Below are 144,179 nucleotides of genomic sequence, written 5' to 3' on the forward strand. Positions count from 1 at the left end.
TTATATTTGGCCGTAAAGTCTGATTGCTTTATGGCTGAAACAGGAAGAGGGGGCTGTCTCCACCTCAAAGAGAGGAAGCTTTTTGTTCAGCAATGATATTTACGACTGTACGCCACGAGAAAATGTGGTCTCAATTTTGTTAACCACTAGTTTAACAAATACCACAGGCACCAGACAAATCTGCACTACTAACTGAGCGTGATTTGTTCAATACAATCGTTAAGGAAACCACAGTTCTCATAGCACCTTTCATTTGTACCAGTTTGTCTGCGAGTAACAGCTGAAGGGCCAAATGCTCATTGTGTGCTCAGAAACTCCCACTACCTTCTGCGTCTCCTCCTGATTCCCACTAAGTTCGAGGATGACATCAGTTGGACTCAAACTCCATCACCGACTCACGCAGTCGAGTTGGACGGTTCAGCCAAGTGTCGGATTGTGTGTGAACGTGACGCTCGTGGCTGCATCTGTGCTCCGAGTCGTTTACTCACATTTGAAATAATATCTCAGACTGAGAGAGAGACGAGTCTGCACATGACTTTCACTAATGCAGTGTGACTGAAATGTATACATGTTTAAGTGCATGAATAATCTGCACACACACCGTTACTAACACACCAGGGCTTAGGGCAATGTCCCTCATGGAGACATACATTCCCTCCATATCTTCCACATGCATACGCTTGGCGTCACTGCACCACCTCCTTGTCTGTGATGATTAGGAGGTGCTCTGGAGCGCCTGACACCGTGCCATAAAATAACTTTGAAACACCTTAAATCATCTCCCCTGGAGTGCCTGTTCCCTTTTTCGGCTGCCAAATGTCTTTGCCGTGTAATCTTTTACATAAAATTTCTAAAGCTGCCTCGCGTTGGAGCTGATTTGTAGCTTGTGTTGATGCTTTAAGCGTTGAGTGACTGCGCCGCCACAGACATCCAAATGCATCTAACGGCAGCGGCTTAATCTGGCAGCCAGATGAGAGTTTGCTGGATCGTTACCCTGCCTCCTAACAACCCAAAATGATGCTTGTACAACAAAACAGTGGGATAAGCGGGTTTTCATGGGCTTACAAAGAGTAATTTGTGACTTTGATGGAACTTTTGCGCCTCATAAAACAAGACACAGCAACTTGTAAATCATACACCTTAGTCACAGCCTGGGACATAAAGGTTTCCAGTTAATGCACATTTCAGTCACAGAGAAAAGCATGAAACCTTGATACATCTTGATAAGGGAAGAATTATTACAGTGTGGCATTAGAGAAGCTCTCAGCATGAACACGTACCTCCTGCTGTCACGTCTCAAACCAGTGGCATTTCCCACTACAGCTACTCAGGACTGGAAAATGAAGGGTGGTAAACAACAGGGTAGATACAACAACGGTCCGCTCTGAAAACCCTCAGGTAATTCAGAAGTGACACAAAGGGGCTCTTGCCGCTCGATTGCTTTTCCACAACCGCCGGATAGAGCTCACGCCTGCTGGGCTCGACCGCCGGACCTGCCGTGATGCTTATTGACTGACACACTGCCGTCAGGGGGTAGAGCCGGGTGGCCGGGGCATGAATAGGTCAGATAACAGCCAGCGATAAGGCGTGGGGCAGAGGATGGATGCTGCATGGTGGACGGATTGTGGAGGGTACACGGTTGATATGGCTGTGCTGAAGTCTGTTTTTGTGGTGGTGGTGATCATTCCGTTTTTTATTTAGTTGTTTCAAAGTTTAAGTTGTTTTTTTGGGTTTTGTGGCGTCATACAAACTATTATTCAGTGTGCTGACTAACCAGTTACTGAACAGTCCAATCAAAGCACAGCAGCCATAACTAGTTTAAGTTAACTGTGTGTTAGTTCAGCTGCAAACATTAGCATGCATGGCTAACTAGCTTACAACCTGCACTAGAAACTTAGCACTATTACTAAAGGCAAGGCCATTTCATTAGCTAACAATATTTTTCTACCCTGCAGCACCTTAGCAAGGCTGTTTCTTTATTTTCATGCCTGTTACATGGGTCATCCATTACCCACGTACTGACTTTTTTGTCAAACACTTGTAGCCTAGCTTAACCTGTTGCATTACTGCTCTTCCCCACAGGATCAGTGTCTGCCTTGTTCCGTGTGCGCCCTGACCGCCAGAGTGGAGCGCGCCCACTCTAGTCAATGCTCGTGTTTCCACAGCACGCGCCATGTTCCGTCTCCAACGTGTCTCAGAAGCGTCTCTCCGCTCTGCTCCGCTTAAAAAATGTGCCAAGTCTATTTTTGACGGAGGCTGCTTCAAGTGCTCAACAAGCTAAACAGAGCAGACACGAAAACAGCATCCGGTCATTTCAAAATAAAACACCATCTGTTTTAACATTGATGTTATCGCGTGATTTTGCGATTCCCGCGCGATAATGTAGTTCACCCGGGATCTTTTGATATTGCGAATCCAGCTGCTCAGGCCTCCGCTGTGCTGTGGTCCAGAAACTCCTCCTGTGGGGTTGGGCGTGTGCCCCGTCAGACGGACCAGATCCAGGGCGGGCACGGATCCTGTGGGGTCCAGGTGTTACATTTAGTTTTTAACTGTCCAGTACAATACGAAGACTGTTTTACAATCTTTGTTCAAATGAGTCTGTAACCAACTCATAGAGTTTTAGCGTTATCATAAGCTTAGCCAGCTAGCTACCAAAAAAGCCTGCTAGCAACAGTTGTCATTTCAGCTGACAAGAAACCAGATTCATTGTTTTACAATTTCAGAAATAAACATTTTGAGCGGTAAATGAAAGGTATAACTACAGTAACTTAAGGGCACGGGGCTTTGCGAGCCTTCAGTCATGCTTCACTGGCTCAGACAAACATGGCTACTTCAGATTGTTTAGAAATGTCACAGGAAGAGACTTTGGACAAGTGCTGCAAAACAAACACCACAGGGAATACAGGCATCTTTGGTTGCAACCAAATGTCTACCTTCAGTTGAACTGATGGCGTCTAAACCTGAATACTGAGCAGGTTTGTTAATCGCTCTGGATGACAGCCCCTAAGTGCCTTACATTAAAATATCAATGTAAACACAGCGACTGGTCAAGCAGCGGAGCTGTGGATAAACACTGACATGATGCGAGTCGGAAATTATGTGGAGTAAATATTTTCAAAGGCCGTCCTGATTTCCTATTTGGTTAATCACAGGCGGATAAACAAGTCCCACCATGTGGTGATATATAAATAAGGGGAAAGCTTGTGTGTTTGTGTGAGCAATACTTCCAGTCCAGTGAATTTTATCTCATCTCTGACATTCCGGTTCAGCGCCGTTCTCCTGCTGCTCCTTTGATCTCCTCTTCCCTTTCTGCCTGGGTCTCCTCGGACTCCCACTCGCTCTGACCTCTGGGGACCGTCCTCCAGACTGCGGGCCTGAGGAACACCGCATGAAGCTGGGGATCCGGAGGCGGTGGGCGGGTATCGCAGCCTGGGGAGGGAGGTCGCAGGCCAGCAGGAGGGGCTTTAGGGGCTTTAGTTGAAACAATGGGCCCAAACTGTATGAAGGGAGGTGGGAGAAGATAAGGGGTTTGCTTTGTTGACATAAATGCGAGGTGCACTTCCTGAAGAGAAGTGAAAGATTGAGCACTTTCACAGAGCAGGAGGCGCGAGGCGATTAGAAAACAGCATGAATGAAACGAGTAACACCTGCACAGTGACTCCAAACATTTGTAAAGACAGAAATTTAACCCCCCAAAAAGGTTACCACTCTGAGATAAAGTATATGAATTTGTTCTGTGATGGCACATGTGGTTAAAATGTACTTATTTAATTCTTCTACGAGTTCTCCATGCTTAAAGGGCCAGTGTGCTGATTTTTAACCTCAGTCCTATCATGCTATTATGGGGAGCTAATGCCATTATGGTAGAACAAAAATGCAACTATTGGAGGACGCTATCCGCTTCTCCAATGGGAATGGAAAACCTCCGCCAGACTTTGTTAAACGCGTCATCTGGCGGAGGCCAGAGAGCTTGTTAAACTACACTTCCTCAATCTAGGACCCCCGCCTGCGATGTCATGTCACGTTCAAAATCATCAGGTTTGAAATGTAGACTGCAGACCTGATGATTTTTGAGACGATCCACCGGTATATTCTTGTCGTTTTTCGGATCCTGTCCCGCTCTGAGTCATAGCCTGCAGCCTACGGTAGTATAGTACTCCAGCGTCTCTCGCTGGGCCGTTCCTTTCAGAGAGAGGGGCGCAATGCACGCTGGGTGTTGTAGGAATGTAGAATGGGCGAAACCACGAGCTGTTTGTACAACTTTCTCCACAGCTATGGCGCCAATTTCAAATATCATCGCTTCACCGATTAATCGATCAATCGAGAACAGCAGCTTTGACTGACAGTGACTTTTTCCAGGGGAAAATTTCTCCTTTAACACCAGTGTTTATCTCTAGGAGGAGCTGGGTGTTTTGCCTCTTCCATGACTGTTAATGATGATAATAACGTCAGTATCCAATCAGAATGCTCTCAGTTGTGCAACATGTTTGTACATGTTACCTCTCACTATGACAGTTCTTCTGGAAAGTTTGTGGAATATTGTCTTGATTGCAGACGCAGTGTGAATATTCAAAGTCAGCCTACTCTCTGCAGCACATCCCACCCACTTCCAGGAGCACAAAGACGCACTGTTGCAGCAGATTGGTTCCTTGTTGTCAGGTGACGTAAGATTAATATGTTCTATGATTTTTATTCTTCTTCTAACTTATGTTTAAATAAGTAGTAAAAAGCTCAGATATTCTTCACATATTCTCGACATCTTGCGTGAAACGGTTAGAATGTCCTCGTTGTTCGAGCAGCACATAAGTGACTCATATTCAGTTTTAATGAAAAGGCAATAAGAGTTACAAACATCAGCAAATCGGTCTCTAACACAAGTTTGTATGAGTTTATTTGAGCGAGCGTGTGTGTGTGCGTGTCTACCCAAACAAAAGATTTGGAGTCGGTGTGTGCGTGATTGGCACACAATGCAGATGTGTGGGCAGCGGATGCCATCTGGAGAAAGCGGAGTGGGCTGGTGGAGGAAAGGAATTGAAAGGTGGTGGGGGGGGCTGCTTCACTACTCTCCCCCCCGGAAAAAAAGCGGTGGTTTGACAGGAGGATAAAGGAAAATTTGGGAGTGTAATCAATCAAACGCTCTGTGACACAAATAAAGGAAGACAACAGACACAGCCCGCCCACACGTACTCCACTCTGACCACCATCGCAGTCCGTCATCTTCGCTCCATGAAAGTTTTTTTTTTTTGCTATTGGTTGAAAACATCAAACGCATCCCTCCAGGTCGCCCTCAGGCTTTTTAAGGTTGCCAGGCTCGTCACCAGGGGAGAAAACCTGGGGGAAAGTGCCCTTCATCTGGGGGGCGTAGCTTTGGACAATCAATGATCGGGGGTAAATTGGCCAATTTCGGTAGAGCACCAGGTGCTTCGTGTGCTTCATTACGCTGGTTAAGATACTACCGCAGGAGGGACCATAACCCCATACAGGCCCAGTGTGCTGTCCCAGGAGGCTCATAAACCGACACACACATTTGCATACATTCCTAAATCTTCCTTGTTCTCCAAATGTTGTGAGCAATCAGGCCTCTTTAGCCGCCTTCCCCGGACCACTTACACATCCAAACACTCTCTCTTTCTTTGAGTGGCATCTGTGAGGGAAAAACAAAGCCATACTACGGCTGTGGAAGCATTCGAGACAAAGGCAGGTCTATTCGCAGTGAGATCAGCCGTATGAGAGAAGTCGTGGATGTTTCCGCGTACAGACAGAAATATAGAGGTTGAAGCCAAGTTTTGGAAGCCTGAGGTTGGTGTGCCAGCGACATAGAGGCATGTGAACTAGTTTAGGATCTGCCAAACATGGAGAGGCTGTAGAATATATATTTCCACACAAAGAAACATTCATATATGTATGAGACAATGAAATGAAAGGAAACAGGCCATTCAGACACCTGCTGAGTGTGTACAGGCTGCACCAGCCTCCATGTTTTTGCAGCCTAAATTCATGCATTTCACTTTTAAAGAGAGCAGATTTCCCTGAACAGAAGTAACAATAGTGAGAAAATGTTTTGACTTCATACCCTCAGAAATAATCAGCTGATAAAGATCCAATGACTTGTCCAAGGGCGCATCAGCAGGTTGGATGTTTAGCAGCTGGATCACTGTACGCTGTGAAAGGCCAAATTCCACCAAAGGAGACACAACATCATAAAAATGTGGCTTGTGATTGTGGAAACCCATATGTAGTCGCTGGCAGCAGCGTGTGGCGATGCAGAACGCCCTAACCTGCCCACACAGTGACAATCTCCTCTGCAGATCACTAAAAGGTTGCCTGCCTGCCGCTGCAACGGTCTCATCTCCCGGGAGCAATAGAAGACCTGTGTAGGAGGACATAAAAGAGTGAGAGCACCCTGAGCTAAACCCCCAAACCTGGCCACAGCTGGCTTTTCACAAACACAATGACGCCTTTGTTTGAGGGAAAAACTGCAGAAGTAACATCAATTCCTGCACAGCGTTCACCTCTGCAGCTCCACATCACAAGCTCTACAAGCAGTCCTGATGGATGCATCTGTGTGCACATTTCATCATAAATGCCCTTAAAGCCTCGCTAATATAAGAATAATAGCAAGTGACAATAATCCAATACAAGCTGGCCACCGATCACAGAACGGGCATTGTCAATTCCACAAAGTGCAATAGCATGTAATGTCACAGAGGTCATGCTCATGCTTGTTGTTTAATCCAATTTTGGTGGCAGAACAGGCGTCAATATCTCCGCTAGGTGGCGACCTTGCTCTGATGCGGCTCACCTTGGACAGCGCTGCGCTTGACTGGAGCCAGACTACATGCAGGATCAGCACAGTGCGACTGCTGAGGAGCACAGAGGACAAAAAAACTGACGCATTGCATTTCACACATGAATATATAGTTAAGGGACAGTTTGTTTTTTATAAGGTAGGAGGGCAGTGAGTGAAACAGACTTCATCTCCTCAGGAAAGTTAGTGCCCTGTTTGACATCCAGGCAGCGCACAAACACACACTTCCCATTTTCACTGTCGACTAACAAGATGTTTCCCTCTTTGAAGTTTATTTTTGGTGAGTTTTACTTTGCCTTTGTGCCTGCGAGGCAAAAAGCGGGGAGAACTGAAATTGCAAACAATCGCCATCTCTTCCCTGACTACAGTTTCCACTAGTAAATGACAGTGTGTTATTTGGAGGGGGGGCGTTAATGATTATTGCCCCCCTCTCTCCCTGCACTACGTTTCCTATATGGTTAGACGGGGTCCGCGTCAGAGCGCACGGACTAGACCCGCCTCCCGACTGTGGTGCGCTCGTTGCGTCTCTCTCCCCTGTCCGCTTCAAATCCATATTCCACTGGGAAAGAGAGAGAGAGGGAGAGAGAGGGAGCGAGAGAGAGTGAGAGAGCAGGACCTGGGAGAAGAGCAACGAGAGAAAAAGAGGAGAGAAAAACGGAACAACGACACAAATGGCACTCATGGCAGGGATTTTGTTCACGGCCACCTTTCTTGTTTTTGGGATTTCTACATTTGTTTCGCCGGCACGGATATACCCCCCAAATGAAGGTAAGGTTGTTTGGAGAGAAAAACTGCCGCGGACTTCTGACTTCATCCCCGCTCCGTGTCTGCGTGTGTATGCGCTGCGGAGCCTCACTTCGTGGCCCCTTGTTGCGAGTGCGTGGAGCCCCGTTAATTTAACGGTGGAAAACACCGACGGTCACCTTTACGCAGCGACTTTTACGGGTTTCCTTGTGTACGAAACTGGAATGAGAAGTGGCTGTCCAAATGCGCATCGGCTGTTTTGGTCTCAGCTCGGGGCTTGGATTGTGCCAACTACCGAAAGCCTGGGAACAGGAATACTTGCAGCCCGATAAGCGCTGATCTCTCTGTTCGGAGAGAAGGTCAATCCAATGCGTGCACTAAAAGCAGTTTGATGTTGCGTAGACGGACGTGTCTTGTTGAACAGACATGAAGCACAAACGAGTCAGTGGGAGACTCGCAAATCCGGCGACACATCGGACCGTCCAAGCAGCTCTTAATCAGTCACATTCAGAAATGTTCGCAGTGATCGCTCGTGCTGTCACAGCCTGTTTGGTGGAGGCTGGCTGTGGGGATGACAGGAATAACAATTCAAAAGTTAAATTGTGCTGCTCCGTGTTTACACGCCGGATTTAATTGTTTTTTTCTCAGAGGATAATAAAAGTCCACGGCTGTGCTTTATCAGGTTTATGTTTGCGTAAAAGCGACCGAATATATAACTGCAGGCTGTTTAAATCGAGCACGCCGTGTTTTGCACAAAACAAAGCAGCGCGGAAGGTTTCGGGGCTCGAGCCGCCTGCTCGGGGTCCCGGGGCCAGTGTCTCCAGCCTCCCAAATGTTAGGCCCAAAACAGGTTACAGCATTTCCTCCCCTTTGATTAAAAAGTACTTTATTTTATTTGAAACAACCCCACCGGGTGCACGGAGTCTGTCTCCTGCAGAATGATCTCTCAGATTTCTGCACTGCTCCGCAGAGCAAAGCTGTTCGACACAACAAGTCGGCAATGATGCATCACAGACTCAGTTAAGTTAAATATGAAACACATTTCCACATTTCAAAAGGAAATCATCTAAACGCAGCTAATAATTTATACAGTTAACTTACACGACGGACTGGTTCATTAATTTATGCCGAGCTGTCGATTTTACAGACACTGAATTCTAAACGACCCTAAACAAACGAGTAAAGGCTCCTCCATGACATTTAACTCCACCAAGAACACATCACAATGATGTTTCACAGGAATAATGTTGCACTTTTTTTAGACTGTCTGTGTGTAAGGCACATTTAATGCGTTTTGGTCCTCAACGACCGAGCACACGGCTCCCTAATTGATTTCGATCCCATCAAACACAAGTGAAGCTGATGCCGAGCAAACTGAAAAATATTATTTTATAATCACGGGGGAAATCAATTCAAAGAAATCGCTCTCTTAACGAAAATCAATCAAAAGCGCAGAACAGCAGGGAATTACGCATAACAAAACACTGACACGTTTATCATCAGGACTCACAGGCCTACAGTCTGCTCTGTGCTTACTGACATTCATCATGGCGATAATTTTCTTCCTGATAAGTCTCTTAAAAAGTTACGTCCACTTCTTCGTGGTGGTCTTCTTTGGAAAGAAACTAGGAAACCATTTTCTTCCTCCTTGTTTTGCATCCTAATGTGTGACCGACAGGGCCTGCACGCTCACTTCTCCCTTTCTTGTTTTCTAGTCACGTTATTGGACTCCAGATCCGTACAGGGAGAGCTGGGATGGGTCGCCAACCCAACAGAAGGAGGGGTAAGTACTGCAAAGAAGTGTCCCCTTGTTGGGACGCATGGTCCCCTATTGAGCAAAAAAATGGAGAGATAATATCCATTATTGGCAGGAGCTGTGGAGTGGATACACAGCCCTCTTTGATAACACTCTGTCCTGTTGAGACCTTTATGGGAATATCTTTGTTGATGATTTATTGTGAAGCTCACGGCACTACAGGGGGGTAGACTAGGGCCATAATTCACAGTATTTTACAATAAATGTTGGAAAATCCGAATTTGCCATTTAACTGTATTTAGCGACCCTCTAGAAAACCCTCCAGGGCCCCCATGGGGTCCCCGGAATCCACTTTGAGAACCATCGGGCCTATAGGCTCCCCCCTCACCAACAGCTCCCTGCTCCCCTTTCTCCTCGCTTCCCTTCTCCCTAACCACTCTGTAATGGTCAGATGCAGGGGCCGATACTGCAGCGGGCGTCAGGTTTCCTGAATAGACGGTGGATTGAATCGGTCTTTGTGGAGAAACTTTATATCCCTTTCCACCATTGAGTGGAAGAGAGGGAGAGGGAGCGAGAGGAACTTGGCAGCTGAGAGAGGGTCCTTTGGAATGGATGAATAAGGGGGAAAGTGCAGTGGGGTTCAGCTCTTGCCGCAGGACGACTGGATCTTGCTATAAAGCAACGGTAAAAAAATAGGGTTGCGCAAATGCATGATCCCTCAGTCTAATTGGGATATCTAGAGGGTCACTGATAAGGAGAAAGCAGGGGCCCACAGCGGCCACAGTCTGCTACGGGCATTACAGGACTAGGGAAATGTAAGGCACATGTCCCTCCTTAATTAGGTCTGGAATTTATTGCCAAAATGGTATTTAAATGCCATTTTTTTTGCCATTCGGGGGTGATCTAAACGAATAACCGTTCAACTTAAACAAATATCAGCGTCAGCAGCCACTCCTCCATTTGTTCTACTTACACAAATGTAATGATGAGCACAAGTGAGCCTTTTAATGTCTTATGAAAATTAATACAAATTAGCAACAATCGTGCCAGCTAATGAATACGAACCCAGGGGGAACAGAATTTCACCGCGTGCAGCTGTTGCAGGATCTGCTCGCGATCTTTTTCCTCAATGAGCTTGGCCGCCGCTGTGCTCAGGTCCTCCCCTCAGCCGTTTTATCACAAACAAGTGATTGACAGGGTCCTGGCAGCCCCAGCACGCCTGCATTCACCCTCTCATTACGACCAATTGGCCTTATTCTGCCTCTTCCCTGCTATCGGGGAAAGGTGCGGCCTTATCTCAGCGCCGCTTGATTTCCACAACAAAAGGGGGGCCAGAGGAAGAGAGCGGAGTGGAAAGGAACGGCAGGGAATGATAGACATTTTCTAAAATCATACAACTGCAGCTATGTTTAGCATTATCCCGTCCTCCTGCGGGGATATAAGGCTTTAAGCCAGATTGTTTATGATAAGGCGTCAAATCAAATCTGGCAGCATATCGCATATCTTCCACTGTCCCATTATGACTTTTTTTCTGTAAATGGTTGAATCTACGGCAGCCAGGGGCCTGTCTGCTCTTGTTTACAGCCCAGCTCAGTCAAGGACTCTATTTAAAACATACGGCGCAAAACGTAGGAGAACACGCCGCTTTGAGCCTCTCAAGACACGCTCGTATTTGTTCAACGGGGATCTGTCGAGAGGGGAACTTTATCATAAGTAAAACAAACATTGCCTCCTGGCAAAAAATAAGCCAGGCTGCACTGTATATCGTGCTCCGTGCGCCCCACGTCTGCGTCTCCCTCTCTCTCCTACGAGTTCATATTAACAACAGTAGTGAACATGCGGGCCTCCGTCTCCAAGTCCCCATCAATTATGCACATGTAAAGCAGGCACACATTAGATCATTAGCATTCATTTAGAGACCTTTAGTTTTTGCAGCCACGAATTCCCTGGTTCATACTTTCCTTTCTTCTTCTCTGAGCCACGAGGTATCTGACTGACTGAGTGTGTGTCCGTGTACGTGTGTGAAGAGGACTTTGTATACCACCCGACAAGTAATTGAACTGTAGGCATTACTGAGGCATAGAACTAATTACAAATTTTCTTCCTCACTGTCGAGGAGAAGACATGAATATTAATATCTTTATGATTCTATATTAACAAGTCTATTAGGTGCCACTTATAAAATATGCATTAAGTTTAGCCATCAATTAATTGCTCTGCTGAGACTCAAATATTGACTAATCTTTCTTGCATGTTCTTTTGCGCAGTGTCTCTCATTCTTGGCAAGGACTGTCTCCCAGTCATGTGTATTTACTTACAGAGTCCATTTATAATCAGGAGCATTTATTTCTCTGACATTAACCTTTAAATTCCAGCCATGACACAGTTAAATTACAGTCCATAGCTCAGATTTAGAAATGCTTTAACATAGGTAATTCACTTGAGGATTGCAATCAAAGAGGTTTAAGAATATCCTTGTAACATTCAAATCTTTTGTGCTATCCCCAGTGGGAGGAAGTAAGCATTATGGACGAAAAGAACATTCCCATCCGGACGTACCAGGTGTGTAATGTCATGGAGCCAAGCCAGAACAACTGGCTCCGCACTGACTGGATCCCCCGAGGTGGAGCCCAGCGTGTCTACATCGAGATCAAGTTCACCCTCCGAGACTGCAACAGCCTCCCGGGGGTCATGGGAACCTGCAAGGAGACCTTCAATCTCTACTACTACGAGTCCAACAACGACAAGGAGCGCTACATCCGTGAGAACCAGTTTGGCAAGATTGATACCATCGCTGCGGACGAGAGCTTCACTCAGGTGGACATCGGAGATCGCATCATGAAGCTGAACACAGAGGTCCGGGATGTGGGCGCTCTTACCCGCAAGGGCTTCTATTTGGCCTTCCAGGATGTTGGAGCTTGCATTGCTCTTGTGTCCGTCAGGGTCTTCTACAAGAAATGTCCTTTAGCTGTGCGCAACTTGGCCCAGTTTCCTGATACCATCACTGGAGCCGATACCTCCTCACTTGTGGAAGTTCGTGGCTCATGCGTGGATAATTCAGAGGAGAAGGAGGTTCCCAAAATGTACTGCGGGGCTGACGGAGAGTGGCTGGTGCCTATTGGGAATTGCTTGTGTAACCCTGGATATGAGGAGCGCAATGCAGAATGCCAAGGTAAAGAACTAACATTTGTCTTGTGCTCTTTAGGGTGACTCTTTATCTATACACCACTCTCCCTTCTGCAAGTCAGTATAGTATCTTACCTCTGTAATTTCTCCCCATCCTCTTGCTCTGTGTCTTTATCTTTAGCCCCCATGTTTCATTCTCTTTGTCCACTCTATCCTCCCTTCCTCCTTTCACCCACCTCGCACTCTGTTGGATTTCTTTCCCCTCGCTCCCCCACTCTCCACAGTCTTTCCTCCAGTGAATGGTTGGGTGATAGAAGCAATGATGATTGTAAATGGAGTAATTAGCAGGCCCAATGGGAGGTGTTGTGCAATGGGAGGCATCCCAGGAGGCTTGGTGACACCAGGAGAGTAGGGCTCCGACTGGTTCGCACAAACGCTGTGTCTTTCACCCCCACCTGCTCTTTCTCTTATTCCCAGTAGAGCCGAAGCTGGGAAGAAGCGATAGACAGCTTTAGAGGAAGGGAAAGAGAGAGAAAAAAAAGGGGTTTATCATTCTGAGCAGGTCTGAGAAGAGTGAAAATACCCAGCTGTGGGATGGGGTTGAAATGATGCTATTTGGCAGGGGGAATAGCCCTTCGTAGATGATTACTCGCGTCTCCAAGCGCTGTGATCCTATACCAGGCTGTTTGATGAGGTTTTAAGGTCAGTGCAGAGTGCCTCCTTCCAGTTTTTTTATAAATCTGAAACATTATAGAGCTCTGACCGTGTAGGTGAATTCAAAACATGGCCTTGAAGTGCCTGTTTTGTGCAACATCAATAAATTCTTCCTCAAGATGTTCAAGCTTGGACTCTTTGGATGAATGCCCTTTTTATCAAAGACTTGTTAAATGCACACAGCTGATTGTAGTTTATGGTTTGCAGGGGTGTGTTGTGGATACATTTGGTGGTATTCATTAGCTGTACTGTTGATCGCATGCTGCACTTTCGCCAAGGCAAGGCGCAGTTAGTTGCCCGGATGAATGCCAATTCTGTCTTGATGGTTTATTGGTGTGCCCCACCAGCCAGCCAGCCAGCCAGCCGGCCGACCCAATCACACACAAAAAGCAGTGAGCGACAGCAGTGAGGGGTCAGAGGGTGGGCACGGGTGATTAACAGGGGGACGGACCACTACACCTCTCCTAATTTACGAGGGGGGCTTTATCTTGGACGACTAATTGCATGACAAGCAGGTCTGCTGATTTAGGGGTACCGCTGGCTGCTTGGGGGTGGGGAGGCAAACGGTTGCAAGCAGACACAGATGGGTTTGGGTGTGTTGTTGTGTGTGTATCTGTTCAAAAAAGTATAATTTGAGCCGTCTCTTGGAAGGATGCCCATCTCCCCTGTTGCTCGGTTCAGATGTCTCCGGCCAGGTTTCTGTCCCTTGGGGTCGGCTTCAAAGATTCAGAGAGAGATGGAGGGTAGAGGGAAAGTAGTTTAGTTACAGACTTTAGGTAAATCTCCCCTGGAGTGGCTTTCTACCGTGCCATTTACTATAATAAGCTCCCTTGTTTCAAGTCAGAGTGAGAACTCTGATCTCACACTGTATATCATAAATTTCATTCGGCTGCGATGTTGAAATAAGCTCCTTATCTCTCCTCTTTAATTTCAGCTCAGACAAATAGCTGCTGCTCTGCGAAGAAGGCAACAAAGGATTTGGAAACTGTGATTTTTATATGAGTAATGCCGTCTCATATCGTCTGCCAGCCTCTGAGCTGGCAGCATTGATTTCCAAGCCAATATATCCATTTAGTTCACATATCACTGCATCTGCTTTAATTTGTTTAAGTTTGCAGTGCCAATACATCCACTCCACGTCCCCCGTTAGATTCAGTTACACTGTTTAAAAAGTTTCTCAACATTTCACTTCCAATTGGGAACTGGATAACGCACACTGGGGTGGATGCTGCATGGTTACCCAGGGCGCCAACTCGAGTGACTGAAGGGTTAAAAGGTGCCCGCCACTGTCAGTCTTCAAGTGCACCAATGAGCTGGTTAATATTCTCAAATGTGACAGGCTCCACAGGAGAGCAGCTCCCTCCTATATGACAATGTTAACTACGGCATGAGACAACGGGGAGGGGGAATATCACATGGAGTTTTGATGTAAGGTGCATGTTAAGTTTTTTTTAAGACATTAAGATGTTTAAACAAGAGTACGAAGAGTATGTCAGCTCATGCCCACGCATTTTGGCCATAACCTCGTCTTTTAAAAAGTCCTCTATGGTCCACACAAGCCCTATTGTGTGTGTACGAGTGTGTGTGTTCCCAAACTTGTGGGTCTGTGCTTGTCTTGTGTTCGTGCGGGGTTACAAGGGCACCTTGGCCCCTGGTTCCCAGCCCAGGATGAATGGGCTCTCCTCCATCATTGTTTGGGGCAGCAGTGGAGCCGACTGAGACTGGCGATGTTTTGGGGGGGGCGATGAGGTAGATGAGGGGGGGGCTGAGGGGGCATGCAGGAGTTGTATTCTCCACCCCTGGCAGGGGTGAGAGGTCATCCCCTTCTGCATCCATCTTGCCGCTGTGTCTGACAGGGTTGTGGATCCAGGATTGATTAAGACATCAGGGTTTTGACAGCTGTGGCTGGGGAGTGTGTGTGTGTGTCTGCGCTTGAGGTGGGCCAAGGGTGGCCAGGGTGTACACCCAGGGCCAAGGCAACAGGGGCAACCAGGGCAATGAGGGCCAAGGGGCCCCCTGATCTAAGCAGAGAGGACTCTGTCTGTTTGCATTTGGGATCCCTTTCCCTGTTAACCACCTCCCCCCACACGCACTCTGGTGGGGAAGGGTTGGGGTCGCTCGCTCCTCATCTGGTGAGGGGGTCCCTACTGTTGGAGGGGAGGGAGGAAGAGATTAGTGAGAGCCATGTATGTCACTACGGGGAAATGATAATTACCTTAACAGTTTTCTTTGTTGTTGACAGAAACTTTTGAACAACTGTGAGATCTGACAGCAGCTTCTCCTCTGCAGAGAGAAAATGTTTTATTTGACTTGCATTTGATTGATGTGTTTGTTAAGGATACACTTTCGGCTGAGGCGTGAAGGTGACAGACGCTTTTGACACTGCTCAATGCTAGTTCATGGTTGAGCTGTTAACTGGCAATCCACAACCTTTTTAGCACCACCGATCAACACACGACTCAAAGGGCCAGTTCGACGATTTTCAACTTCAGTCCTATCAGGCTATTATGAGGAGCTAATGCCATTATGGTGGGAAAAAAATACAGTTTCGCTCTGTGCCTTTGGAGGACGCTATCCGCTTCTCCAATGAGCCCTGTAATACGCGTCATCTGGCGGAGGCCAGGCAGCTCGCTAAACTACACTTCCTTAATCTAGGACGTCCGCCTCTGATGTCATGTCTCGTTCAAAATCGTCAGGTTTTAAATGTAGACTTCAGTCTTGAAGATTTTTTAGACGATCCACCGGTTTATTCTCGACATATTTCGGATTCTGTTCCGCTCTGAGCTAGTGAAACGGTAGTATTTCACTCCAGCGTCTCTCGCTGGGCCGTTCCTCTCAGAGGGAGGGGCGCAATGCACGCTGGGTGTTGTAGGAATGTAGAATGGGCGAAACCACGAGCTGTTTGTACAACTTTCTCCACAGCTATGGCGCCAATTTCAAATACTATTGCGTCTATTGATTACAGAGAACACAAGCTTTGACTGACAGTGGGTACATTTCTCCTTTAATGGAGGCTAACAGTGAGATCAGTGTAATTTTCAGTGCTTTACATTTATGTTCAATTTTTAAACTTGACAGATTTTTTGATGGACTTTAGCACCTTTGTTCTTTTTGTTCCTTTTTGTATATATATGCCATTTTAAGGTGACCAAAAATCGCTCTCTACTGCCATTTTCACCACTTTGACTCATCACCTGTTTGCATGTGTGTGTGTGTGTGTGTGTGTGTGTGTGTGTGTGTGTGTGTGTGTGTGTGTGTGTGTGTGTGTGGGTAACACTTCAGGGCTTGATTGTGCTGTCAGTATGAGTTCTGTGCATTTTTATCACCTAAGGACCCCTCCTCACCCCTCTTTATTCCCTGCAGTCCGTGCTGAGCTGGAAACTCTCATTCATGTTGGATTAAGAGGTTTTAGGGATGAAGTTTTCTCTCCTGCGCTCCACTCACTGTGTGTGTGTGTGTGGGTGTGTGTGTGTGTATCTGGGTCTTTCATTCTCTCTCTCCCTCTGTTGACAGTGTTAAATATGCGCTTGGGAGCATCATTCTAAATTCACCACGTAATTCTATTTAGCCCGTGGGTCCCCGATGGCTTTAAATACACAGACTAAGTCCCTCGCTGTTCGTCTCCCTCCCCCTATTTTCATCCTCTTTCTTCCTCTTCTCTGCATACACTCAAATTAAGTATTTGCATCTTATTCTTGGCCGGCCTGGGCGCTTGCTTGTTCTTTCTGTCCATGTCTTCTGTCTTTTTAAATTTCCTGCTGCTTTAATTTCTCCTTACAAGCTTTTCTCTTCCGTCTATACATCTCTTTCAGCTTTTATCTCCCTCCATTCTTCTGGCTTAGTTTCTGTGAGCAGTTTTCACCAGTTCACACTCCGTCTTTTCTGCCCTCCTCTCCTTTTTTTCTCCCTCTGGCCGTCGAGGTGGTTAGTACTTGTCAGCCTGTCTCTGGCGGCAGCGGCAGGAAGTGGGCTGAATAATGAGATTACCTTCACTGTTGGGAGAGAGGCAGCACATAGAACATCATCACCCGTCGTCGTTCCCACAAACACACACACACACGCACGAGTGTGCGCACAAACCTGAATCATAACAATCCAGACACATGCAGGGTGTCTTATGTGAAAGGAGCCAGTGTGCGCATGTACACACCCGCATGCACAGCCATGCTCATGCAAACTACACACACACACACACGTGTAAAAAAGGACATGTTAAGTAATAGACTCAAGTACACGGACACATTCATAAATATGTATCGCAGAGGCACTCACACACTCAAGCCTCAGTATGCACTGACACACACACACACACACACACACACACACACACACACACACTGAGCACAGCGCTGCAGAATGGAGGTGAATGTACTCATCACTCTCTCTGCCACCAGAGAGGCTCATTTTGTGCTGCTGAATAGAGACGAGGAATCTATTACCAACGGAGAGCAGGAAAGAACAACAGATACAGAAAGAGAGGACAAAACGTCTCATGAGCGATCCTCCGCCTCCTTCCTCTCTCAGCTGAAATAATTGCTTAAAGCTTTTTTGAATGTATTCTGTTCCTGTTTAGCTCCACAAACGATGAAAAAAAAGTCCCCTCAACACACACACAAATGCTCTCTCGATGAGGGAGGGCGGTGAGGGGCGGGGGGGCTGTGGTAATTCAGCCGTCATTAGCTGAGGTGCTGAAATGTTTTTCCTGCCCGGGCTGCCGTCCTGCCTCAGTGTTTGTTCCCTTTGCAGTCCTCGACACTCATCACCCCTCTCCCTTTCCCCTCGCGGTGCCCTGTTCAGAGCAGGAAGCCGCTGGTGATCGAGCGTGACCCGGGGCTGATGGTCGCAGCGCTCCCACAGCGGCAGCTAGACCGAAAATCCATCTTAAAATCATTCGTCTCCTGCTAAGTTTAGAAGCTAATGTTTTCCTTTGAAAATCAAAGTCTGGATAAATGTGTTTCGCTTCCTTAGAAGGAACTGAAACTGGTTTCAAGAAAGTCCTTGAAGTGTGTCGAGCTTCATTAGAAATAGGTGGAAATGTCCTGTCTCAGCGGTTTCTGTGGAAACAGTTAGAACCACTTCAGTATGATGACGTGTAGTTAAAAATGTTTTATGAATTGCTGCGCTTTGTCCTTTTTTAATTTCAAATGCACTTGCGAAGCAACAGGTGTCATTCCAATCCTTGAAGTAGGCAATAGTACGTTAGGTAAATAAACATAACAGCAGGCTTTAATATTTCAAATAACGAGCAATGTATCTCCAAAATGTCAGCTTTTAATGAAGTGAGTCATCAACCCACAACTGGACACTTGGGCCTTGTCTATAAATGCACAGGTATTTTTTAAAACAGAGTTTGTTTCCCAAAAAAAACACGGTTATAAAAAAAAATACCTGTCCAAACGAAAACCCCAAAACACAACAGAAACGCTGTCATGGGAATGCCACACCAACAGGCGGCGATATAACCCGGTCATGCAAAGAAGAGAAAGAAAATAACAGCCAATCAAAAGTCTGAAAAAATCTATTACCGAAAGACTTCGCATCGAGGAAGCGGGGCGATTTATCAACATAGTAGACGAGTAACTGAACATATATGTGTCAACATGTAAGAAGTCCTGTTAGCGAGGTTAGAAGCATCACTGTTTCTGTCACGTCCGTCATTTTTGTGAGGAATGTCGCCTCATTTGAGACGCCTCACAAAGGACGCACAGCCTGACGTCATGGGCCATAAGCACTGTTTACCTCGTCTGCACGTCTCCGTGGAAACGGAGCTTCTAAAAGTCTTGGTCGGAGTTTTACGAAAGATCCGTTTTCCGTGACCTAAAGCGGTGTTTGTGTGGACGAAAGAACAAAACTAAGAGAAAAGGCTACGTGTCGAAAAATACCCGTGTACGTGACGATGAGGCCTTAATCATATAGTTCATCTCCAAAACTCACACGGACAGCAATGATACACCTTATTATCATAATAATGTAACGCAGATCATGACAAAGTGAAAATATAACAGCCGCATAATGTTATGTAATGTGGCGTGAGGACGGCCTACGTGATGTGTGGAGATGCATGTCGGTATACACTAACATGGTTGTCAGCTGGCGTCAGAAGCATGAAGCTGTTGGAGTGTCAAAAGGGCTTTTAAAGGATGATAAAATTTCTCTTTCTCTCTCCTCTCCTCTCCTCTCTCATCTTTCTGAAAGGCATCCTCTCTTTGAAGCCCGCGATGGGAAGAGGGAGCGATTAAAGCAGTCAGCAAGCAAATTAGCATGTCAAAAGGCCCTGAATCAATACCCAGCTCTCTACCAACATAACCCTGCAGTCCTTTCACCCCCCCCCCCCCCGCCTCCTCCCTCCTCTCCTTCTCTCCGTCCCTGCCGTTCCCCAATTCCTCCGGCTGTTTCCCTCCTTCTCCCTCCATTTTCTCCTGCGCTCCTGCACACTCTCCCCTCTTGCCCCTCTCTTTCTCTGTCGCTCGCTTTAAATTTTTTCTTCCGAACCCCCTGTTTTCTTCCCTCAGCTGATAGACAGGGAGAAGGGGCAGTGAAGAGAAAGAGAGACAGACGGATGTATAGGCAGAGAAAGACGGGGAGAGAGAGGGAGAAGTGGACAGCGATCAAGTGGGCATGGGTGGACTGTTTCGGAGAGAGAGAGAGGTTATGAAAGAGAAAGAGGGCCTCTGCCACCGTCTTTGTGCTGAAAGAGAGGGAGGACAGACATCTCTCGCCAGGGAGAGCGGAGGAGATGGGGATGAGGAGGCAGCGAGGGAGGGAGGGAGAGAAAAAGAGACAAAAAACACGAGGGGGAAGTGAAGTGGAAAGAGATTTAGTTCCAGTCTGGCAACCGTGCTTTTTCTGCACTTCATCCGTCGGTTCACCATTGCACGGAAATCCCTTTGATCTGGGGCAATGTGTTACTGATCGCGAGGACCGTGTGTGTGTGTGTGGACGACAGAGAGAGTATGTGTGTGTCTGAACCATTATCTATATTTATTCTGTGCATCTGTCGCAGCAGGCATATCACATGCTGTATCATAAACTTCGTTCCCATCTTGTCGCGCGATCTGCGCCCGCAGACAAAGCAGCCCGGCAGCTCTTCAGACGGACGTCCAACTCTCCCTGAGCGCCTGACAATGGGAGGCTGATTGCAAACACCTTGAAAATGTTTTATCTCTCCCTCTCTCTTTCTCCTGCTGATTTCTATCTTAAGCTCCCTCCATCCTGCCCTGGCGATAGTAGGTGGTCTTTTCTTCTCTTCCCTCGTCATCCTTTTTCTCAGGGGGCGCAGAGTTCAGTGGCAGAATCAAAGGCTGCTCCGTGGCAATCAGTTAGGGGTTATGACAAAAAGCCTGGCAATAAAAGGCCGCTCTGTAATCTGATGTGCCCTGAGAGTGGACACAGTGTCCATTTTAATGAGCTGAGATCCCCCCCTTTCTAATCATGGTGCTGGAGGAAATGGCAACACTGGCTCTTTCTCCAAAACACACAGAGAGACTTGAACGTGCTTGTATGTAAAAAGAAGGCAGGTAGTTGCAAGGAGGTCTGCAATGGAGTCGCAACAGACACAGTCGGACGAGTTTGGAGCGCGTCCAAGGCTTTAATGGCTGTAAAACTCTCAGTGATGAATCATCACCGCAAGAGATGAACAACTGCATTAGAAAAGAGCTGATTTGCTGATTAAGAGTTCAAGGTACGAACCCGTGTGCATTAAGATAAAGGTTACTACAACTTTGTGGGTACATTCAGATAATCATCCAATCACAGAACTTCAAAATAATGTGCTGAATATGAACTGAAGCTTTAACCAAACCAGGAAATATGTCGGCTCGTAGGAATTATGGGGACATTTACACTAATCGCATTGCCAAACTAAAGGCCATAACATCATCCATCCATCCAGGGCCGGAGAGTGACCAGGGGTGGCCTGGAAATCTGATTGGCCACCCCAAAATCCTAAACTGGGATTGGCTATTTGCCTTGTCAGAGGCGGGACTTGTGCTACAATAAACTATTTGGGCTGTGTTGCAACAGGCTGCTAGTAGCTTTCTTTCCATTTCAATGTGGCACCTTTCCTTTAGTACTTAAATTTAAAGTTACTCTGACCACATCTTCTGTTTGAGTCCTTAAAGGATTAAGCTTAGAAGGAAGGGTTAATTAAATGCTGTTCATTTGCGTGTGTGTGGACATATACTTCATGCCACCCCAGCCTAAGTCTGGACTGATTGAAGGCATTTTTAGAGTCACCAATGACCTCAACGAACATGTCTTTAGACTGTGGGAGGATGTACGGGGAGAGCATCTAAACTCCTCACAGAAAGGCCCGCTATGATCCAGGCTGGACTCGAACCAGGAACCATCCAGATGTGAGGCGACAGCGCTAACCACGGCACCACCGTGCAGCCCAAGCCATTACATAAACCTACAGTAGCATTAATTTGTCAAGGTGTTTCTATGTTGTGGAGCACAGATAATACTGCGATTGTCCTCAAGGAAATCTTTGGTATTTTACCGCACGAATCCCCGTGTGAAACCCTAACCTGACATTTTTTTATACTCCGGTATTGAGTGGACAAAAAACCCATGAGTGTAACACGCTAACTTTGGAGCGTTGGTGGTGCATTCTTTCTTTGGACAGAGCCAGGATAGCAGCTTGCAGTCTTCACGCTAAGATAAGCTAGCTCTGTCTCTAGTTTCATATTAAAAAGCACACAGACATTAGAGTGGCAACGAATACTCGTGCAGCTCTCACAAATTCTCATCTGCATCTAACTATTCCCTCAATGACATGGGAATATACTGGTGGAACTGCACGTCAACTCTTTCTGCCATTTCCCATAAACACACATGCACCTATCCTTAGTTTAAGCCCAGAAGAGGGATCATGTGACTGACCCCACGCTGCGAATACATGTGTATGCATAACGGCGTGCAAACTACATGTGTATCAAACACACCATGGGGCAGCCTCTGAGGTGTAACCTCTCTGTGGGAGAGCTGAAATGTAATTTGGGGATGTGGAGGTCTCGCGCAAACCCGGGGATCCGGAGCTGCAGATCTCCAGCCAAAAGCAGAGGTGTGTCCATGCTAGTGCACGTCTCTGGGATTAGAAACCTTGATCCCTCCTGATCCGCGGCAGGCTGTCAAATACTGCTGGAAGGGGAGGAAGAAGAAGAAGAAGAAAAAAGATACGGCTGCTCACGGCTCACACCACGGAGGAACGTAAGGCTAAGAAGAAAAAGGAGGAGAAGGAAAACAGAGAAAGACGGATAGGAAAGAGATAAGAGAAAAGGAAGTGATTGAAGGCATGCAGATATCCAAGTAGAGCGTGAATGTGTGTGACAGAGGGAGTGTGTGTAGGCTAAAGGAGACAGAAAGATGAATTGACTCCTGTCTAGTGGTGTTGATAAACGGCTGGGGATGTGAAAGGTGGAGTGGGGGGGTTATGGGTACAGACGGTGATCGCTCTTTGAACAAGCCTAGTGCGGTTGTGTCACGACCTCTGGCTGCTCAGGTTGATATTACTGTCAATATCGCCGCTGTGTGTATTGTTGACTTGTTTTACCTGACTGAACTGTTTTTACTGCAACTGTTTTCTCCTTAAGAAAGAGTCTGTTGTTAACACACTAACTGGCATAGCAAAAAAGCTATAAGGAAGCAATCAAAATGTTTACAATATCGTCTGAGTAGAAAGCCTTGCTACGTGCTATTTAATGGTGCAGAGCAAACGCGGACAAGGAACAAAGGGAAATTAAGTTATTGTTGCATGTAGGGCTGCAGGGTAACAATTAAAAGTTTGCTCATTTAGATGTCTATCTAAGAAGAGCAAACATGCTGTGGGTTTAAGTTTTGAAAAGCAAAGCAAGCAGGAAAAAAGGTTAAGGCTAAGCTAACGCTAATGTCGAGCATTGAGGCTGGTGAGCGAACTTTCTGATTTTGAATGAACGTAAGCTGCTTGAAAGATACAAACTGATGATGTTACTTATGTCGCAAAGTTACATAAGTTTATGTTGGTAATGCTAAAGGGCTGAAGGTTGTGTTGAAGCTAGTCCAGGTGCTCAATTGTTGCTGTTTGGTAGATATAGCTAAAAGATGCTAACATAGCAACACAGTGCTTAAAATCAATACAACTGCTGATTTCTAGATTATATAATTTTCTATCTATCTGGAAGTGACTGTAGTGCGACGTCACGGTGAGTAGTCCTTTAGTTTTAAAGAAACAATAATGGCGGTATTAACCAAGACAATAAAGGAAGCTATGAGCACATTTTTGGCAGCTCCGCGGGGCATTTGGTGCTGCTTGAATCACAGACAAAGCTGCCAAGCACTGAGCATCACCCTCAGTGCTGAAATAATTCACACAGATAAGGGGAGATAACAGAAAAGGCAGGAAGAGAGCAGCAGACCTACTTCGAGTGAAAAAAGGCAAAGAAAGAAATATTAAACATAAACCAGAAACGTGGCCTTCTACTAGCAGTGCCCACGCACTTCAAAGCTGCATGTGCATTTGAATCTCACTCCCCTTTTGTTTGCTTCTTTCCATCGTGGCAGTGCCTGTGTGTCTGTCCTCGCTTCGAAGCTAAAATGTTACACATTAGCAGAGTAACCCTGCCTAAGCAGCAGCCATTAACCCCAGGCTCCTGTTTCACTCCCCTTTAGCCCCCCTGCAAGGCCAGGTTCAACTAGCCCGGGGTTATGGAGGGCAGCACATACACCTAAGTCAGTGGACACACATACGTATGTGCTACTAACTTAGGAATGCACACACACATCATGCAAAGCCATACCATGCAAACAGGAGCTGACACAGTTTCAACTCAGGGAGGGTATCACTTCCACGACAGCACTGACCTCGATGCTGTTTTGAGAGTGAGAGAGAGAGAGAGGAGGGGAAAGGGGTCCGGAGAGAGTGAGGCCTAAGTGACACCAGGAGAGGTCAAAGGTTAAAGCAGTGACAGCCACAGTGGAGACCGGCAGAGTGTCATTGGGCTGACATGAGCTGTTGAAGAGCTAGTGACCCAAGAACGTTTTTATGTACCCTGTCTGAGCACACACACACACACAACACACACACACACACACACACACACATATATATAACCGCACATATTCACACACAGTGGTGTGCATAATGTTCTCAGGGACACACACCCACCCACACACACACATGCACAATAGAAGGTGCTTTGAGGCCCCAGACAGGCTGTCGTCTGGGAGCTACAAGTAGATTACCTAAACAAACAACCTAAAAATACTTTCCTTTTCACCCATAAGTCGGACCTTTCCAATCCCTCCTCGTACACCACCGAGCCACTTCTGAGAAACCGACAAGGTTGATTGTTGTTAAACTTGCCCCTGAGACCACAGACAGAGGGTAATTAAAGTTTTTGTGTGAGTGTTTCTGCACTCTTAAGTGTTGACACGTGTGTGAGAACTCTGGCTGTGTCATGTTTATGTGAGGTGCTTTTTGATTTCATTACCAATCTTATAAATCCTTTTACAAGCTATTAAAGTTATTGTAAATATTAAGCATCATTATTCTAGTCTGTGTCATATCTAAGTGGTGATTTAATAGGTAAATTAATGTAAGTACATATTTACTTTCATGGGATCTGGCTTTTTGATAATGACATCATTCTCAAACAACTTCTTTATTACCGCTGGAACCACCTGAGGTCACACACCTGTGGAAAGCAGGTGAGAACGGGTGGAAAAATAGAGAGGCATTTCAGAACATGATAATCTGAGTACTGTTTTATTTTTGGGGGAAACTTGTTACTTTTACTTTTGACTCCACTACATTTCTATGAATGTTCTCGTTATTCGCTACTTTTACTCTGAAGCTGATGAATTCTATTTTATTTTCTAAAATTCGAAAGACAACAAACTGTGTTTGTGTAGTTCTGCGTGTGGTTTGTCCAAGTGGTGTTGCCGTACCTGTACCTCGCACGTCTCCATGGTTGAACGTAGAGCAAACGTCACTCAGATCTGACAGTTCAATTAGTGGTGGTAAAGAAGACATTGTCCCTGGTCGTCAGGTATTCTTGGTCGTTCCTTTTATTGTTCCGACTATTTTGGAGCTGCAAATCAGGAAATCTGCAGTATGCGAGTTTAAAAATGTTTTTTAAATAAATATAACGTAGCAGAATGTACACCCACGAATTCTTGACTGCACTCATGCACTGTGAAAATAGAAGTATTTTTTAAAGCATGTACTCCAGCACTTTAACTCAAGTAATAATTTGACAGAGCAACTCTCACTTGTATTGGAAAAATATTTGACCAGGAGTATCAATACTTCAAGTAATGAAGTTGTGCACTTTGTCCAGCATTGATAATAACCAGAGTTTATCAAATTACAGACATTATCAATAGACCTTAATGTATTTTAATTTTAATCAAAAAACTGACACAGGTCAAAACAGCCCCGTATCATTAACTGCAATTATGCGAGGGAACAAGAGAGTAGAAATGCATGCACTCAGGCATAAAAGTGGATGAATAACAATATGTATAACAATAATGTGTTAGATAATCCTGATTAGACATTCTTGATAAGAGCTAGTTAGTCATTTAATCATTTTACATAATAACAATAAGCTTTGATAAGTTTCTGCTTAGTCAAACTATATGTCATTTATATTTGTCTTTTATTAAAAAAAAAGACGAGACCCATTTTATTTTTCTGGAAACTGAATTTAGAAAGAAGTCATTGATACAATAACCAGATGGAAATTAGCATAAGGTGATATTAAAGGTTTAATGTGGGGATCTGCTTTATTTTTACATTTGTAATATTAATTTTAAGAGCAGACACGTGGGATGATTCTCTGTTAATTGTAATGAGCTCTTTAAATCAGCTCTCTATCACTTGTTGCAATGTAGCCATAAAAACACAAAGCGTTTAGGTTACAGTATATCTCAATAATAATGTATATGAAAATGCATAGGGTGTCGTTTTCCTCCCAGCTTGAGGATGTGCTTTACAGGCACCAATTAGAGCAAAATTACCTCATGTTAAAATGACAAAACCATTGTGTTGCATTGTGGGGGATTTTAGTGATTTGTTATGTATTTGTGCTACAGCACAACACGTGGTTTACACTTGTTTACAGAATTGGATATGAGGCCCCATTGAGACTGCTTCCCTATCGCTTCCTCTTCCTCTTCACCTATTCTTAGTGTGTGTTTGTGTGTTCCCTCACACATCCTCCCTTTTCCTGCTCCATTCTCCTTTACTTGCTGCAAGCAGAATAGTTTAGTTCTCCCAATTGTTTTGTGGTGTGTGCGCCGCTGTGAGCGTTCCCTCGCACAACAACATTAGCATACTCCCTTGCCTCCTCAGCTTCTTTTTTTTTTCATAATTGAATTGAAATGCAGCTCTTTTCATTGTAAACAATGTCAGGAAAACATGCTAGACACCCTGCCTGTCCACCTACACACACACATGTCCCACATGAGACTAGAGCCCCTGGAGACCTTGGGTAAATTTGACCAATACAATATCTTGACTGAGTTTGTTTACGAGCTATCGTCCCTGCTGTGCTTACCCTTCGTCTGTTTTTGGATGTGGGTGTGTCTCTGTAAGTGTGCTTTGCATGCATGGCATTGGAAGGTGCATCTGTTTAGTCCAGAGGGCTTTTGAAGGGCTTTGTGTGCATACCTGAGAGTGTGCAGGTGTGCAGATGTTTGCAATCCTCTGTTTGTGTATGTATCTCTGTCTTGTTTGCCTTGAATTATAGTCTATTACCCACCTGCTGTGCAAATCTTAGGTCACAAAAGGTCCGTAGTGGGTTTGGCTCTTTGCCCAGGTTTGGGTGGTGCCACTCTTGCGGACCTGGCATGTGTGCAGAAGTGGAATCTGAGTGGTCCCCACCCAGTGCAGCCAAGTCAAACAGTGTTTCACCAAACAAAGATGGATCTGTTTGCTGCCATACCTCTCCCTGTTCTGTCCATCTCTGTTTTTTTTTATCATTCTTTTCGGTACACGCACACCCAGTACCCCGGTCCCATTTTTTTAAGGAGTGTCTTTGTCCATTCTGAAGTGGCTGGGTGGAATACTTTAGATTTTTGCGATATAACCATTGTGCTAATATTGCTTCTTAAGGCCAGGCTGGTGGAATTAGGGAGGAAGTCGAGGCCTACGTGTCAATAAGAACGCAGAGTCCTCAGTTCGCAGGAAGTCTTCAGAACAATATTTCAATTTTTCAGTTATGTAATCCAAACTGTAACAATATAGGTGGTACCAAAGTGCACTCTTGGCAAAAGTGGCTCTCAATTGGAGCAGGAAATGGTCTGTTAGGCCTGTGCATGTAGTCGTATCCAAAAGAGAGCTGGGGCGATCAGTCCAGGATGTACCCCGTCTCTCGCCCAGTGACAGCTGGGACAGGCTCCAGCTTCCCAGCAAGCCTCAATAAGATAATAGATAATGGATGGATGGATGGATGGACATGTAAAATGCTAGAGTCTACCCTTCTTTTGTTGTAATTTTACCTGTTAGCTCATCTGGTCCGCTGGCCGGTGCTCGTACATGTCCGGGACAGGCATTTTAATTAGGCCAGTGTCCTGGTGGCTCTTGCATGATGGATTGCTGCTGCTGAAAATACAGTTATAAATCATCCGGTACTTGACAGGCAAACTGCTGGCAACTCTTGCCCCCTCCCCGGCACTGGCCACCGTTAGCAAAGCCGCAGTGATTGTCAGCAAGGTTGGCTGGTGTGTTATTAACATCGTTAGCCCTGCTGGCTTTTGTTCTTAGCCTTCATTAACACCAGCGAGGATGTCAACCCAGATGTCACTACCCGACTTTTCTTTGCTTTTGCAATTTAAGAGAAGGGCACCACTAGTAAGGGACCTCTTCGCCCCGCAGGTCAAGGTCAAGATGTGTGACGAGTGTAATGTCATCAATCATGGTGATCAGTTTCGGTGGCCGTGTGTCCCTCATCCATCACGCTGATGGGTTTCGCTAGCCGTGTGGCTGTGTGTCGCCGTCTGGGCCGGAGGTAATTAATAACCCCCAGTGACGGAATTAATGAGTTAACCTGCTCCACTCTCCTGCTGTTCCTGTGACAGATGCTAACGGTCAGTGGCTAGTTATCCCTGCTGATATGCCAGTGGCTCAGGTGTATTGATGTGGATCGTGTTTTATTGTCTGTGTGCGTGTCTGAGAGGGAATAGACAGCATACACCTCCAAGAAGCTTTTTTTTTTAGATTCACTATGGACTGCAGCCAGGTGGTAAGCAAAGCGCTCTTGGAATAGTAATCCTTTCGAGCAGGAGTATCACCTGAGCAAAGAAATACTTTCCACAGGGAGAAACAGAGAAAAAAAGAGATAGCAGACACACAAAGGCAGAGGGATATGTCAGAAAAGCAGGTTGAATAGAGATGGCTGGCTTCTCAAGGCGCAGGAGAAGGAGAGACTCTCCTTGCCCCCAGGTCCTGAAAACTGATCGCTTCGTTTCTGAAAGAGCGGCTTTGTTTAGGATGCCTCTGCCTGCTCCTCTGAAGAGCGCTCACTGTCTGTTATGACTAAAAAAGAGTGACCGAGTTTTCATCACCCAAAGAAGATAAAGCACTGCCTTGAAAGGAAGGAAAATGTTGTAGTTTGAACTTAATTTTCCTTTTTTTCCTGATTGTAAGAGAGGCAATTGTTCAGCCCGGGCAGGCCTAGTTATTGTGCGCCGTGTGCTGGGTGTTATATTCCTGGGGTTTTTGGCTGGCTATTGTAGCGCAAGTTAGCTCTCATGCTTTCAGTCCCCAGTGTGTTGGGTACTTTGTTGTGGAGGCTGCAGAATAGCTTGCCTATCAGGCTTTTCATGCGGGTCACTCAAGGTGGGTTGCAGTGGGTGGGTGTGTGGGTGGATGTGGTTTTATTTAACTGCAGATAAGGGAGCATCCATGCCTGTTCAAAGCCTGGTGTGTAGGCTGTTTCTACTCAGAGGAAAACTTAGCTGGGTTGTAGTTGCCTCGCGTGTGGGTAGCTATCATTGTATCATTAGCTTTTGTGCGCTTCTATTTTTTGCACATGGCTGCGTCGACGATTTCGTCTTGAACAGAAGTTCCCGTTTTTTCCCTCCCCTCACACGGCGCAACCAATTCAGCCAGCAGAATCCCCACCACACGGACAAAACTACTCATTAACTCCCACAAACCCTCTCCCTCCACCCTCGTTGCCCCCTTTCCTCCAAACGTGCTTTAGCTGAGAGACAACAGGGACGGGGACGGGGCGGGGGGAAAGACTGACAAAAGGGGGAAAAGGACTAAAGCCAGAGAGGAGGATTGAATGAGTGAAAGAGCTGCTGGGGGAGAAAAGGGGGAAGAATGCGATGTCCCGGTCTATGAGGGATTCCATTTTTTGCCTTTCCAGAATAGAACAGTAAGTCACCAGTCTCTTTGTTTGCCTTTGATCTCTCAGCTCAGGGATTTGGCACCTGACAAACCCCTCTCTGTCTGAAAGGAGGCCTGCGGAGAGAAAGCCTAGGAGTGCGGGAGAGAGAGATAGAGAAGCGAGTGAGAGTGGGAAAAAAAATAACACAGGAGAGTTAGAGATCGACGGGGCGAAAAACGAGACGGTATAAAAAAGACGGTGTGGAAAAAGTGGGTTTAACTTTTGAGAGCTGAATGATGAGCTTCTCCGCTCAGATCCCATAAAACTAAATACATGTGTGCTCATGTGTGTCTGTATTTGCGTCTGTGTGTGGGTTTGCCAGGGCTGGCCCGGGCAGTGATAAATCCAACAAGTCTTAAGGGAGATTCCTCTCTGAAGCCACGGACTCTTGGACCACCCACTACTGCGGTCTCTTCCCTCAAACACACACTCTCGCTCCTAATAGGAAGCAAATTCCCCAGCTTTACTTGGATATCGACCTTTCTTTTCCCTTGACTGTTCCTTTCTTCAGGGCACTCGCTGCTGTAAACAAGCCCTCATAATGTTGACTTCCCATTTTCAAACACAATTTCTGAAAATCCAGAGTTTCAAACCGCAGATGAAGATGCCAGAGCATGTCTCTGCTGCAAACAGGGATTTGGAGTTGTGCGAGGAATTCTGGGACAGCCTGTGGGGACTCTGGGGTCAGCTTGGGACAGCTTAATAATTGATGAGTGAAAAACTCATCAACCGTGCACAGTTTGAGGTGGCCTGGTCTTAGACTGTGTCTCTTTAAAGAGGCTCAGGCCCAAAGGCTGTGAAGCATGGGACTCAATTAACTCTCTCTGAAGCTTTTAGCGAGGGGGCATCGTCTCAAACAGGTTGACCCCTCACTCAACTCTGGACACTTTTCCTGGTCAGCGCACATGTACAAACCCTAGCAGCAACTTTGTGTTTTGTCACCTGAAGCGGTCATTAAACAATACCCACAAATCCCAGTGTCCTTCTGTCTCTAGTGATGAGTCCGGGCGTTGAAAGATTGCTTTAAAGATAGAGAGATAACACAAAGCGCCTCCTGACTAATCTCTCCGCTTCTGGAAGAAAAGAAACGCCGGCTTCACGCACCCCTGCAGGCTACAATCAAAGGGACCCTTAGCTTAGCGTTAGCGAGTGAAGCGGCAGGGATTTAGCCCTGATTGACTGAGTGGGAACGGGCAAAGAATGGCTCAGCAGGTAGCAGCTAGCCCGGCTCGGTAAACGCCACGCTATACTCTAATCCAGCTGCTGGAGGAGAGCGGCTGCGGGGCAAAAAGCCTGACGAGAGGGATCTCCCGGTATTTTGGGAATGGTTGAAGGAATGTGTGTTTTTGTTGGAGGACAGACTTCCTACTCTTGGCGACGCATGTGGACAGGCACTGATTTGATTTGTAGCGTGGTGTGAACACATGTGGGAGTTTGTTTATGCGACTGTTCTTCTGTATGAAGTGATCCCTGATGTATTTATGACTGTGGCATTGAAATCCTTGTCTTTAATTGAAATGCACATTTAGATCCTGGTTGTTTGTGTGCTTTTAAAGACACTGAGACTCTATGTGTGAGCCATGAAAGGGGGGCTTCACCCCTGCAGGCTATAAGTGTGTAATTATCTGATTTATATTGGGTATGAGTTTACCCATCTGTCTCCAGTGGTTTTTTTACATCACACACATTCACACACTGCCCACTCTACCAAAACCCTAACCACCGACCCTCCGGCCTCAATACCATTCGCCGCCCACATTCAAGCACACAGCAGCCTCGTTGATTGACAGGTTATTTGGTCCAATCGGTGTCGCGACTGTCTGCACAGCACCTCTTAGAGAATTGTTCTTTTGTCCTCCTCTTCTGGTTCAGCGCTCAGGGGGTGAAATATAACCCTGCAAGTCTTCCCCGGCCATTATAGAAACGGATAGATGAGGGAGAAACTCCTTGAAACACGAGCCCCCCCAATCAAACTGTCACTCAAAAGAAAGGTGAGCACTGTCGCCAAAAGTAGGAAAAGTGTCACTTAGGTTACCATTTCAGACTGAGGTGTGTGTGTGTGTAGGTGTGTGTGAGGCCCCACAGAGTGAAAGCAGCCTTGTGAGAGTGACAGAGCTCCCGGTGTGCCAAGTGAGGTGGCATTTGTTTGTTAAATGGTCTGAAATGCCAACAGCTCTGGTTTCATTGCAGCTCCAATTCTTGCCAATGGAGCATAGCTTAAATTTGTGAGAAAGACAAGGGGTAGTTATTTGATCTTCCCTTTTTTTTTGTCAGAGGAAAAAGCACCCTTTACTCCTGTTCTGTTGTTTTTAATAATAGAATGCAGGTTCGTGAGAAAGGACAAAGGGAAGAAAGAGCCGAAGATGGAAAGTGAAGACAAAGAGAGCGGAGGCCTCTGGGCAACGTATTGTTTTCTTGTGGCTAATTGGGGGGAAAAGGGCAAGATCAGAGAGCTCTTGTCGTTTTGCCGCTAAATGGGTCAATTATGCTTTATTAAAGTTGTAATCTCGAAGATCTCAGTTTCCTTCCCTTTGGCGGCACCTATGGCGATAGACGGTAATTGCAGGAGCACACTTCCCAGATATCCAGACAGTGTTGCATGTGTGACGTCCACGGTTGGCTCCGGTTGTAACTCTTGATTTTCCTCGCTGACGGTCGCTTTCCTTTTAAGACTGTTTGCCTTCATCTGTGCGTCAAGTTTTCTTTGGATTTTTACTCATTGTTGAAGTTGTATCTGTAGTCATCCATCTTTTCTTTGTTTGTTCAGCCATAGTAGATTACTGTTTACTCGCAACACTTGCAGAGACCGGAAAAGCAGCCGCTTAGCTCCGCCTACCCTCTCTGGCAGACCAAATGGAAAACGCGTCACTAACTGAAACTAGCAATGGAGGCCATAAACTCATGAGGAAATGTTTTCTGAGGCAACAAATCAACTGAGAAGTTGGGTTGTTTTGTGCTAGAGTTTCGCTAACCAGCTGAGTTGCTCCCTGTTTGGGATTATAAAGAATGGAGGCTCTACTGAATTGGCACCACCAAGAAACCAAGACACCACATCCACTTTTGATATACAGTCTATGGTTCTGACTAAACTAAACTATTGGATGGATTGATGACAGTTTGTTGTCATTAGAGGATAGCATTGCTGTAGATCCAGTCTTAAAGGAGTCCCTTTCTGATGCTGCATCTTGTCATCACATCTCATGAAACCAACCCTCTTCTGTGTCCTTGTTGTTTTTCAGCCTGCAAGATTGGTTACTACCGCGCCCTGGCCACCGACGGCTCCTGTTCCAAGTGTCCGCTCCACAGCTACTCGGTCAGGGAAGGATCCACCTCCTGCGTCTGCGACAAGGGATACTTCCGCTCCGAAACCGACCCGGCGTCCATGCCCTGCACGCGTAAGTACACCCACCTGTAATGCATAGAGTGCATAATGTGGACTAATAAACCACTGCAAGCTGTGTTTTACAGTGATTTGTAAAATTAGTGAAGCAATACTGTTGTGAAGAAGAGCTCCTAACACACACACAGAGTGATTACTTTTGCCTAAACATGGTCATAAATTCTCTCCCTCTCTTTCTCATGCAAATACCAACCTGAAGTACCCCTTCACACACACACAGAGACACACTTCCTGCACACACATAAAGCAGGCGGCTGCTGGTTTAATAGGTGTCTTTTGATTCCAGGTGGTACTTAGTGATCAGTCATGGTGACAGAGAACTAATGAGGGTATAAACCGCTGCATTCCCCATTCAGTCTTCCACAGCAGAGGAGGGCGACAACAATAGGGGAAGACAAATAGAGATAAAATGATAGCGGAAGGTGACCGTAAACGAGGAAAAACTGGACGTGAATGCAGAGAATAAAGACGTGTTGTTATAGAGAAAGGGTGAAGGTGCCAAGGAGACAGACAAGGGAAGGCATCCAACTGAAGGAACACTTTAATTTCCTAGTGTGTCTCCACTTCGCTCCATCGGGCTGCATGAGTCAACCTCTGTTCACCATGACTGTGATAACAAATATTGCTAACAGCCTAATGATACCTCTTCCTTTTTGAACCTCATCTCGTCTGTGAGTCACGGAACTGAGACTTCAGAAGTTTACACAAACAGAGGACAAACACACACACAGCCCTGCACTCTCATTTCCCAGAGAAATAACAGCATTCATACCAACATGACAGACGTCTGTGTGAGTGAGTGTGTGTCATAAAACAATTTTAACAACCAAAACATCTGCTCAGTTGCTTAGCTCATAGCTGGCTCGCCATTTGGCCCGAATGATCTGTCAAGTTCCTGCGGATTCATCACTCAGCAAAACAGTTTATTGAATCAGACAAGCAGCCCAATCCTTACTGCAAAACACTTAACTGTAGAGCGCTGAGCCGGCTCTAATTACTCCCCTGCTGTACGATATCTGTGCAGGATCTCAAACAATGTTCTGTTGTGGCATATTTTCACGTTACAGAATATGGCTCCGTGTTAGACTCGTATGAGATGGTAATCAGTAACATCCTTGATTGTTACATGTTGGCCACGTCCTTGGTGCTAAGTGCAGAGCTGTTTTTAACCTGTTTATACGACTGTCACGAAATGAAGAGTTTAGTTGGACCAGCAAACAGAAAAGCTTTTATGAATTTGTATCATATAAACTGGAAAAATATGTTTTTGTGAGCATATCTTGGTATCAAGATGGAACGCCTACAAGATGCAACGATTAGCAGATTAATCGTTTAGTGTGACAGAAAATTGAAAGAATGCCAAATATTAAAAGCTTTCTGATCAAATAACAACAATTAATTTCCCTCCCCTTTGTTTTATATTTCTGGTCAGCCAATAAAGACAGTTGTTAATTTCACTTTGGGCTCTAGTTGCCGGCCTACAACAATGCCAAGACATGTTAGCAATTTGTGAGTTGATGTTTTTCTTAAAGGAGCAGTTCTTCCCGGGAAAAAGCCACTGTCAGTCATGCTTCTCTGTAATCGATAGCAGCAATAATATTTGAAATTGGCGCCATAGCTGTGGAGAAAGTTGTACAAACAGCTCGTGGTTTCGCCCATTATACTTTCCTACAACACCCAGCATGCATTGCGCCCCTCTGCTGAAAGGAACGGCCCAGCGAGAGACACTGGAGTGAAATACTACCGTTTTCCAGTCAAGGACATTGATCGCTGCAGACAACGGCTCACAGCGGTACAGAATCTGAAACCCGGCGAGAATATACCGGTGGATCGTCCAAAAAACCTTCTGGAGTCTACATTTCAGACCTGGCGATTGTGAACGAGACATGACATCAGAGGCGTCCTAGACTGAGGAAGTGTAGTTTAACAAGCTCATCATTTTCATTAACAATGAATTCGGTTCTGCAAATTCCCTGAATTAAGAACAACTGGCTTTGATTTCAAGTTCTTTTGTGCAACATTACAGCTAATTAATTGAAAAAAAAAATGTAATCTGGATTTTGTGGGACTATTTTTTATACTTTTTACACAATTTTCACCTTTATAACTTAATTGAGAGGCTTGGATCGGTGACTCTAAAATTGCCCGTAGGTGTGAATGTGAGTGTGAAAGGTCGTCTGTCTCTGACTGGCGATCAGTCCAGGGTGTAGCCCGCCTCTCGCCCAGTGACTGCCTGGAAAGGCGCCAGCCTCAGCGACCCTGAACAGGATAAGCAGTATAGATCATTTTTGGATGGATGGAAAAATTACAATAGGTAAAAAAAGAGAGACCACAAACTAAACGTATGAGCTTTAATACGTCTTTAGTTCTAATAAACATGAATAAATATTCATATTTTCTTTTTTGGAAACAGAATAAATCTCTCTCTCTCCTGCCAGTTTACTGTTTTGCCACATCCCTAATATGTTGAGCTACGACCCCTCTTTTAATTAATGAGCTCGGAGCCCATCCCCATTGTCCCGTTAGTCAGTATGGCATTTGAGTACGACTGCTGCAAGCAACAGCTGTCAAAGCTCATTACGAGGCTTATTTTATTGGACCCTGTTACGCCGTCTCCGCCGCGCTCCCAGCTCCACCGAGAGGAACTGAACATTAGCCGGACTCTCTCGGGCGACCTTTGCTCCGCCTCGTCAGCCGCTCAGCATTTGATCTTTGAACTCCCACCCTGTCTGTCGTCTGCTGTTTTCCTTCCTCAACTTTTTTTTTTTTTTTTTTTACTTCTCACCCACATGGCCGGGCTCTGTAATTACAGCTGTCACTCACACAGCCCTCCTCATCCACGTTTTGTTTTCTCTCTCTCTCTCTCCTTTTCACTCAAAACCCACTCAGAGTCACGAACAGAGCAGATGAAGAAAAAAAAAACCCTCTTAAAGTCATTTCCCAGTTTGCCTTGCTGAAGGTCAGACTGGGAAAGAGCCAGCATCTCTGGTAATTGGGGTGCATGTGTGCGTGTGTGTGTGTGTGTGTGTCTGTGAGTGTGTACAGGGGGGTAATTGAAAACGCTTTTCCAGTCTCTTAGCTCGGAGTCTAGCGATGCAGGATGAAGATTAAAACTGGATGTTTGTGTGATTCTATCAGTGAGTTGTTTGCAGGCCTGTTACTCCTGCTGTACATCTGTCAGCACCTTCATCGGCCTCTTTCCTTTCTTTAATATGTGCTACATTTCATTGAAACACTTGCTTTCAAGATTAGAAACAAGAGACTTTCTAATTGTTTGCCTCCCACACTTTAAATCACCCGGCAGGATGAATGTTTCTTTCTTGGAGATTTTTAATTTGCTTTAAAAATCTGTTTGACCTCTTTTTTTGTGGTTTGTTTCTTTGTTTCTCGCCGTGCTCTTTTGTGTGGCCTATTTTATCTCACTTTTATAGTTTTGTGCTTTGAAACATGCCACATTAATACAGATTTATTTAAATGTTACTTCATTTTTCAAGATTATTCAGCCTCTTAAGATCTGTGTACAATAATGTTCAACCTTTAGCATAAAGTCTGCGTATTTTAAAATAGAAAACATCCCCTAAACACAGTTTGTAGCTCAATCAATTCATACAGTTTGGTATATAATATCAAAATATGTTGAGGGTAATTCACATGAGTAAATGTGGGCGAGTATAAATACACACACACACACCACAGGGCGGTAATGAGGACCAGGGACAGACACCCATGGGAGCTTGTTGCTCCGCCGCGTTCAGGTTAAAAGGAGGGGGTGTTCTCCATTTTGGGGTTTCTGTTGGCCCTTGATGTGTTTCTCAGACTTTCCCCAGTTTTCTTAGCGGCGGTTTGGTTTGGTAGAGGAAGAGGGAGGGATGGAGGGAGGAATGAACACAGATCGCGGAGGGCTCGAGGGGGGCATTGAATGAATCCCAGCCGGATGGTAATAGCGGGGTCGATGTTCTGGCCAATTTAGCCCGCGCTCTACCTCGGCCCTGCGCAACACTCGGCGAACAATTACTGATAGAAAGAGACAGAAAGAAAGAGGGATGAAGGAGAGTGGGAGCGGAGTAAAAATGAGCAAGACAGATTAAAAAAGGGGGAGCAAAGGAGCAACAGGAAAAGAAATAAGGCTCCGAGCAAATTGCGAGGCCGTAATTGAAGAGAAAAGGAGGGGAGGGAGGATGAAATCAGCAACTTTCTTCAGGAGAAACTTTGTAAGCGTCCCTGTGGATTCATCCCGTTAGGAGTGTGAATTTTTTAAGGCCATGTTGAGCTAACGTTGTATGAAGGTTGTGTTAGCGTTGGGCTCCCGTTTCCCCCCGCTATTCTCTCTCCCAGGATTAATTACCGGGTGTCAGTCACAGCCGACGGCTCTCCCACGCTCCCTTGCTCCCACCGGTGAATTCTGGGAGAGCGACAGGTACAGCCATAGGTAGTGTGAGTGTGTGTGTACGTGTGGAATGAAGGGGGGGGCGTTGACATATTGTGGAATGTGTTTAAGACTTTATACAGTCATAAAGTTATATGGCGCTATTGCAACTGCCGCCATAGCAACAAACAAACAGAACAAGCTTCCTGAGCTGATTACACACTAAAATGGTGACACACACACTCAAATATCCCCGTATACTTCTGAGGACAATTATGTCACTATAAAGGAATACAACACAGGAAATATGCTCATTTACTTCTTGGCAAGAGTTAGAGGAGAAGATATCACTCTAATGTGGGTAGGGTAAAGAGGAAGCAGGAACGCTTTCCCACCGCTAACACCCGGCTTTTTTACTTAATGGGAAAGGCTACAATCGGCATTCAGACCCGGGTCAAACACTCGGCAGTAGACCCAGGTAATTATCGCCTCGGCTCCAAACATCAATGACGGGAACACAAAATCCGTGTCGACGCTAATCTCCGCCCCCCTTCCGGTGCGATGATATACAGACTGACACTGAAACATCTTCACTGTTTCCTAACTCTGTCTCCGGCGCGTTTGTGACATCAGACCGTGACGCAGCAGAAAAGAAACCAACAGTATACTCCACTGGCAATGGAGACAATCTGCAGTTATAAGCGGGTCTTCCCGGGTCTGAAAAACCAGTGCTAATTTTGGTGGGAAAGGGGTATTAGCTTAGCTTAGCATAAGGCCCAGCCTGGCTATGTCCAAAATAAATTAAAAAAATGCACCAACCAACTTGCCGGAAGCTCAACAACGAGGAGTTTATATCTTCTTCGTTTGGTCCATATAAAACTCAAATGATTCTTTATGCTAAGCTAAGCTAACTGCCTCCTGGCTCCAGCTCTACAGCTAACATACAGAGCCGACAACAGAATTGATCTTCTTACCTTATTTTCTGCAAGAAAGCGAGTAAGTCTTTATGGTTATTTGTATCACTTTAATGTCCTAAACCACCTTAATTCATGTCAGTAAGAGAGAAATAACAAATCCCCTCCATAAGGAGGACATTTCATCTTTTTATCCTTGTGAGGACGAGAACAGAAGAACAATTCTCAGACAATGGCAGTGAACATTAATATCACCTTTGTTCTGCCGAGTTTATGGCGCTGTAAGTCCAGATAGCAGCAGAGTAATAGCTTTATAGTGTATCTCAAACAGCACATTATGAGCTTTGAGAGGGATTAGAGGTTAGGTGGTTAGCACACTGACAAAGGCACTTTTATATTGATGGTAGGATGTAGGCACCTTAATATAGAAACCCCATCTGTAACTTGTACCCATTGTGTGAGGAGCGAGAGGTGAAGGAGCGAGAGAGGGAAAGAGAGAGGAGGACAAAAAGCGGGGGAAATTGGGGGAAGGCAGCGCTTTATCATTATTTTTAATGAGAATTTATTAATAGGTTTTCATCGATGGCTGCAGATCCTAAGGGGAAGTGAAGTGATGCTAATATTAGCGCAGAGTGGGCGACTCTAGATCCCTTCATCTCACTGCTTGTGTCTTGAGCTGTTTGTGACCCTTAAGGTCAAATTCAGTCAAACTGACACCCCTCCTCACCCGCCAATGTCCAGTTCTGCCCCCTGCCTCCCTCCTATCCACCCGTCCATCCACCCGGACCTGCTCCCTCCATACTAATCAGTGGCTTTCTGCTTCCTGGATGAACAGACGGTGTTTGTCTTCTCCGTCTGTCCTTCTCCGTCTCTTTCCTCGCAGCCTTCGCTTCCCCGTCCTCATTTGCTCATTCATCACCATTGCCAGACTGATTCCGGCCAAGATGAGTCAAGTCCAAACACATACAGTATGCAGACAGTACAAAGACGCATGCATCATGGGTAAAATTGTACTTCCACCTCTCCATTAATGCGGCACAACTCCTTAACCGACCATGCAGACACACTCCCATACCCAGTCCCCTCTGCTGCTCTCTGTGTCACTATGAAATCACTCATTGCCACTCCGCTCCTCCAAAAATAACACTGATAATTAATTTCCGTTGTGAAATGATTCGTCTGTGGACCGACTAGCTTTCATATTTCACCCTGCATCGATCCCCCCAGCCCGCTCGCGTGCGCTTCATTAGTCAGAGAGAGAAAGCGAGTGCGACGGGAAAAACAGAGACGCGCAGATCGAGAGAGAGGGAGAGCGAGAGTTAAGTCAATTACCGTCGCTTATGTTTGAAAGCAATGCAAAAAAACACATTAATTACAATAGAGCTGACATGTAAATTGGGATTGATGAGCAGACGAGTTTGTGTCGCAGATCTGCGGAGCTGCTTTTCATATAAAGCTACAGCGAGTAGGCCTCACATCAAAGCCGAAACTTAATAACAGGGTCCAAAGCAAACTTTGTCTAAAGTTATTGAGTGGGTGCCATAAAGCCTCAGTGTTAGCAGCAGGCTCGGGCGCTCTGCCACCTCCAGCTGATTCAACGTATGAATGGGAAAGAAATCTGCCGGCCTATTGGATTTCAGTTAACGTGCTGAATTAACTGAGGTGAAATTGAATCCTCCCTCGCTGTAATGGACAGGACATTAAAAGGGAATTCAAGAAGCCTCAGCTTTCAATAAAGGGAGAACCCAGTCAATTACACATTTACTTTTTTGTTATATGTATGTATGGAAAGACACTTTACTATCATGATCAGCAATTTGTTTTAATCTCTTTCCTTTTTGTACGAAGCATCTGGCTTCTACCGACTACTTGTAATAACATCCTCTCTTTCCTCTGTCTTCCTTCTCCACAGGCCCGCCGTCGGCTCCCGTCCACCTCATCTCCAATGTGAACGAGACCTCTGTAAACCTGGAGTGGAGCCCGCCCCGGAGCTCAGGAGGACGCCAGGACCTGACATACAATGTGGTATGTAGGCGCTGCGGACCTGACGGGCGGCGCTGTCAGCCCTGCGGCAACGGCATCCACTTCAGCCCGCAGCAGCTGAGCCTGAAGGGAACCAGGGTGTCCATCAACGAGCTGCAGGCCCACACCAACTACACCTTCGAGGTGTGGGCGGTGAACGGAGTCTCGCCTCAGAGCCCTGGACCGGAACAGGCTGTGTCTGTAACTGTCACCACCAACCAGGCCGGTAAGACATTCGATGATGGTTTGAGTGAGTGGGGGATTCGGGTTTGGCCTTGGAAAAGAAGTGGCAGTAGATTAATGGAGGTCCTCACCAAAAAAAGAATTTGTCCAGCACCAGTGTTCGCTGTCTAATTCTTTGCCCATTTGTAGCTCATGTAGAGACTTCCAGGGCAACATTTCCACCCGTTTACACCCTGTATGGAGTCGATCAGGGGCCCTTTATCAACCCGTTGGGGCTAACCCAAAAAATGTCCTGGCCCAAGTTGGTTATCCAAGTGCAGGCCCCATATTTGGCCTTGATAAGTCTAAGAACAATGGTTGTCTATCTTAACGGAAGCCAGATAACCATGGTTGGTAGCTATGGTTACAGTGTAAACAAAAAATGATACATGATGATAAATACAAGCTGTGTACGGGCTGCAGCCTTCGAAGGCCGTATTTGAAGGCAGATTGCGTCATGGAAGCGACGGGTGCATCTTTCACAACGTATCCCAAGATGCATTGCGCCAATTCAAGCGAAATGACAGACTTTTACTCGGTTGAGGAATACACTTTAAAATGTTTTTGGTTTCAACTCAATTGAAAAGCTCATGTTACACATGTTTAAGAAAATGAAAGGGCCCTTGAAACAAATAATCCTTAAAATAATAGGTTAACTTACTCGATGTTAGTTATGCTAGCTAGTTAGCCCACTAGCTACCTGTTGCTAGGCGACAGGAGGGACGTTTGGTGACGCAAGTAGACCAGACCGTCTTATTTCAGTTTGGCTTTAATGGTCTACAAAAGCTATGAATGGAGCTCCGTCTTAGGCTGCAGCCCCTCGATGGGACACAGCTACAGTTTTACCTCATGGTGCACTCAGTAGCTTCTGACTGCATCGAATGATCTTCCTCACGTCTTAGTTTGCTACATTTAGACAGCTCCAGCTGCAGATCTAAGTCAGTTTCTTGACTGGTCTTGTTAGCATGTAAAGGGGAGCATGCATGTCGGTAAAGAGGCTTCGTAGCCGTGTGCCAAGGCTTATATTTGATGCAGAGCACGGATTGGTTACACAGAGCGCATGAAGTACTTTTTTGGTGGCAATCTGCGTGTAAAAACATGTTTATTAAAGCTGTAAATAATTTGGGTTAAGGCTGGGTGATTACCGAGGAGGATGATGGATTCTTTGCAGCGGGGAATGATTTTCTGCAATATTTCAGTGGAGTTTTGCATAATTAGGCGCGTGAAGCCTGGGCTGCAGATAGTGACAACGTGCTATATTTAGCTCTCAAGCTAATGAATTAGATGAGTTGTATTGATCTGTGGAGGCTTCATTACAAATGCTGCTGGATTTTGTGCGTGTGTGTGTGTGTGTAATTATTCTTGTAGAATACACCCATGAATACGGCCTCTCCTCCGAAGCTGGAGAAGAGCCCTCTAGCCCGGGGGTGCGTTCAAAGCTTCCCGTTGTTTTGTCATTTAGCCATTTTGTAACCGGTTGTTGTGCAAATGGATTTTACGACCCTGGCCCTTTCTCTTCATCCCTCCCTGCTCTCCTCTACTTATAGCCGATCATTACATGGTCTTCTTTACTGCTCTGCTCTTGGGTGGCAAGCTAAGTGCCTTTTTGTGTTGTTTTTTTTATCACTAATTTCCATCCCTGGGAAAGGCGAATATGGTGAATAGGGCTCGGGCTGGCAATTTAAGGGCACAGTGGCTTGATTTATAAGCCGGGGTCAGGAAGATAGAGATGAATGGATGTGCTGCCTGTGGGAGAGCTATGAGTCCTGCCAGACAGGCATGTGTGGGGGCTGTAATGGAGCACGCCCTGGAGTTCAGGCCAAGGGCTCACAAGAGCATGTCAGTACGGTCACACGGAAGAAAAGTTGCACAGTCTTACTCATGAAATCATACAAAGATATAAAGATACACGCACACACACACTGATGTCCCCTTGAGGGGGCTCGGGGCTAATCTGCTGACTCCGAGATGTAAGATATAGATGATGTTGCCTTTGGCTCGTCACTGGTGCATGTTCCACAACTGTTCCTCAGGATTAGTTATATGAAGCTTGCAGCTGGAAGCTCTATCATGGCGTGCGTGTGTGGCGTGTTTTCGCACATGTGCCGAACCGACTCCAAGCTTGGCTGAAAGCAAGAAAATGTGTTACACAGAAAGTTTGTACGCTCGTGGATGGAGATGATATACGTTTGCCTCTCAAACAATGTCCTCTATGTGTCTCCGGGCGTGCGTGTCTCTTCTAGTGTGTGTGTGTGTCGTGTTAAAGAGAATAGCTCCAGACTGATTGGATTTCTTCCTGCTAATGCTCGGTAGGGGCTTTGGAAGCTCTGGTTTCAGCCGCTGGTAATCCAGGCAGTCATCTGTGGCTGTCCCTCTCTCTGTATCGCCTCCCCTCATCCAGACACCGTGGATTACACATTTATTATGATAGATTTATTAGGATTTATAAGTGCTGTGGAAAAGATACCCCCGCCGCCGCCTTTCCATAAAAGTTCAGATTTCGGCTAGAGGGGAAGGAGTGAGGTAGGCAGGTTGGAAGGGCGTTATGCATTTTTTTGTGAGAAGAAAATTGATGAAGGTGCAGGAAAGAAAATTAAGACATGAGTGTTGTTAAATTGCACGCGCACACATCCGTGACCAGCAGGCGTGTGTGTGTGCATACGAGAGGTCAGATTCCACGTCTAGCCACGAACAATTCCACAGTCGTAAATCGGCCGGGCTGTAACCCTTTCACCCCCGGCTGCATGAGGAGAGGGAGGCGAGAGAGGGGGGATGTCCAGGCTTTGAACTGACCCCTGGCTGTAAATGGATGTTTTTCCCCCCCTTTATGGGATCAAGCACTTTGTGTGTGAGAAAGACCGAGTCAGAGAGTGAGAGGTGTTTATGTCTCGATACCAAATACTTGGCAAGCTTAGGTGACTAAAAGTGAATTAGTGCATGAGAGAGTGTGTGTGGGCACGTCTGTCAGAGCACATGTGTGTGAGTTTCCATCTCTCTGGCAAATCGGACGGACGTACATGTGGAAATGTGTTCGGGGAGATGGAAGCAGACTTTATAGGCGGGGGAGAAGGATCTTGTACGAAGGAGCCATTTTCTCGACACCCTGAAAAACGGCTCCCTCCCCGGCTATTTTTCCTTAAGCAGCAGCACAAGCGAGCGACTTCAATCTGGCAACCAGGCTCATATCTGGCAACCACATGTGCTCCGCGGCCCCTGTCTCTTTTAATGTCAAACTGCATCGACTGCATTTTGGCGCGACTGCTCGCACCGACCACAGCTGCTGCGCGCAACACAAACCTTCTTGCAAAGACAAACTCACTTCACAAACTATGTTCCAGACAAAACATCGCAAACATGCAAAGAAAGTGACAAACTATTGTCCTGGAATTGTGTTTTTTAAAAACCAAACCCAACCAGAACTCTATTTTCCTCTGCCAGATTCCTACTCATTAGAATATATATAAAGGTGGCATGATTGAGTTTTTTTGCTGTCGGTGTGAGATAATGGGACGAGCTGTATGTGAGTTTCTATCTTTCTGTTTGTGTAATGAGGTCCTTTGTGTTTCCGGGTATGTGTGTGTGTGTGTGTGTGTGTGTGTGTGTGTACTGCATGTGTTGCAGGCTGTGAAAGACTTGTTTTTAAGCGCACAATTCTGAAATGAGATTTGAATATTCATCGCATCTAACACTTATTATTCCAGCAGCGTTTGGAGCCCACGCGCTCAGGAGGCAGTAAGAAATTACAGATCTGCCCCCAAATATTTGAATTCATCTGCGGCGGTGCCAGCCTGTCTAGCATTGTCTGCCCGAGCTGCAGCCTCAGGTTAGACTTCTCTCCGTTCAGGCAGTCAGGTTTAGTCTTGCACATCCGCACCGTGCACGCATGGTTTGACAATATTTTACATTTGTCTGCGAACGATTTTGTTTTGAAGCATTCCTCAGACTAATTCATCTTTAATAAGTCATAAAACTTGGCCTTGATGGATCACCTGTTTCACGTCTGGGCCGTTCTGAACCTTGGTTTCTCACGTATCGAACCTCAGAAGGGACCACTCAGAAAATCACTCATCTTTATCCTCGCATTAGTCGAGGGAAAAATAAAAATGCAACAAGAGGAGGAGAACAAGATTAAATTGCCATATCTGTCATCTTTGGAGGAAAGATGGATGTGTGGATTACCTTGGGGGAACGAAGGCCTGTGACCTCTCAGGGGTTTTCTTCCTGAGCCAGAGCGTCCTCGCTCGGCCCCAGGAGGGCCTTCAAATTGGCTCCTGCTGCCGGGGAAGATTGATCGGAGGGATACAAATGGCCGCCATCTAATTGTTTAACGGAGACGCAACACATTAGGCCAACAGGATTACACAACCTTGGGTTAATCTATTTACCAAGAGATGTCTGCAATCCCATCCCTCTCCATCTCCCTCTCAGCCCCCGCCAGTCCAAACCCCTCCAACCCCCCCTCCCACTGCAGCTTCTTCACCCCGGCTGAAACTCAATCTGCGGCCGGTGCTTGAATTCCAGGCCCGTTTGAACTCAATCCCCGGCTAAAAGCAGGGTTTTGTTAGCGTTAGCTTGAAGACTAGGCTCCCTGGAGCCTCTGGTCAAAGTGATGAGAATGTATATAATGTCATAGATAATCCAATCATAATCGGTGGACCGCGAACCCCTCATTAATCATCCCACTGTAATTTTTTAAAAGGCAGATGGTCTGGAACGAGTAAGGTTACAGTATCTCTGAGGACCAGAGGTCAAAGACTCGCTCCTTGTAAGAGCAGACGACTTAGCGAGCGCTACCTGGGCATCAGGGGAAATGTTTTTGTTCTTGCTCTGTGGGATGGGTCAGGATGTAAAGGCCACTTGTGTTCATGTTTGAGGGATTCCACCTGAATATTGCAGGCTCTGGAGATGTGTGTGTTTGCTTTTGTTCTCTTTCTATACCTGCGTTGAGTGCAACCTTTGTTCTCATGTGTGTAACTCCACCTGCCCCACCATATATCTTCCTCTGCGCTCAAAACTCCATCTGTACACGAGTGTTTTTCTGTTTACAGCACTATCTTTCCCTCGCCTATGACTTTCTCTTTGTAGCGTCAAGAGTGTGTATGACCCAATTTTAGTGTTGTCACGCTCCCCGAAGATAGAGGTTTGATTTGTGCAGCGGTTCCACGCTGGAGGGAGGGGGGGACGAGTGTGAGCCATTATCTGTGCTTTAACCTTCACATGTTAAAGGCGTCTGAACGCAGATAGCGCGGCTGCTTGAAATATGGCCTCATTATCAGCTGCGGCAGAAAGGGCTGGAGATAAGATCGCTCACTGGAGCTTTAATGAAAACCAATTGATTTGCTCTCTTGAAGACGAGAGAAAAAGCGAGGCGTCGAGCTCATTTCGAGCTTTCCGAGGCGGACTTTGTAGCAGCGTGGGGTTCCCAGGGTGACCTGAGTATCTGCTGAAAATGAAGTTACACATTATTTCGCTTGTAGGAAAAAATGCGAGCAGGAAATTGGACCAATTTTTCTTTGCCAGCATGTAGAAAAAAAGCATTGCCATACACTCTGGCTTTTGTGAATCAGCTGTGCGGTCATACAGTTCTGTGACGCCTCCGATTTTGAATGAAAGCCAAGTTGAAAGACAAATGGAAGTGATTGCCTTGTGGCCTGGCTCAGCGTTTGACTTTCACAGCAGGACCGAGGAGTGGGAGATTTAGGAGAGCCACACAAAAGAGACGTGGTGTCTCCAAGGCTGAAAACAACATCAGGGACTTTGAGAAAGCAGTGGGCTGAATTTGTTTTTCTGTCTGCCTTTGATCTCACTAGCGCCCTCGCCAGTGACTTCCATCCAGGCCAAGGATATCACGAGACACACCATCTCACTGGCCTGGCAGCCACCGGATAGAGCCAACGGGGTCATCCTGGAGTATGAGGTCAAGTACTACGAGAAGGTGAGTGGTCACACGAGAAGCCTCTGCTGTTATGTGTCAGTAGACTGTATGAAAACACATCTGATTGTTGTCTCTTTGTGTGCTGTCCTCAGGACCAAAACGAAAGAAGCTACAGAATCATAAAAACCTCGTCGAGGAACACGGACATCAAGGGTCTCACGCCGCTCACTTCCTACGTGTTCCATGTGCGCGCTCGCACGGCGGCCGGTTACGGGGACTTCAGCGGGCCCTTTGAATTCATGACCAACTCCGGTGAGTTCAGCCACCCGACTCTCGCTCGGCTTACCTTGATGACATCAGCGTGGTGTAGAGCCAGAGAGGCTTCCTGCCCGTTTCTGCAAAAGCGATGATAGCATCTTTTACGAGTTTCTGGCTTTCATCATAGCGTCATTAATCAAAATAGCTGTCGTCTATAAAAGATAAATGATATTGTGCCCCAGCGCCTGACTGGCAACTCGAGTAGCTTCCATTATTCAAGTTGCAATGAGTCTCAATGGATGTGCCAGCTAAGGTTCAACCTATATGGGTTTTTGAAGAATGATACTACACCTGATATCTGTGTTGAGAAGCAGCTGGTGGCTACCTTTTGCTTCTTGTTTGTAGCTGTAAATGTTACAATTTTAAAGCAGATAAAAGGTGTTGAATGTTTCTTTCCCACTGGTCAAAAAACACCCGCTTACGCTCAGTTTGCTTAGTGGGAAAGGTTACAATCGCCATTCAGACTCGGGTCAAATGACTCTGCAGTAGTCCGGGTATTTATCACCGATCGGCAGTGATAGGAACACAAAACCTGGGTCGACATGATAATCTCCGCCCCCTTTGCGGCACGATGCTATGATGCGCACAGCTACAAATTTGCAGCGCTCGAACATCGTTCCAAATTTGCCGGCGCCGAGTTACACAGACTGAATGAGTAATAGATACAATAAACACCACAACATCTTCACTGGCCTCCATGCTGCTTACCAAAGAGAATAATGCAATTTCTTTGTGTGTATTATCGTTTCTGGCATGTTTGTAACGTCAGACGGTGACGTAGCAGAAAAGAGCCCAACAGGAGGATACTCCACTGGCAATGGGAAAAGAGACAAGTAACATTTCTTAGCGGGTCTTCCCGGGTCTGAAAAACCTGCATCAGCGCGCTGATTTTTTTGTGGGAAAGGGGTATATCAACTCTTAAACTCCAAGACTTCAAATTAGTACAACAAACATTATTTTAGATGGAAACGGAGGCCACAACATTTCCAAATATTAACATGTGACGCAATGAAGCAGCCACAAAAAAGACTGATGCACAATGACACTGTCTGGCAGTTTACTGTGAAGTCCAGATGTCCCCTTTGTAATGCAGATAGAGACAGCAGCGCATGATAATGACTTGGTCAAGCACACATCCTAATGGGCCTTCATTGTCTTTCAATAGGCGGTCTATAGGAAGAGGGACGAGGGGAGGAAGTGGGAGGGGCTGTCAATGACTTTGGCAAACACAAAATGTATACCGGCGCTTGATATTGACTTTGTTTTCCTTTCCATCCAACGCTCCCCCCCTCTCTCCTCCCTCTTTTTTCTTCCCTCCCCATCTTCCCTTCCTTTTCCCCCAGTCCCAGCTCCCATTATAGGCGATGGGGCCAACTCCACTGTGTTGCTGGTGTCCGTGGTGGGCAGCGTGGTCCTCCTCATCATCCTCATCAGTGCTTTCGTCATCAGCAGGAGGTGAGCTTCCTCCCGTCTGTCCCTTCTGCTTTCCGTCTCTGCCTCTTTCCGCACAGATGAGGGATGTCTTGCTTAGTAGCGGGGAAGTGGCTGTCAGGAAACAGACACACCAACACACACACTGATTCAGACAGCTAGCGCGGCTCGCTCGCGTCAGATGAGTGATGACTCGCCACACCGGAGACGTGATTGACGGCTCCGACAGCTGAAGCGATGCAATCAGCGACCCTTCGCTCCCCGTCCCCTCGCATCCCTCTCCCTCTATCGCTCAGCTGGCGGCTGTAATCCTGCCGCCAGTTATTTTCTCCTGCTGACCGCCGTGAAGAGAATGAGAAGAGAGGAGGGGAGAAAAAAAGAGGGACAGGGATAGGAAGGTGGACAATGAGATAAGCAGGCAATGAAAAGTAGGAGATAGAATACAGAGAGTGAGACGGAGAGGCATCAGGTGGATTTGCAGTGACCCAATCTCAGGGTGTTAACCAGAGAGCAGGACAAAGCACCGTCACACAGATGGGATTACATGCAGATGGGGCTGCCTCACCTCAGGGTGTTAACCACACTCCCCTAGTGCGTGTGCGTGTGTGTGTGTGTGTGTGTGTGTGTGTGCATATCGTTATGTAAAAAAGGATTGTTTCTATGTGTGGGGGAAGGGACCATTAATGGTTTGTGTGTTGATTCCTGCATGTGTGTGTTCCCCTTTATGGCTCTAGTTGATGCCTTCATATGTGAGTGTGCCTCTTTATATGGAAACCAGAGCATTGTTTGCATGTGTGTTCTGGGAATGATGGGGAGCGAAGGAAGCTGTTGATTGTGTGTGTCCTCTCCTCTCCGTGTGATTGCCTCTCTCTCTCCCCGGCCAAGCAGGTGGTTGCCTCTGCCTTTTTTATATGCGCGTGACGGCCACTGTCATTGTGCTGCCGCGGCCGTCCTGTGATTGTGGGGAGGGACTGTAATCACGTAGCCGTTTACCATCATTACACAAGCACAGAGGAGGACAATGTCTCGCGCATCTGGTCATTTCCACTACTGACCCGACACGTCAATATAAGCACAGGTGTCAGGCTGCCGGAGGGATTCGGAGGGATTTAGGGGCATCTCTCCTCGGATTGATTTGATGCTTTAGGCTCCGAGCCGTTCACAGACCTTTAGAGCCAGAGGGTGCGTTTGGCTTTAGGTGGTAATACCACGATGAACAAATACACGTAAAACACCCTCAGTTTACTTAAATGCTTTTGTCCGAAGCTACGTACATCTGAGAGTTAATACGACACAAGCAACTATCAATACAGGAGGGAATGAAGTCACCAAGCGCCAACAAAGTTAATTTGTGTCGTGTTTCAGTTATTTTAGAATAAAAATGTAAATAAAGAGAAATTATAAGAACATTTTAAATACTTAAAAACATATGCATTAAATGCAAATTATACTATACGTAACAACATGTGCAGGAAACTTGAAAATATGTACAAACAGTATGAATAAAGATATTGGTTTGAATAATAATGATAATTCAATTAAAACATCGTAAAATCAAGCAAAAGACAACTATTTATAAAAACCCAAACATCAATAAAAACTAGTTAAAAGGTAAAACAAAGCAAACGTTCAGAAAAAGCCAGACGATCAAAGTGACTTCCACAGCTGTGGGGCTCGAGCTGCAAAGGCTCGCTCACCTGTTGGGACCAGTCGAGATTCAGGAACCTCCAGGAGGCAAGACACTGCGTATGAATGTGCATAGATCCTGATTGCAGCCTCTGCCGTCCGTGTGTGAGAGGGTGAATGTGACATGAAGTATTAAAGCGTTTCGAGGGGTCTGAAGACTAGAAAAGCGCTATATTAGTTTACCATTCATAGCACATTTAAAAGAACAACATAAGGTGGGGTAAGTGGGTTTGGTGTCTTGTGTTCCCTTATTTGAATTTGGGGTTTTTCCATGAGATGCAGAAGCTTTATTTTTCATCCTGACACATCCTCTCTGACATTTGAAACCAAGAATCTGCATGTGCTGCTCCTGCTGTGTTTCTGACCGCCCTGCTGTTTTTGCCCCCAGAAGGAGTAAGTACAGCAAGGCCAAGCAGGACTCTGACGAAGAGAAGCACTTACATCAAGGTAACTCATACTTAACACTCCACCCACACGCTCTGTAATTGAAAAACATTAGCGCTGTCAGGTGTGTTCATGTGCATGCACTCTAAGCCGCAAATGAAGCCCATAAAACGGGGGAGGGGAAAAAAGAACACAAACTATTTTGAAGTTAATGTACTTGCACACTCGCATGCTCCAAACACCTCATTATCAAGTCATCAGCATTGTTATTCGTGTCCCACAAAAATTTCAAGTTAATGAGCTCCGTCTTCGCCGGAGTCAGCCGTAGTGGCATGAGAAGCGAAGGAGTTAGAGTGTGAAGGGAGGTATGGAGTGGAGGAAGGAGGAGGAGGAGAGGTTCCACAGAGGAAGGCGGTGTTGCCTGCAGCACGATGGAAATAAAGAACAGATGGAGTGTAGTTGCCGGAATGAATTAACCTTCACTTTTCACTCCCTTCTTTCTTTTTTTCCCTTCCTTCCTTCCTTCCTTTCTCCTCAGGAGTGAGAATATACGTTGACCCGTTTACCTACGAGGACCCGAACCAAGCCGTCCGGGAGTTCGCCAAAGAGATCGACGCCTCGTGCATCAAGATCGAGAAAGTTATTGGAATCGGTGAGGAGCTCCGTTTTGTTTTTTAGTCCTTTTAGTGATTTTTTAAATGAATTATTATAAGTGAAGCTTTATGGGAAGACTTTGCAGGAAGGCATAATGTACCGTACTTTGGATAAAAGCATCCACCTAATAGGATAATCGTATATTTGGTATTCGTTTCATGCAAATATTCTGCCGCCGGTGTCTCTCAGTGAGTCATATTTGGCTGTGCATGCTCTCATGTGCACTCCCTTAGAATAAAACAAGTCGTTTTCTTCAGTTGGTCTGCCTCTCTCGAGGTCAACGATCAGAAAAAAGGAAAGAAAGAAAACAAGGGGAGGCTGAATATGTTGTCCGAGCTATTCCTGTGGCCACAGAAAAGTCATCCAATGACAAAATAATAAAGAGGAAGAATCAATATCCATTTCCCCTCTCTCTCTGCTCCAGCGGCCGAGGGGAGGGGGGGGAGCGAGGGATTAAAGACCCTGATCAATGTTAAAAATGGACCCCTTCTAACCTGCACACACACACGGCCACACACGCTCACAAACTCCCGTCGTGATGTGATTTATAGTCGGAGCGCTGTCGTCTCTGAGTGCTTTTTGTTTCATCATTCCGTGTTTTTAACCGGGCCGTGTGCTTGCAGGGGAGTTCGGCGAGGTCTGCAGCGGCCGCCTGAAGATGCCGGGCAAGAGAGAGATCTGCGTCGCCATCAAGACGCTGAAGGCCGGCTACACGGACAAGCAGAGGAGGGACTTCCTGTCCGAGGCCAGCATCATGGGCCAGTTCGACCACCCGAACATCATTCACCTGGAGGGCGTGGTCACTAAATGTACGTCAAGCATGAGTTTTTTTAACAAATAAAGGTGAAGGGGGAGGATTTCTCAAACGGCAGAAAGGAACGATTTTGGCGAAATTAAATTGCGACAGGAAATTGCTCTCACACACACACACACACACACACAAACCCATTTACACACAATGACTAATATAATAACAGAGAGGACATTCTTTTTCTCTGTCCCATTTCTCCGTTTAAAAACGTAACAATAAATCATTATAAGCTACGTCTGCAGGTTTCTGGGTGACTTTGGAGAAGGGTGAATGTACTGACAAACCAATTCTTAAATGCACAAGATGTGTGTCTGCAGGGCGGTGCACAAGGTGTGTGTGTCTGCAGGGCGGCGCACAAGGTGTGTGTCTGCAGGGCGGTGTGTGTTTTAACGTGTGGATGCCGACGGATACACAACCATTAATGATAGATTTGTTTTAGCATTAATGCGTTTGTAGATTTGTGTTCTTGCACATGTTTGTTGTCCAGAAGTCCCATCCGGGGTATCCCCAGGTGGTCTGTGTCCAGATGGAAGGGGTCTAACATTGGGGGTAGCTGAGGAGGGGGTCTAATGGGTCCAGGAACAGGCCCTGTAGCGTGGCACCGGGCTCATTAATCATGGTGTCAGCAGTAAATGTGTTTGGGGTTAGGGAGTGATACCCTATCCCTCCTCTATCTGCTGCCGCTCGGCCACAAAGCACCGACCAAATCTCCCTCGCTCTGCCCTTGGCACTCTCTCCTGTCCGTCTCTCTGGTTCTTTCGACCCTTTAGACCTTCTGTTGATGCTATATGTTCAGCCAGAAGTACGTGTGTGTGTATGTCTTGTCGGCACATGTCTGCGTCTGCGCACCTTTGAGTGCATGCACGTGTGCGTGAGTGCTACCATAGCTGATCGGGCTCAGGTTAGATGGATGAAGTGCCTTAATGTGTCGTGACACAACAGCCCGGCCCTATCTGCGCTAGATAACACTGTCTCTCACTCTTGGACACACACACACACACATACACTTAGCCCCAGCCGGAGCTGAGAGTGAACAGCAGCACAGGCTGAATTGCTTATCACCTATCACACCTCTCAGCGCCGGGAATGACCTCTCAGACCTCGCAGAGGCCGAGCGGGAGCGAGAGAGAAAAGGCGGACAGATGGACAGGAGGAAGGGAGAGAAACCGGAGACACGCGACGGACAGGGAAGGTGCAAATAGAGACGCGGAGAAAAAGAGACGGGAAGGCAGTTAGGAGCTGATGGATCGGAGGAGAGACGGAGAACAACAGCGGGCACGACAGAGAGAAAGTGGAGGGAGGTGGAACTGCTGAACCGGAGGCTTGAGAAGGAAGAGACGGAGCGAGACAGAGGGAGAGAGATGAGGGAGAAGCAGATGAGATAGCAGTGACAGGATTTCGACATGAAAAGATGTTGAGCCAAAGCAGGAAGATCATCCGATAACTCCCACTCCACCTCCTTCCACTCCTGCTTTTCAGAGCTTGACACAAGGTTTGGGTAAATTAGTCCTCTACACTTGAGAGTGTCAGTAGAATCTATTAAAAATCCATTATTTGAATTGCACTCCCGTCTCCATTACAATCAAGTTAAAAGGAATTCTCAATCTGGCCTCAGTTTGCTGGCATGTCCAACAGAGCCAATTAAGCCTTATTAATTATGGAGGGACTCCAAATAGGCACTGAAATACATAAATGTGCAAAAATGTCTCACTGAGGATTGCTGGCTGGAGTCCACCATCCTGAAGCCTGTATACTTAATGTTTCCATCATGCTAGTGTGTAATTAAAATCTGGCCTCTATTAGAGCTCAAATTCAGACGTGATATGTTTAACAGCTCATTTACATGAAGTAAGAGCGTGCTAATTTGAAAACGATCTGCGTTTAAAAGCAGGATCTTTGTTAGCCGCAAACGCCGGGGCCTCTGGAGAGCGTTTGCCCAACGTTCCCCCAATATTGTGCCCCTGTTGCATTTCTTTCCCTCCCTGCCCCCGTTTTGTTGGCAGGTGATAATCGGCCCATTGGCGGGGCCCTCGCCCAGAGTTCATTGCCAAAGGCGGCAGGGCGTATTCAGTAAACAAGGAATTAGCATGCAAATGGGGAGGGAGGAAGAGGGCGGGGCTGCCGAGGCGAGAGTTTAAGGTCGCAGGTCAGACGCTCCTCAGACTTGATTGGGGAGCTGTCAATCACCAGCGGCCCTGGGGCAGAGGCGCGCAACAAAGGGAACAAAGATGGCTGACAAAGAGGGCCCCAGCTCTCCCCAAACTTTAACTCCACTTCCTCTTTTTGGGGCATCGCCGGAGCGCCCAGTAATTAATGGAGTGCCAATCACGCGGCGGGTAAGGCGGTGACTGACGGCCTTTTGGCACGGCGAGAGGCCCGCTGTGGAGTGGAGGAACTTCACCTTCCAGACCTCAGCTGCCAACCGCCCGGCTGGCTCTTTGCTGCTGTCGGCATTCTGCTGGAGTGCACGAGAGATTTCACACAACCTCCCCTCAGGGCGCTCGCTTAAAGTCAGCACTTCTCTTCAACCCAATAAGCTCTTAAGTCCACCTTAACTGTGCCACTTGAAATGGAATGCAAAGAGCAGCGCTGTTCTAGGAGGAATTTAAGGCAGCACTTTTTCGCCATGTGTTGCTGCCATGGCTAGTTAGGCACCAGCTTGCTGCCATTTTGGGACAAACACAAGCCACCCTCCCTTCTCTTCCTCCTTTCCTTACTCCTCCTCTCCTCTCCTTGTGCCCCCCTCATCCTAGGAGACAAAGACAGACACAGACCCACCAGGGAATGTCCACCCTCCCCGCCGCCTGCCCCGGCTCAGATAAAGACACAGACTATCCCCCAAGAGAGACGGAGAGGGGAAGACAGAGGGATGGGGTGAAAAAGGCCAGAGAGGAGTGGCAGCGGCAGGGATCGCAGGGTACGAGAGAGTGAGGGAGAGTATTTAGAGAGGGAGGGAAAAAAAAGAAAGCAATAGAGAGGAAGCTAGCAGGAGAGTGACAGATGCGTCCAAAGTTGGCAGAGGAGAAAGAGGGCAAAGGGACAGTGAGTGACATAAATAGAGAGTCAGAGGGATTCTGGAGGGGGCCTGTGATGAGTCTTTGGATAATGCGACCAACGTCAGTGCATATTTGCATAAACACAAGCTGGTGTGTGTGTGTGTGTGTGTGTGTAGTGGTGTTGTGTTTCAGTAGAGATGCCTTTGCATGTGCAGGGAAAGAAGGGAGACGTCAGGGCAACCGTAACACTGAGCTAATTAAATCACTACGGGACAGAGATGGATGGTCTAACACACACACACACACACACGTTCCCCTGAGAACCTCCCTGCTGTGTCGGGCTGTGATGTGCATCGTTTACCTCTATAATCATCTGCCTTTCATTCTCTCACTCTCTCTCTCTCTCTCTTTCCAGGTAAGCCTGTGATGATTATCACCGAGTACATGGAAAACGGATCGCTGGATGCATTCCTGAGGGTCAGTCATGCATTTCTGTCTGCACACATGTGTGCGAGTGTGTGAGTGTGCGATACAACCGTAGCAGGCTGATCCCATCTTATCTCTGTAATGTCACCCCCCGAAATTACAAGCATTCGTTCACAAACATTCGCCCTAATCTTTATCCTCCCCTTGATCGACTTACTGTTTTTTCCGACAAGGTGATTGGTCGGTGCAGGTTTTACCTTCAGGGTTCACTGCGCTTCTAGTTTTAGATGATGCTTCGCTACTTTATGCAGAAAATATGCAAAGTGTTAGAGCAAGGAGAGGAAGGTTGGAGAGGAGAAGTGTTTCATGTCTCGGCATAAATTGTGGTGCAAAAATCACAATTATTTTTGCAGACCTCCCCGAACTCCCCAACAGTTACATTCTGCACGATTGTAAGAGTTAGAAATGTAAGGTTGTTTTTATGTTGATGTTATTGCCAACAATAAATTTATGATACATCCAGAACTAGTTTATGGATACCCAGTAACATTCTGTAATATAATTTTAATCTTATACCCCTTTCCTACCAAAATAAGCGTGTCGACGCAGGTTTGTCAGACCCGGGAAGACCCGCTAATAAATGCAGATTGTCTCTTTTCCCATTGCCAGTGGAGTACACTCCTGTTGGCTGCGTCACTGTCGGACGTCACAAACGCGCCTTATTTCTTCTTCCCCTCGGATCAGAAGAAGCTCTCTCATCTCACTGTCTTGCTGGTGTTGCTGCATCTTGCACGACACAAAGAACAAATTTGCCGTTGTATGTTGGAGCGCCGGAGATTATTTGACCCGGGTCTGAATGCCGACTGGAACCTTTCCCACTGAGCAAAAAAGACGGATAGCTGGTTTTTTGACCAGTGGGAAAGCGGCTTTCTTCTTTTGAACACATTTATGACAGTTGTAAACTTCCCGCTGAATGATTTGTACAGGTGCAACGGTTACTAAAAAAATTGTATCCACTTACAGCTACATGTTATTATGTGTTATTAACCATTTATTACATTTTTTACTGCTAATAGAATTTGATTGTTTGTTTTTATACAGATGTTTTACAACCCATCTTTCTCAAGATGTAACTAAGCTATACTGTAGTTTATAAATGTCCCCATAAACATAATATATTTTGCTACAAACCATTTATAAAACTCAGATAGTTTAGTCATAAATGATGAAGTATTACTGTCACTGGGGCAAAGAATAAATAGTATGTGTAATATGTAATTAAACACACTCCAAGACAAATCACATGCCATTAAGATAAAATGATAAACATTTTAAAACCTTCCTTTTTCTGCAGAAGAACGACGGCCGCTTCACAGTGATCCAGCTGGTCGGCATCCTGCGTGGCATTGCATCAGGTATGAAGTACCTGTCAGACATGAGCTACGTGCACCGCGACCTGGCGGCTCGCAACATCCTGGTCAACAGCAACCTGGTGTGCAAGGTGTCCGACTTTGGCATGTCCCGAGTGCTGGAGGACGACCCTGAGGCTGCGTACACCACCAGGGTGAGTGTGTGTGTGTGTGTGTGTGTGTAGGTGAGCATGTGTCTGGCTGAACCAGCGGTCCGTCTGCGTGTCACCTTACTTGTCGGCTTTGTCAGCTTTCATTAATCAACCCCTCGCTCCATTTCAGGGAGGGAAGATCCCCATCCGCTGGACGGCCCCCGAGGCCATCGCTTACAGGAAGTTCACCTCGGCCAGCGACGTGTGGAGCTACGGCATCGTCATGTGGGAGGTGATGTCATACGGAGAGCGACCATATTGGGACATGAGCAACCAAGACGTAAGTCTGCAGGAATTTAATTATACGCTGGCACTCATGAATCTTTGATTAGGGTTGAAACAATAAGTCCCAGTTGCGTGTGTACTGGGAAACAATTTTAAAAGATACTTCATCATTTTAACTTGGTTATATAATCGAATTACGCACACACATGATAACACAACAGCAATAAATTACCTTTTCACATTACGCACTGAATTTCCATTTCCTGTGCCACTAATAATGATGAAGAATTTAATTCATGTGTAAATAAAGTTGTTGCGTAGGTGCCTTTCAGTAAGGTGATTAAAAATTAAACTATGAGCATGAAATGAGTGGAAAAAACAACATCAGCTGTAATCAAACAGACGAACAAACTCAGGGACAAAGTGACTTACAGCAGCATTGATCTTCTGTCCAGGTGATCAAGGCTATTGATGAGGGCTATCGGCTGCCCCCGCCCATGGACTGCCCCGTAGCGCTTCACCAGCTCATGCTGGACTGCTGGCAGAGAGAGCGGGCCGACCGGCCAAAGTTTGGACAGATTGTCAACATGCTGGACAAGCTGATCCGCAACCCAAACACCCTGAAGAGGACCGGGGGCGAGGCCTCTGTCAGGTGAGAGGAGACGGAAACATGCACAATAAATATGGTGTAAAAGGGTCGAACAAACCACAGAAAATCACATCGTTATTGTAAAGGGGTCATATTATACAAGTTTATTTCACATATTCTGAGTATAAATAATATGATTACACACTAAGCTCAAAGTAACACTTCCAAAACAGAAATAGGCTGTGTGGCACAATCACAGAATGTGGTTTAAATATAACTCCACATATGATTCCTGTATAACAGGTGTAAAAAGATATAATTACTGCTTTTAAACAAACTGGATTACAGTTTTTAAAAATGTCTTTAAGAGTTTTCGACACATTTATAAACATTTGGAAACCTGCAGAGTGAATGATTTGCGCTGTTAAACATACACAATATATACAATTAAAAACACTTAAAGACCCTCCAGTGAACATCAAGTGTTTAACCTTGTAAACATCTCCATGTGGTGTTCTTCATGTGCTACAAGACATATCAGGGACAACATCAGCAGTCATCTCCATGGCTGGGCCTGTCGCTTTAAACTGCAGTGTACCAAGGACAGGCTGAACAACACGTTTTCAGATTGGCAGGTTTGAGATGTCACAAACCTAAGGAGCCAATCCCGTTAATGGACAGGGCGACGCTATGCGTATCATTATGTGTAACCTATGGCAACCACTTTGGCGATGTGCGAGCCAGCTGTAACCGTCATCGTAACGTTACTACTTCTAATTGCTACATTTCAAGCGAACTAAGTTTCAACAAGTTGCCACTAAACAACGGCAGGGACGTGTTTTGTTTTTGCGACGGAGGGGGCGGTTGGAAATTTGCATAGTGGGCGGGGCCTATGCAGATTCAGGAGTTTTTAATGAGGGAGAAGGAGGAGATGCCTTGGGAGGATTTTTACAAGCTAATTAAACTTAATTTGTGGAGAAAAACACATCAGACACAATTTATTATTTCAAGCGGAGCATTTTCTATGTCTTAAAACATGACTGGAGCTGCTCTTTAATTATAATTAAACTAAATTTAAAAATGTTCTACTAACTTAAGGCGACATTATTATAAATTTGTGCTATTAACCAAAATGAAAAGGTCAAACAAATCACACGATGATACAGGTTTATTTCACAAATCATTTGCATAAATTAGTGTGATTATAGCCCGTACTGATGCGAACTCGGCTGAAAAAATGACCAGATTGTGGGTGTGATATAACCACAGAATGCTCCGTCTGTCTTTAAAAAGTAAAGAAAAGTTGAGGGATTTTACAACCTGCAGGTGTGTTATGTTAAAACACTTACATATGCTGCCTTTTAACAGCACAATTAATTTGTACGCAATAATCGACCTCTCACACCAGAAAAAAAAACACACTCGCTCCTGTTTACATTTCCCATTAAACATTATCAACCGGCAACGAGCGTCTCTTTTCGGCACAAACACCCTCATAATGGATTTGTCTGCAAACTAGCTTTAATGGTGCTGTATAATCAGGAATGCAGCCGCACTAACAGGAGGGAGAATTACGACGTAACGCAGAGGTAAAAACAAACATGACCCCGCGGCTCCGACACCATTACTCTGCGCGGCTAAACGTGTTAAGAATGACCTACGTGTGTTTACAGACTCGACGCAGGCCAGTGGGAGTCTGTTTGACTTTAATGAGTGTGTGAGCGCATGCAACGCACACACTCACCTAATGGGACACAGTGAGAGCAAGAGCGGGAGTCCTTGTGGAGTAATTAGCAGAGCTGAGTCCTATAAATGCAGCTTTTACAGTTACAAGAGGGAAGGGGGAATGTGTGTCTGTGCGAGGTGTGTGTCTCTGAAAAAGGGATCCCCGTGCATAATCTTTTCCACCTACTGAGGAGAGATGACTTATTAAAGAGTCTGACATCCTGTTCTCACAGTTTAACTCAACATCCTTTTAAAAAAGACAGAGCGATAAAGAGAGAGGGAGAGAGTCAGTAGAGCGGGACGACACCGCCACCGTCTCAGACTCCCCGGCCCTGTGTAAATGTTTCATGGCCGACGGCGCTGCTGAAACTGAAGGAAAAGAAAGTAAGACGTGAGAAAAGAGAGAGGTACTCTGCCGCTGAATATTTGAGTGTGGGGACGAACTCCAGCGTGCGGTAAAATTCTCCAAAGTGCGGCCGGGTTTTGTGTTTTCTGCAAAATGACGCTCAACTAGCTGTGTCGGTCACACCCAAGAGGAACCGTGTTTGCCTTGGCTGGGTCTGCGGTAGGACTCACAAAACAGGGACACAAAACGGAGCAGAACCTGTCAGAGCTGCTGACAGGAGAAGTTAGAGAGAAATGAAGCGTGGTGCATTTTACAGCTTGTGGGAAGCGCTCTGTCATCACACAAGGTGTATGTGTCACGCACTTCTGATGCTACAGCTCCTTTGGAATCAGGGAAACTCTAATTCCTGTTATGCTGTCGTTGTAATAGTTGTCATGAATCAATGGTGTTCCAGGCTGTGAAAGAAAGTGGATCATTACCTTTTAAATCAAAAGCACTCAAACAGAATGTAACTTTTATCGTCTACTTCCACAGACAGTTGGACGTACAGATGCATCAAACACTGACTGTAAATCTGTAGAAGTTAAGAAGCTTCACCTCATTCATTTTCCACTCTTCTTTCCGCCTCCCATCAGGCCTAACACCACCTTGCTGGAGCCAGGGAGCCCGGAGGCGTCCTCGGCCATCGGCACAGTGGAGGACTGGCTGCAGGCCATCGGCATGGAGAGATACAGCGACAACTTCACCGCCGCTGGATACACCTCTCCAGAGGCTGTGGTCCACATGACACAAGAGTGAGTAGAGAATATTGATGAATATATCTTCTGTAATGTTTGTCACCAGTTATGGATGATGAAGCAAATTAAGACTCAGTAAAGTAAAGCCATAAGAAAAGAGCAAAGAGGTTTTACTGATTAACATATTCAACAATATTTCTGGTTGCTACAATTTATGATTACAACTTTTTCAAGAAATAATCATAAAACAAGAAAAAAAAACTTAAGTTAAACAACAAGTCTTAAAGGAATAGGAAAATATATTTTTTTGGGGTGGAAATACAGCTGAACACTCTATTAGCTTTAGTAACTACAGCTAGCAGCTAGTTAGCTTAGATTAGCCCAGGTAAACATATGAACAATGGTAAGAAATCGGCCTACAACCCTTCTAAGTTTAATTTAAACACAAATATAAATGTAAAGATGAATTGTGGCTTTCCATGTAGTTAAGTGATATCGGCTACCTCCAACAGGTAGCTAGCAATTTACCCCTGCTTTGAATCTTTAGCCAAGCTGAGCTAAGCTAACGTAGTCACTTGAAATAATAAGAAAATCTTTAGTAAAGCTAAGATAAGCTGTTCATTTGAAGTAATTCCTGATGCTAGCTAGATGTTTCTTCCTGTAATCTTTAGTCAAGCTAAGCTACGCTAAGCTAACGTATTCACTTGAAATAATTACACAATCTTTACTAAAGCTAAGATAAGCTGTTCATTTGAAGTAATTCCCGATGCTAGCTAGCTGTTTCTTCCTGCAATCTTTAGTCAAGCTAAGCTAAGCTATCCCTCCGTTAGGTTTAGCTCCTTCTTTATAGTGCAGGGTTGACTAAACTAAATCCCAGCAGCAAAGAAAAGATGTGTGTTCCCCGAAAAGCAGAATCAGTCTGTGACATCTGTAGTGTACATGTGTGAAATGTTCCTCAGTCTCTGCCAATTGTCTGTGATATTAATGTACGTTTATTTCACTTATTATTAAGATTACAGGATTAGGAGTGCTGTGTTGGCAAGTGAAATTCCTTATTCAGCAGTTAAACTGTCGAGCCAGTTTCCACTGGACGGCTGTAAAATTAATCATGTGAATCAGGTCTACGTGTGTTTGTTTTTGTTGTCCCCGATCCTAAAAAGGCCTCTTCTCTCTCGTCCTTCTCAGGGACATGGCTCGCATAGGCATCTCCTCGGCAGCACATCAGAACAAGATCCTGAACAGCGTCCAGGGAATGCTGTCCCAAATGCAACAGATGCAAGGCAGAATGGTTCCCGTCTGAGAGATTTAAACAAAGCAAAAGGAAAAGGAAGCAAAGCGACTTCGTTTCTTATGAAAAAATAAATAAATAACAAAAAAGATTAAATATAAAAAAAGAGACAAATAAACTATGAAGAAATAGTTTACCTCATCCATGCACTTTAAATTGGATCTAAAAGAAAAGAAGATGTTGATGTAGAAGAAAAAAAGTGGTGAAAATGGCACTTTTTTAAATCAGACCTTTACCCTGCCCTTTCTGTGTTGTTTTGGAGAATGGGACGCTTCTGTCTGCAGCATTTACGGATAGATGGAGGGACGGCTGGAAAAGTGCTTCCGAGAGGCCAATCTGGAGTGCCTTTAACGGTCTGGAAGGAAAAGCGACGCAGGGAGGGAATCGTACCTTTCTTCCTCCTATTGGGCAGAGTGTTGTTTCTGGAACTTTCTTTCTGGAATAATCCGCGGAGCAGATTTTTTTGATTTCCTGTGACTGTGTTTATTGTACATGAGTTGTTTCTGTGGGACTCGCGGGCGGCCACGGCCACCATTGTTCCCTCTCAGCTGGATCTGTTTGATATCTCGCAAACAATATGGAGGATCCTGACGGTCAAATATAAACAGTGAATCAACGAGAGGTCGAGGGGTGAATTCCAAGTGGAGATGGCGGATCACGGGGGGCTCATTTTGAGGAGCTTTTTGTGTTTTTGGCTCTGTTCTGGCCTTGTTTTTCTCCCAGAACGCTGTTTTGTTGCCCTCAGGACGTTGCTGAGAATGTCTTTGATCTTCCAGAGGATTCTTCCCACTCCCCTGTCTTCCCAAAAAATGCCCTCCTACACCTCAGATAAACGCTATTTGGATTCTTCCATTCAAAGCCCCGGCCCCCTGTAACTGCAGGAGCCGCCCACGCTTCCTCACCGCTTTGATGGACAGCTGTTTGCACCAGTTGATTTGTTTGTTGGACGCGAATATGAAGGAATTTATTGGCTGGATGTATTTGGACAAAAAAGGATGCAGGATGATCAGCAGCATCAGCATCATCATCAAGAAAATAAACAAGAAGACGGAGGATCACTCAAACCATCATCAAGGTGAGCATCAATTTCTTCTTTTGTTGTCTTAAACTCAGCACAAAGAGCCGTTTTAGAACAAAACAAAAACAGCTATTGGATTAAACCTCTGTTTATTATTGCAGTGTACTTTTAAAATCTGTGTCTAGCCACAGAGTGCCTATAAGATTCATTAGCACCCCCCCCTCTCTCATAACTGCCCCCTCAGCTCCAGTATCTGTGTTAATTAACAAGCCGGTCGCACCACCTCAGGCAGCCAGAGCAGATCAATAGCCACTGGTCTGTGATCAGTCTGCGGGCCTCATGACGCTGGCATGTTAATGAGGAAAATTAATCAGTCTCTGACTTCCAGGTAGCCAAAAAGAGCCCAACACAGCTCTGAAGCTGTTTCAAGGAAGTGGAGACGATGTGTTTAGGAGACGCTTTTTTTTGAGCCAACACACCGATATGTTGTCATTGTACCAGGAATAATGTAGAAGTAACGCTCTAAGTAGTAGATCCTTATTTATTCACACAAATGCCCACAAGTTTACAAGGCATGGCCTAACTCAGCTCATTTCTCATCCACTTAAATTATACGTTTAATTAATGTGGCGCCATTGAGTCATTTGCTTTATTTCATTCGCTTAGTCACTTAGGTGCTGTGACACACTCTGTAACTAATGAAGTGTCAAATACAACAGTTATGACCTCCATGAAGATTTAATTGATCAGTTCAGTTTTTTGTTGTTCACAGAGGCTCATGTTCAACTTTATGGTGATTTTTGTAACAAATTATCCTCATTAATCTGCACATTAAAGTTAAAATATCAAAGATCTCAGTTTCGTTCTCTTTGGCGGCACCTATGGTGATAAACGGTAACTGCAGGGAGCACACTTCCCAGATATCCAGACAGTGCTGCATGTGTGACGTCCATGGTTGGCTCCGGTTGTAACTCGTGAGCGGAAAAGCAGCCGCTTAGCTCCGCCTACCCTCTCTGGCAGACCAACCACTGCTGGGAGATGGAAAACGCGTCACTAACTGGGCACCACTTGTAATTTTTTCCGCGAATGTCGCCACAGACACCCAGTCTGTAATACTGCAAATGCAAAGGCTTTCATCAGTGGGCAATAGGCTCAATCACCATTGTGTTACCTCATTCAGCGATAGATAGTGAGTTAACAGATCTTCAAGATTATCACTTTAATTATTTCCGAAATAAATTGTTTCATCTATAAAATTGATTTTAATGAAAGATCCGTTTGCAGGGCCGGTAATGTTTTGTAACTGTCAAAAAAAACAAGCCCCAAACACAATTAAATCTCGACATGACACAGTTAATTGATGATCAAAATGAGATTAATTTCTGATTTAAAGGCCAAATCATAGTTTTAGCTCTAAATTGTGTTTCATTATAATTTGAGGTGTTTCTATTGTTCCGCTCAATCTTTTTATATCAAAACAGCACAAAAGCAGCACAAAGCAAAAATCCATTAACTTCATGTTAAACAAATAAACTAAAAAGTCTCTACAAGGTTTTTTCGAACATGAAACAAAAGCTGGAGTAAATATTTAAAGCCGTTTTGGTGTAATTAATCAATTTTTCCTGCTTGAGGAATGTTGAAGTCCATACAAAGGATTTATTTCAGCTCAGAAACACACAGTGCGGCTCCACTGGCTGTTCACTCTGCACAAAGAGTATTTATCTAATACACAGGCTAGTTAAATGTCTATTTGTGTGCTTTCAATGTGGGCCAATAAATCAAGGGCATGTTTTATATATTATATACACACAACAACATGTGGTGCGCACAAGTTAAAACATCGCTGCCACGAAATCCATATTTCCTCCCTGCAGCGCGGCCGCTCACGGTCTCTGGATGCTCGGGCTTTGGCATTCGATTTTGTTTAGCAGATGAGTCGAATGTTCCATTGGGCCGAGCTGGAGAGCTGCAGCATTGTCGGTCAGGACTGCATGCCAAGTAGAAATTGTTTACATTCAAAACCACCATGACTGATGCAGCCTCTCTTTTTTTCTCCTCCCCCCTTTTCATTCTCCCCAGCTGCTGCCGTCCATCCCGACGGATCCCAGCCTCGCTCGCCATGATCAGAATTCTTCCTCTGATTCCTCTTTTGTCTTCCTCCTCCTGCTTCCCCCTCCGACACAACGAGATGACGAATCCACACCCAAGCGTCCGGGACGTCCGCCGTCACAACACGTCAACTTGACAAACTTGTCACCACCACATGCTGCCGGCCACCCGGCAATGTCCTGGAATCCCTATGAATGATTTAACAGCGTAATAAAAGAGACAATAAGAAGAATGTAATATAATCGAGAAGGCCTGCTCCAGCGGATAATGTACTTTTATTTTGAAAAGTTTCATTTGAATTTGTGTCTTTTTTTTTGTTTTTTTTTCTGTTGCATGTAAAGTAACAAACATTTGATTTGAGTGTGCGAATGCGATGACGTGTGTGTGTGTGTGTGTGTGTGTGTGCGCGTGTGTGTGTGTGGCTGTATGAGTGACGGAGTCTTTGAAGTACTATCAGTAATTGTGTCTGTTTTCATGCCACTGTGGAGGAAGAGAAGATAACAGAGATGTATTGTTTTTGACATAAAAAAGAAAAATACTGGACTTTTTTTTTTTTGCTTTTGAGTCCTCTAAAAAAAAAAAAAAAAAACGTAAGCTGTGTCGCTCCCGTCGTGCGAACTCTACTCAGCAGCAGCATTTATAAAACCGCTTTCTGGAATGAAACCCATTTCTGCTTTGGCTGCGACTGCAAACGGACACACGGCAGCAGAAGCAGTGTGGACTCAAAGCCTCCTGAGTTTGGACTCTTCGAGCTCGTGAAAAGGTCAAGGAGGAAATATCAGAACCATCTCTAACCATGCGGAAATGGAAGCAGTTTAAAATGACGCAAACAAAGGATCAAAGTGTGGATAAAGGTGTTTAAGAAGGGAAAACTGTTGGTTACTTTTATTTTTTTCCAGAGCACATCATACAGCTACAGGTTTAACCCAATGGACGATGTTCGTTTTGATCCCTTATCTCTTTAAACTATACTTATGTGAATGTTTTCGAGCTTTTAAGCGACGCTTCATATAATACAGAAACACCTCCGTCCTTAATACAGCTGTACTGCTCTGTCCCTTATTTTGGCAATTCGTTCTTCTTTTGGGTTTTATCTATCGGAAAAAAAAGGACCTGTGTGGAAATATGCAAGACATGTTGGGAAGGAGAAGGAAACCAGAATGTACTGTAAAATACTTTTTTCCTTTACTTAAATGTTGGACGATTTGAAAAAAGAAAAAAAAAAAAATTAACAAAAAGCAAGAGTTAATGTTCGTCATTGTATGCCTTCCGATGCCATATGATCTAGCCATGTAGATCTAACATTCTCTCAATCTTTTTTGTACTTTTTTTTTTTTGACATGATCATGTTTTTTTTTTGGCCTTGTTTTTTTTTGTTTTGGAGATCTAGGTACATGTAACTTATGTCATTTATTTATGTCCTTTTATATCTAGTTTGTAAAATAATAGCCTAAAGTGAAGAAAATAAAGGGGTGCCAAAGTGCATTCTTAATAAAGTAGAAACAATATGATGATCTTCCTGCGTCTCTTTCTCTCACACACACACACACACGCACACACTCACTCAGCATATTCCCAGTTTATTGCTGTCATTAAGTCCGCAGAGGAGAGATCATTACCTAACTATCCCGCATTGATTGCTGCATTATATGATTGCAAGTAATGGAGGGGTTACGCAACAAAAAGAAGAGGTCAAAGTAGCTCATCCTGCGGCAGCTTGACCTCGCTCTTCCTTTCGATTTGTCACTGTCACTCTGCGTAACCCAAACATACACACAAAAGGGGGAAGAACATGACCAGTCTGTTGGCAGGTTTCCAACCCTGTAGCACATGCTCAGCAGATATCATGACTGTGGACTATCAGACTTGGCCCTCAACTACCGTCAGGCCTTGAAGCCACTCACTTGGCGCGGTGCATGTGTGTGTGTGTGTGTTTAATCAGAACAACATCTGCTTCCTGCGCTGACTTCCAGCAGCGATAAATCCCTGATTGTCCTGAGTCTTTGATAAGGACCAGAGGGAGAGAGAGCGGTCGGGGTAAAATGACAGTTTTAGAAACAGAAAATGTTGAGCCAAATGGTGTTTTACACATTTCCGGAGAAACGGCCAGCACGAGGCATGCATACATTAGAGCTCTGAAGTTTGCAGTGGGAGATGTTTATCGTCCTCAAAGGGAGAGTGTGCCTCCTTCACAGATTGTTGGCAAGCGCAGAGGGGAAGCCGAAAGAAGATTAGCTCGGCTGAGAACATTTGTTTTTAAGAGTTTTGACAACTTGGCATGGTTTTTGAATGCTCTAAACATTTATATGAATAAATAATATGCAATTACAAAGTATGCATGTATACACAAGGGTTATTTGAAGCGTGAAAAACGTGTTGGCCGTGGAATGTCTGCACAAAATGTGTTGCAAACGCTTCTTGTGCAAGTTTATTTATATAGCACATTTCAGCAACAAGACAACTGATGTGCATGTTAAAATGATAGAGGACCGGTCCAAGGAGCTCAAAGGTCATGGTTGTATATCAATTGACCTGGAGTATTTCTTAAAGAGACAGCATTTGTTAGAGTGGGGTGGTATGAGATATTCATGTATAGTGAGTTTAGTAGATGTCAGTCAGTTCAAAAACAAAGTGTCAAAGGAAAGGGCTGTCCGACGTCAAGGTGAAGTGGTGAGAACATTCAAAAATAAGCGTACACTACAGTGATATTATTTTTTAGGTGGAACTTTTTTATGTGGCGAAAGTACGTTTGTATCAAAACCGCATACACACCGATACATAGCTTAGCTCGTGTGTCGGTACTCAGGGCAGCAACTTACGGGCCGTACTGACTGCCATCTACTGCCTTTTACAACCCTACTAAATTCAACCATCCCTTTAAGGCAATCCATGCAAACGTTGTCTGACTCTGGTTACCAAATGTTCTTCTCATGTTGGTACTAAGGAAAAGTCAAGAGGATCACCTATGTTACTAGAATTCAACATCCTAGGATTAAGAATGGCTGTACCAAATTTCACAACAATATATAAATTTGAATCCAAGTTGTGGACCCATCGACCTACTGTCACGCCAACATTTAAATCCCCAGAGCTGCTACCTCGGCTGAAAGAAGATGGTGTGTGTGGCTAAAAGAACAGATGGGGGGAACTAGTCAAAGAAAAGTGTGAAATTCTTCCCTGACTGCAGGCAAAAAGTAGGACAGAAAAAGACAAAGGAGAGGAAGAAACCCAGACATGGAGTGTTCGAGAGGTCACATGGAAAGATGAAGTTGGCTGCTAGACTTGGCAAACCAAAGTAAAGCAAGTCATGTTGAGAGTTCAGGTTAGTGGCCTTGATTCGGCTGGAATGCTGCCTCTCTCTTAATATAATCAACACAATCCAACACCTCTGTCAGCAAAGCCCCGCTCGTTTTACCTCGACCTCTCAGGGAGACGGCCCAAGAAAATGCTCTTCCAAGTTTTCCAGCCTATTATCATTTCTACAGGTCGAAATCCAGCACAGATGGCGGAAGAAACCAGCCAGTGTTTGGATTTGTGAGTTCATCTACCACGGCTGTGTAGTTTCTTCGCTTTATCTATTCAAGTGGGATATATATATAGTGTGAATAGGCCTGCAGCTTTAAGGATGTATCTTTACGGGCCCTGCTCGGCATAGCTGCCAAATCTGTTCTTTCAGCACCAGTGCATCATTTGTTGTGCAGTGACATAGTTGGTGGCTCAGAAGAAACTACGCTTTTCTAGCCCCCGCCTTTGCTTGTATTGTTAGCTAGCTACCTTTCCAACAGCAGCAGAATATGGCAGTCTAAATTATTAGAGCATTTGGATACATACAGTTCGATTGGGTTAGATATTCAGCCAGATTTATCAGCTAAAGAAGTGCAGTGCAACCAGGCCTTTAGCTGTGGATGCTCACCCACAATGCATCCCAGTTAACGTATGCACTGCCGGCAGAGCTCCTCAAGCAGGGGTACTCAGCTTTCTTAGTCAATATAGCACACGCAGAGGCATTTATTGCTTCAATTGACTACATTTACATTTAAAACTTATTGGATATCCATCTTAAAGGTGAGGTATAGTCCCTGTAAGCAGGTGGTTTACTTGCCAAACCCTAATCAAGAGCGGTATCTTGAGCGTATCCTGAGTATCAGACTGTATGTTTGCTGAATAACTGGAACCAAATCAGCATGAACTGAGTTCTATCTCATCTTTTTTTGAGGTTATAGCTTGGGCAGCGTGCTCGGCAGGTACCCAGTACTAAAAGACTTGGATCAGAAACAAGGCCAAAGAACAAAACCTCGATTGGGACATTCCTACTTACTCCCACATTCTTCCCGAGCCGCCCATAGCTGCCATGTCAAACAAGAAAGTGTGAATTTGACAAAGACTGGCATTGAATGCAATCCATGGTTTTGCACAATCATCCAATATTGATTTTCCTGCCTGGAAATGGGATTTTAGAGTTCCTTAGGAATCACCTTGAAACGTGTCTCAGTTGTGATCTCTCAATCAGGCCTCAAGTCAGTGAAACCCTTTCGCAGTCAGAGCTAAAATGAAGACACGTCAAGAGACAACAATCGGACCACTTGAGATCCGCTTTTACGCGTACACACGAGCTGCAAGAATGCTTTTGTCAGACAATCTAATTAAGAAACTTTAGGTGAAGTGCCAGCCCTTCAGGATGGCTTAACCCCTTTAGCTCCATACTGTCACTTCAACCCTTTTCATCGGGTCACTTTGTTCCATAATTCAATTTCCTGATTCCAAAGATAAAACCGCTTCTGACCAAACCTCTAAGCCAACGACAATGGGGCTCCTCCCTTCACACTGGCATTTAAATTACTCTGTCCTTTGTCGTTCTTAAGTACACCATATTATAATCTATAATCCAAACGCTTCGATGTTAATCCCCAGCTGCTTCAACCAACTCTGAGGATCCCTTTCTGAGCTCTTCAGGTGAACAGTTGGCATTTTCGTTGTGTTGAAGGACGATTTAAGAATAAAAGTGTTGTTATGACGTACAGGGAAATGTCTGACAGTGGGAAAAAAAAGGATAAAGCTGGGGGAAGAAAAACAACGAGAGCTGAAAGCATCAGTGGGAAAATAGCCGGGCAAAGCCTCTCAACGTCTGAGCATATTGATCGAGAGGCTTCCAGCACAGAGCTGACCTTGTGTCTGGTCTGTGAGGTATTACTTCTGAGGACGTTTGATGGACAACACATACGCAGCTATACGCATAAAGAGCCTAAAAGATGCCGAAGTCGGAACAAAACAGGTGCAAATTCTGGCAGAATGACAGAACGTGTCTTAATTTAGCGGCGTTTAAAATCACTCAGGTTCTCAGTCAAACGCTGCCTGTGTAGCCGTCAAACGCTGCTTTGGTTCAGCAAACACCAGAGGCACAAACTATCGCAGACAAACACCCGACAACATGAAAAAGCACTTACGGGAGAAGCACCTTCTCTCGGTTGCAACCCAGCCCGGAGGCAACTTTTTTTCTCCCCTCAGTCTCCTGTGAGTAATGGAAGCGAACGGGAGGCGAATGAGAATCAGAGAACAAAACAAACACGAGAGAAACCGCTCTGAGGCGGCGCGACAAAAGATGGAAAGAAAGGAAGATAAAGGAGAGAGGAAAACGAGTGAAGATTGATGGGTGACAGAGCTAAGAACGTCTTTGAGTCGAGAATTCTACAAGTAAATGGCGACAGATCGGAGAGAATTTACTCAAGGATGCTTGAAAATAAGATATATACCTAACAGATGTCTGTACGAAAGTCCTGAATGAAGACGTCTCAAAGACAGCAGAGGTGATTTCTGCTTTTATTTGAAGGGCAGCTTGAGGACGTCTAGACTTAAATATGCAGTATTTTCTCAACTTACTCCCTTCTGAACAGTTTTGGCCATGCAGGCTCTCTGGTCGGTCATTCTGTCCTTCACTTTTGTTCAGAGTCTGAACATTTGCTAGATGAAAGCCAGAGGATCTGAAACAGGTATTTATGGCTCCTAGACAAGTATACAGTCTCACTTTTCCTTCGTGCAAAATGACATTTGGTTCAGACATTTGTATTTCCTACAAGCTAAGTACTATTGACTTTGGTGACCCCTGAACTTTAATTCTGGTGCCAAAAATGGGCGACATAAAAAAGTGTCTTTTTATCTATAAATCCCTTATTAGACATTCACCGCCCTACATAACATCCATGCTGAACTAGACCACAAAACTCGCTCTACTGACTGTCTTATGTCTCGTGTTTACTCTGAACTTACTTCTAACACTTACCTCTTTTAAATCAAGCCTGAAGACTCACCTGTTCACGGCTGCTTTTTATTAAACTATTTTAATACATTTATTTGAATAACTGTTCTTATTATTTATATCTGGACTGTAGCTTTAACTCTTATCTTTTTATATTTTGGCTTCTGTTTTAAGTTTATCTTCACTTTGCTTTTTAATGTCTTGTTTTATGATGTGTTCCTTTGCTTTCGTTGTTCTGTGTAAAGCACTTTCAATTGTCTTGTTGCTGAAAATGTGCTATATAAATAAACTTGCCTTGCCTTCCCTTGAACTTCGAAAATCTGCCTTCAGGAATTAGCAGGAATTACTGACAACACACTCTCAGGATTGACACTCTAATTTCTCGATGGTCTCAAATCGCTTCCCCTCAGCTTGCAGTTGTTTTTAAGTATTGTGTTTTTGGTTGTTTTAATTGTGTCATTTTCTGTATCTCGACATCTTTGCAAATGAGGGAAACCTCAGTGATTATCGAGGCTCAAATAAAGGTTTGAATGTTTGAATGTTTGTTTAGCAAAAAACAATCTTCAGTCAAGTCAATATATCTTTAATGATGTTGTATTACTACTGCATCGGTTAAAAATTTTGATCACTTAGGAAATTTTTGTTTTCATTTTATTTTATTGATATTTACTAGAGGAGGTATCTTCACAAGCATTTTTGGGCTTCTAACTTCTCCGGCACAATGTTTATCTTTCTACTAATATTGGTCTGTTTTTGTGTGCGTGTATATGTGCAAATAAAATAAAATAAAAATCCTCAACATAACTGGATGGATCACCCCAAAATTTGGTACTCAACCTTTTCGGCCCTGAAGTGACACCTTTAAAAAACTTTCACCATCATCAGGTGATTCTTTTAATTTGACCAAAACAATGGGTAACACCATTTTTCTAAAAACAGCTGTGATGAACCTCGGCTTCTCAGACATGGTTGCAGACTCTTTCTGTCGGTCGGGAGAAATCTGTACATCTGTTTATGAAATCACTATTCAGCACATCATAAAATATGTTTTATTACACAGCCTTGTTGAATACTTGTTTCTGATTGGTCAATTACTGCATTCTACGTTCTCTCACTTTAAACAGCAGGCGGCTGCTATGTGTAACAGACTGTTGCTAAGGATGCAGCAAAAAGAAGTCCAGGACATCTGACAGAAGCCAGTTTACTGCGGCAAAGGAAAATAAATTAAAAATAAGGAAGAAAGAAGATGCACAGCAAAAGCAAAAAAAGGTAAAAAGACACCGAGAAAACAACTGAAGACATACATGAAGTTAAAACTCAATGGAGCAAGCTGTTATAGAGATCGATTAAGAGGCAAAAATATTAATCAGGTGTTTCTGTGACTTTTGCAGTCCTGTTTAATTTGTATCCAGGGGCAGATCACAATCAGAACCAGAATTGGGGTTATTGACAATTTTGCACATACAAGGAATTTGTTTTGGTGATTAAAAGGGTCACAAATAATGCTCACCAACATACCGAGGCAGCCCACTGCAGCGCCATCTTGGATGTATAATCTTGGATCTACAGAATTATTAATGGGGTGCCAAGAGGAGGGCAAGAAATGTATAAATATGCTGATTTGAGCGCTAAGAAAGCTTGGTGACACTGTAATGCGTATTATAAAGTTTGAGGGTCGTTTGCGTGGTTGATTAACACGTATTTTAGCGGGGTGGGTGTTGTTGATCGGGCCTATGGCAAAATAACACTCACCAACATGGTCAGCCGTTCGCATTTCATGAGTCCAGCTTCCACAGGCGGCCCCACATCCAGTGTGAAGGTGCAAGGACGATCATCATCTTCGCACTTGCATTTACTTGCACTCAGACATCGGAGTTGTTTTGGATGATGTTTGATTGAATCAACCAAAATTGGGGTGGCAGCTGGGGTGGGAAGGCATTTTTTTCAGGGTGACAGCTGCAACCCTATGCCACCCCGGTTGATCCACCCCTGCTTGTATCATTCAACATCAACAGAAATGTTCCATTTAATGTGAAGTATCAGGCCCAGCTCAGAAGGCTCATTTAAAGAGATTTTACTCCTCGGCTTCGCTGTCTTGCATCACACGGTCTGGGTTAATTTCTTCTATAATCACTCCCTCGTTGCACTCTATCCCTTCATTGCAAATGTGTCCCGGCCCTGAACATCTATCTAAAAGTTCAGAAGACAAAACTAAAGGACATATTTGACGCGAAGCCAAACTATGTGTAATCGGTCAACACAAACCGCAGCTGCTTTTCTGGGAAAACATCATCTATTGTCCGACAGTGACGAGTGCAGCAGACCTAAATTGGTATGATTTCGCCCGAGGCTGCAGTCACTAAAGCAACAAACAGAAGAACCTTTAAGTAGGCGGCCTTTGCATCTCTCTCCACCTGCTTTGTGTGGACGCTCCAGGAGCATAATCCTCAGTGATTGTTGGTCTGTTGAGAGGACGGGGAGCTTTATCAGCCCCACCAGACTAATCTCACCTCCGGGCCAAAGGGTGCCACCGGGTGGCCCGTTCCCAAAAGCGACTGGAGGTCGCCTACTTGACCACTCAATTGCTCCTTATCCAGATCCACTGGCCAAACTGCTGGCTCCACCTGATAGACTGACCTTTGACCTTACTGAACACATACACAAACATGCTAATCTCCAGAGCAAACCACTTTTCCCAGCCACTAGGTCTCTTGTCTCGGACCCCTGTGTTCACGAGCTGGACGGTTAAGCAGTGAAAGTGCGAGAGGGCGATCTGGATTTGGCTCCCATGTCTGCCAGCAAGATGAAGGTTAATCAAGTCAACCCCGGCTCTCACCTTCCTCCTCCCCCCTCCGTGTCTGGCCCGCAGCCTGATGAAGGTCCGGGAGGCTATCAGCTCAAGCAGAAACCTGGTTATCAGAGTGAAAGCAATGTTGAAAATCTCCTGATAGACTGACGTGGACAGACAGCCATGGATATATAGAAAGACAGGGGGAGGAAGGTGGAAGAGAAACAAAAAGAAACCTGCAGGAGAAAGAAGAAGTTGGGTGATTCAATTCCAACTCTTTCCAATTGGCCCCAAACCCCATTTCTAACCTTATTTTATTTTAAAAGTTGGAGCAAAAAAGCAAAAAGAGAGAATGATAGAGTGAAACCAAGAGAGAAAAAAAGGTCCTTTTGACACAGCGACCATCCATCATCTGCTGGTTGGAGCCCAGCGGTGAGAAAAAGGAGTCTAGATTAAAGGAGACAGAGAGCTCAGGCTCGGGGATTTTCTCTGTTCAGCTCAGCGTTGGCCTTTAGACCGTTGACAGCAATAAGATTCCTATCACTGCTCACATGTGCGGCTACAACACATGCAAGACGGCGGACACGCACACACAAACGTGGACATGTATGCATGTACAGGCACACATGATCCACACAGACTTAATCCTCAGTTTTCAGCAGGTTCGAGAATGGAATTAAAATAGCACCCACGCCCGGGGATCGTGGTACAACATTCTGTGATAAGATCACGAAGAGAGAAGTACAGCATGAATCAGACCGCCTCGTCTGTCATGCACAGCAGATTATTGTTAACAAGGGATATTTGTGTTTGTTAGATATGTTATCTTTAATTCACATTAAGAAATTATTACAACTACTATAAACATGAATGTTACTGCTGGCTATCATTGGGGTTTTTAAATTGTTTAGTATGTCTTAAAATAATAAAACCCATTTTCTAATAATGTACAACTTACAATGCTTAAAACAGAAATAACCTAACCATGAATAACTAAATCAGTAGAGAGCAGCATGGCGGCTCATTGTAGCCCTTTTTACTCACAATTCTGCAACTGCTGCGCAACGACGCTCCACCGTTACGCCGCCTTTGCCATTTTACAGAGAACCAAGAAACACCAGCGTAGAGCGCATAGGGTGTGTCCGAAACCGCACACTATCATTCTAACCGTGACATAAAATTGAGTATGTCATGCTTTCCCATCTCATAGTATGCAATTTTGTGTATGCGAGAAATGCCCGAATGGATACTAGATCGGCCCGGATATTTGAGTATGAGACGGGAGCCTGTGGGGGAGAGCTCGCGCCGTCTGATGGACCAGAACCGCAGCGCCAGACACGGATCCTGTGGGATCGGGGGTGAAACGTCTTCGGGTTTCACATTAAAGACGAGGCGTTACAGTCCAGGCTTGAACTGGCAGTGTAAAAGGGGCTTGAGTTTTCCTTTATAAATGACTTGCAACTACCCAGGGCCATGCCCCTCTGCAACACTGAGAATCGGAATCAGCTTTAGAATCATGTAAGTGTACGACGGGAGGAGTTTTACCCTGTTTTTTCAGTTTTTAAGATTTTGTTTTGGCCTTTCATGCCTTTTTTTATTAGAGGGAAGACAGTGGATGTTGTTGGAAACAGGGGAAAAGAGAGTGGGGGGCGACACGCGATACGACACGAGCCCTCGGCCGCCGCATCGAGGACCGTAGCCTCTGTACATGGGATGCGTAATTTAACCGCTGAGCTAAACCGGTGACCCTACCTTGTTTTTTTTTTGTTAATCTCAATGCACTTACGCTGGGAATAAGGTCAAAAACAAAGTTAATGAATAGACAGGACAGTTACTTAGAGTAGAAGTATATTAGCACAGGACCAACAGTGGCACCATCTTGCAAGTACAACTCAAACGATGATTTGTGTTCCCGAGGAACGGTCCTCTATATCTGTTGAGCTTTTGTCGTCATGCGTCAATGTGATTACAGCTGCTAAAGAACGGCGAGACCAGTGACGTGACTTTTGCACTTTTCATTACTCAGATTAATCGGTTGGAATTTTCTCTCCTCCTATGAGACACTGCTCAGTGTTAGCTTAGCAACCACTGGTGGCCGTGAGGAAAACATCCTGAGGGAGAGCGCTTGAATCATTACCACTGAATCTTTTCATTGACTTTTAATCACCTCCCCGTGAGCTTGGATTGTGCTGTTTGGATTCCTTCATGCACAGCACTCTTCTACCGCAATCCAAAAACATGCAGGTTACAAAAACATAAAAAAGTCTTATTTATAGTTTAGTATATTATGTGAAGAAGCTCCGAGCTGTTTGCTTCCTGATGCATGCTGGGATTGGCTCCAGATCCTTAGTGATTATAAATTATTAATTGGCATTTTTTGGCTTGTTCTTCACCTTTTTCTGCCGATTAGAAATCAACAAAACTAGAGATCACACAGAATGATATAATCCAGCGTGAGGCAGGAGGGTGTCTTTGTGAAATAAAGCTCAGCATGCGTTCGTCGGACAGAGAAAATTGAGCTCTCAATAAAGCTGTGTAATAAGCAGGGCTGGTAGCGGTCAGTAGTTTTATGTGTGTCATCCAGCCTCGCTCTGCTTGCCTCCTTACTTACTATTTAAAACATCATTCAATCTCTGAATTCATGCCCCCGCCTGTCCTGGCTCCTCCAGCCCCCCTCGGAGTGAGGGATTCTGGGGCCGGGCCGGGTTCTTTCACCCTCACACGACCCCATCGACTGAGCCGCTCTCCACCGGCTAAATGATTGATACTAGCCTTTGCTAACTAGACTCCTGAGTCCAAAAACAACTAAGGGCTGACCGGCCAGTCAGCTGCAGCGTGTGTGTGAGTGTGTGTGGATGTATAATCAGCCCAGGAGACTCAGTAAAAATGTGCGCAGGACTGAGGCCGACTGTCTTTGTGTATGTTGTGAGAAAATGTGCTTGCGGGTATAAAAGTTTAAAATAGCAAACCTTTTTAGTAGTTGAGTGTGTGTTTGTGTATCTGTTGTTAGTGTGTGTGTCTGTGTGAGGTTTGTTTGCCCCAGCAGTACCTGTAGGGAATATGTGTGTGTGGTTTTGTGCATGATTTTCATTGGTTGACTTAAACTCAGAGGGACCACACAGCATGTTCTGATGGAGTTAGCGAATGGTCGTAAAAAGGTTAAACTTCGGCTAATTGAATGAAGTGAAGTTAGCATGCTCGCGCTATTTGAACCCATGACACCGGTCGTACAGTCCTTTAAGTAGCTATAAGGGGTCAGCAGTAAACATGGCGTGTGTCACACGACATGATAAGGAAGGAAACACACCTTACCTGGAAATAAGGGCACAAATTAGTCAAAATTACTTTAAAGAAATGCCATGAAATCAAGAATTCCCTGAAGATTTAAAGTTTAACGCTTCGTTTCTGGTTCTTGTTAACCCGGAGGCCCTGCACCTATTAATAACTATTATTGCTGTATACTCTGCCATCATTACAGCAGGTCAATTGACCTATCTGGGGAGCTTAAGACTAGACTATCACCATGGAAACCAAAGTCTTGCTTCTTATTAATTGGCAATTAAACTGGGTCAAGAAACCCTTTCTTAAGAAACCATGGCGGGTCGAATACTTAAATTCCCCTCGTCTCGTGGGTATTCGTGATATTTCTTAAGAAACAGAAGAGTCAACTTCAGCTCGCCGGTGGAGAGCGAAGACGACGTCTGGATTTCAATAAGAAGGGAGGAAAATTCTGAGGAGAGGTTCAAGAAAGATGGAGGGAAAAGTATAAATAGGAATTTTACCCAATCACGGCCTCTCGTCACACACATGCGTACACACACACACAAACAGTCTCCCAGCTGTGTGTGATCCTTCAGTAGAGAGGAGAGATTACAAGAAGATGCTGCTAATTAATGGAAGTCAAAAACAGCATCATTGCAGTCTGGAGGAGCTTTACGCTGTCTGATCTGAATCTGCTTTGCTCCTTCAAACAGACACACACAAGATAATATTGGAGGGTTTTGTAGCACCTTTGTCTAAGTTCAAAAAGAGTACGGTCTAGACTTGCTCTTTTTGTCAAGTGTCTTCAGATAACTTTGGCTAAGTATACAAATACAATTTGATTAAGTGATTCATTGAAATGCAGCAAAAACAGGATGCGCCATACAAGCTGGTTTAAACCAGAGTTGGGCAGTGACATGTAAATATTTCTTTCTAAATTATATTTATTCTTTAATAATATCACTGATATTAATCCAAGTAACTAAACAAAGATGCGATGTAACCATGTTGTTGTCTGTGTTAAACTTTCTGCAAGTAGCAAAATGCTTTCAAACGCAAAGAATACAAGAGCTATTCATTTATTTAAGCAGCTGATACAGCAGCACAGCAACGTGAAGCTGCCAGTGAAACACAAGCTGGCTAATCAACAGGAACCGGTGGAGAGGCCTTCAAGTGACACATTGTTGTGTGGACTTGATTTCAAGACAGGAGTAAAGGAAAAGGTTTAACTTACTTTTTAAGTAAAATTAACTTATTATTACTTCCTGTGTAACTTGAAAAAAACACATTACAGCAAACAAATAAGTGAGGATTTCTATGATGCAACGTTTTGCAGATTTACATCTCCCTGAGCAACTGTAAGTAATTCTTTATGAATTGTTGTCGGATCACAATGGCTAAAAAGATGGTAGAAACTATTACTACTATACATTGCTTCTATAGACCTACACTGTTAGTTGCTTGTAACAGAAACCGGTTGTGCTGTCGTGCTGTTACTTCAGCAGAATGTTTGACGTTTCCCACAAACTTTAGATGTTGTTACAGCAGCTAACGCTCCTTTTATTCCCTTATCTACTGTTGGTAGTCTTCATTTCTGCCACATGTTGCTTTTCCTTCCATTTAATCAAGAAGATAATATTGTTTGATTAGCTGACTGGACGGATGGAGCAACACAAAAACCTGTGACAACATTTTAGGTGTGGTTCTGGTCATATTAAACTCTTCACTTACTTTGAAACATCTAGTGGTTCCCTCTGCGAGTCAAGAACAGTCAATGACCCTCAAACTGATGAAACACTTTTAAAAAGTGTCCCTGTTTTTCTTAACTCACTCTAAACTTGGCATTTGAATATTTGTCATCCAGGAATACAACCTGCACCTTCATCGATTAATCAGTGTGATGAATTTTATGCTAAAATATAATTTGTTACACAGCCGTCACCTCCCTCCAACCTCTGCTTCTACTCTCTCTTCCTCTCTGCAGTCTAAATAAAGTGTCTGCAGGGGTAACTCAGTCCCTGAAACAGTGGAGATTAACATGTCCATGGGGGATAACAGTGAGAAGAGGGAGAAAGAGAAGAAGAAAGTGTGCTCACTGTGTGGAATCCAGTTCACTTAAAAATAGACCTCTGGCTTTTCTCTCGGCTTCTTTAGATGAGGGGCACACGAGCCCCAAGGGTTAGGAACTAAACTGTCTCAACAATGAAACGGTAACAAGATTAGTTTAGAGCTAATATTATTTATAGTATACACCAGTGATTTTTGAAATCATTGGATATTTATGTCATCAGTAAAATTGCAGTCTTAAAATCGGATGTGACCAAATACCTGCAGAACTAGTGGCAATCCCATCAGCCTCACTTGGCTTTGATTTGTATTTAGTGCAAATGGGCAAAAGCTAACACACTTCACTAAGGGGGTGAACATAATTAAAGCCCCCCTCCATTGAACATCAAATGTTTGACCTTGTAAACATCTCCATGTGGTGTTTTTCATGAGTTACAAGACATATCAGGGACAACATCAGCAGTCATCTCCATGGCTGGGCCTGTCTGCTTTTAAACTGCAGTGTACCAAGGACAGGCTGAACAACACGTTTTCAGATTGGCAGGTTTGAGACGTCACAAGCCTAAGGAGCCAATTCTGTTAATGGACAGGGTAACACCATGCATATCATGATGTGTAACCTATGGCAACCACTTCAGCGATGCGCGAGCCAGCTATAACCGTCATCGTAATTTTTGCAAACTCACTACTGATGACTAACGTTAACGCTACTACTACTAATTACTGCATTTCAAGCTAGCTAAGTTTCAACAAGTTGCCACTAAGCGACGGCAGAGACGTGTTTTGTTTTCGTGACGGAGGGGGCGGTTGGAAATGTGCATAGTGGGCGGGGCCTATACAGATTAAGGGATTTGTAATGAGCGAGAAGAAGGAGAGACCTTGGGTTTTTTACGAGGTAATTAAATGTATTTTGCAGAAAAAGAACATCAGGCACAATTTATTATGTCAAGCGGAGCATGTTATACGTCTTAAAACATGACTGTAGCTGTCATTGTGAGTATTAGCATGCTAATGTTAGCATTAAGATGCACTGCTAAGCCTCGCAACATGCTAACATTGCTATAGACTTTTGCTCTTGTGATAAATGAATCATTCCCTCCAGGAGTTCGGTGGCATTTTCTGTGATTGTTGCAGCCAAAACTGCCTGATTTTGCTGCAGCTTTTAGAAAAATGTTCAATGCAAGTTGCTGTAACTTGAGGCTTTTTTCTGTTTAATACATTATACATCCACTGTGGGACAAACGCCCCAATAAAGCGAGCTATTGACTGAGCGAGCTGTTTGTCTTCTGGTTGTAAATACTCATGTTGATTGCTGACTGCTGAATAAATAATCAACTTAATACCTTTGAAATTACCTTAATATTAACGCCAAACGTCAATACAAATCTGCCAATATGGTAAACTTCAAAAGAGAACCAGTCGATATATTGATCTTACAAGAAATGTTGACGCTATCCAAGATACCACAGAAAGGTAGTGCTACCCAAAAGGAACTATCACTGATTAATAACACATTCAGTATAAAGTGTGTAGACACACATACAACCATCACATCAGCAGGGTCATATTTCACCCCTCACGTAATCATCGACACGATCACACTTAGGAGCTAAGCTGCCGTACATAATGACACTTTCCCCATGTCAGGCTTTAAAATGTGGCTTCAGTAGGAGGGGAGGGGGGGGCAGCGGGAGCAGCGGTCCCCTCCGAGCCAAACACTCCCATCATCCGAGGAAATCAAACAGGCGGCCTGACAGACAATCCTGCAATTTATTTGGCTCACAGCGTGCTACCGGCGGAAGGAGAAGCTAAAATGGAAACTCAGTAACTGACCTTTAATGTAATACGGCGCCGATGGCTCACCAAAGAAAGCCTCTGGAGTGGCGGCTGCTGTGTGACTCTGGGTGTGTGTGTGTGAGAGAGAGAGAGAGAGAGAGAGAGAGAGAGAGAAAGTGTGTGTGTGTGTGTGTGTGTGTGTGTGTGTGATGAGTTATGACCAGCTCTCATGCCGGCATTTGAGAAGTTGAGAGCCAAAGCCAGGTGGATTAGGACGACTCGAGTCTGTGAGAATGCTCAACATGAGTGTAAGAAAGTACGAGGGCGTGTGTGTGCGTGTGTGTGTGTGTGTGTGTGTGCGTGTGTGCGTGTGTGTGTGTGTGGGTTACAGAAAAGAAAAATGCAACAGAAAAGTCATAAAAACACTCAAACAAAGGAAAGTACAACAAAGACAGCAAACCACTTTCACCACATTTAAACAATAAAATTCACCGAGAGAGAGTGACCCAGAAAGCGCCCTCATGGTTTGAGGGCTGGTTTGAGACAATAAACTCAGACGCACACTTCCTCTGCCCTTTCACTCGCAGGTCACGACCCCTTTGACCTCCAAAACAGGTGTGTCAGCACGGCCCACAGAGTCCCTTTGTGTGTTGGAAACAAACGATACTGACAAACGCCAGCGGTGGACAGGAAAGGAAGTTTCCACTGACTGAACTTGTAGGAAGAAAGATTGATTTGAGAAAATTCCAGAAGGAAAATGCATCAAGCAGAGCGAGCGGGATTACTTTCAGATTAAAAGCTTCTGATTGTTACTGAAACATACCGTAAACATTTCCTGTTCTCTCCATAACGTAAACAATGCACAGGAAAAATGTGCTGCTCCTTGTGGGAAATATGATTAATTAACCAACAAAATCCATTTAATATTTGAACTAGCTTTTTTAATTATTCAAAGCTGAATCCAAAAGGAAACTGAGCTGGGTTGAAGTTCTGGTCTAACAGCCCAGGTTACCGACTCTCACTAGATTACACATCTATCTGCACACTAATGACCTACTGGCTTATATTTGTAGCTCCGTCCACCAGCCAGTTTAGATCTGAAGAAGCCTTTCGGATGAGAGAATCTTCAGACATTTTGTACACGACCTAATTCGTGTTTATTCTTCTTATTCAAGTGAATATGAATATTAGTATGACAAAACAAACTCCTTTTAAATGAAGCAAACACAACAAAGGTTAAGTTCAAAGAGACATGCAATTAAATAGTTAATAATTCTGATTTTGATTAATTAGACAGACAGAGAATTAGACAGATAGACAGACAGACAGACAGACAGACAGATAGACAGATCGACAGATAGAGTTATTGATCCCAAACTAGGAAACTGTGGGTCAAAATTCAAATCAACCTACTTTGCTCCAAAATGTTGTAAACGCTGGTGTAAGTCGGCCTTCAGTTGCAACTATTTGTAAGAGATATCTGCAAAGCATACAACCCTCTTTTTCCTTTGTCTATGGCTTGGGCTAATAAATATCTTCAGGGAAGGACTCCATGTGGAACAATTGCTGGGACATTTTGTTTTTGCCTGCCCGCCCCCCGTGCTGTGATTAGCTAGTTCTCATTGCCTCAAAGTCCCTGCCAGGAAGAGAAACTTGATGTTCACCAGCCATTTTGGGTTGGGTCATTCTGTGTATTTGTGCACTAATATTATTAATTTTGTTATATTACTATTATTACTATTATTATCATCATTATTATTATATGAATAATGAGTGAACATGGGGGTAGGACCCGACAAGTGTATGCTTCTTCCTACTCCTTTTTGAACGTGTAAAAAAAAAAGTCCACTTTGACATGTTGTTTTTAATCAAAACCTTAATCTTAGGATTCAGTTTTGTTTAGTTCAGTTTAGTTTGGTTCAGGATAAGATCCTGGTTTGTGTTGGACTATCAAGGCAACGTGACATTTGCACGAGATACGATGGTTGCCTCCAGGGTGAAAGTCCAATAATGTTTCTTCCTGTGTTTGACCTTTTTGTCCTGTGTTTAAGGTGTAAATCTTTGGAGGTAAAAATGATAAGAGAGAAAAACATGAACTGTTACCACTACAAAATACAAGGAAATACTTTCTGTCTTTCCAAAAATGTATTACAATATAATTTCTAAAGCAACTTTAAAAGCTTTAGTAACATTTATTAATTTGCGCCCCCACTAGTAGTGTACATAAATACACGTGATCAAACAGCAATGCTCAGAAACGCTCTCCTCCCTCAGCAGATTTGACCGCTTTGTAAAAAACAAAGTCCATCAGAGTTCTTTGTTCATGCTGTAAATAACACACGACACTTGGCCTTCAGTGTTCTAAGAGATTCTAAGGTGCAGGAGGTGAAACCTGTGGATCAGATCAAGCCATCAATCATCCAGGTGCTTCCAAGAGCTGTGAGCTTATCGAGAAGGAGAAGAGACAACCGATTAGGAAATATTCTCGACATGATGAGCTGTGTGTGTTTTTATTCAACAGTTTTTGGCATCAGCAGTGCAACTCTCAGGCTTTGCGGTAACCCAGAGATCGTGCTGCCGTTGCATGCCGTTACATCACTTTCTCTCCTTTCACAAGACACGACTCTATCATCGTGAGTGAAGGGGGAAAAAATGAGCTCCAGTCGATGTGTGTTCTCTTCTTTTTTCCTCTCAGGCAGTGAAAAGAATTTATTTACTCATCTGATTATTCCTTCTGAGCGACACGTGAATGCATTCATCAAAGCTACCCTAATCCTGTGTTTTGCTCACATGTGTTTTTGTAAGCGCGAGTGATGTTGCATCGGTAAACATTATTATCCCGGGACGAGGTGTAAAATGACAGCGAGACACAGAGAGGCAGGGAAAGCGAGAGGGAGAGAGAGATGAGGGAGCTGCTTAGGGGAGATATCATTTGTGTCAGTCGAAGTGAACACCTATCGATTTACATCCAGCGCTCCTCCGCGCGCCACAATGAGCCCTCATGCATAATTCATGCAGGACCTATGAAAGAGCCATAAATACAGTCACTGCGCTCGTCAGCATAGCACGCTCTCAGCACTTATGGTCACCCAACACGGCTAGTTAGCAGAGGAAGAGGGGAGATGCAGGGATGAGGAGGAAGAGAGGATGCATTTAAGGCAAACATTAGGATGCTGTTGTCTGTCTCCACTAGATTTAAGCAGATGCTCGTGCACAATGCAAGAGAGCGTGATCTGCCCTTTAATAAAGGTGAACCTGTGGGGGGTCCGTAATGACTGCTGCACGTCTGTTGTCTAGCTTTGCACCCCAGAGTCACGGAGGCCTTCTTCAGCCAAGCCGCCCCTGATTTGACGACCCACAGGATTTACATCCCACTCCCCGCCGTAAAACAGCCACTCGCCTTTCATTCCCTCCACCCCGGCCTTTTACGATCTGGAGGGGAAAGGGTGCCTGAGTTATGGGCTTTGTTTGGGACAGAAGAAAAATAAAAATGCTATACAGCCGCAGCATGTCAGAGATGTCAGGGAGGATTGTCTGCCGTGCATGTGCGGTGGATTTAGAGGGGACGGACCGAGGACAAGGTGGCGGTATGCACAAGAGTGCGTCGACAGAGGATGCTGTCGAACGTGTGTGGGTTTCATTAAATCGTCATTACTACCAATTACATGGACGGATAAATCAAGCAAAGGCAACACATGCACACGACTGGCGAGTCAAATATTTTAGCTGAAAATCATCGACAACTTTACAGGAGAGGGAAAAGCAGATGATCGGGTTACTGAAAGTGAAACGAGGCTGCTTGTGCACTTTTGGAAAAGAGCAAAGCATGAGCTGAGGACTCTCCTTCCAACACAATACTCTCTCTGTTTGCCTCTGTAGTGGTGGAATCTGCTGCTGTCTCAAGACTTGAAATACACACCGATTCATTTGTCAAAAGAGCGCAGTGCCCTTATACACTTCACTAAATCTCCACACTACTGAGGTCATCACCTCCCAACAGCCATCCCTCTCTCAACATCTATCTCCTCAAGCTCTGCAACTCCCCCCCCATGAAGTGCACTCTCTCAAACAAATGGACAGACACACACACACGCACGCACACCCACACAAAAGAGAACAAACCATCACTTCAGCCCGGCTCCTCTCCACCGTAAAGCACCGAACGACTGCTCTGTCCTTGAACGTAGAAGTATTAGGGAGACAGACGGGGCGTAGGAGGAGGAGGAGGAGAGAGAAAGCAGAAGAAGGAAAACAAGGTAGAAGAAAGGACTTTTTCATGCTGACAGTCAGCTTAATGAAAAGGCAGTAAGGGCTCATATATCTGGTGGCCCTCCCAAGGTTCAGCTTCCCTCTTTCCCACTGGTCCAATACAAGCTGCGTTGTCCTGTGCTAGGCCAAGCTGACACGGTTCGGGTTCAGCTGAGGAGAGCCGAACCGGGTTTGCGAGGGTCAACCAGAGCGGAAAGGGGTCAGGTTGGGCTTATGAGAGCTGAGACTAAAAGAGAGTCAGGGAAGGGTTTAGGGAGGAGAGCAGTGTCGGCCTTGAATGCGGTGCAGTCGGGCACATCAATCCACGCCGACAGACAGGAAGGACAGGACATCAGTCACTGGATTTGCAAACCGCAGAATTCAACAGACTTTCAAAACATTCTGAAGAGTATCTGCACACATGCAATACTCCCTTCCTCCCCTAATTCTTCCTCTACAGCTTCAGATCTCTGCCAGATCAACTCCCCCAAATACTTTTGTTCATCTAGCCATGGATGCACTGCAGCGTAAAACCTATAAAGTGTAATTAACAGCTGACAGATACATCCAGGAGGTTGGATACGTTGGGCTATCTTCTTGCTCGTGAACGATGTAGTCAGTAATGTTCAGCAGCATGGTTAACGGCCTACATGGCTGCCATTTGGACGTGCATGTGATGAGCTGAAGATGAACTGGGCCAAGGGTATCAGCAACAGACAGATGAAAAGCCATCCTGTACACAAGGGAGCCTCTATCCACAGAAGAGCAAACTCATTTCTAGGTCAAGAAAGTTATCGGTGTGTGCAAGGGAAGCTGAGACACAGAAAGCTTTTGGCATGCAAGCAGCAAGGCACAAGGTAAGGAGGTTCAACCAGTAAAGAGTGTGTTTGTGCGAGGGGAGCAAGGTCTGAATGTGTGGTTTGAGGGGTAATTAGCTCATGGTACAACCAGTCCAGATAAAGAATGCGGGATATCTGAATGTTTGGCCTTTAAGCTCCAAGGCCTGAATTCATTACATGAATGCAGGATATCGCAAAAGTATTTCAACCCCGGAAGGACAAGGCTGTGCTAAGCTAACTGGTCAAGGAGCCTGGAGGCATTCTTCGATCATTACAGCGAATAACAAATGCTAAGAGTAAGGGGAAGGAGGAGATTCTTCTCTTTGTGGCCCTGGATGCTATCAAAAGCATACCGTTTTCAGACAACAACAAAGGGATGGTTTGTCTGGAATGCTCTGAGAAATCTTTCTATTTCATTCCCAACATCTCTCATTCCCACTCGTTCTTTGGCTTTCCCAAGCTACCAAAAACAACAAAGCACTCGAGCAGAGTCCGCTCAAACAGATTTAGAGAGATCCATATCTGAAAGATGTAACTTTGGTGTGCACAGAGCTCATTAAACATTTAAACATGCACCCTTTTTTTTACAGAATCATTGGTGCTTTAAGAGTTTTGGTACCCAACTCCATCCAAAAAGGTCTCGTTAAAACATCAGGCTCTGGGGCATTTTTGGGCTGTTTTGTTGGGTTCCGGTTTGGTCTCTTTATTTATTGAGGACTTCCAATTTTTCCTCTGTGCCAATCATCGGCATCCATCCATGTCGTAAGTGTCGCAAGTGAATACGCAATGCCAAGTGAGGAAAGGGAAATCATTACAAGGCATGAGCAGGGGGTCGCCTTCGTCTGGCAAGCTAATGCTAACAAATCAAAAGCCTCAGTTGGGTCAGGTTCATCCATACCAGAACACTGTCCTCTCAGAGGAAAGCAGCATCAGTTCTTCCAGGAAATAGCCCCCCAAAAAACTATTTTTATGTTGTCTAATGGTGGTACATCTTTTGACTTGGTGGTCACGACCAGCAGTGGAAATAGTGTGATGATGAGGTTGGGGTGGTTTAATCGCTCAATAAAACTTTGAGAGTTTGTTTCCTACGGAGAGCCTACAGTGGTTCCACTCCAAACGCGATCTCTCTCTCTCTTTCTGTCTGAATTTGTTGCTCATTAAAACATTATTACGACCTCACGTTGTGTCAATCACGTTTGCACACCAAATCCGAAAATTTCGTCCGCCATTCAGAACAGGTTTGATTTTCTGCATGACATGGTACCTTTATTATGGTTGACTGTAATTTAGGCAAAGACTTGTTATGTCCAACATGTCCGGGGTTTCAGATCAGACAGCATTTCCTTTTGTTGTTCTGGAAGGTCATTACAAATGGCTTATTTTGTCATTTAATTAGGAAGGCTGTAAAGCCTGTCGGGGTTGGTTGTGGATGACTTGCTGGGTTCAGGTGTCTGTGCAGAATTCTAGTTGAATTCTTTGTAAAATCCACAGAACAACCTTTCAAAAATGTTCAAAGGGACTTTTTCTCTGATAGAAAGAAGTCCCTCTAAAACAGACTGAAAAAAAAGCCTTCATCCCCATTGTATCGGAGTTGACGCGGAGTCTTTGAAGAGTGAAAAACACTGATCTGCTTATTGAGCAGTAATTTGGTGGAAAACACCCTTTTTATTTTTCTCCTGCTTTTCCCTCTTTTTTTTCCTGCCTCCTCCTCCTGTTCAGGCACCCAGAATGTCAGCAATGACTTTTCCATGCAGACTCCTGCATAGCAGCCCGTTTAATAAACACAGAATTTTTTTGCCCGGGCCTTTGCCCCGTACGCGAGTTATGAAAACGTAGGAGTGTAATAAATGTAAGTGCACAATAATAAACATTGAGTACATGTGTGGGTTTGTGCTCGGCTGCTGACCCTGGAACCTGAATGTGTGATAAGACGTAATGAATTTCTCCTGCCTGACATAAAACACAGCTCTGACTCAGTGTTTACCCCGCAGTGGAATGCCAGATACATGGAGCCGCTCTCTCTCCGAGGCTGTGCGGCCGCTTGTGTCGGATGACTGCCATCTCACACACACACACACACACACACACACCAATAAGAGCTTTTAAAATCATCACATTGTATTGTAATCTTTACAAGGCTGTTAAACTGAGGACAAGGTGTCTGGGTATGCGTGTACATGCAGTATCCCTCTTTGCTTCCTTACTCTTTCCACCTTTATCTTTCTCTCTTGTCTTTCTGAATCCAATGTCTCTAAATCAATTCACCTGTGAGCCGACCTTAAGAGCTACCTGCGTGTTCTTTCCCCCCCCGTGCCAGGATTGATAACTGGATTAGAGGCTAAATAATAAGTACACAATGGCCTTCTTTGATAAGAGGAACGCCGTCAGACTGGGAGAGCGAGAGGGGAAATTGTGCCTCATAGAAACCACAGTGGATTACTAAATAAAAGGGCCATAAAACACAGGCCTTTGGCTCCGGCGGAGGAAAGCTTATGCTAACACACAGCGGTAATGATTTTAATATCTGCGTTAAGAGCAGGAGACCACACACTGTAAATCTGTAATGCACCTAGCGCTGTGAGATACAACCCGCTGCTCTTTGACTCCCTTTTCTCCGTCTGCCTTCCATCACATCCCATCCAGGTCTTTTCCCTCAGCTTGGGAGGAAAATTCAAGCAGAATTGGCTCCTGTGTTTCTCTTCAGCTACTCGACGCATGAGAAAATCTTTTTTTTCACCTTTGGGAGCGAAAAAGAACATTTCTTCGCTGCAAAGCGGGCAGGAAAATCTGACTTTTTCCTCTTGCGTAAAAGCCTAAAATTAAATTTCATGTTTCTGTGTCCAATTTGATTTTTTTCTACCTTCTTATCTGATAAAGAGAAAGTCTGTGGAAATTCATCCATCTAGAGCAAATCTTATGGGTCCACTCATGCATCTGACGCATCAAACGCGCTCCGAGTGGTCCACATGTTTTGTTCCAGCTCGTATTCTATTGGCCAACAAGTTTGACACATTATGATAAGAAGACAGAAATGTAAGGACTGCGCTGCTCTTTAACTTGTGTCTTTGCATCTGTTCAGTGTTAGCGAGACAATGATTTCAGGATCCCCCTCCCCATCCTGTCTGCTTCATGCTGAAATCCTTCGCCAAGCTTGTTCCTGTCCAACGTTCCAGGACAGAAGAGTTTCTTGTTGGCAGCTTTTATCACATTCAATCTTGTTCAGTTAGCACAGGAATATTATCGTTCAGTCTGTTGGCGGGATTTTATGATTTACACACACATCTGAACACCATGAGAATCCTTTAACAACGCTGACATTTTATTATAGTGTGTTTTATGTCAAGTAATGTTGCAATATGAGCTCATCTTGTTTCTGCGTTTTACCTCCAGAAAAGAAGCGAGTAAGTGGACCGTGAGTTCTGACTTCTGTCAAACTTTGTTAAACAAAAGACAAAAAAACATTCATCCCAAATTTAACCCCTCTGTGTCCCCAATTTTTGTGTCTGTTTTTTTATCAAAGGACTCTCCCTCCTGACAGAGACTCTCTCCTGGCCTTTTTTGGACCCCTGGAAGACTCTCCCTCCACACATTCTAACAGCTCTATTGATGGCCATGGTATTAGCAAAGAACCCTGTCGCACGAGCTGGTTTTGGTTATCCACATGGAGAAATTGCAAAGTAATAATTTAAAATGTCAGCGCTAGTGGGAACAATCTTTTCCCCTTTTTGCAGCACTTGGATTCATTCTGACGGCATTTCTATATCGACTGTTCCTTTTCTCTGTTGTGTTTTTGCATATTCTCTTTATGGACAGCTCGCATTTAACAATCAAATGTGGCTGTAATGATCTGTATGCTTTTGTGTCCTTGACACATGGTTTAGACAGTTCTCTTGGTTATTTGTACCCCTCCTCTCTTGGTGTAAGTGTGTGTGTGAGTGCAGGTGTGTGTGTCTTTAGGTTAGTTCATGGGATTTGATTTTGGTTTGGTTTATATGTTGTCGTCGGAAATATGTCAATATACAAAAAACCTTTCACCTTTCACCTGGCACCTTTCAACAACAAGGCAAGTTAAAGTTCTTTACATACGATTTAAAGTCGAGGTGAAATGAAAAATGTCATTTTAATCCTTTTAGATCACATCCCTGGTAATATTGTGTATCTATTTGACAATATAGGCCAAAAAAAAATACAGAAAATCAATTTCTTCGTATTCTTATATCAGAATCCAATCATTTTTTTTCTTCCGGTAAAACTAAATTTCACACGTGCTTACGTAAGTTAGAACCAACCAATTTCAACCAATCAATCTGCAACATTTAGCCGCAGAGCACCAAGAACGCTCGGTCAGTTAGCTAGCTACTGCGCTGTGGAGAACATCTGTCTACGCCCACTTCTCAACGATCAAATCAAATCCCTCTAATGATATGTCCCGCCTGCTCGTCCTGCTTCACTCGGAATTATGTCACGATACGGAAGCTAGATACTCGTCTTAATTCCTGTTTCAAAGTCGAGCAGAAACGGCATTTTGAAAGACACAAAGTAACATAAAAAGCCTTTCAAGAATTTTTAATTTCAGTCTGAATCAGGTGCAGCTGAGACGTTATTTTCAGAGAGATGCTTGTTACGACATCATTACAGGAGGGTCAGGGTCTTAAGCCTAAAGATATTTAGGTTGATTTTTCTTCAAGTATCTTGATGTTTAAATCACTGGCCTGCGTGCTGACATTTCATTGTTCTTCTCTGGCTCCAAAAACAATGAGTTTGGATTTTATCTCCGTTGAACCGATATATTTTTGGCACATTAAAGCTCCTGTGAGGAGTTTTTCGCTGGTTATGAAATTAATTCTGATTACTCTATATCACCTACAAGAACTAACCAGACCATCAGCGCCGAGACTGATGATGTTTTATTTTTAATGCCTCAAACTGCTGGCGGGGGGGTAGGTGTCAGACGAAGCGATTAACTGCACGCTGCCTTTGTTTATATTGTACAGGGCAAAAATTTAAAGTGAGTGATTTAGAGGACTAAATGAGCAAAGAGATAAAAGGTACGGCTTTGTCCACAGGGGGCGCCAAATTCAACACAAACCCAAAGATCCTCACAGCAGCTTTAAATAATGTCTTCGATAAACTAAACTTGCTGTAGTAAGGATACAGGCGTTAGCCAATTAGTGACATTGGTTTTGTAAACAATATATTATTACATTTTTTTTAACTTGATCAGGTAAATGGTGCACAACATCATTAAAAGAAGGCTTGCTTATTTATTGTTTAAACTTGTTTAAGCTATTTTGTCTCAGAATTTTAGCAAATTAAACATGAAATATATTTTTTTAATATTTAAAAATAAGCTTTAAAAAGAAAATCTGTATAAAACAACTTCACAAAAGAAAATGCTTCTGATAATAGACTTGAAAACACATCTGAAAGCTCGGGACACAGCTAAGCAGACACTGCTGAGGCCGAGAATAGACGTCCATGCCCTACATTAGATCACCATTTGGGCAAAGATACATGCATGTTAACTATTCAACCACTCTTACTGTACAGTTTCCCATTTCCCTCCAGCATACATGATCATCCACTCATGCACATGTAATCTCTCTCTCCCACACACACATACACATAATGATGCAAACACACGTAATCACACACACAGCGCGGCCGTCCTCTGGCTACATCTGTCAGTAGTGGTTTATAGTGGGAGCCAGGCACTTCATTAGCGGACAGCTGCTGCTGCTGCACCTCCTTCCATACCTTCACTTCCTTCATCTCTCCATCCTCTGAGCTGCCCTCACCCTGAACCTGTCCTGAGGGGGAAGATAGGGAACGAGGGAGGGAGGGAGGCTGAACTCTGCCCGGTCAGATTGTTTCGCTCGTATCATGAGACAGAGTGTGTGTGCATGTGTGTGTGCAGGGAGGGGACATTCCCTTTTTATCTGTGTGGGTGAAGGTCCATGGAAGTCTGTTGATAAAGTGCCTGTTCTTTGGATGTAGTTTACACACTGTATTGATAAGAGTCAAACTGTCTCCAAACTTTCCTCCACACACACAGAGACAGACAGAAGGCTTCACGTCCTCAAAGTTACTCGCACAAAGAGAGAAATAAACATGAACTCTCTGATATGAAACATTATATCAGCCGAGTATCGTGTTTTCTGCTACATCCATCTGACAAAACACTTATCTGTCCCATCTTGCGTATCTTTTTCACCGCTGGAATAAATCCAAGCTGTTCTGCTCTGAGAGCCTCTCACCAAAATCCTCCCCTGAAGGGCCGGCATCAATCCCAGCTCCTCTTTCATGTCTAATCGACTTTTACAAGCCCCGTCCCTCATAGGCTGACTTTTACAACCCCTGCTCCTGATTGGACGCATGACTGAGTGTCGCCGAGTGGCACAGGTGCAAAACATTACTCGTCTAATAAGAGCCAATTACAAACAGGTGTGTCAGCAGCACGGGCGGGGAAGGTGACTTTCTGAAAGAGGGAGCGAGCAGCTTCTGAGGCAGGAGGGCTCGTAACATGACTGAACACACCGGGGGGTGTTTCATGAAGCGAACCGACTCGTTTTAATAAGTTCTGCTCTTTTCGGTTTTACAAAGCGGACGCCAGCTCAATTACAAATTCAGCTTCCATCCACACGTGGTCGAGGGGAGATTTTAGCCGGCTGCACACGACTGTAGCTGCAAGTCAACATCAGAGGAACTCAAAGCGACTGACCCCTCCTGATGACTGATAACATAATTACCATATTAAATATGCTTTGTATCTTTCAATTATGAAAACCTGTTTGCTTTCAGCTGCTGTTTGTAATCCCAATTACAGATGTGTGAAACAAAATAATGTCCAGTATATCTGAGCTCAGTGCCTTTCTTTCCTGTGGTTGGTAAAATGTAAAAGTATTAGCACAGTGTTCCCTTCAGCAATAATTACCTCCTCGTAGAGCTGAAGACTAAAGTAACTAAAAACAATCACTACAGTCATTGAAGTTTCCATACCTGTGAACGTTAACCTCAGACCAACACAAAGAAGCTGTTCTGCTGTTAAACACGCCGGTGTGCGGGATCCTTGCTGTTTTTTCGATAAGTGAAGTTAAGCTAAGTGAAGCTTTGTTATCGGAAGTGGCAACGGCGGCGCCACCCGCCGATCTCTGCAAGGTCTCTGGCTCTATATGACATCACCATTGCAAGATGGCAGTGCCTATCACAGGGACAATGGGGGCAGATGGAGACATGTCGTCCATCTATATATATAGTCACTGGTTCACATGTGAGTCATAAAATATCAAGAGTAAGCGACATACTAACTATTTGACTAGTTAACAAAATAAGAGTCAGGGCTCTTATATTTGCTCAAAACCTGAAATTTCATTGCAAAATAAAAAGTGTTTTCTTTTTGTCAAAGTGCTCAGTTTAAGACTAATAGTTTCTCTGGTGGAAATAAGAATTCTCTCCATGGTGTCTCATGCAAATAAGATGAGGACAAAGCATTGTAAACAAACACCAAGCTTTGTTAGTTCAACTTCTTTGCTCTCACGTCTCAGACTTTTTCTTCCTCGTAAAGCTGTATGCTCACTGGCTGTTACTGTTTAGACGTGGGGCAGAGAGATGTCAGGCGCTGCACAAATCAAATGTGCATTTTTAAACATAATTATTGCTTCCAAAATTTTATTGCTAGAAGTTTTTTTTGTTTTCCAAACTGGAAAATTTGTTGTGAGGGCCAAACTCTGGCAGGAACGCGTTCGACGTGTTCCCTTTGACGCTCCCCAGCCTGCAGGGAGACGTTTACTGCTAAACAGTGGAATAAAGAGTTTATTTTGTTTTGGACTGCATTCAGACGTTAACACAAACATGACTTTATATCCAAATATAAATACACTCAAGATGCAGCCGGCACCTCATCAACCACAGCAGCAGCCGAAGCGAACGTTGATGCATTCGGTGTCATGTAAGGGGAAACGAGCTTTGTCGTGTGGATGCAAGCAGGTGACAGGCGGCTTAGTAAGCAGAACACCCTCGTCAGTAATGGATTGGTGGAATTATGCAGCAATCAGGACATTGTGTTTACTGGCACATGTACAGCATGTAAATATTAGGAGGTGGACAGACATAAACAGCAATCTGTATTTTGGCGACGGGCGGAGAAATCCAATACGTCGTTGTTGGAGTCAGATTTATGTCAAGCGAACATGTTCAGCTCGACTCGACGCTGTCCAGATACAGAACGAGATGTGTGTTCATTCAGCAAAGAGAGGGGGCCAGTTGTTACGAAGGAGCCCCAAGTGTTTTCAATCAGGAGCAAGAGTTAGGTCAATGGACTTTTATGTATAACAGTCACAGCTCAAGACAACACTGTAAAGGCTCTGTGAGCAGGGGTGTGAGTTTCACTGATGATGGCGGGGCACATTCCCTTTGATTTAGTTTGGTTTATACGAGAAGGGACAGTGAAAATTAATAAATACACATGGTTAAAAAAAGACAGAATTAGCCAAAAGGCTCATTAAACTCATTCATTTCCCCTGAGCTTTGCCTCTCAGGCTGCAAAGAGACGAACTGGTCGCTCTTGTTGGGGCCAAAAGCAGCCTTGCAGGGGCATTTGCAGTCACTACCATGTCCTGAAAAAGTATAATCAAACTCCTCTGCATGTTTACAGGAGAAAAAGATTGAATCTTTATTGTGTTTTACATTTGAGATTGAATCCTGATTGAAGGGCGACGGCCTTTTCCTGCTGATCGTGAGTGAGTTTGAGGGCAGTGTTAGGGAAAAGGAAAGTTATGGCCTTCATACAATTTGTTTTTTTTTAATTAAGAGTGACCAATCTTTGCAATATATAGCACACAGCATTTTGAGAAGTGTAGGTGCAGGAAGAGGAAGGACGGTTCTGCAGTAACACAAATGTACTCTTCTGCTGAAAGGGCAGAAAATGTGACATTGCCCTGAAGCAACAAAAATATCAAGTAGGGAAGACCCAGATCAAATACAAAACATGGATTTTTTTTTTTACATTTCTGCCAAAAACCTCTCGAGTATGAATGGTGAGGCGAAGTCTGCCTCTGAGCCGGCATCGGAGGTAGTAACAAGTTAGTATTCACAGCGGAGTCGGCAGGGCGGAACAGCGCTGTGTGTGTGTGTGTGTGTGTGTGTGTGTGTGGATTTGACGCTCACACTGTTTGTTTACACCTTGTGTACGTTTTGCTCCCACAATGCTGAAACGGCAGCATGACTAGGTCCAGTGTAAAATGGAAATGGCTGCATGACGGCGGAGCTTCGTTATGGCGCTGAGGTGGAACCATTCGTTGCCTGCCGGCTACTTAAGGCTGGTGCCGCGTACACAGCGAGTTAATGGCGGTAATCAGAAATACCTTTGTCTATAAAGCCCCTTTCACACATGCACTCCGGACAATTTTAAGAACATTTCAAGATGGTCTGCCTCTGACATTATCAGAGTTGCCCTCTCACACATGTCCCACATGCGGGAGACTTTCCCTGTGGGACTGGGGGGACATGATGTAAAAAGTACGCTGCAGAAGTCACAGTGTAGCGTAGCAACGTAGTCATGTGGTCATAGACAAACGAGTTGCTTGCCGTTCCCCACAACCAGCAAATAATTTCGGCGTCGGCCCTCGCAGACAGAAGCTCCTGGATCTCCTCATCCCCAAATCTGCAGACACCTCTGCAACTGTCATCACCCCGTCCACTTGGGTTGAATGTTCGTTACGATTAGGTGCGTTCACACATCGGCTCACCCCGACATCTTGCGGATGCTTTACTGGGAGGCTGGCAGGGAAAAAAGTCTGGGTGAATAATGTGGCTGTTTGCGTTGACACATGCAGGCCAACCGGACGATTTCGGGAAATGTTCAGGAGTGCGGGGCGTGTGTGAAATGATCTTTAAAATCTTGGCTTGTGAGTCACGTTGATTCCTATCAAACTTTGCCATTACCTAATTACTTAGGTCTGATACTGTGATTGATTAAGCATCAGATGTTAAATTGTTTCCCTGCTTCAGTCTTTGAGTAAAGCTTGTGAGAAATCAAACAAACAACAGAGTGAGTCATTCGCTGACGACGGCCTGCGGCTGTGTGAAGCAGAAGCTTTTTGCAAGATTGATTAATCTTAATTCCCTCACCCTGATCCGACTGGCTTTCAAGTCGGGTTTTACAGCAGATTCTTACACGAGTGAATGATGTGAAAACGAAGGCTACAGAGGAGTGTGTGCGCGTGTGTCGATGCTGCTGTTTGTGAGGCCAGAGGCGGACGGTATGCTTTACACAAAGACCGTGCCAGAAAGTTGTATAAACAGAGCGGTGGCCACAACGGCTTGCCAGCCAAACACTGGGTTTCTCATCAACCTCAGCTAACCACACACAAACACAAGCGCACAAACACACGAGCGTACACACTCAGAGAGAGGGAGGAAAAAGTGAGAAAGCAAAGCAAATATGCGCATAAACACATCAAAATACACGACGCTAACAAACTGACCTTGTGGCTCACATCCCATTGTGTTACGACTCTGTGAGATTGAGCAGAGGCCGAGCAAATCATTGTCAGAGAGGATCCAAACTAAACATGAAACCACATCTCTCTCTCTCCCTCTCTCTCTTTCTCTCTCTCTCTCGCTCCCTGACCTTCTGGAGAGCCATCCACAAAAGAAAACACAAATATATACAGACCCAAATGTCAGAATGATCCAATCTTTTCTCCATTTTTGCACATATTGATTCAGTCAAAATGGACCACAGACACCACATCGCTAACAGGACAGCTCAAGTCCGACAGAGATGAGGTTCCTGACTGAGAGATGGAGGGATTTCCCAAGTGTGAGAGGTAAAGTATGAGCGCAAAGAGAGGGAAGAAGATTTTTTTTTTAGGGGCGATATCCTTCCAGCAAGTTCCTGGTAGAGGGGAGAGGAGTAGGGATTTGGAGTTCATCCACTTTGACACACACCCAACTGCACCCTGGCTTCGAGATCAGAGTGAAACGAAAGATTGAAGACCCACAGGCGAGGACTCGGGCCTGAGTGTGCAGGGCTGATGTCGGGTCTGTCCCGCTGGGGTCGATGATTTGGAAAGGTGGGGGTGTCTCGAGGTGAAGGTGAGGTAAGGTGAAGACAGTCCGGCGAGGATCCGCGTCCTGCACGGTTAACTTTTACTGTCTTAGGTTGGCAAGTGTGTGTTTATACATGTGTGTGTGTGTGCATAAGGACTCTTCTATTTGGGTACTTTCCCAGGAAACTTTCCTGATATAATGCCCCATTGAAAGCTAAGGAATAATTCCTGTTAACAAAAACTTGTCAGAAGGGGGCGGGGTTTCTTAAAGGGACAGAGCTGACTGGGTGTTGTTTTTAAAGTGTTATCAATCAATCCAACTGATTATTCCTAACCAACAAAACACAAACCTTTCCCTGTATTTCACATGTCCAGACGATATTTCACACCGATCCCATTGCACCTCCGCTATAAGAGATTTGCGCCTGTGCATTTATTTAAACCAATCACAATCCACTTGGGTGGGGCTAAATCCAGGATGCAGCAACGATTTCCCTGCAAAATATTGTTGGGGAGGGAAACGATTTTGGTGGAAGATTTGCATATGGGAGCAAAGCCCTGGCATGACTAGGTCAAAACTTAGTATGTGGCTGACCGCATCAGACCAATGTGCGCTGGGCAACACTGGAAGCGTGGTGTGTACATGACGGCTGCGGGACGCGTTAATTTCCATTTTAAATGCATGAAAGCAGATTAGAGTCTTCACGCTACCGGCGTGACATGCGCGACTCGCAACAAAAATGTAGAGAATAGGAGACTGGCCTATTTTTACCGCGAGCCGCGCGCGGTTCTCGGTTAAAATCCACCGTGAAAAATAATTGTGATGAGTCCTCATTAGCGCATCATTAGAGGTCTATTATGCTCCATGATCCGCCATTGCGATGTCGCAACTCTCTCTCTCTATGGGTCTAAAAGTACCGTCACTCACTCACTCACTCACTCACCCCAAAAAACATGAAAGAAATATGAGCCCGTTCCCTAGTGAAGTGAAATAACACTTTCTCAAAGACTGTTGATAAGTCAGACAGACTTACCTTTAAGCCTCTGCACAAGATGCACCTGGCTTTCAGCTTACTCCAGGCTAAACCAATCCACAACAAAAGACGCTCAGAGCAACTTATGATACACAGTCGACAGCTGATTAAGTCTGCTTGGGGTGACTAAAATAGTCACCTATGACTTATTTCTTTGACCCGCACCACTATATTATTCCCAAACTTAACCTTCTAGTCCCTAAATCTTACTACTCAGGTCATTTCAAATTTAAAAAATGGGAAAGAAAAGAAAGAGAGAAAACAGACGCTACCTTGTGTGTCTGATGAGAAGCTAAGGGAGACTGTGTGTTTTGTTTGAGATGCTGTGACGAGGTTTCAGTATTTGACACCCTGTGATGAGAATGCATCGCAGCGCCTTATATTACCGTGGTTGGTTCTCACACTGGAGTTAGATGAAAGCCTGATGCATCTCGTGGAGAGGCTATATGATACCCTGTGTGTCTGTACCATATATAACTTATACAACTTTAGACTCAAAGATGTAAGGCCTGCCTTATTGAACTATCCAAATCTTAATAAGTGCCATTTTCAGCATGTAAGATGCTAGCTCAGAGGTAACACGCAGATAGGGGAGGGGATTCTATCAGCCAATGGCATGCTTACACGGGCTACATCAGGTCAGTCAGACTGTATATGTTGTAACAAACCAACCAGCTGATTTGAGTTTAGCACTGATTCTTCTGCTCGCCGGAGTGTTTGTCCACTATGTGCCAAACTGACAAATGAAAATCTACTTTTTCGGGGGTGGTGTTGAACTCCTCCACTCGGCAATTTCATCATAAGCTTCCAGGGTTTTGATATAAAATGAAAAGCTCTCCTGTCTTCCTGGCAAGCTCCGCATTCCCTCCCTTGTTCTGTCTATCTTCCTCTCTCACTTTGAGCCATCGCAGGCTGCTCTCGGACCAAGTGATGCAGTCCATCTGGGGTGGTCGTTAACATGCTCAGCGAGAGAGCGAGCGTTTGGCACGGGACACATGAAAACATGCTACGCACCGAATCCGCAGCGGAACCCAGGGGTGCATTATAGTTGGGAAAATCACTTGTGGGGAAAATGTCTGGAGAGACAACAAAGGTGTGGGAAATTTTTTCCCGAGACAACCGCAAGACCACTTAATTTTCTCCTGGTTAGTTTGAGCAATCTGGGTTGGGATTGTTCAGGGGAAAGTCGAATCACTCATAAAGTTTCATTTCCTTTAGTCTGGGGAAATAAGTGGCTTAAATGTTTACTTGTGTCTCTTTCTGTGCCGGTCTCCTTGATCTGCTCAAACACTGCGACGGATGCACTCAGCATAACTTTTAGCTTTAGCAGCGCTACGTCATTGGCCTGCAGTAAAACGCCTTCAGACTCACAACATCGTCCGAATGTGCCGTGCAAGATCAAATGACATAATGATGACCGTTTTACACTGACAGTTACAGAGGCACCGATAATGTCATCTGTCTGACTTAATCCAGTTAGACGCTCCTGGAAAGGTGATATATAATGAGGTCATGCAAGTTAAAGTTTCCCTTAACTGGTATGCAGATTTATGCTTATTAGATGAGGGCTTGCCTACATAATGAGCTCAGCGCTGTGTCACGCAGGGTGCCAGTATCTGCTGTCATAAATCTAGTGCCACTAAAATGCAAACCAGCATGCCACAATGCTTTCAAGGAGAGTTGATGATCTAATGCGGGGTGCTTTAAGTTTTGAACCCCACCTTGCATACTGATACACAAACACAAATTCTACTTTAGATTTTAAGAAGCACGTTGACATTTAGGGGAAATAACCTACTTAATTGATTGCCCATAAGAAGATAAATGGTACTTTAATTTTTTAATTGTACATATATCTGGAGCTAGCAGCTAGCTTTTTGTAGCAGATAGCTACAATCATTTTTACACTTTGTTTAGTTAAAGGTTAAATAAACAGGACAGAACGTGTTAATAAGTTTGAGTTAGAGAGCTGCAGGTTACGTTAAAGAGGGGGTATTATGCTGTTTCCCATTTTAAGACATATATATAATAAGTTTCAAATTTGTAGGTAAAGGTATGTTGAAGTAATCCCCAGGCTTCTCAGCTCAGTCTGCAGGCTGCTGTGAACGCCAGGTGTAAGACAGTTTTTTCTGCACGCTGCACAGAGAGCCGGCCAATCAGAAGAAAGTGGGCTTGTAGGGGCGGGGTTTCTTAAAGGGACAGAGCTGACTGAGTCGTTCCAGGCAGAGGCTGTATGAGGGCCTGTACAGAGCACCAGTGTGAGAAAACTTTTTGTCTGTAAATTATGCTAAGCTACTCCACAGATATCACAGAGTGAAATATGAAGCTTGATATTAGCATAATACCCCACCTTTAATTTTGGACACAGCAGGGAACGCCCTTGTTTTCAGTGTTTTAAAATTTTCAAATGTTTTAAATTGTATGTCTTTGTTAACTAGAATCCAGTTCCTTGTATGTGCTCACATACTTAAAAATAATCTGATGCTAACGTGTATAAAGGGACTTTTTTTCATGTATTTCATTCTTTTCTTCTCCTGTTTGTGCAACACAAAGCAAACTGAGTGGCTTGCATGTAGAATAAATCTGTGATGTGAAAACGTCACTTTTCATACACACTACACACACATATGCTGAGTCATGAAGCTAAAAAGATGCATCATTTGCAATATCTTACGCCTAATACAGGGGGATAAGGGCCCCTGCTTTCATGCGAGTGTGAGGGAGGGAAAAAAAAAAGGCTAAACGATGCATATTAAAATGTAAAACAGGCTTCAGTATCTATTTATGTGAGCTAAAGCAGCTGTAACTGCTAGCTAAGTGATTCATTAATACCTCCATAGGTACGGCACTTTCTTAGCCCAGGGGAGTGCAGTAAATGTAACATAAGCAAATGTGTGTACTCTCATCTGCATCAACACGTACGCACACACACACTCTTTCCACAGGAGACGCATCTCGAGGTGTACAAATTAACCTCAAACTATCATTAGTCACAAACGGCACATTTGCACCGTGCTACAGAGAGCACTGGCTGATTAATTTGTTCTTTCTGTCAGGGTAAAATATATAGGTAAACACCAAAGAGCGAGGTTGTGGGCGGCAGAGCTGGTAGAACAAGAAGAATCATCCTCCCTGCTGTGTACTCCCTGAGGAATCTAGTCGAGGCTAATGCTAATGGGCCAAGTTATCAGCGTCTACTCAAGCACTGCTACCAAGGACACTAAGAAGCATGCAATAACTTTCTGTACATATAAAGTGAATAGACGCACACAGAGACATACCAGTATTGTTCTTGTGGGGTCCCCAGATTCTTGAGTAAAAAGTAGGTGGTATTAGTTGGCTCAAGTCGTTCACGTCAAGAGCAGGGCAAGGCTGTTCTCATTCCAAAATCGTCAGATAGTGTCTGCAAGAGATGCTGACGGGTTTTTAAGAAGTCCACCTGCAGCAATAACAGACCCTGAGAGAAACTTTTCACAATGACGTACTGATAAAGTTCAGTGGGATGGTCGTTAGGGGCAATGTTAGGGTCAAACAATGCTGGACTTTTAGCCAGGAGATCTCCATTGTAACCAAAGGTCAACATTGTGTTATAATCTTAACCAACACCATGTTCTTTAGTAACCAAGTATTTTTTTAACTTCTATTCAGTGTTAATTTCGTTTATAACGAAAATTATAACGAGAATGTTAGTCAACTACCTTTTTTTCCATGACGAAGACGAGATGATAACGAGCTAAAATTATTAGATACGTATGTTTTGTTTGCTCACAGTAAAAGGGGTGAAGTTTAAAAACTGGTAGCGGTCACCGGCTGTCTGCTTCAGTCAGACTGTTTAAATGAGAAGCGATGATGAATATATTAAAGCTATTACGGTAAAAACCAACACTGCTGCTGCAAATAAGGCAAGAGAGGAATGTGCAGTATGTGCTACTGTAACTGCACGGCTTCGTAACATTGTGTTCCAGAAGTTTCCATATACATATATCCTCAGCAGAGGATCTAGATTACCATTGGAGAACATCGCCAGGAAACTATTAATTCTACAACAGACTGAACCTGTATAAGGCTGATTGAATAAGTTTAAAAAGAGAAAACGTTTTGACTTTGAGTTGTCGTTGACTAAAACTAGACTAACACAATAAAGGGTAAAAATGACGATTTGATTTGAACATTTTTGTCCAAAGACTAAACCTAAAATAGTCAAAATTAACACTGCTTCTATTTCAGGTTTGGGCATCAAATGTACCACGTAGTTTTGGTGCCTTAACCAGAACCAAACAGTTCAATAAAAGTGTTCGATCGGAAGATAAGGATGCTGCCTTGTGCGTCTGTATGGGACACTGTGCCAAAGTATCACTATATGACCCGGTCGTGATAGAGATTGGGGATTGCAATTATTTCCCATGAACGAGGAATTCCCAGTAAAGCGCGGGTCACAAGCTTACGTTGATTAGGTCCCTGTCCTTTGTACACATCGGCAATTGCTAAGCTGATTGGATGGTTTAGTGAGGTCCTCAGATAGGACCCCGCCGGGGTCGGTCACGGCCCTGGTGGAGCGCTGAGAAGACGATCAAACTTCAGGAAGTAAAAGTCGCAATGAGATAAAAGTGCATTTGGAGGGTTTGATTGACCTGCAAGGCAACCCAAGGACAAAAAATTAGCAATGGGCCCCTGTTGGTGTCCACATATACACACCGATCAGATTATGACCACTGACAGGTGAAGTGAATGACATTTATTATCTCGTTACAATGGCACCTGGCAGTGGGTGGGATATGAGCTCAAGTTGTTGACTTGGCCTCGTAATTCCCCAGATCTCAATCCAATCGAGGATCTGTGGGATGTGCTGGACAAAAAAGTCCGATCCATGGAGGCCCCACCTCGCAACTTACAGGACTTAAAGGATCTGCTGCTAACGTCTTGGTGCCAGATACCTCAGCACACCTTCAGAGGTCTGGTGGAGTCCATGCCTCGACGAGTCGGGGCTGCTTTTGTAGCAAAAGGTGTATATCTATTGACATCTGAACTCTGAGCCTTGCATGTCACTTGCATTAATATTATTCTTGTTTTTTTTATCCTGACTAATTTATAATATCTCATTGTCAAGGGAAGCAATGCTGCTTTACGAGCTACATGCTTTCTCTAAGGGGAGGTTTACACTTTAAACTCTATCTTAGAACATTGTTGACATGCCCGTATGTTCACTCACAGTTTTATTAGTTGCTGTAAATATTCTTTTTCTCTAAACTGGCCTCATAGACAGTCCTGTATTAAAGTGTTTTTAATGTTACAAGTGAAAATCTGCAGTCCTGATCTGCGTAAAAGGTGAATTTGAAAGTTCATTTGGAGTTCAAATGAGGCGTCAGCTGTCTGAGTTTCACAAATCATTCAAAGTTACCTCCTTGCTCTTCCACCGGCTGCGCTCCCTTGCTCTGCTGCGATGGAGTGGTGGAAACAGAAAGCAGGAGTTTGGCACTAAAGGGACAATAACGTTGGATCACACCCACTTTTTTAAAGATTTTTTTTTTAACTGCTAAAGCCTCATCTTACACACAAAGGGTTTTTGTTCTCGTTCCCCCTGTTCGATAGCTGAGCTCTTAACACTGGTTTGAGTGTGAAGGGCTGACAAATGTTCTTTCACATATTTTAATGCCACAAACACAATTTGGCGACATTTAAATTAAAGCATTCATTAAAGTTGTGAGACGGTGGCCTCAAGTTTTCAGGGGCTTTTAACGCTAGAACCGCCTACGGGTGAAATTTACCCGCAGCTGGCTTTTGATTGTATGTAACTTTTTTTCCAGGAAATATTCAAGCTCCCCACTGTTTGACGTTTCCTAAAAGTGTGTTCGGTAGCGCCCCCTATTGTTAAACATGTCAACATAAAGCCAGATTTTAACAATAGGCATTTATACCTATAACCACCAGCGGGTCAAATTTACCCATATAAAGAACGCCGTCATTTTTGCGCTTCTAGATTGATACATTGTATGTTTCTATGGCAACGCCTTTTTTTTTCTACGACTGCGTGTCATCAAGTTGCTCATCAAGTCATAAACTCCAATTCAACATGGATAAGAGGAAAAGATGCATGACTGTAAATCAGGCATTAGATTGACTCAGTGCCTTGAGTGAAGGTGAGTCTGATGGCGGGGAGGTCGCGGTTCACCTTGTTCAGAAAGTGCTTTGTAAATAAAGTTTATTGTTATATATTTAATTGTCATGTTGTCGTTTTGTAAGGTTCATAAAGACACTTCGTTATACAACTTTGTGTTGTAAAATGATAAATACCTTGTACCTTGAAAATCAATACATTTTTATAGCAGGTACATTTTACCCGCTGGTGGTTTTAAGTATACTGTGACCCCTGGCGGTTCTAGTGCCAAGCGTATTAAATGTTGTATAGTACCCAATAAATGTTCTTTTATCCAGACTTCAACAAATAAATGACCACGTGGAGAACCTGTGGGGACGTGTGAGGGTCTTAAGGGCCTGTTGCCTGTTTTTTAAGTTAAGCCTTGATGGTGGGAAAGTACAGGTAGGGAACAAACATGAACACTTCTCTCACACACTCAGCAACATGCCTACTACTTTTACTTTCGGCCAAATGTGCCTTTTTTTTTTTACAGCAAGGAAAACACACTGAAGGAGAAAATCCCTCCCTTCACCCTCCTCTCCTCTCTTGCATTTTCCTGTCCTCTCCTATTTTCTTCTTCAGGATTTTTTTTCCCCTCGACATCAAACCCACCACTTCTCTTCCACACTGGCTTTAACACAAGAAATGGAGAGGAAAAACTTCAGCCTTAATTTGCCACTTAGGTTTTGTCACATATCCTCAGCCAAATCCTCAAGTCTCAACTTTTTTTTCCTCCCCCCCCCTTGCACTTACGTCCACTCCCGGCCCCTCTCCCCAGATGGCTCAGTATCATTTTGTAAATCCACATTAAGGCTGGAATTATTCCGTCTCCGTTTCAGGCAAGAACATGACAATTTGAATTAAATCATCCCTCCCGTTCTCACTCCCTTTCCCTAAATGTCTTTGTTGGGCTTTTTCACTGTGTTTATTAGTTTCCGCGGACCCCCCCCCGCCCCCATTGGTTTCACTGCGGGTTCGATAATCTGCTTAAAAACCTCTGGGCTGTGCTGTCTTTGCAGTGCGACCAGCCATGGCCAAACGCACCGAGACATGGCAGAAGACGGGGGGGTGAGGAGAGACTAACAGGGTGTCTGAAATGAATCTGGATTTGTGCGGGATGGTGGGGGAGTGAGGACAGATTTCCATTTAAATACGTCTCACTCACAGAATTTGGCAGGTTGTTCCCATGGCAACAGCGGCCCATCTTTCGGATTGAGTGTGCGTGAGCTTGTGCTTGTCTCATTGTATGTGTGTGTGTGAGTCGTGACCTCTTAGCTTGACACCTTTAGCCCGTTAGTTTCGCTGCAGAGGCCGGGGCCGGCCGGTCACTCTCATTTCAGAGGAGAGTCTGCCGCCGCTCTCTTCCCCGATATTAAATATTACTTCTACTCTGCTGAACTCGGAGGTCTCCTCTGAAATACTGACGACACTGCAGTTAAAGAAAGTTCTAACTGCTCTTACTTTGGACTATACCTCAGAATACATGGGATTGAAAGCAGTGTTCTTTTTGTCAGCTATTTTAGATTTAGTCTTAGTCTTTAGTTTTAGTCGACGATAACTAGTCCAGTTTAAGTCGATATGTTTTCACCTGTTTGCTTCAGGTAAAATTAAGACTTTAAATTTCAGCAGATCATCCAAACAGTAAAAGAACGATGAGGACACAGCATCTAAAGATTATCTTTCATCATCACTTCTCTTTGAAACAGAAGCAAACAGCCAATGATCGCTTCTTTGAAGCTTCACATGACGCGTAATACTTTTTCTGTTAGCACACACAGAGCCTGAAGCAGAAAGCCTGAGTTTAAAGAGAAAGTTCACAACCATCTTCCTGATACCCGTTATCAGAGATGTGGACTTGAGAATTGGTGACTTGGATTCAAGTCGACTCGAGTCACTGTTTTGATGACTTGAGACTTGACTTGAGGCATGATGACTCGGATGACTTGCGTGTGTTCATAAGTTTGAATGTTAGCTGTAAGATATAAAATGATATAATTCAGTGTTGTTAAGTTTCTGTCTAATTATCAAGTATGTACGCAGCACAAACTGGGAGTCATGATTGGACAACTCAAAAAGCTCCCCAGTATATGATTGGATGACAATTAAACTCCTCGCTATGGCAACACCCAACATCAAAGCCCCCCGCTACCTGATGTTTTTCCCCCACAGAGAAGCCTCATCAGTTGTACTCGTTACTACTCAATACGGTCTCAGAGCAGACCATCATCATGGCTGCGTCCGTGCCAAGATAACACAGATACAGTCATTGTCATCTTTGTGAACAGGTTATATAAATTGGCCAATAATATCATTATTAGACGGGCTGCTAACACCTTGTGTTTTCTCTTCACAAAGACCGGATACTACAGGTAAGAGTGCTGGATCTTGGGTGGAAGAAAATGACTTGACTGGGGTGTTGACTTGCCTTAAATATGACTCGACTTGACATAACCTGTCACTTGACTTGACTTGACTTGACTCGCCTAAGAAAAAATGACTCGAGACTTGCTTGGGACTTGAGCAAAGATGACTTGGTCACAACACTGCTCGTTATCGCCAAACAAGATACCCAGTTACAGGAATGAATTGCTTGTATTTTGACGGACAGATTCAATGCACAGAGGGGGGAAATGTGTACGTCTCTCCTTCGTGCGTTACAGCAAAAAACTCTCATATGCTCCTTTTTATTGAAAGAAATAAAACCTGACAAATTTTACTGTTTGAAATATTTGCTGTGTTATATCAGCTTTTATTATACTATGAAGTAAAGATAAAGACATGCAGCATGTCTATACGACGACGAACAGATATCTCAGAAGAGAGACAAACAATCTGTTCTGGGTTATGATCCCTAATTTGAATATCATATTTGGAGCAGATGATGCACATTCCAAGAATAACAATCCAAGCCAGCAGATGTCGGCGCATGTAACAGAAATGGACCAGGCTTATTCACAAGCCTGAGTGAAAAGACTAAACCAGCCGTGTGCTGATCGGTTCAGCCCTCTTAAATCCACGGCTGCAAAATCATGAGACACTGCAAACGAGGGAGGCGGGAGGGAGGGGAGGGGAAACGTGTTGATAAAGGCACAGAAATGGAGCCTGCGTGCACATGCTAAATGGATTACTTCCCCTCAAATTGAGAGATCATTGTGTGTCAGGAAACTGGGACCCCATGCTGGGTTTCGGGCCAGGGGGTGCATTGAGTGTTGGGGTGCGGGTGAGTGGTCGGGTTCACAGATCTGCAGACGGAGACAGAAGGAGCAGGATCTGACAGACTGCAGGATGGCAGAGCTGGGAGGGGAGCAACCTGACAGAATATCTCACACTGAGGAGAAGCTTATGGAGCCGGTGCTGATTGAAAAATCCACAGATCCCACCCCTGCTGTGAGGGTGCAGCTGCAGTGCCGCATGCTAAAAGACTGGTGAAGAAGTGGGGTGGGATGGGGTGAGTTTAGGTGTCAAAGGGAATGGGAAAGAAATGCATGAGTCAGTGTGTGTGTGTGTGTTTTAGTCCGAACAGTCGTTTCAGATTTGATAATAAGCTGCGATTTTCTTACACACTTTCCTCCACTTCCTTCCTGTCTCCACCTGACAGCAGGCCGCTGTTACTCAATCCACCTCCACTCTGCTCAGGTGATTGACAGCTGTGCACAACATGGACACAACAGGCTGCTGATAAACTGTGCGTGTCCTCAGAGGTCACGGGGTCACATTGAGGGCCACCTGTGCGGGGCCGGGTGTGCCACATCAGCGCTTAGCCCCGACACACACACACACACAGGCAGCGGCGCTGAATGACATGCTTCTCTTCCTCGGTGGAATGGCAGCAGACAGCGGTAAATTAAAAAGCTCTTTTCCTAATAATTAGCCCCTCGGCGGGGGCGACCTTTGTGCTTCCCTCAGCGGGAGAAGCACACAGGTAATTAATGCCCCCCAACCCCACCCTCTCCCCCTCATCATGACACACACACACATACCCTGCCCCTGTGGGGAGAGGGCTGCACGGGCCAATGAGTCCCCTCTGAAAATGATATCCTGTCCTCCATGCCCCCTTCAGGGCATCCCGCCTGGGCATCCATGGGCAATGGCAAGGAAACAGTGTGTGTTTGTGTGCGCGTGTGTGTCCTGTGTGGTGTTTTTGTTAGAGGAAAACACAGACATTACTTGCATGAGGGGATATTGTAGAAATAACTGTGGTTTGGAAAGGAGAACATGGTGTCTGCTACGACTGAGAGTGTTTCTGAGAGTGTGTGTGTGTGAGTCTGGTGTGGGCATCCATATGGTTTTTGTGCATGCAGAATTTGTCTCTGTGTATGCTCAAGCAAATCTATTCAAGCGTGCATCCATATGGGCGGTTTGTGAGCCTATATGCTGAGTGTGCGTGTGCGTGTGTGAGTGTAATGGCGGGTTTTAGGCTGTCAGAATAGCTGTGTAATGGTGCGTGGTCCCTTTTGATAAGTCTTACAGTTGTGACTGCGGCCCCCTCCTCTTATCTCCAGAGGACAATGTTGCACTCAGAGCAGCTGCTGCCACAAGCACAACACACACACACACACCACCTCACACACTCCTGCTGCTGCACAGGCTCCCATTCATCTCCACACGCTCAAGTTCACACAAATTATCACGAGCACAGGAAAGCGAGAGAGCACACACATCCTCGCAGTCTAAACAACTTAGTTCTTATCAGTCCGACTCTTTCTGACTCTCAAATTACTGCGTCATTATCCAGCACTCACCTCCTTAAACGGTAATAATTGATAAAATGAGATTGATTAAGCATGCTATTAGTGCAGGATAATTGGCTTGATAATGAGCAGATTGCCTGCTAATTGCTGAACAGATAATAAGACTGAAATTTGCTCCGGGCAAAAAACAGTGAAACGGCAGATCTGCACTGTGTGAAAATGATCAGACTACAGGCGGATATCTGCTGCACATTCTTTTAGCTCTTTTCATGCTCAACCTTAGCGACACAATTTTATTCGTCACAATAAAGATCAAAGAGCAGCAATACACTTTGACTTTACTGAGCCTTAAAGGAGATATGTTTTAGCCATGCAATCAATTTTCTATTATTTTAAGGTTTTGAATCACGTTGGTATTTTTTTTTTTTGAAATTGTAGACATATTTAAATTAAATTATTTTTCGGAGCCTGTCCTTCCTCCTGAAACAAATTCAAAGGTTAGACCTAGACAGTATTTGGCGTGACCGTGTAGCCCCTCCCCCCGTCACTCCAAAGTTGTAGAAAACATGGCTGCTCTAGGATCCGTTATTCGGCCTCATATGTACGAGCCAGAATCGCCAGGAGTTATTGGATTGGTAAGCTGAAAACGACTCGACTACAAGCTCGTGCAAGAAGGCAGCCTGAATTGAATGACCGTGATTGACGATTGGTCGATTTCAGCGACAGCGAGGTTCTACGTAGAAACTTGCAGCTGTTCTGAACGGCCCATTTCAGAGGCGACCTTTTTAAACATTCTGGAAAAACAAACGGAATTATGCAGTTTTCACTTTTTCACTGTGAACAATAAACACCCAAAAATGTGAAACCCATGCAAAATATGAGAATATCCATTCTAAAGATACGGCCCCTTTAAGATGCAGTTGCTTTGCTCTATGAAAAACCTTAGATGTCAACCTGAGCCACTTACACCTGCTTGGACAGACATGGGACTATTTATCTTTACCTCTGGCAGCGTGCATCTTTGGGAATGATGTCAAACTTTTCATCAGCATCAATGTCAGTGTTCAGACAGACATCCGCATCATGTTGTGACATCCCCATCAATAAATGCAGAGTTGTTGGGCCAAACTTCTGCTCCAATGCAATGGGACTTTATCCAGTAAGGCACTGCCGTGTCCAATCAAATACAACACTTTGTAACGCTGTTTTTCCTAACCACAGAGCGTTTTGCATGCAGTTGAGATTTTAGACCCTTCAGGGCAAATTTGTGATTTGCGATATGATTGATTTGACTCCTGTTTACCTCACGGAAATTGCAAAGAAAGATAAAATGATTGTCACTGTGATGAACGAGCAATCTGCACAATTTGCAAGCAAACAAACTCAAGCGAACGGCTCCAGTGTTCAGAAATAATCATCCCTCGCAAACCGCAGATTCATTTCCTCTTGTTAGCTCATGCAGAGTTTTCTGTTAGCGCTTTGATTTGATCATTTGCATGTTGCACATTTCATGCAGCAGACATGTGTTGTGTCATGCCACAGGTATCTGTTTCAACATTACCACACTATGCAGCCACATGCTTTTTATCTGCAGGCCTGTTAGTGGTCTGGGGAGGCTGCATTCAGACATGTGTACATAAAACGCAGGCACTACTCAGCACCACTTCTATCCTGCTAACTTCACTGTCCTCAGGGCAATGATGAAAAATGACTGCTACCGTGTAAACAAGTTTTAACGCCCTGCCTCATCCTACCAGTGTGATATACTAAGGTCTGTTTTCCACTCACCCCTCCTCTGCTCCACCCTGACAACCTGCCACGCCCACCTCACCAGCCAACTGTAACTGTTAGTAGTATTACAGACTGGCTGTCCGGTGCGACTTTCACAAGTCACAAGCGGCGCCCAGTTAGTGACGCGTTTTCCATCAGCCAGCAGTGGTTGGTCTGCCAGAGAGGGTAGGCGGAGCTAAGCGGCTGCTTTTCCGGTTTCTGCAAGTGTTGCGAGTAAACAGTAATCTACTATGGCTGAACAAACAAAGAAAAGATCGCTGACTACAGATACAACTTCAAAAATTTGATGATCTGACGAGGGCAAACAGTGTAAAAAGGAAAGGAAAATCAAGAGTTACAACCAGAGCTAACGGTGGACGTCACACATGCAACACTGTCTGGATATCTGGGAAGTGTGCTCCCGCAGTTACCGTTTATCGCTATTGGTGCCTTTGAGATCTTCGAGATTACAACTTTAAGCCTCTCCTGCTCACTCACTCTTTGCCAGATTGTTCTTGCCTTCCATGCAAGACTTTCCAGCACTTCCACTCAGACTGATTCCCCGTTGCCGACCCTTTTGGCCTCTGACCTGCCAGCCCTGTCTGTCCCCGACCATGATGTTCTGCCTCTGTGTACCTGGTTTCTGTCTGCCTCTTCTCTTGCTACGAAGCTGCTGTGTGAGTTTCACTGTTTGCTTACCTGTGGAATACTGTGGCTCAGAGACTCTCACAGCGTCACCACACTTGTTACTGGGTGTGCCTCCTGTGAATATTTACCTGCTGGCTCCCTGACTTACCCTCATCGGCTCCAACTGAGTGCTATCCTAGTTCTGGATCCGCTACTTCCTCTACCACGTCTCCCGTCTGCACCTTCACGGTACGGTGAACTGTTCCTCTACTACTCGTGTGTCTCCTGGTTCGGCTCGGCCTGTATATTGAACGGAGTTGTGTTTATTTAACCCCAAACTAATAGCTTGTAAAGGTTTTTTGGTGGCATTAAAATAGTACCTGCAGACACTTAATTTAAGTGTTTAGTGAACTGATGACCACGCAGCTCATCTTATGTTTCACCCTGTCTCCTTCTTCCTTTTCCTCCCGTCCGTTGGAGGTGTCTTTCAGGATCCCTGTCAATACACCGGCCATCAATGGCCCTCTGTCCTCCTGCCTGGGCCTCTGTTTGCCTTAGGGCTTCCCCCCTCGCTCCGTGCAGCCTCCCTTTGTGTGGGAGAATCACAGGGAAAGAAAGCAAAGATAACGGAGGGAGGAGGAGGGGGGGGGGGTGGGCGACGGACAGGGAGTTTTGGTAAACAGTAGCCTGTCACAGCTCAGCAGGAGGTTCTTTAGCCGCTGCCTCTTCTGCTGCCACCGGAGAGAGTTTTAATCGCCGGGGCGTCTTAAAGAGCCAATTAGACAAAGGAGGGTTTTGTGTCGCCTCTGCGGTGCGGGCTGGACATGGACAAACAACAGTGTGAGAACTGAGGGATGTTTGGGTTGTCTGCGAGGGGGTCTGTTATGGTCAAGAGCTGTCTGATTAATGCCTCCTTCTATACTGTACTGACAGATGGGCCGGGAGGCTGCTGAGAGGGATTTCAGTATGGGAGTCACCTATAGAAAGCGTCTGAATATTTTAGGCCTGACGGCATGTCATGCTCTCTTCTGGTGTCAGGTTGGCAGCAGGGAAAGGTATGTGAACTCACTCAGCCTTCTCCTAACTTATAAGCCGTGGCAGCTCCAAGTCGCTAAGAAAATGGGGCACTTAGAAGCTTTTTTTCCAGGTTTATCCAACTTAAAAGCAGATTATCTGAGGTTGGAGCAGCTCAGAGCTCATCAGTGCATACAGTAAGAGGAAGAGGCTGTCAGATGTCCTAGTCTGGATTCCAGGCGTGTTCCCAGACACCAGGCCACTGTGGTCTCTGCTGTCATTAACCTACATCGCTCTAAATTACCTTCTATTCCCAACGAGGGGAGAAAGAGAAGTGTGTGGGGGTGCAGGAGGAAAGAAAGAAAGAAGGAAACAGAGGACAAAGGAGGAGGGAAAAGTGGTCGAAGAAGAAGTAGTGTTGGCAGGAAATCCAGGAGAAGGAGGCAGGAGAAAGGAGCGCGGGATAGATGAGGACAGTGATGGAAGCTGACAAGAGAGAAAAAAGGGAATGAATGAGGGAGGTAAGGCCTAAACCATTAGGAAATGAAAACCCAGCATAAAACTTTGTCATATTTTGTCACCGGATCCTGCATTAAAAGTGAAAAGTGTGATTTATTAGTGTTTTGTTTTCAGCATGAAGATGTAATTCATCGGACTGTAAATACTGGCGCTGCCTGCGCGTGTCACTTTGACGACGTTTGGGAGTTCTGGCTTTTAATTAAAATGCCGGAGAGGGAGACAGAGACGGCGTGTCCTTGTGTGCGTTTCCTTCACTGTACGTGAGAATATTTCCATGAATGTCGTGTTTTTATCAAGTGTAATTAATGGGCTGTTCTATTGGCTGCCGTGCTCAAGCTGTGCACAGTTTGGCCACTATTCACGCGCACACACACAATGCAAAGACAGGATGAGAGACAGAGCGATAGAGTCGACTAGACTGCAAAGAAAAACACACTCACACACTCCACTGCTTCAATTACCGAGCAGAAAAGAAGCAAAATGATTATTGAATTCCAAGACAATTGCAACTGAGGCAAACAGTAATAAGTAATGAGCATGTTGTGCGAATTGATTATGGGGAAGAAATGGGCATGAAATTGAAAAACAACAGTAATCAGAGAACGTAAAAAAACAAAAGGCGGCCTGTTAAAGGGCAAAGGAAGGAAGGGGACGGCGGAGAGGCGCAGAGGGATGTGATTGGCGGCTATTGACAGGGTGATTGATGGGACAGGAATGGCTTCATACACCTGAAGCCTCGGGGCGAGGGGGCGGGGACACGAGCAGCTCAGGTGACTCTCTGCAAAGTGGGAAGAAGAAGATCTGAACCTTGATATGAGCGACACAGATGCTGACCACACATGAGGGGTCACAAAGGCTCACACACTCCGGTCTACTCATGCATGTAGACATGTAAACACACCACACACACACACACACACACACACACACACACACACACTCAGCATTCTGACGATGATGCTGTGCTCACAGTACTGCTGAAAAGACTTAATGACTCATTCACGTCATATACAAAATAAAATAATCAGCTGTTCTGATAATTAATCCTAATGCAGTCGTCCTTCCTAAACCCTCTGACCTTTCCTTATTTAAGGTCATGACCTTTGCTGTGAAATAGGGACAATAGTAATGAGACTTAAAATGTATATTTGTCAGTCAGTTTGACCCAAGTGCTTTCATGTATTCACACAGTTGCACAGATAAAAATGGCTTTGATGTATGTGTTGTTGGTTCTACCCTGACGACGAGTTCTGATCGGGCTGAGCTGTCGCCCACTTGTGTTGTCATAAATCTTTCCAACCACGGAAAAATCCAAAAGTCGACAGGATTTCCTTACGGCCAAATGTGGACGTCAAAGATGTCGGCTGTTTCTTTTACAGGTGACAGTGACTTGATTTCTTTGTTCCTCTTCGCTTATTGACGGGTAAAGCAGCTCCTTTTTCTTGTCCTGAACGCCCCTCTTTGTGACAGTTTGCGAGGACATTTTACTTGCGTTTGTTTCAGATTCTCGAGTTCAGATGATCAGTGATTTCCAATAAAGTTGACCAATTGGGATCAGGTGACGACGAGAAGAGGGAAGATACCAGGTCTGTCTCCTCAGAGACAGTAACCATTTGTGTACTGAGGCGTCCGTCTCAGCTGCAAACTGGTGTTAGTGTTTTTGTGTTTTCGGTCACATTTTACTCAGCCATTAGTTTACCCGTAAATAAATCACACTTCATACTTTATGACAATTGTGTTTCTAATTTGGGTGATTACAATTTAGTTCACATTCTGTCTCATGCTTAATTTTCTATCACGTTGTTTAATTTTCAAAGTAATACTTTCCTCTCTTTCTGTTTGTCTGAGCTTCCCTGACCAAAGGCCTGATGAATATCAAAGCTGGCCTTTTAAGCCCTGCCCACAGGAAGAGGAAAGTACCAACAGGAGGGAGTGGCGAAGGGGTGGCTCGGACTTTTGATCTGCCAAAAAGACTTTCCTTCACTTTTTGTTAAGTTTCAGTTTCTACAATTATAAACAATTTTCTCTTTATTACACCGTTGTCCTTTTGCCTTTTTGCTTGGTTCCTCACATGTACTCGACAGGAAATACATGTGCAGGAAGCAGAATCACTGGCTGTGTTCGAAATGCTATAATATATAATAATACTACATACTAGATACTAGATACTACATGCTATTTACTGCGTAGTCTGTACAACAACCGCCGCTTCTTTAGCTATAGCGCCCCCTTCTGCTGGAATGCTGCTGCTGTCCGTCATTTCAACTGCCGCTGTGATGTTCCAGCGCTTTGCATTGTGGGATACAGTAGGCGTGGTAGACTGGTCTGATGCATACTGGAGATTTTCTCTGAATCAGTACAACATCCGGGTATTTTTGGCGTACTGCAAATTTAGCTTTTGTTTGCATACTGCATACTACATTTTGGCTAAATCATTACGTACTGCTGGTGTAGTACGGCATTTCGAACACAGCGATTGTTCTCATTATGTAGAATATAAAGAAAAACAAAGGAGAATATTGACAAAAAATATTAATAAAAACTACAGAGAGTGTAAATTATCCTGACAAGATATATTGCGTCTATCACTATTTACAGTGGGGGGGGCATGTTAAAAAGTTATACACTTACTAAGTTGGAATAAAACAGCGAGTTCATGGTCTGTAATAGTGTTGGAAATGTCATTGTGGATAAAAACATTGTATACTTTGATAAATAGTGACTAAAATCATCAGGTCATTTAAAATAATTATAATCAGTAATAATTAAAATCAGTTGTATGTAAACAAAAACAGGTAAGATGCAAAGAGAGTGTTTAATATACGTGGTTAACTCTGTAATCTACTAAGTGATATGAGCTAGATTCTCCGGGATCGATTGCTTTTGTCTCCGCCCACGTACCTTGGAGATCCGCTGAGTTTTCCTCCCTCTACTAAACGCTATTGTTGAGGAAACATCGCTGAATCACTCCCGTGATCGTTAGATGATCTGAACTTGAAAGGTTTGTTGACTAATAACAGAGTTAATTTATTTTTCAAACACAATTCGAGAGTCTAATTGTTTTTTTTCTACCACAGAAATGCTCTCCTAAATGTGTTCGTTATTATTGTGAATTCAATATTTTGGATTTTTACACTGTTGGGAAAGTAATCACGAGGACACAAGGGTTTAAAAATAATTCTTATGTGCACGTCTATTTCAGTTTCAGTTATATTTTCCTTTCAGGAGACAGAGATGATGTTTTATAATCGGTGCAGACAAAGAGTAGTTCAACTTTTTCATGTTTAATCCAACAATGAGAGTATGAAGCATATTGTCTCAATTTCAGAGGTTTGTATCTGATTAGAGCCGAGCTGGAAACATGCAGAAGTCAAGGTTTAGGAACAGATGTGACGTCTGTTGTTTCTGTTGCTCCAGCGTGTCTTTTCCGTGCGCTGAAATGTGATACGAGTTACGACCAAATGGAAATAAACAGATATCAGAATCGGATACGTGCGGCATGTGGAAGTGAACATGCCGGCCTGCAGTGCGAACACAGCGTCAGCGCACATTTGAAAACACATGGCGAGGATTCAGCGACAGATTGCGCGTAGACACAACATACTTTAACACATGCGGAGAGCAAATCAGAGGCAGTTTAAAACCTGATATTTAAACAAATCCATCAGTTTTACATACGAAGCACGTTCCTTTTCCTCACCACCTGCAACACCAGTCTGTGTTTGCTGTCGGACTTATATCACCATACTGCTAAGAGGGCTATGAATCATATCTGTCAGAGCTTCAAGAGCCCTCAAAGCTAGCAAACATCCCTCTGGAGGATAAATCATATCCTTACATCTCCCTCCTTACAAACAACATCCTTCAAAACAACTTTTCATCCTCATCCGTCCCTTCTTCCTCTTCCTCTCCCTTCCTCTCTCTCTCTCGCTTCGTACTTTACTCAGGGATGCAAATGAAAAGCAGCTTCATCCCCGACGCCGGTTCTAACGTTACGCCGAAGTTCTTTCAACCTCCCCCTGCCGGCGTTTTGTTCCAGGCGAGCAAGGAGCTCAGCAGGACAACTTTTCTCACTAACGCTCAGTAGTTAGCTCATGCCGAGGGTTTGGGGAAACTAATTTGTGTTATTTTGCCGAGTGTAGGGGATGGGTTTGGGTTTGTGCAAGGTTCAAACTGAGGTGGAATAAGATAAACAAGTCAGAATCTCTGTTTGATTGCCTCCCTGAGCTTTAACAAAGAACAGGCAGACATCCCCTCAACTGCAGAGAAGAACACGGGTGCCTGTGTCTCGCCATTACTCGTATATCACACAGCACATGTGCAAAGGAGGGCAGTATCAGCGCCCTGGTGAGAGAAAATATGAACTTTACACCGACTTTGACAGCTTTCTCAAATAGGCTAAGACACAACAGAGAACCCCAAGCGTCCCGAATCAGTCACATGAATGAATTTGTAAGATATTTGGCACACAGGTGGAGGTATATGTGCGGGCGGTGTGTTACAAGCTGTTATTTGGGCTGCTCTTAAAAAAAAGGGGGTCATTGGAGTTGACAGTTGGGGTCTGTAAAAAGTCCGTGAGGAAATGAAGAGCTGGGAGGAGGGATTTCTCCTTGATAGGTGACTGTTAGGCAAACATAGCTGCTGTAAAAGGCCTCATAAATCATGAGGCCTTGGCAGCACGCTGTACACACTTCACAGCCTCAATGGGCCTCACCTGGAGCTTAAGTATAGGGTGATGAGGACGAATGCGATGGGAGGGACAGATAAAGAGAGGGAAAATAAATATGTAACAGTAGGACAAGCAGGGACAGTCAGAAACATGAAATAGTTCATCAGGAGACCCGTGTTGGAGGTCAAAGAGGGAACAAAACGACGGCGTGATTGAGGAATGTGGCAGAAGAAGGGTGAGAGAGAATTAAAGGGGCGAGAGGAAGGGGAGGGGGTGATTGATGAAGACCCTGAGTTACAGGCCCAGGGAGGAGGACGGTACACCTCACTTCATCACGGTCACACACACACACACACACACACACACACGTCTTTGTCAGAGCAGAACTCGTGAGAACACCCCGGACACTCTTTGATCCCACTCACACCTCACAAAACACTCATCAGTCGCCAAAGACGTCCGTGACTATACGTTTCAATCCGCCAAGTGACCCCGGACTGACCCCTGTCTGTACGCATACAAAGGCTTCAGAAACTGGGAATAACGTCGAAACTTTGATGTCACCGGGGCGCCGGTTTAGCTCGGTGGTCAGATCGTGCGTCACATGTACAGAGGCTACAGTCCACGATGCGGCGGCCCTGGGTTCAACTCCCATCCTCAGCCCCTTGCCAGGTGTCATCTCATCCTCTCTCTCAATAAAGCCATACACCTAAAGGTAATATCAAGTTGTTCAGTTAAATTAATAAATCTCAAAAAATTTAATGTAAATAAATGTCTGGTAAGTCTCTATCTGTCGCCGAATGAGGTAACACATGGTGATTGAGCCTATGACCCACTGATGAAAGCCTTTGCATTTGCAGTATTACAGACTGGGTGTCTGGTGCACAAGCGGCGCCCAGTTAGTGAAGCGATTTCCATCAGCCAGCAGTGGTTGCTGCTACTATGGCTGAACAAACAAAGAAAAGATGGATGACTACAGATACAACTTCAACAATAAGTGAAAATCCAAAGAAAAAGAAACAAACTCGACGCTCAGATGAAGCAAACAGTCTGAAAAGGAAAGCGACCGTCAGCCAGGAAAATCAAGAGTTACAACCGGAGCCAACCGTGGACGTCACACATGCAGCACTGTCTGGATATCTGGGAAGTGTGCTCCCGCAGTTATCGTTTATCGCCAGAGGTGCCGCCAAAGAGAACAAAACTGAGAGATTACAACTTGAACTGAGACAGTTTGAGCACAAAACAGTAAGGTTACAGCTGCATGCTACGCAGCACGTCCTCCAACCGATACAAACTCATTGGTCTTTTGTTCTTAGCCGCTAATACCTACAAGTTCATATACACTACCAGTCAAAAGTTTGGACACACTTTCCCGACTTAAATAAATTAAGATCTTGGTTTGGGTTCAAATAAATTTGAAAGCTACATATGTCAAATGATGTACATAGGTAATGTGACACATGTAACTATAGTTTCAGGTGGAATAAAGCCACATTCTTGTGCTCAAAAGTTCTGTATTTGTTTGACCAACCCACTGCCCAAGACCCAAACAGAATTGAATGCTCTGATATTCACCTGACATTTCTCTTGTCATGAGTACTACTGACTGCAAATATAGCAAATAAAGTTCATTATAAGACTTGTATGTTTTTTTATGCTGGCAGTCTTTGTTACTCTGCTGGCAACACAAACGCACACATTTGGAGCAGGCTACCACTCTGATGAAAGATCAAACTGCATTAGACGTGTTTATGTTTTAAATGTGATGTAGCATGCCCCAGTGGTGGACCGGCCCACAGGGAAGCCCCTGCTTAGGTTCCTGTTTGGTGCTAACACTGATGCAGGCAGACAGCAATGATAAAACATAAAATCCCTGTAAACCAGGTGGTCAGCTGAGAAAGGAGAGCACTTTTTGGCTCGTCAGGATTTGATACAAAGATGCACTCTCTGAATGTGTGATATGAGAGTGTGGAAAATCCACTGGCATTGACTTGTGGATTGATTTACCTATAAGACGGGGACAATGCCTCAGTGTGTCGACTCGAACACGCACACAAACCGGCTGTTTGCTGATGCTCCACATCAAACAGCGTCTGCAGACAGGTAAGGCGTGAGCAAAAAACACTAAAAAGGCGAGCGAGAGCGCGAAGGAGAGAAAGCACGGGAGGTAAACAGTATGTGGGCTTTGATGTCGTTTGATGTCTGATGCATACTGCTTCATTCTCTTTATTAGACGAGAGCGGGACGGAGGCAGAGACAGGGAGGGGAGCGAGGAGACAGACAACATGAAAGCATCATTAGACCGCAGTGGATTTAACCTCTCACAAAAGGCACATCCACAAACAAGAATCAATGCCAGCCGCTGGTTTTACCGTCACTAATGAAAAAGATGCCTCCTCCATCGGCTCACACGCCGTCTCCTCTCGTCGCCCTGAAACAATCTGCTCTGGGAAATTGTGTAAAGTCATATGTGGCGTGTTTAAAATGGGTTTAAAATCTAATTCCCTGCAATAGCAAAGAGGTCAATCATATAATGAGTGTATCTTCACAGCCAAACTTTGAATCTCAACCAAGGTGCAGCACTCAGAGTTTATTTGTGTAATATAGCTGAGAAAGTCTGAGATCGATTGCTTCTGTCTCCCGAGCATACCATGGAAAATGGCAGTTGGTTCCTCATTTCAAATATCATCATTTTTATGAGTTTTTCTTACAGTTTTTCAGGTATTTTTTGTTGTTTTCAACAAAGACATGTGGCTGTTATAACTTGCTAACATGTCAAAAGTGACAAGAGAGTGTTCAGGTAACATTATGAATAAGACATCTTTACGACCTGTACACCTCCAGGACCCGGAGGTGGTTAAAACTGTAGCCGACCCCTCCCATCCCGGACACGGCTCTTTGAGACTGCTGTCCATCAGGTGCAAAACCTCACGACACAAGAGCAGTTTCTTTGCACTCACTATCATCTTGCACATACCTGTACAACTGTACCACTCTTCCATTACACCTGTTGTAGTGAATGCAGTTCGGCATTTTCAGCGCTCCTCGGCTCAGCTGTTGTTTGTCGCTGCACTCACAGCGCTCTCGGTTGAAAGTAGTTCAACTTTTGGAACACCGGCGCTCTCGTCAATGTCACTCCTCCCTCATGGATCGAAATGTTACAATGTTACAGTTTCATTTAGACGCTTTTGTCCAAAGCGACGTACATCTGACAGTTAATGCAACACAAGCAACGATCGAGACAGGAGGGGGCGGAGTCAGTAAGAGCCAACACACAGCTTCACGTGCGATCGGACGCTGGTGCCAACAGGCCATTTTTTTTGTTTGTTTTTAATAATAATAATCATCATCAGCAACATCAACAAAATCAGTATAGTCATCATCATCATTAGCATGAAAATCCTAGTCAGCATAAACGACATCCTCGATGTCGTCATCCTCAATAGCAGTAGCTCGTTCCACCACCGGGGGACTACTGATTAGAAGAGTCTAGTTTAGAGACTTAGGGCCCTGTTGTGATGGGAGTACCAGGCGCCTGTCATTGGCGGGACGGAGTGTAGATCTGGATGAGGGCGTTCAGGTAGGCAGGAGCCGTTATTGTTGCTGTTTTGTAAGTGAGAGACAGGGTTTTGAATTTGATGCGAGTGGCGACCGGGAGCCAGTGGAGGGATATGAACAGTGGAGGGATATGTGCCGTTTTGGGTTGATTGTAGACCAGTCGCGCTGCTGCGTTCTGGGTCATTAGCAGAGGTTTGAATGTGCATGCAGGAAGGCCTGCCAGTAGGGAGTTGCAGTAATCAATGCGTGATATCAAATCAAGAAGAGAATCTAATCTAAGAAGCTAATCGTTTAGTTTTTTCGAGGGTACAACATCCAGGTGAAGAGCTGCTGCTAACGCCAGGACAGAATTCTCTTCCACTGTTTTTCGTTCGTGTTATAAAATGTCCATAAATAAAGCAGATATGACGCATACAGAGCAATTTAAAACAGATTTAACGGTCACTATCGAGGGAGGCGGAAGCCCTGCCAGAAAACTTTCGTAACCTAGCAACAGTAAGTAACATTTCTCAATATTTCCCTGCAGAAATCAGGTGCATCACATTTGTTAAAAGCCACTTGACACCTTCCTCCTCAGACACACACACACACACACACACACACACACACACACACACACACTTCCCCTCCTCTGTGCATGCACACACTCTGACACATATGCGCACAGTGACCCTTTGATCCCTGCGTCAATCCATCTGTTAACAGACCCAGTTGACCTCCACCTGACTGTTGATGCGTACACAAGCCCCGGGATTCTCAAGCCACCGACTGTGCCCTCTTCCTCCCTTACACACACACAGACACACGCGCACACACATATCGGTACAGTGCAGGATTAGAGGGGTGTTAGTGATGTAGGCCTCTATTCTAAATAAAGGGACCTTGGGGCTGCACTATAATCCTCTATAGGGTTCCTACTCAGGACTTAAGCTCACTGAGGTCTGGGTGAAACTGACTGTATGGGAATCTGGTGGTTAAAAGTGTATTACAGTAATCCAAGTGCCATACTGATCATTAAACAAGGGCCAAGAAAACACTTAGAGTAGGGGGACTCGGCTTGTACATTATGAACAGATGTATGGAAGGAAATAATAAAAAAAAGCAACTGCATACCTAATTTTTCTGTTTAATCAATACTATTTTCTTTGTTGAAATTAATTCCGCTTAAAAAATGTCCCCAGTCCTGATCCGAGTCCTTTAATATCAATTATTTAAAGATATCATCCGGAAGATTTTCAGTTAAATAAATGTCTGTTAAGTCACTATCTATCGCCGAATGAGGTAACACAATGGTGACTGAGCCTATGGCCCACTGATGAAAGCCTTTGCATTTGCACGGACTGGGTCCGAAAAAAATCACAAGCAGCGCCCAGTTAGTGACACATTTTCCATCAGCCAGCAGTGGTTGGTCTGCCAGAGAGGGTAGGCGGAGCTAAGTGGCTGCTTTTCCGCTCTCTGCAAGTGTTGCAAGTAAACAGTAATCTACTATGGCTGAACAAACAAAGAAAAGATGGATGACTACAGATACGACTTCAACAAGAAGTGAAAATCCAAAGAAAAAGAAACAAACTCGACGCTCAGATGGCTGCAAAGCGACCGTCAGTCAGGAAAACGTAGGGTTAGAACAGGAGCCAACCGTGGACGTCACACACGCGACACTGTCTTAAAATCTGGGAAGTGAGCTCCCGCAATTACCGTTTATCGCCAGAGGTGCCACCAAAGAGAACGAAACTGAGATCTTTGAGATTATCACTTTAAATAATGTCTGAGAAACACAAACGCTGCAGAGAGCACACAAACTGCATCGTTATTTTGGGGGGTATTTATGTAATTACCATCAGTTAGCAAGAGCATAGCTCACATTCACGCTTTGCACTGTAGAAGCAGCTGTAATCACAGAGAGCAACTACAACACAAGCAGGACAAATGTTTCTCAAATAGAGACGTTAGAGAGTCATGAGAAAACTCCCTCGATAAAGCCTGCAGGTGGATGCTGGGCTGTTGGTCGGGCTGGGAAACCTGGTGCAGTACAGGCAGGGCAGTGAGCAGAGAGGCATGTCTTGTCATGTCTGAGTAAATACACACTGAGTTGTCTGCCTCGTCTAGTTTGCAGGCGTTGCTTCATTATTAAGATGTTGTCAGTATTTTGACTTTGATTTTATGTGTCCTGGTTTCCCCTCTTTGAAATATTCATAACTAAATTTTAAAGTTGCGCAATGTCAATTGAATTTATTCTCTCAAACTCAGAAGGATATTCAATAAGCTTTCATGGATGTAAAAAGTCAGAAGATCTGGCTGCTTTAATTGGCACGGTCAGATTCAAGACGTGAAATTCAAGGACATTAAATTAGCCTGGCTGAAGTTTTGGATCCCGTTCGAGCAGATTGAATTTGAACAATTTTAATATATTATAGAGTAAAAAACTTGAACACAACTTCAGATTCAAGCCAACAGAGGAATTCAGATACGTGGTTTTCAAAATAAAATAATTCTGTGCTAAAATTAGATATTCAGTCGTCATTTAGTTTCAAAATAAGATATTAATTTGCAATCATTTAAATCTTTTATTCTTCCAATAAGATGTATATTATCTACCTCACAGCAGCACACACTCTCACACCTCTTGACAGCCCCCCTGAGGTCTGCAAACTCTTCTCCTTATCAGCAGCAGATTATCAGCGCCTACTGTATTGTTGCGAATGGGCGCACCATTCGGGGCCTAATAGGCTGCCTAAGTGATTTTGTCTTTGTCCTTTTGTGTCCTTGCCTTTCAATCAACCCCCGCTGATTGCAATCTAGCCAACCAGGTGAGTGGATTCGTCAGGAGAGTGACAATTGGCTGCCGAGATGGGGCAGATCTTTTATCTCAGCGGGGCTTCCTGGATTAATTGAGTCCGGTTAAGTGGAACAGAGGAGGGAAGCGGTGCAGGGAGTCGAAGATGTCAGAGTTTGAGGAAGAGCGCTGACACAAGAGTGTGTTTGGTTTGTGTGCGGGGGGACAAGATGTCATTCTCAAAGAGGGGTCCTTGAAGGGGTTCCAGGACAAAGAATATTAACCTGTTTTATAATTTCTATCTAATTAAAAAGTATCTATTTATTCTTTCTTTTACTTAATTGACAAAGTAACAGCATGTGTTCAATACGCTGTCTTCATTTTCCAAGCCTGCTGGTGTCTATTAGCAAGGAACCTTTTCATTAAACTACAAAAATGGGTCAAACATTTGTGCTTTTATTTTGAAAGGACTATAAATTATTGTCTTTAACAGCTTGGTGTTGTAGTTTAGAAACTGTTAGTCAGACAGGAGTTAGTTGAGCATTTTTAGGGACTATTTTTAGTTGCTGATGTGATGCACTCTGTAGTGGAGATCATGCAAAAGATCTAAAATGTTGCACCGGATCTGAAGCAGAGGATGATTAGATGTGGTTGACCTGATGTGACCCTGATAGAAAGAGGGTGACACCAGCAGCATCAGTTAACAAGGAGAAGCTACATAATGTCCTTACAACAAACGTTAGGATGTGTAAAACAGGATTAATTGATGCTTCATGTTCTAATCAATAAAAATAATTTCAGCTCATGCACCAGCCAACAGAAGACAGTGGTTATCTCGCCGATTTAATATGTGTCAATCAAAGTCTGAACAATAATTGTGACTGAACAGCCGAAATCTTTTACAGGCTGCTCCAAGTGATTATGAGGTTGCATGTGATCAGAGCTACAGTCTACGTCTAGTAGACGTTTTTAGTGTAAATTGAAACAGAGTCCAGGGTGTACCCTCGCCTCTCGCCCAATGACAGCTGGGAGAGGATCCAGCACCCCCGCGACCCTGAACAGGAGAAGCGGTATAAACATTGATGGATGAAACCTGGTTCAAATCAGGTCCTGGGTTCCTTCAAAACCATTAAGACCTGTAATTAGTGGCAGTGGAATGGTGTTTGTGGGATAGAGTCTAAATAAACTACGTAGCGTGTGTTCATGTGCGGCTCAATGATGGGTTTTTAATAGTCTGTTCAACAGTGGGAGTAAGATGTGTCAGATAATAAAAGTTCTTGTTAGTACGATCAGACAATTAAAGTCAAACTTTGTTTGTATGGCACATTTCACAGGGCAACACAATGTGCTTCACATTAAGTGAAAAAGCAATCGCATGTTATCATGAATGTGCAAAAAATTCAGAGCAGAAGAAAAAAAAAAAGTAACATGCACACCACACATACGCCCACACACAAGCCCTATTCCCACGGGATTAGTATAACCTTGGGACCTCTAGTATTTGTCATAACTGCAGAGGTCGTCGGTGATCAGGGTTGCCAGGTATTTGTGACAAAACCAGCTCAACGGCCAATGAAAATGAGGGGTGAATCGGCATCTCTGTAATTTGGGGGCGGATATTTTTATTCTGCAATGTTTTTGTTATCGCCGCATCTTTTTCTTAGTCGAGAGTTATAGAGGCCACGGTGGACATTCAACTAAAGTTTTGACAGCATTTTGGGTGTAAATTAGGGAGGCTCATCTCGCTACACAGCACGGGGACTCATTCGCGGAAAGAATAAACTTTTCACAACATTATCAATCACAGGGCGTTCCATCGTCTTGGGGCATAAAAACTGAAAGCAGCCTCCCCTGTTTTGGAGTTTGAGCGTGGGAAGGTCAAAAGGCCGCTGCCTGTGGACCTACGAGTCCTAGCTGGTTTGTAGCTGAACATGTCTGTTATAAACTGAGGAGCAAAGCCATTTAAAGCTTTGTACACTAGTAGAGCATTTTATAATCAATTCTAGTTTTGACGGGGAGCCAGTGGAATTCGTGCAGTCGCATTTTGAATTAATTGTAGTTGCTGGACGGCTGATTTTGGGAGGCAGGTAAATTTTGAGATGTTGTTTTTATGTGTTAAAAGGCTGATCTTGATTGTTATAGCTAATAGTGTTCATTATATTTTTTCAAATCATAGAGTGGACAAAAAAGATGGCCGACATGACAGAAAGTGAAGCCAAACCCTCTCTATCGCCCCCTGCTGACTGGCTGCAGTATAGGTCATAAAGCCCGCCTCCTCCATGTTAACAGATGGGACATGAGTCAAACTATAAAATCAAAAAACACGTCAAATAAATGTTTCTCAAACATGGTTTCTGTCATTATAGTTAGTTCTTATCATGCTGATTTACGTCCAAGTGTTCATTTTTCTGACAAGTTTATTTTTAATTAGTTATTTGATGCTGTAAAAATGATGATTGACAGCTCTGTTGACCGATACGGCTCCTGCAGCCGATCTGTTCCAGATCAGCAGAGTGGAGGACGAACCGCGAGAGGAAACATGACTAAAACAATCACTACAGTCTCCGACCGTTTGCTTCAGACCAACACAAAGAAGCTGTTCTGCTGCTAAACACGCCAGTGTGTGGGATCCTTGCAGTTAAGTGTTTTTTGGTTAGCAGAAGTGGCTACGGCGGCTCCACCTGCCGATCTCTACTGCGCAGACTCTGGCTCCAAATGACGTCACCATCGCAGATGGCAGCGCCTATCACGGGGGCTATTTTGGCATCACTTTCATACAATGAGAGCAGATGGAGACGCGTCGCCCAGCTATATATACAGTCATTGGTTCAGTCTTCTAAGTGTGGTGAGTTACTTAAATTCAATAATGAATCAAAAACAATCACCGGGTGTCCACTGGGGTGAAGTCTTCAAAAGGTGGCCTATAGAGACTAATTGAAGATCTGTGCCATTAAAATGTCAGATGTCCGTCACATGATGTGTGTGTGAGGGGGGGTTGGGTAGTTGAAGAAGAGTAAATGCTTCATGTGTTTGTGTGTGTGTGTGTGTGTGTGTGTGTTCCTAGAGAGTGCAGACAGCAGAAGCAGAGGGGAGCATGTTCTGAAATAGCGTGCAGAAAAGTCATTTCTAAACTCTGCTCTCCCTTATGTGGCCTGTTCGCCCCGAGGCTCAGCGTGGCCTGGCATTTACATACTGTTCTGCGCGTGCTCTGGGACACAGCACTAGGTACAGGACTACACACACACACACACACACACACACACACACATGAAAACATGTCACAGGATATTTTATCAAGGGAAATTAAAGCTTCCACATCTGCCCCAGCCCCCAACCAATCAAGCATGCCCTGTAGATGCATCCTCGGAAGTAAGCCTATGCACATCTGCTAACATGAACACACAGAGTCTAAACAGACAAACTGAAAGCAGAGGGCGCAGAGGCAGGATGACAGCCTGGAGTGAATGAGGAGGAAAGAGATCGCATTGTGGTTTCCACTGTTGCTCCCCGTCTGTCATTCTTGACTCATGACAAATGTCATGTCACAGGCCACAAGTAAGCGCATGCAGACTTCCCTCCCAGGTCCCAAATGTCTCCTCATGTCTCTCTTTCTATTCCTCTCATCTTCATGTCATCCGTCTCTGCTCCCGTCTCCGCTCCTGATCTTCCACCATTACTCCATCCAGAATCCCTGACCCTCGCTAAACCCTGTAAAACCTTCCATACATCAGCAGCACGTCCCCCCGCTCACATGCAACGTTGAATCAACTTTGCTCTGACATTGATCCAATGTTTCCCCCGGCAGTCCCACAGCCCTTGTTTAATCCCTGGCTGGCTTCACGGGGTCCTTCTGCTCGGCCTCTTGTTACGCCCCGCGCCCTGTTGTGATCCACCTCGACAGTTTAAAGACAAGCCTTGGACCTGAACTGCTCTGGCGCTTTTTCATAGCCAAATCAGCTGTGGATTAATGCTGCATGTTTGGGTTATTGCCCTGGTTACAAGCCGAATATTCGTGTGTCTATGAATGTGTGCGTCCTGCAACCTCACTGTGCAGTGCATACTTTTGAATCTAAACATCACCCTTGACTCACGATCAGTGGTGCGTGACAGTCACGATCTTACCCCTTCCATTTTTAGGGCGAACAGCGACGCCTCGGCTCCTCCGCCGGCCTCCCGTCTCCCCTCTCTGGCTCATCCCAAAGTTCAGACCTTTCAGCAATAAAAAGCCTCACTGACATCTTTTACAGCGAGCCCACTGCTCTGTTACCGAAGTTTTATGTGGCGAGGCTCACTTACAAAAGTCTGAAGCCAAGATGCACAAAAGAAGGAATATTATATCTCACTATGGGGTCTTAAAATGATACCTGTTCTTTTATTGAGTGAAATATCACAGTGTGGGGACATGAAATATAAACAATAACTGAATCCATAACAAATGTTTGTTACTTTGTCCTACATAATGTTACTTTATACACTCTATAATGTTTGATACTGGACTGGCTGAGTTCACAGGCATCTGTGCTGCATACTAAAAAGGGAAAAACATACCAATCCTGTGTTAACATGACGTACTGGATCTAAGCTACAGCCAGTAGAAAAAGTGCAGCTTTAAAAGGCCCTTAAGCACTTAAAGCTCATGTGAGGACCTTTCGGTTTGGGTTGTTTTTGGCGCCCCCTGTGGACAAAGCCGCAACTGATAAAAGCCTTTGCATTTGCAGTATTACAGACTGGATGTCTGTGGCGACTTTTGCAGAAAGATATCACAAGCGGCGCCCAGTTAGTGACGCTTTTTCCATCAGCCAGCAGTGGTTGGTCTGCCAGAGAGGGTAGGCGGAGCTAAGCGGCTGCTTTTCCGGTCTCTCAAGTGTTGCGAGTAAACAGTAATCTACTATGGCTGAACACACAAAGAAAAGATGGATGACTACAGATACAACTTCAAAAATAAGTGAAAATCCAAAGAAAAAGAAACAAACTCGACGCTCAGATGAAGGCAAACAAACAAGCAGCCAGGAAAATCAAGAGTTACAACCGGAGCCAACCGTGGACGTCACACATGTGACACTGTCTGGATATCTGGGAAGTGTGCTCCTGCAATTACCGTTTATCGCCATAGGTGCCGCCAGAGAGAACGAAACTGAGATCTTTGAAATTACAGCTTTAAGTGGTGGTTTTTAACAAAAAATCTCACCCTGCTTTCTTTAACAGTCATATATATCACTCACTTAAAATGTTTGCCCTGGTAAACAAAGGCAGCTTGCAGTTAATCACTTCGTCTGACACCTACCCCCCGCCTGCTTTGAGACCTTGAGTTTGGGGTTTTGGTAGCCACCTTTTTTTTCTAGAACTAGAAGTGACCTTAGTTTGACAACAGGGTGGATAAGCACTAGCTCTGCCGCCTTAGCCATTTTACAATGAACCATGCAATGCCGGCATAAAGGCCCACAGTGTGTGTTTTTTACGTAGCGTTCCGGTGTTGTGGAAGCAAAAGGCGAGGGACGTTTAAACAAACACATCCGGCACCTTTCGACCCTGCCCGCTCCGCTGTTTACACTCACACCATTCCGTCACCTGTACGTCTCTGTCACTACCTCCAATGCCGGCTCACAGGCGGAACGACTTCGCCACACAATCCTGCCTCTGTACGATTTACATTGAAGACAAGACGTAAGACAGGTCCCGCCTAGAACTGGCAGCGTAAAAGGAGCTATTGTTACATCTCCTGGTTTACAGGTTGCCTTGATAGCAAGTTGTCAATCACAGGTAGCAACGCCTTAAGCATACCTTGTTTTATTTTAACACTAAAAGTGAACATCATGCTGTATTCAAGAAAATTTAAACTACGGATGGAGACACCAGTGGAGTCGCCCCCTGCTGGCTATGAGGAAGAATGCAAGTTTAAAGAACTTCTGCATCGGCTTTGCTTTTGAAACCTTATTATACAGTCTTTTATTGACGAGCAGGTGGGAGGTAAATCAAAGTTAAAACACTCTCATACTTTGGTAAACTCTCAGCCGTACATCTTTTTTGACAATAGAAAGCTGTCTGGACCGTCAGTGCTCGCCCCTGAGGGAGCAGGCAGCCTGAGGACCCACAGTGAAGGTAGCCAGATTTTAGCTGTGTCACTACTGTCCTTTGTCGAGCACAAACTGCCTCAAAAAAGAGGAACGGAAACAGATTTCGTCTCATTAAGCCGCACTTATCAGTTGTCATCAGGAGCAGAGATATGAGTGTTACCTCCTGCCTCCTGATGAGCCGAGCCGGCCGTTATCAGGTGTTTGTAAGGTGAAGAGACTCATATTTACATTAACACTGGCTGTGTTAATCCTCCTTCATCACAAGTGTTAATTCATCAGATAAACCACCCGCTTTTAACCTTCTTAAAAAAGTTTTGCTGAAAGTCACAACAACTTATTTAAAGCTGTAGACTTTACCGGTCTCAGTTAGGAGGTTTTTCTTTGGCGTGAATCGCACGGGACAGAGCTTCATGTCTTTTCTTGAGGTTAGAACAAATTTAGAAAGAAAGATAAAGTGGTTAAAACCAAAATTAAGAACACATATCCAAATCTATCATTAGACAGAGCCTTGATTTAAAGCAAACTTAAGGAGTGAGAGATCTTTGGTGGCACAATTGAGGACAGGAATCCTTCCTCTGGCTTGTATTTGGCTGATTTCAAAACATCCAGGAGGACAGCAGGCACGGCTGGATCATCATGACCACGGGCCCTGAGCACAAACTCACCACAGGCCCTTTACAATGCGCACTGCATGTAACCCTGCCAGGCACAAGAATTTGGTCGAACCACAGCATAGGGCAACCCACAACCAGCCAACCAAAATTAGGAGTCCAGAATAAATCACATTTTCTTTCCTTATAATGAAGTGGTAAGGAGAACTTTGATGAATGAAATGTAAGCTTAAAATCCTGAAATGTTTTGGTGCACAGACGACGACAGGAATGGATAGGATGTTGGATTTAAGGTTTAAGGTTCCTTTAAGGTTCATGTGGCCTCAATCGCTCGGTCATGTCGATTTGCCCTGTACAACGTGGAAAAGATCAGACCCTACCTGTCAGAGGATGCAACACACCTGCTGGTACAGGCTCTCATGATATCACGCATTGATTACTGCAGCACCCTACTGGCAGGCCTTCCTGCATGCACATTCAAACCTCTGCAGGTGATCCAGATCGCAGCAGCACAACCTAAAACAGCACTTGTCACTCCACTGCTCATATCCCTCCACTGGCTCCCAGTCGCCGCTCGCATCAAATTCAAAACCCTGTTACTCGCTTACAAAACAGCAACAAGAACGGCTCCTGCCTACCTGAACGCCCTCATCCAGGTCTACACTCCGTCCCGCCAATCAAAGCACCTGGTGCTCCCATCACAACAGGGCCCTGAGTCTCTAACTAGACTCTTCTCCTCAGTCGTCCCCCGGTGGTGGAACGAGCTACCAAACTCCACTCGGTCCGCAGAGTCCCTTTCACCTTTAAGAAGAAGCTAAAGACCCAGCTCTTTATGAACACCTCTGACCTTCATGATACTGATGCTATTGATGATGATGCCATAGGGATACACATCCCTCTTATGCATGAAACAACCCGTTGGCTTATAAAACACAGAGAAACTGTCGATCTGTTTCTCAACCTGGAAGCAGAAGTTGGTTTAAAAGTGATCTGTAAACATTAAATAAAGCCATTCATCACTTTATACAAAGGATTGACTTATTTGCGAGTGATACCAACTGCGCTCCACATCAGAGACTCCCTCTGCACAGTTAGTTTCTCTGTGATGCACCAGCTAACTGCAGAAAAAATCTGCTCCAAATCCTTTCAGAAAATCATGGCTGCCAGACAAAGCAGCTTAGCATTACACCTGATTCATGCAGAGAACAATGGAACAAAACGTGCTCTCGCTGTGCCAGATTAACAGCAGGAGAGGCAAAAGCAGCCGGACCGGTCCGCGCCAGCTCCGGCACACCTGGTCCTCGCAACCTCTCACCTCGGCTCCAGACATCAGAGCCGGAGCCAGAGGAACAGGAAGTGCAAAAAAATTACGACTGGCAGGAGAAGGACGATCAGAGGGAGGGAGCTGCAGCGGTCGACTGCTGAGAAGGAAGGAGCGGCAGAACTGGAGGTTTCATGTGATGCAAACAAGAGCGCGGAGCGTAGAGAGGGAAAATAGCGCGAATGATGTCAACCATATCCGCACGCACACACACTGTATGTTTGTCAAAGCACGGCCTATTTCTGGAAACCGTCACATACCGGGAGGGGAAAAAAAAAACAAGCTGTGATGAGCAAATGAGCGCGGCAACACTTGTAAACATATTTCAATGCATTTAAGATGGGTGGGAAATCCTCCCTGAGCGCTAAGCCAACATGCGCCGCGGCTAAAGCAAACATGCAACAGCTCCCACACATACACACACACACACGCACACACACGCAGGGGCCCTGATTTATCACCGGTTGAGTCAATATAGAGACGGATGACAGGAGCTGGTGAGAAGAGAGGAGAATGGAGGGATAACAGGTGGAGGAACGCTCCCTCTGGCTACCTTCAACACACAGAAAATGCCCTAGGTAAACACTGGCAGCATGCCAAAGCACGGACATGAGCGCATGCATGGACACACGGCCCAATATGCACACTTGTAAAGCAGAGCCAGGACACACGCGCGCACACACACACACTGTAAAGCTGTCATATGCTGGGCTCTGCCGCAGTGCTGAACCCAGCAGCCCTCTCTTCTTTGGGCCCATCTGTCATTCTCCCGCCTGGCTCTCCTCCTCGCTCTTTATGTCTCCTTGTGATACCTCCTAACCTTCTTACACCCCTCTCTCTCTCTCCGTCTCTCCTGTCCTTTCCTCCATCATGTGTCTTTTCTTGCTGCCGTTTGACTGAAGTAAAAAATCCAAACCTCAGATGAAAGCGACATGTGAGGGGTGAAAGGGAGGAAGAGGAGTGGGTGAGTCTCAGAGCGCATGTCAAACACTGAGATTTAAAGTTTCTGTCGGAAAGAACCAAAATCTGACACCCCTGACATCAGACGCGCTCGTACACACTCTCCGGGACTGCTGCGCTTGTGAGGAACAAACTGCATTATGCCCCGTAGCGCTGTAACCCGCCCTTTGATTCTGCTGTGGTGTTTTTGGACTGCGCGTCATGTGCTGTCATTAAAGTATGATCACAACTGCGAGGCCTCTTTTGATATCTGGTGATGAAACTCGAGGTTCTGAAGGTGCTGCTCTCTCTGTGTCTGCAGTCACTCTGCTTTGCTGCTGAAACTAGCCGAGTGGTTCCTGTTGTGTGCGTCCAAAACAAACCACAAACTGAAACCGCAGCGCGACCTGAGTGTATGTTTTCCCAGAAAACATCCCCCTCCCTTCAGATGATGTTTAAAACAGTGGTGGGAAACACTAGCTTCGTATGTAGCACAGCTATTGTTGAACTTGTGTAGTGAAAGAAGACAACCAGACATACTAACAATGTCCATGATCGCCAGTCAATCACAGGGCTGACACACAGAGACAGACAACCTCTCTCACTCACATTCACACCTAAGTTTTTAATACGGGACGAGCCGACGAGAGGGACGGCGCGGGTCAGAGACAGATGATCCGTAGTGTGATCCAGCAGTGACCAGTTTGTAATCATGCAGCGCAGTGAGGACACCGATCTTTGTGTGTTTCTAAGGCTCTACCCCTGACTTCATAGGGTCGCGATCAGTCCCGTATTTCTGTGAAAACCCTTTATAAAGCATAAAATACGTCTTCACACGCTGTGATTAAGATGAGCCGGAGGTGATCCACGCGTACTTTATCAGAGGAGGAGGGGAGGAGACAGACGTTAGGAGAGGAGCAGATATGACGCACACCTGTGAGTGTTTTGATGCTCGTACCTGAATCAATAATGTCGCGATGCGTCTGTATTTCTGCGCACAGTTAAAGTATAAACTTCGTCTCCACAGGCTGTCAGATCCCCATATGCTGTGTAGTTCATATATTTCACTCATACACATGGAGCTTTAGAGGGGCATCAGGCTTCATGATCAAAGTTTCACAGGATGCGAAGCCAGAGTTGCCAGGTCTGCAGTATTTCCAGCTGAATTAGGCAACTTTTGGAGTGTCTTTAGAGGTGCGAGGAGCTGTGCGGTTGCAAACTTCACACAGCACATTCGACAGTTCTGACTTTGGAATGTCACGGACACCTATTGGGTTGGGAACCTCTGATTTAGAGTCACCAATGCACCTCGCAAGCATGTCTTTGGACTGTGGGAGGAAGCCGCAGGGAACCCACGCATGCACGGGGAGAACATGCAAAGTCCACAAAGAAAGGCCCACCACGTCTGAACAAGGATTCGAACCAGGAACCTTCTAGCTGTCAGGCGACACCACTGCACGGTGCAGCCCGGACATTTTGACAAAACATTAAAAAAAAGAAAAGCACAGCTGAGACGCAAATTAGAAATGATGGAATGTATAGAATATCATTAAACTGCACCATAACAGCTAAACAAACAAATGCTAATATGAGATATTAATGTGGGAGGGGAAGACAAAAAGAAGTAGAATAGAATAAAAAGTTAGCGTGTAAAACAGGATATTTATTCTAAAATGCAGAGAAAGCAACTGGGCAAGAACAGGATGTGATGTGAGTTCTGATGAGCCTGGCAGCATCATTCTGAATAAACTAGAGACGAGCTGCTATTTTATCACCTCACCAGTGCTGTCACACAATTAAACACATTTATTTTTCAGTCGTGATGTTTTCAGGTTTGAAAGGGACAAACAAATGATGTTGTCCTGCTGACAGGTGTGATCGGGAAACACTTCTGTGTCACGTAACAGGTCATGGATGAACAGATTTTTTGTTTCGTTGCATTTGGAGGACAAGTTGGATATTCTGTAAACGGGAGATTGGAGCACTGAGTTTAACATTTTGGCCACTTGGGTCCTCTACTGGAGAGAGCATGATCGAACATCACCGGCTACATGTGAAATAAAAAAAGATTGATTAAGATGCAACTTAAAGGGGCAGTTCACCGATTTTTAACCTCAGTCCTATCATGCTATTATGGGGAGCTAATGCCATTATGGTAGAAAGAAAATGCAATGTCGCTCTGTGCCTTTGGAGGACACTATCCGCTTCTGCAATGGGAGAAAACCTCCGCAAGGCTATGTAAAATGTGTCATGCGGTAGAGGCTAGGGAGCTCGCTAAACTACACTTCCTCAATCTAGGACACCCGCCTCCGATGTCATGTCTCGTTCACATTCGTCAGGTTTGAAATGTAGACTGCAGACCTGAAGATTTTTTAGACGATCCACCGGTATATTCTTGTCGTGTTTCAGATTCTGTCCCGCTCTGAGCCGTTTCCTGCAGCGAAAATGTCAGTATTTCACTCTAGCGTCTCTCGCTGGGCCATTCCTTTCAGAGGAAGGGGCGCAATGCATGCTAGGAATGTAGAATGAGCGAAACCACAAGCTGTTTGTTCAACTTTCTCCACAGCTATGGCGCCAATTTCAAATATTATTGCTTCTATGGATTACAGAGAACAACAGCTTTGACTGACGGCGGCTTTCTCCAGGGGCAAACTGCTCCTTTAAAATAAAAACGTCCTTTGCTTCTCTTGCATGAAGTTTCTAACACGTGCTCTCAAAAAGGCAAACATCCATATGATCCAAGAACGAATACCTGCTCCTCCTGAGCGTGTTCCAACAGTTGCCCACGTGGCACTTTACTACAGTTCGCTGCGCTTTACGACAGCAGGATCAATCTGTGGTAGCAGGACAAATTAAGGGACGTATGTTTACATTAATCTGCGAGATAATCACAGCTGATAAAGATATGAGATAAAAAACAAACAAGAAACAGATGAAGAAGTTTGGTCTTGTACTTCGTGTAGCTTAGGTATCAAACGTTTTAGCCGTGAGTGATTTTTTCTTGGTAGCACTTTCCTCCGAAACCAAACCCCCAACCTGCCTGAAATCTAACCCCCAGACCCGAGCAGCTAAATGTTCTTTCCTCACCTTTCTGGGACATTTTGCCCTTTAAAAGGAGAGAAATACAAGCCTGCACTCACACCGACACACACTCAATTTACCTCCCTGCCAGATACTGTATCCAGATAAGCCATGAGGTACATGAGAGGGGCCGACTGTCCATCTAGATAAAGTCCCGCTATTGATGACACGAGGAAGTCCGGGTGACAGGCCGCTGACAGGAGGGTCAATAAGGAGAGGAAGGGGAGGAGGAGGGGGAGGGACGTGGAAATGGGAAGGCATTGTCAATCATTAGGGCTAATGATCAGGGCACACACAGGCTCACATTAACATACTTACACACCATGACATGAACACACACAGGACAGAGGTTGAGTGAGGTTGTTGGACAAATTATTGATCGCCATCAGGAGGGAGTGGTGTGGTTAAACATGAGGTCACATGACTGGAGTGGAAGCTGCACAGGGCGCATCGTGAGGCGGGGTGGGGGGGTTCATGAAGTTTATATCAGTTGGGTTAAACAATACCAAGTGATTGATTGATTGCATTTTACCAATATGTTGTCATTATTTAATATTTTATCCGTATCTGTTATGTGTTTTTTTTCATGGGTCTCATTTATTTTTTAGGACGTTTTGGTTTTTAGGGGCACCTGCATCCAAACACCACTGCGTCTATGTTCATACACGTCACATCATTCAACATCTTTTTTGGTTTCTTTTAGAATTTAATAACTTGCACCTTCTTAAATCGTGTGTCTCTATTCTATCGTAGCTTTTACTGCTGCAGCGCCCCACTTTCCTCGTGCTTCATTTCATCTAAAATTAGACTCCAGGCATTTTATTCACAGTTAAAAAATCTGACATTTTAAATACATTAAGATTGTTATCCTGGTGGCTCAGAACGCGTCGGCTGCCGAGACGAAAACAGCAACATGTGAAAACATCAGATAGCAGATTGTGACCTTCCTCACATGAACACATGACACGAGCAACTTTCACATTGTGTTTGTTCTTTGAGGTTTGACTGGTGCTCCTCTCATTCTCTTCTTCTGCAATTTAAATAGAATTAGCACCATCGACTGATTATGTCAATGTGCCCAACAGCTAATATTTTGTTGTTACGTGTATTTAACATTTATTCCTGTCCAATTTTTTCCTATGGACTGTTTATGGCAACACTTGTTTTCATAATGACGAGCAGAGGGGGGAGGTAACAAAGTACAAATACTTCGTTACTGTACTTCAGTAGATTGTTCAGGTATTTGTACTTTACTTGAGTATTTATTCCCTACATGTGAACACAAAAATCTGTATGTTCGACTCCTTACATTCTCAGAACAGACTTGTTACTTTAGTTTTAATGTGAGGTGAATTATCAGTTATTTTTATTTAGGTCTCTGCACGCTGCCTTCCCAACATCAACACTGATTTCAAAGCTGTAAAATGATCCAGGTGTTCATTTGGAACCTCACTTCGGTCTTTATTATTCCGTCTGAAATTTGGCCAAAATTTGGCCAAAATTCTTGTGTTGTTACAAGTTAATGTTCGTTATTGGCAGTATATAGTTTTATTTTATTTTAAGCTAGAAAGTTTAATGGTCTTTGAATTATTATTATAATTATTATTATTATTGTGAGGTTTAGTTCGCTTTGCACAGAAATGGTCAGTAAAATGTCCCTCAGAGGAATTCTTTTGACATTTCAGAGCGTGTACTTTCTTACTTTTACTTAAGTAAAGGAGTTGAATCAGTAAGTCTTATTTTACACAAGTATCTGTACTTTTGCTCTGATGACTAGCTATATCAAATATTTATGGTAACACATTGTTCATGTTAACTATTGATGGTAATACTTTTCCATTTTGACTTATTAAGATGTATGTATTTATTAATATGCTGGCGTAGTAGCAGTAATAGTAAGCCTCCAGGCAGCTTGACGGTCTTCTACAAGTGAACCTATTTGATGTTAATGTTTTTTACGAGAGATGCTCTCATTCAATAAAGGCATTTTAAACTAAATCTTTGGCTCTGTGCGAGTGTGCCTGAAGAACGCCCGGTGGCTCCCCTCCTTCATCAACATTTACACTCCTCAGTTTACATTTTCTGAAGACCAAAAAATCTGCTAAACGTTTCTCTAAATCTGAATGGAAACTTGACTGAAGGTGTTACCTAATACTGTATGTATGTGTCAAACACAAACAAGGGGTCCTACACCTCCCATAATGCACCTTGATAGCAGACCGTTCATAAGAGCGTTCGGCCTTGTACACACTCATATTTTTCAACTCTGCATCTTTGTTATTTAAGACAGGCCAAAAAAAAACAAAAAAACTTCCAAGCCAAAACTGATAAAAATGATGACATCACTGTGACATCATCAGTGGAAATGAACGAGCATGTCTTTGGACTGTGGGAGGAAGCCGGAGTACCCGGAGGGAACCCACGCATGCACGAGGAGAACGTGCAAACTCCACACAGAAAGGCCCACTAGTCTAAACTGGGATTCGAACCAGAAACCTTCTAGCTGTGAGGCGACAGCGCTAACCACTTTACCACTGTGCCACCCCATCAGTGGAAGAGGTCATAGATTACTGCATGCCTCTTTTATGGGCTAAGATGAGTGGATCAACAGGAGAGCATGACAAATGGAGGTAAAGAGATGTGATGATGAAAGAACGATGAATGGGATGGAGATGGAGTGCGTTATTTCCAGCAGGATATGAGGACAGACGTGTGAGGAGAAAAATGGAGCAAACGGAGCGCTGACAAGGAAAGATAAGGAGAGAGGGGACGCGGAAAAGGGGAGGGAACGAAAGAGGTGGAGAATTGGTAGTGACGGCGAGGTGAGAAAGGACAGAGGTGGAGAAACTGCAGTAAGAAAGATTGCGGTGGTGTCGGGGGGAGAGGAAACGAACGGCGTGGATAGAGTGACACACAGAGAGGGAAAGCAGGAAGTCAGAAGCAGAGGTACGACATTAATGGTGACAGGTGAGGAGAGGAAGTGTGTGTGTGTGAGCAAAGGTGTGCATGGGCCTGAGTGTGTGAGTGCATGTGTTCGATAAATTGGTGCTGACACGGCTAGCAGGTTGTGACATTAATTAGCAAGCCTCAGTGATGGCTGAAACCTAATCTCCCAGAGAGAGGAGACACCGGGGGGGACACATGAAAACACACACACACACACCGTCTCTCTGCTGACCTCACTTCCTGTGGCTGGGGATGAAGGGTAGACACGGATAGGGTTACTGTCTTAATACAGACAAGATGTGCGTGTTTGAGTGTCTTCTGTCGCTTTTGAAACTCCAATAAATTTGAAATATCAGAATCAAAAACAGCGGCGTCAAACTATTTGGCACAAGTAATCAACATTTTATGGCTCTGTTTTCCTCGTATTCCTTCACATGTGTGTGTTTGCGTTGATTTGACTTCCTGCTTAATCACATCACCTCCCAGTTTCTCTCTTTATTGTCCCTGGGAGGGAAGCTTGGGTGACAGCTACATTTATCACAGCAAAAAAATGAAAACACAAAATTACAGGGAATAAAAACAAAGAATGAAAATACTCGAACCCCCTAAAGTTCGTGAACCGCTCTAACGTCTAATAGGAAGCACACACTGAGTTACAGTCTGGAAGCGGTTAGTGTTTGTTTAAGAGCAACAAACAGAAATCGTCTCTGCCTCTCGTCTCTCTAAGAAGGCATTAAATGGGAGCGACAGTATTTATCAACTCGGGCCGCTTTTTTATATCATTGTCCTGGGTCATTGTCACGCACGGGTAGTGTTGGTGTTAAGATGATAAATAGATGATGCTCAGTGATCAGGGTTATTAGTCACTGTCCATCACAAAAAGTTGCTGCAAATTTCAGCCCTCCACTCTCTCCACACTCGTCAATCTATCCTTACACGTTATCCTTACGTTATCTGCTGTCTGATATTAGAAAAAAAGGCTGATCAAAACACAGAAGGACAATCTATGAGAGTGAAAAACATTTTACTTATGACCTCAGTTGTGTCTGCTCGGTAACCCCTCGATCCCACAGGATCCGTGTCCGGTGCGTTCCGTCTGCGCCGTGGTTCTGGTCTGTCAGACGGCGCGAGTGCTCGCCCACAGGAAGCGTGTCTGATCCGCAGCGCAGCGGTGCGATGGCCCAAGAAGCTGGATTCGCGAGATCACAAGGTCGCCGGAGAACTATATTATCTTAAAAAAAACTGAATGGTGTTTTATTTTGAAATGACCAGATGCTGTATGCTGTTTTCGTGTGTGACTTCCTGTTTGGAACGATCTGCTCTGTTCAGCTTGACGCGTGCTTGAAGCGGCCTCCGTCAAAAATAGACCCGGCGCGTATCTTTAGCGGGGCAGAGCGGAGGGAAGCTTCTGAGGTCCGTCTCCGGCGCGTGCTGTAGAATCACGATGATCGAGTTTAATGGGACGGATCCTCTGGAATCACACTTTTTTTAATTATTACTTTGAATGTAAATAAGGAGCACCAAAATAGAGCTTTTTCCTCAAAACAAGTCCTGGGGGAGAATCTCCCAGACACCCCTGGGGTCTGAGGCCCTAACAAATTGTAGTTAGCTTGATCTTTAATAAAATATCAATGGATAACTGTGTTGCACAATGGCATGCACAATATAATAAACGATATTGGGTGGTTGAAAAAACTGTTATTCCATTTGCAGTGTCGGGCGCAAATCCTAAACTCGCCTAGGGGCAGCAAGATGCCTAGAGCTGGCCCTGCATGTCTGTGTGTGTGTGTGAAAGGGTGAATGCTGGCATGTAGTGTAAAGCACCTTGAGTGGACAGAAGACTAGAAAGGTGCTATATAATTGGAGTTAATTTGATTCTCGTATATGTTGCAATTTGTAAAGTGACTTTCCAAAACAGTGGATAACCTTTATCACACAGAGGCAGTTATTATAAAAGCTGCAGAAGAATGATGAAAATGTTTCTGTGATCATCAGTCACAAAGGAAAGAACGGATTATAAATCCTGCTTGTACAGTATCAGCAGCTCGCTTTATCATTTACACATGACTCAGTCAGATTAAACCAGATTAAACATAAGACCGAGATCAAGCTTTGATTCACAGAACTGCACAAAGTGATGCATTCAGGGACGGGTCTTAATGTAGGAAATGAGTAGGGTCGAACTTTATGGGCACACACGCATTCTTTGTCCTCCACCAGCTTACAGTCGACAGTAGTGGACGACATTGAATGTGTATAACCCTTGGCCTGCAGGGATCGCATGTCACAGACTTACCTAAACACGCGTGACAAGAACACGCGCTCGTGACAGCCCGTACGGTAAAGCAGGTCAAAGGTCAACAGAGAGACAGAGAGAGACATAGAGAGAGAGAGAGCGCCACAGAGAGATAGAGGTCGCCTTTCATTCAGGAGTCTGAGAACTCGCAGGGCTCAGACATGCACAAGCAGTTAGCGCTGTTTACAAAAGCCAGCAGCAGAACCAATGCAAACCATACGCAGCGCAGAGACACCAGGGTGAGTAAGTTGGAGCATGTGTGTCTGCGTGAGTGTGCGCGCGCTCTGCCAAAGCAGCAGGTCTTAATGCAGCAAAAGCAAAACAGAGCTGATGTTTTTTGGAAGGCGCATACCTCTCCGAGAGCCGCGTCCAGCTCCCTCCCCGGTTTTCCCCGCTCTCTCTCATGAGCGCGTCTGGCTTTGGTTCTCATCATCTTTCAGCCTTCCTGTGGGTCCAAAACCACTGCCACATTTCACAGTGACTCCATCCCCTGTGTGCCAGAGATAAAGCTGTTTTGAGTTGGCTTTCATCACGTCAGAACACAACCAGAACAGAATCGGACAGGGAAGAGTTGTGATGCATAGAACCAGGGTGTTTAAGAGCTACATATCACATGTAACAACACTGGTGTGTAAAATTTACCCACAAACGCTCGCAGTGTGAATACAGTTGGTGGAGTGGATTACAGGAGACAGACACATGCTGTACACACATGTGCTCACAGACAGAAACTTAAGCAGTTCCTATGACTTGAAGGTCGCCCTGCTTAGGTCTCATCCGGTGTACGGAAGACGGTCCTGCTTTAGGTAGAGCTCAGTGCCTAAACCAACTAGTACGTCTTCATCCTTTCGGCAGCCTCTCTTGCAAAGTCAAAAGATCCTGCTTGAACAGATATTCTGCTGAAGCCTTTATCACATCTTAATTGTCCAATATCCATTTTAGAAAGACACATTTTGAATGTGGAATGAGCTCTTTGAGGCTTACGGGACAAATTGACCAAACAATGCCTGAGGACCATGGAAACTGGATTTATAGTGGGTGTTGTTCATATGCTGGCCTCAGGGGGCAGTGATGATAATATACCAATATACAGCTCCAGGAAAAAATAAGAGCACTGCAATAATATGTTTGTCTCTGGTCAAAAAGCACCTATATTAATAGAAGAACCAAAGTACCAGGAACTTTTCTTCACTAAATGGTTCCTGTGGCCCATTGTTGTCTGCGTTTCCACAGCGGCCTAAAGCCCCGGGAAGATTATTCAGATCAGGCCAGTGACGTATGGAGGAGCAATAAAAGTAACCACACTACGCTGCCAGTCAGGTAGGTGGCTGTAAGAAGAAGATGAAGGCCATACAACAAAGATGACGCCATAAAATGCAATGAATGTATCATCATTTGTGCGACACTACAGTTAGCCTGTTAGCATGGAGGAGATTCATCTCGTGCTGTTTTTAATTGTGCTTTATTGCATTGCAATAAAGGCATTCTTCTGTGACTCCATCTCGAACCACGGTGATAACAGTGGGCTTGCAGCGGCAGTCTTTTAAACAAAACGCTGCAAGTACTCGACCAGAAACGATCAGCACTGCAGGCCCCGCCCTGAAAGTTCCTGGACCTTTGGAACCCCGGAACTAAATTTAGACCCTGGTTCCTGTTGTTGAGTTCCTCAAAAGGTGCCTAGTTCCTGTGGAAAGTTCCTGCAGTGGAAGAGCACCTTATGTCTGTGTAAAATGTAGAACTTTTGTTTTATTGTCTGCAGCTTTTCTCTCCACTTCCAAATCAAATATTCTCATTGAGGTTTTTTATTTGCAGAAAAGGACGACTTGTTAAGAAACCAAAAGATGAAAAAAAAGAAGGATGTTTTCCAGAGCTCGAATAATGAAAAGTTCATGTTCATGTTTAAACAACAGAATACTAATGTTTTAACAAGTTCAGAGATCAATTTTTGGTGGAATAATCTGTTTTTTTAATCACAGCTCTCATGCATCTTGGCTGCTCTCCACCAGTCTGTCACAGTGCTGTTGGGTGACGTTAGGCCGCTCTTTGTTCGATGGCTTGTGACCATCCATCTTCCTTTTTGATCACATTCAGGAGGTTTCCAATGGATCACATCTGGATTGGGAGAGAGATGCTGATTTAAGGAACATTTGGAGTGGTGGAATCACCAAAATGAGGAAAGAAGGTACCATGTTTGACATTTTTTGTGACACTTTTATGGGAGAAAACACTAACTGATGATGACCGACCTATTTGATAGTCACGAGCAGCACCGATCAGCTGCTTCCTCTGTAAACCGTTTATGTTGGATTTATGGAAATCCTTTATTCTTGGAAATAGCAGTTCTCACAAAGCCCACCTCCTTCTACATCTAGGATCCTTCCTCATCATTAGGTTTGCTCCATTATAACAGAAATGGTTCAGTTGTGAGCACATGACCTAAGTTTGAATTTTCAGTCATGTGAATGCAGGCGGTCATAAACGGGGACGCCCCGGCTGTGTACATGGATGGTATTTGGCATGAAAAAAAAATAAAAATAATAATCTAATTAAACTAATTAAATTGTAGTTGCATTATTTTAGTTGCAATATAAGTTTAAAAAAATCTACCTCACATTTTTATCTAAACGAGCCCACTGTCTTTAAACCCCCCAAAAAGCCTGATCCTAAATGTAACACAAACATCATGAAGAATCTCAGGGGTGAAACTCAAAGTGTCCCAGATCAAAAACAGCAGCGTGGCACGAATAGATGCCGCCTCTGGTCTGATGGCAGAAAATCTGCTTTGCTCAGGCCGCAGCTTTGACTCTGCCAATTTCACGCCTCTCTTTTCTGGGGAGAGCAGAGAGGGACCTAATTCAGAAGTGTTTGGGAATGGCCTACATCGGGGTGGGTGTAGCCGCTGGTTCAAACGCAGGGCTCTGTTCGGCTCACATTCAAACTACGTGTGTGTGTGTGTGTGTGTGTGTGTGTGTGTGTGCTTGGAAAGTCTCTCTGGTTCTTTCCTTGCTGGCAGTTCATTTCGGAGGTACTTGGCACCACATTTCTTCTTCTTTCTATCCCACGCCCGTACCTCTTAAACCTCTCTGTACCCTCTGTGCGCCTTGCTTACTCAAATTCCTCCACACTTTCATCGTCTCCACTATTTCTCGACTTTCCCCCTCTCGTCTCCTCTTTCACTACCTCTCAGCCGGCATCCATCTTTTTTTTTTT

General features: G+C 44.7%; 1 protein-coding gene across 3 annotated transcripts; it reads left to right on the forward strand.

Moving 5' to 3' along the window:
* The first annotated feature begins 7,350 nt into the window (after nt 1-7,350).
* Nucleotides 7,351-66,143, forward strand: epha4l (eph receptor A4, like). Of its 3 annotated transcripts, none has more exons than XM_069676564.1 (18): nt 7,351-7,576; nt 9,268-9,335; nt 11,817-12,480; nt 32,764-32,919; nt 40,117-40,452; nt 46,259-46,383; nt 46,476-46,635; nt 47,985-48,096; nt 50,147-50,205; nt 50,681-50,794; nt 51,420-51,605; nt 55,019-55,080; nt 56,384-56,593; nt 56,721-56,870; nt 57,271-57,467; nt 60,111-60,269; nt 61,398-62,575; nt 64,598-66,143. In XM_069676564.1, the coding sequence occupies exons 1-17, from the start codon at nt 7,480-7,482 to the stop codon at nt 61,510-61,512; spliced, it is 2,970 nt and encodes a 989-aa protein (XP_069532665.1). In that variant the 5' UTR covers nt 7,351-7,479; the 3' UTR covers nt 61,513-62,575; nt 64,598-66,143. The 3 variants fall into 3 exon arrangements, with proteins under 3 accessions (XP_069532665.1, XP_069532666.1, XP_069532667.1); XM_069676565.1 differs by having other exon boundaries at nt 50,150-50,205; XM_069676566.1 differs by having other exon boundaries at nt 47,991-48,096.
* The last annotated feature ends 78,036 nt before the right edge of the window (nt 66,144-144,179 follow it).

This window comes from Semicossyphus pulcher, unplaced genomic scaffold, assembly GCF_022749685.1.
Source record: "Semicossyphus pulcher isolate SPU_LCO1_2020_fin unplaced genomic scaffold, fSemPul1.0.p SCAF_26, whole genome shotgun sequence".
Lineage (NCBI taxonomy): Eukaryota > Metazoa > Chordata > Actinopteri > Labriformes > Labridae > Semicossyphus > Semicossyphus pulcher.

What these genes read in the sequence shown, in the direction of transcription:
- epha4l (XM_069676564.1), top strand. Translation starts at nt 7,480, where the DNA reads ATGGCACTCATGGCAGGGATTTTGTTCACGGCCACCTTTCTTGTTTTT. An exon ending in GATATACCCCCCAAATGAAG is followed by an intron (nt 7,577 to 9,267) that starts GTAAGGTTGTTT and finishes CTTGTTTTCTAG; the next exon opens with TCACGTTATTGGACTCCAGA. An exon ending in AGGCTGCGTACACCACCAGG is followed by an intron (nt 56,594 to 56,720) that starts GTGAGTGTGTGT and finishes GCTCCATTTCAG; the next exon opens with GGAGGGAAGATCCCCATCCG.